The sequence below is a fragment of the Zalophus californianus genome, chromosome 3, assembly GCF_009762305.2.
Source record: "Zalophus californianus isolate mZalCal1 chromosome 3, mZalCal1.pri.v2, whole genome shotgun sequence".
Taxonomy (NCBI): domain Eukaryota; kingdom Metazoa; phylum Chordata; class Mammalia; order Carnivora; family Otariidae; genus Zalophus; species Zalophus californianus.
Window position 1 is genome coordinate 192,387,970 of NC_045597.1, and position 140,265 is coordinate 192,528,234.

At 49.3% G+C, this 140,265-nt stretch overlaps 2 protein-coding genes, 2 long non-coding RNA genes and 1 pseudogene across 14 annotated transcripts; 2 read left to right on the forward strand and 3 right to left on the reverse strand.

Annotated features, from left to right (window-relative positions):
• Nucleotides 1-16,342: 16,342 nt before the first annotated feature.
• LOC113919478 lies at nucleotides 16,343-20,202 on the reverse strand. Of its 2 annotated transcripts, none has more exons than XR_004819945.1 (3): nucleotides 20,174-20,202; nucleotides 17,468-17,552; nucleotides 16,343-16,834 (listed from the first exon to the last, which is right to left on the reverse strand). It is a non-coding gene; the product is annotated as an uncharacterized LOC113919478 (long non-coding RNA). The 2 variants fall into 2 exon arrangements; XR_003519018.2 differs by lacking the exon at nucleotides 20,174-20,202 and adding an exon at nucleotides 18,900-19,020.
• Nucleotides 19,086-84,668, forward strand: TRAF3IP1 (TRAF3 interacting protein 1). 7 transcript variants are annotated; one of them, XR_004819944.1, is made up of 19 exons: nucleotides 19,087-19,336; nucleotides 22,610-22,678; nucleotides 23,086-23,247; nucleotides 25,091-25,234; nucleotides 25,337-25,744; nucleotides 28,815-28,886; nucleotides 29,836-29,911; nucleotides 32,263-32,364; nucleotides 33,731-33,826; nucleotides 38,353-38,454; nucleotides 40,775-40,795; nucleotides 41,758-41,842; nucleotides 42,299-42,382; nucleotides 45,574-45,697; nucleotides 45,902-45,938; nucleotides 48,566-48,642; nucleotides 78,195-78,418; nucleotides 80,257-80,699; nucleotides 82,463-84,002. XR_004819944.1 is itself a non-coding variant. In XM_035726569.1 (18 exons), exons 1-18 carry the CDS (start codon nucleotides 19,214-19,216, stop codon nucleotides 83,993-83,995), a joined length of 2,139 nt encoding a protein of 712 aa, XP_035582462.1. In that variant the 5' UTR covers nucleotides 19,086-19,213; the 3' UTR covers nucleotides 83,996-84,668. The 7 variants fall into 7 exon arrangements, 6 of the variants coding, with proteins under 6 accessions (XP_035582462.1, XP_035582464.1, XP_035582461.1 ...); XM_035726569.1 differs by lacking the exon at nucleotides 80,257-80,699 and having other exon boundaries at nucleotides 19,086-19,336; nucleotides 83,863-84,668; XM_035726571.1 differs by lacking the exons at nucleotides 80,257-80,699; nucleotides 82,463-84,002 and adding an exon at nucleotides 78,924-79,347 and having other exon boundaries at nucleotides 19,086-19,336.
• On the reverse strand, nucleotides 66,152-66,238 carry LOC113921082 (annotated as a pseudogene).
• Nucleotides 84,669-87,412: 2,744 nt separating the features above from the next.
• On the reverse strand, nucleotides 87,413-97,768 carry LOC113920555. 2 transcript variants are annotated; one of them, XR_003519308.2, is made up of 3 exons: nucleotides 97,552-97,768; nucleotides 95,609-95,773; nucleotides 87,413-88,623 (listed from the first exon to the last, which is right to left on the reverse strand). It is a non-coding gene; the product is annotated as an uncharacterized LOC113920555 (long non-coding RNA). The 2 variants fall into 2 exon arrangements; XR_003519309.2 differs by having other exon boundaries at nucleotides 87,413-89,243.
• Nucleotides 97,769-98,073: 305 nt separating this feature from the next.
• Nucleotides 98,074-118,341, forward strand: ASB1 (ankyrin repeat and SOCS box containing 1). 3 transcript variants are annotated; one of them, XM_027590772.2, is made up of 5 exons: nucleotides 98,074-98,251; nucleotides 101,741-101,882; nucleotides 103,920-104,222; nucleotides 111,413-111,798; nucleotides 113,033-118,341. In XM_027590772.2, the coding sequence occupies exons 1-5, from the start codon at nucleotides 98,203-98,205 to the stop codon at nucleotides 113,158-113,160; spliced, it is 1,008 nt and encodes a 335-aa protein (XP_027446573.1). In that variant the 5' UTR covers nucleotides 98,074-98,202; the 3' UTR covers nucleotides 113,161-118,341. The 3 variants fall into 3 exon arrangements, with proteins under 3 accessions (XP_027446573.1, XP_027446572.1, XP_027446574.1); XM_027590771.2 differs by lacking the exon at nucleotides 98,074-98,251 and adding an exon at nucleotides 98,284-98,631 and having other exon boundaries at nucleotides 101,736-101,882; XM_027590773.2 differs by lacking the exon at nucleotides 98,074-98,251 and adding an exon at nucleotides 98,511-98,631.
• Nucleotides 118,342-140,265: the final 21,924 nt, after the last annotated feature.

The window sequence follows — 140,265 nt, forward strand, 5'->3', positions numbered from 1 at the left end:
TGTACACACCCAAAGGCCTTTTGTTTCTTCATGTACATTGACGTCAATGGTGAGCTCCATTGTTCTGGAAACAAGAGTAAACAGACAGCTCATCCACATCACACAGAGATTCTTCTGCTCAACTTTTCCTTGCTCCTGCTCCATATTCAGTCTGTAGCCTAATGTCACATTTCCTCCCTAAATTTAGCCTTTTCTATTTCTACCCATAAATCTGGTAGAAAGATGTTGAAACCCATTATATAAAAAATTACAAAAAATGGGGCGCCTGGGTGGCTCAGTCGGTTAAGTGTCTGCCTTTAGCTCAGGTCATGATCCCAGAGTCCTGGGATCGAGCCCCACATCAGACTCCCTGCTCTGCGGGAAGTCTGCTTCTCCCTCTCTCCCCTGCTCATGCTCTAGCTCTCGCTCTCTCTCTCTCTCTCTCTCATAAATGAAATCTTTTAGAAAACATAAAATAAAAAATTACAAAACATCATGGACCTCTAGAACCCTTCAGAACCTAACCTATTTTCAGGGTCATACAGATAGGTTTTTTTTTTTTCTTGTTATTGGGAACTTTCATTCACTCCACAAATATTTGTAGAGACCTAAGTGTTGGGGGGTATGCAAAATGTATCTCATTGGCTCCTTCATTTGCAACGTAGAAGAGGTGATCCCCTAGGACCAGGCTAATCTACGGGGACGTTCTCACTGAACTGAGAATCCAGGGGTGTGTGTGTGTGTGTGTGTGTGTGCGTGTGTGCGTGTGTGCGTGTGTGCGTGTGTGCGTGTGCGCGCGCACATGCACACACACATGTTGGAGCACTAAAGTGGTGGTGGGGAATGAATCCTTTCCTGGTCAGCCTACATTGACCTAGTAATGTGTTGGGTTAGCTGTCACCTCTGACACAGAACCCTTGGCCAGGCAAATGGCTGTTAGCACTAAAGGAGACAGCCTGGGGGAGGGGTGGTAAACGAGTTTCCCCAGCTGCCTGGGGGATGCTATTAGTGGAAGGAGTTGGCCTCTGGTGTCAGCCTTCATCCTGCCTCCCAGCCAAAGGCTGCTTTGCCCCTGCCCCCAGTCCAGTTCTACCAACCTGTTTTCCTCCAGTGGGCCCGGCCCAAGTCAGCCCTGCCCCTCCATGCCCAGGCCCTGCCTGGAGGGCCCCTCTGCACCTGGGGTTCACGCCCCTGTAGAGCCACTCGCCGGCCCTCTCCTCCCCTCATGCACTCAGTCAGCCAGCTGTGTCCTGAGTAACTAGTATGTGACAGACACTGTGTTGGCCAGACACACCTGCCGTGGTTAGAGTAGACATTCCTGCCCCGTTCCCCATCTGAGGGAGAACGTGCTCTATGTTTCACCATGAAGTATGATGTTAGCCTTAGGTGTTTCTCTGTTTTATAGATGGCCTTTATCAGAGAGAGAAGGTTTCCTTCTCATGTAGTTCACTGAGAGGTTCGTGGTGGTTGTTTTAAATCCTTCATAGGTACGTTGGGGTTTTAATCTGTGGCAATGATTATGATTTTACAGTAACTCCTCCACGTTAATCTATTTTTGTGGATCTGCAAATAATTTAAATCACTGCCGCTTTGTCTCTACTAGGTAACAACCTGTATAGACTTGCTTACTTCATTATTGTGATTAAACACAAAAGATAGAAACGAATGAAAATATTAGTGCCCAAGATTCTGCTTTTTGTGTGTTGTCGGCTTCTCCTTTATTTCTGTAGGAATCCAGTGATTAAATGTGTACCCAACTGACTTCTCTTATTAGCTTTCTAAAGAAAAGTCATGGTTTTAACTGAAACCAAAACACTGTTGGCTAGCCTGTCACTTGAGAAAGGACTAAAAGTTTAAACTTCCTGGTCATGAGGCCATTAAAAAAAAACCCAAGGACTGAAGTGAGAAGAAAAGTGTCCCCTCTGGGCTGGGAGGTGGGGGCGGCAGCGGGAAGGTTGAGTTGTAGCCAGATCTTTGCCTCCGGACCTTGAGGGCTGACTTAGGGGTCAGCTGGGCTCTGGCAAGCCTGAGCGCCTCCCCCACGCCCTGAAGTTTCTGGGCCACCAACATCCCTCAGTGTCCTGGTGGGGTGCAAGGAAAGACGGCATGCCGATAAGGCCACTGGAGTACAAGGTGACCCCAAGTCCGAGGTGCCTCTGTCTTCGGAGGGTGGAGGTCTCTCTCCTTGGTTGGCAGGCGTCTCTACTGGAGGGTGCAGGCCCGCCGTGGGTCCCCGAGGCTGTCATGTCAGTTTGGTTCTGCCAGTAGTGCTGGGATTGGCTCTCAGGGGTCGCCCGGGAGGCATCCCCCACCCAAGGAGGTCCTGGGGCAGTGTCAGGAATTGGGGGACAAATGAGGCCCCGCCCCAGCAGGGCATCGGGTCCTTCAGGAGGCTGAGGTCTGGGCTGAATGCTCCTGGGTGGGCACGGGCCTCGGGACGCCCCTTGCCTGCGACGAGCTGTGAGTCGGCCCGTGCTTACCGTGTTAGGCACCATGCTGGGCGCTTCACGCATGTGCTCTTATTTAACCCTCACAACTCCATAAGGCCTGTTTCCAGGTCCCCACTGTCCCTTTGCAAATGACACCCTCGATGTCACCATGCACTAAGGAATCGTGTGGAGTTGTCTTAGGTCACCAAGGAGAGACAACCTTTGTCTGTGGAATGATCTCATGGCCACCTGCCCACTCTGCCCTCGCGGAGTCTGGGAACCAGGTGACCAGAGTCCAAACTCCAATGTCCCTCTGGTCCCCCGAACACTCTCCCCACCCAAAATCTCTATGACGTGGCCGGCCAGGTGCTGCCTGAATCTTCCTAACTCCTTTTCAAATAGCTAAAGGACTCACAGGTGTAGACAGCTGGGATGCAGGTCTTTCATGGGTTCCTAACACCCACCGCGTGTTTATGCAGCCATGCTGATTCACACTGCCTGTCCTGGGATGACAGGGCCCTGTGAATTCTGCCTCAGTCTCTGCCTGTAGGTTTTTCCTCCAGTGAAGTCTACCCTGTGCCTCACAGTGTGTTACCTGCCATGTTTGCCCCGACTCACTGGCTTCTCCTGGCTGCCCAATGTGGAAAAGATACCACTTGTCCCCAGACCAGAGCTTTTGGGAAGGAACAAAGGGGTTTGACTGGATCACTCTTAGGGTGGGAGCCATCCCCCTCTAGGGGTGGTTGGTGGGTCACTGGGCTGAGGTGTAAAGGCAGGAGCCCAGGTGCAAAGGACTGAGCCCAGGTGCAAAGGCAGGAGCCCGGCAGCCTTGAGGCACACAGTGGTCCGGCCGCAAAGGAGAGCTTGGGGAGAGGGCTGCCACATGCCCATCTCCTTGCTCCTCAATAAGTCAGGCCCTATGAGGGAGGAGGAGGGGAAAACAGGAGACCCCCACCCCCGTGGCACTATCGAAGCTTCTGTGGCCCCAAGAGACCTTACGGGTGGGAGTATGCAGCTGCTTGGGGGAGAGACGGACTCCTCCTGGCATTGCCACCACCAGCACCCGGGAGCTCTCCGAAAGCCTGTTTGTCCGCATGATGAGAGGCCATATCAGTTCCGCGGAGCAGAGCGAACGGCAGGTGGTGGGGACCAACCCAGGGCCTCTGCCAGCGTCAGTGGTCTGCAGCTTGCATTCCTGCCTGCATCTTGGAAAGAGTGCTCGAGGGAATTTGGCATACCTGTCCTGGGGCAGTTCCCTCAGGCTGCGGGCAGAAACTAGGACACCCCACGGAGGCCATGAGACCCTGAGAGAACTGGTGGGGGTCCAGAGAGACCCCCTGACACCGTGCTCTGGTCTCAGAAAGCAATGAATGATTTCACTCTGGGCTCTGTTCCTCAGGAGGCAGGCTAGGGATGGGACGGTCCTCCTGGATCTCTGCCTCAGATAGGAAAGGGGAGCAGGACAGGGAGGACCTGCCCCTCTCCCAGGCTGTGTGCTGTGGCTTGGGAACAAAGTGCTCGGAGAAGGGAAAGGGTGGCCTGCCAAGCCCTGGACCCCAGGGGGCTGGCTGGCCCAGGGGGTGGGCTTACGGCAGCAGTAGCTTAGGGGCTGTGGAGGGAGGGGTGATGGTGAAGACGAGGCAGAGGAGAGGGACACGTGGAAGACTGAGGGTCCCTAGGAGATCAGAACCTGTCCTTCTCACCTGTGAGGTCCACGCTGCAAAGCTTCTAGCCCCTCTGAAGGACTCAGCAGCTGAAGCGAAAGAGCCAGCCCCCCCCAGTCTGACAGGATCAAACTGGGATTCCGGCTAGGGGCGCTGGTGCTGTAGGCCCCCCCGGTCCTCGCCCGGCCTCTCTGGCCCCCGGATCAGTCCTGGGAACTGAGCAGAGAATGGAATGAGGCCCTGACTCCTCTGCGCCCTTCGGGGGGATCTCGGACGGTGTGCTCCCGTCCACAGTGCCAGAGAGGGGAAGGGTCCCAGACCGCCTGGGGCTCGCTGCCCCTCAGAGACCAGCGAGCTGTCCCTGTCACCCAGAAAAGCCACTGTCATAACTGCGCTTGGGTTCTTCCCACCTCTCCTCCATGGGCACTGCGGGGCAGGCCTTACCCTTAGCCGGTGAGAGGCAGGAGGCCGCCAGCCCACCCTTTCCTCGCCCTTTGCCCTCTGGCGGGCAAAGACCCCAGGCATGGTTTCTTACTCAGCCAGGCCAGAGAAGTCCCACAGGCCGAGCACGGTAACCTGATGAACGTCTGCTTTGTCCCATGTGGCCGTCAGGATGCAGAGGCCACATGAAAAACGCCTCCTCTTGCATTTTCTTCCCTTGTCCCTCACTCTTGCTGCCCTGGGATTGTACCTCCAGATTAAAGCATTCATCCTTAAGCCTATCTTGAGGCTCTGCTTTCTAGGGACTCCACACTAATGCACAAGACACTGAAAATGGTTCTAGAAAGCAGACTCCCAGGGGTTCATTCTGGGCTTGAACGGTCTACCTGTCTACAAGCCATAGGAGCCCCATTCCTAGTGCTAAGTGGGACGGCAGCAGCTAGGGTTCAGCCTTGGCCAGTTTTTTGCATGGCCCTTGAGCCAAGAATGGTTTTTACATTATTTAAAGGTAAAGGGGAAAAAAGAAGGCCAAAGAATATGCTGCAGAGATCATACAAGGCCCACAAAACCTAAACTATTTACCATCTAGCCCTTTATAGGAAAAAATGTGCTGACCGCGGTTAAGAACCCACCGTACAGTGGCTGCATTGCAATGATGTAAGTTTTCACCAGTGGTCACTTACGATGGGGACACAGCAGAGAGCCAGGCACTGAGGGACCGAGAAGATGCGGGACTTCAGGGGGCCGCGACGGTAATGATGCCAGTCACAGAGAAGGGCGGCTCCCTGTGTGCATTCTGGAGACCTCGAAAAACAAATGATAGGCTTATGGCAGCTCAGAGCCAAACTCAGACAAGGTCTGCAAGCCCAAGGCCTCTATGGCAACTCAGCAAATTCCCATCTTCTGCAGCCGCTAGGGAGACCATTGGAACTCAGGCGAGACTCTGATTATAAGGTTCACAGAGCTACAAAGCAGACCCCAGGCCACAGCCTTGACAGGTCCCCTGTACAAGGTCAGCAGTCAGACGGGGACTGATCCTGGACCATGGATGTGGGCAACTGGAGAGATGAGCTGAGGATTTCAAAGCCCCAAGTTCCCAGGAGCCTCCTAGTTGGCAGAAGCAGTGCCTCGTACCTTGCCGGAGAACAGATTGTCCTTGCTAGATACCTCACTGGAGCAGGTGCCTTGCAAAATGATGCTTGTTCTCAAGACTTGCCCTCCGCACTGCCCACCCGCCCCTGCCCCGCCCTGCCTTTGATTCTAGGCCTATAGAGAAGGTCATATGTCAGCAGGGCTAGAGGAGAATTCACTGGCCTAGGGGCACTCGTCTGTGATTTAGAACTCAGTGTTTTGCCAGGACACCAGGAACTGGTTCTAATCATTTCTCGGGATGACTCCAGCAAGTATACTAGTAAAAGTTTAACAGCTGACTCTCTGAAGGGGAAAATTTTTGTAGCATTTTCCAGTTTTTATGGTGTAAATACCCACACTGTGGCCAATCTCATGCTACCAACGTGACTCTGTTATGAAAGAGGCAATGCCTCCAAGGGCCAAATGCGTGAAGAGAAGAGGCGCACCTCGCCATCTCCTGGGCCCAGTCTGACGTGGCCAACACAGCCTTGCTTTAGAAAACAGTTTGGGTTTGCTCAGCTACAAGGAGACGTGGGTCTCCCAAAGTTCAACACCTACAAGACTATTGTTCCAGACTACTTAGGTGATTTGAAAAGGGGCTGTTGTTAGAAAATAATCTCATTAAACTTTTCATTGCCAACAGTTTTTCTGAGTCATGGAGACCTCCAGCTTCCTGTGTGAGGAATCCACTGTAAGTCAGTCCGTGGAGGATTTCTAACAGTGGTTCTCGAGACATTATTTGTGGCAGAGACAGACCGGTCCTCAGACAGGATGCTCCTGCTCTCGTGGCCTTAAAATCTGCCGTCAGCTGAGAGGAGGCTACTCAAGTCTCTGGCCCCTGGGTGAGGGTCCTGCTCATCCAAGTGTTGGTATAAGTCATCAGGGTTCCAGTGAGGGGTTGATGGCTGCCAGGCATCCCTGTTTCATCCTTCCAGAATGATCTGGCCCTCCAGACATTTCCAGTCAGCCCACCTCTCACTCTCTGACCCTGGAGAGCCAGAAGTCTGGGCAGACCTTGGCTTTCCAGGCCCAAACCAGGATCAAAAGCCAGGAAGAGGTCATGGAAAGTCTCAGTTCCCGACAGCTTGTTCTGTGGTGGCCAGGAGGGTAAGCTCGGCCAGCAGCTGCACCCGAGTCTCCCCGCCCTTGATGTGGAATACCGGCCCCAGCAACCCAATTAATGAGAAGAAAATTAATGAGAAGAAAATGGACCTCCCTTGTAGATGAGGTGCATAACCTGACAGTCTCTGTTTTTAGGGGAGCATGTTTGTGGGAATGCGTATGTAACAGAAAAACAAAAAGGAACGTCAGAAACCTCACAGTGACTTTTTTCTGGGCTGTGGAACATGACTGACATGAGTTTTGTTGTTTTTATTTTTCAGTGCCCTTCATATAGTCCATAATGAGGACTTAGTATGTTACATATATTTGAATATGGGAGCTATAAGTTCTGTCTAACCTGGGGGCGCCTGGGTGGCTCAGTCATTAAGCATCTGCCTTCGGCTCAGGTCGTGATCCCAGGGTCCTGGGATCAAGCCCCGCATTGGGCTCCCTGCTTGGCAGGAAGCCTGCTTCTCCCTCTCCCACTCCCCCTGCTTGTGTTCCCTCTCTCGCTATGTCTCTATTTGTCAAATAAATAAATAAAATCTTCAAAAAAAATAAGTTCTGTCTAACCTGCACTTATATATTATGATAAGCATTTTGCAATTAGAAAACAATAGCTTTAAATTCTATAAACTGCTAAGTATAAAATAAAAAATTAACTTTGAATAGGATCTTTAGTATCCGATGAGACTGGCTTGCTCTGTGATCAGGGCTATATTAACAGAGACGGAGAACAAGGACCCGAGCGGTGAAAAAGCAAAAGCACTGGATTTTTCTCACTGCAAAGTTATTATTTTTGTCTGACTTCTCTTCATTTCCCAGGTTTTGTCTTCAACAATCAGGTAAGTAGGAGTTGCATGCTATTTTGAACAACCACTGCTGGGGATTTACCATGCTTATATTTATTGTCCAGATCTTTGCAAAAAATGAACAGCTGAAATAGTCTACAGAGCAAAAGTCAGATGGCAAAACAAGGAACAAACTGCAGAAAACAATCTGATGATGCACAGCGGACACAGCCGTGAGCTCTTGCGGATGGAGATGCACCAGGGGATTGAACATACTGGATATTTGGAGGCTTTTAGGAGTCACGGCAAGACACAGAGGCTACAAAGGTAAAAAGAGAAAATGATGGGCATGGATATACCTGTGAAGCCAAAATAAAGTGGACACAGCAATATTGCAAAAGACGGAGCAGAATTTGTGTATTTTGGGGTATGTATCTTACGTGTCCAACCATGTAAAACGTACATGCCAAGGGAGGACACTGGGAGGGAAGATGTAAAAATGATTTATTTCTGTTGGGGCGGATGCGGTGAAAGTGTTGTCCAAGCTCTGTTTTGCTGGTACAAATAATCCAGGGTACAGGGTCGTTAATTCCTGTGCTCTCTTTCTCACATGGATTTAGACACAAACCAACAGCCTTCGAAGGGTGTTTGCTTGAAGGCCCTGTGTGTGTCGTGAGTGGGATCTCAGGCCGCCGCTGAGGAGGGATTTGGTGTGGGCAGTGTGGCGGAGACCCTGGCTGGGCGGGTGGGCTCCCTCTGCCCCACCCGGACCTGGACCCTTTGCAGCTGCTTCCTCCTCCGATGCCCCACAGGCCCCGGGCTTGAATGTGGCTGAAACAGCGCCGCCAGGCAGCACTGGGTCGGGGACGCTCACCGTCCAGGCGGTCACCTGAGGAGAAAAGCCTCCCCCTCACCCAGTGCCTGAGGCGGGGACACTGTGTACCCTTGCCTCCCACTCTGGGCCCGAGCTTCCGTCCTTGCCCTCCTCTCTGTTCTTGCTCAGGACTCCGGACTTCCAAAACTCAGAACTCATCCTCCAGTGGCCCCTCTGAGGGAACTTTTGATGGCATCCGTGCCAAGATAATGGAGGCTCTTTAATTCTTAGGGACTAAACTTGGGCTCTAGGTTTAGAAGTGTTCTCAAATCTGTTTGAAACTCGCTGAAAATAAGATTATTTCCCCCTTTTCCAAGGATGAGCTTCACCTCATCCTATCCAGGGGTGGTTTTTTTTTTTCTTAACCCTTTGATCCCCACGGCTCCCTCTCCTCAACGTTCAGGTCATCAAGATTTCAGGCCACATTGATCTAACTCCAGAGATGAGCTGCCCTTGAAGGTGCCTTTTGCGGACCTGTCCCTGGTGGCTCTGGGCCTCCAGCTGCATGGCTCTGTGTGAGTGTGCGGTGTGTGCATATGTGTGCTGTGGGTGTGTGTCTGTGTGAGGATGCCTATCACCGGGGACCAACATCTTTCATCAGCATCAAAAGATTGACCCATTTTCAGTAACCACCTTCTTGCAGCCCGTGAAGCCTTTGTTCGGTTTGTACGGGAGACCTGAAATGTGTCTCCAGTCGAGCCTGGTTGTGTTTAAGAGACGTGGTGTGAGCTTAGCAGGTGGGAGGGGAACCTCAGCCCTGGCTCTTCTGTCGAATCCCACCTCCTTTCTTTCTGGAAAATTTCGAAGACTCTTGTTTCCTTTTTCTCAGTTATAGCTGAAGCCTGTCTTCAGACACAAAGTCCACAGTGGACAGTGGGAATACCCTGAAAGCATAACCCCTGGTTCCTAACTGGGATTCAGAGCTGGCTGTCGGGCCCCATGCAGGCTCCGAGTCAGCTCTTGCACGCAGCCAAGCCCGTGTTCCCAAAGAGAGCTTCAGGCAAAGACAAACCTCGCGCACTCAGCATTTGTCGAGAGCCTACTAAGTCCCAGCAAGTTGAATTGTTTGGGTTTGTTTGTAAAATGTCATTGCACTTGCAATAAAAACAATTGCTTTGATCTCAAAATGTTCCATGCTCCTCTTGCAGGTGGACGCCTGAGTCTCCGGGGTGGGCCTGCCTCATTTAGTGGCCACACTCCATGATGTAGCGCCCCTTTCTTCCAGACTCTGGCATTATGCCTCGTATTACCTGTCTTATATTTATCATAATTGTTGGGCACTTATAAAATTTATCTATTCAGATTGAACAAAGTGAATGTTAAGAGACCTAAGGTCAAAATTATTAGCTAAATATTGCCTTTCTGAGGAAGCACATCATGCCGGGGCCTCTGTCTCAGTAAGGACCCAGAAATGGGGAAGTTCTCCCTCTTGCAGGGTCATTGAAAGGGAAATGTTCTAATCAGTTAAGAGCCAGTACCTTCGAGGTCGTCACATATGGCTGCTGAGAGCTGACCCTGGAGCGAGCCCCATCCCAGGCCTGCCGTAGCCTAGTGGCACCATGCTGGATAAATTCTTGAGCCTCAGTGTTCTCTTCTGTAAAATAGGGTGAAGAATGGGACTTATCCTGAGGAATGCTATTAATTAATTAATTTATTATTATTGTGTAAAGGCTTTGTTTGAGAGCGAGAGGGAGAGAGAGAGAGAGAGAGAGAGAGCATGCATGAGCGGGGGAAGGGCAGAAGGAGAAGCAGGCTCCCGGCTGAGCAGGGAGCCCAACGTGGAGCTGGATCCCAGGAGCCTGAGATTATGACCTGAGCCCAAGGCAGATACTTGACCAACTGAGCCATCAAGGTGCCCCTTATTATTATTATTATTTTTTAAAGATTTAATTTATTTATTCCAAGGAGAGAGAGCGAGAGCATGGGTGGAGGTGGTGGGGGGGGTATGGGGGGAGGAGCAGAGGGAGAGGGTCCAAGAGCTGGACACCGGGCTGGGTCTCACAACCCTGAGATCATGACCTGAGCCGAGGCCAAGAGTCAGACGCTGAACCAACGGAGCCACCCAGGCACCCCCTCTGAGGGTTTTTCTTTAAATTTAATTTAATTTTATTTAAATTCAATTAATTACCATATAGTGTATTATTAGTTTCAGAAGTAGAGGTCAGTGATTCCTCAGTTGCATATAACACCCAGGGCTCATTCCAACAGGTTCCCTCCTGAATGCTTGTCACCCAGTTACCCCATCCCCCCACCACCTCCCTTCCAGCAACCTGAGGGTTGTTTTTTAAAAATTAAAATGTATAATTGTGGCAAAATACACGTAACGGAGAAGTTACCGTCACACTTGTTTTTGAGTGTACAGCTCTGTAGTGCTAAGTACATTCACCTTGTTGTGCAAACGATCTCCAGGACCATTTCCATCGCGTAAGACCCAAACCCTGCCCGCTGAATGCTAACTCCCCGTCGCCTCAGCCCCTGCAGACTCTTCTGCCTCTGCGACCTCGACCGCTCTGCAGACGTCATACCCGTGGAATCCTGCAGTATCTGCCTGTGTGGGACCAGCGTGTCTCACTCCGCACGATGTCCTCAAGGCTCATCCATGTTGTAACATGAGGTGTAGCCCTCGCCCCTTCTGCACCGCGTCCCTCAAGGCTGCACCCCTGGCCCACACTCCCTCCTCTCCTTTTCCCTGTGCCCATCAGGTTGGTCTCTGATCCCCCCAAGCTTCCCTGAGTTGAGAATTGGAGCCCCATTGCCCCCACAATTGATTTTGGGTCTGGTCCTCAGCTATTCCTGACCTTTGGCTGCAGGAGACGAGAGTTTCCCTGCAGGCTGCCAGGGAGGCCCTGGCTCTCACCCTCAGCCTCCCCTGGGCCTCTGTGGATTGGTGCGCTGCGCAGCAGCCCTACCACGGCCATCTGAGCCCCGGGTCCACCGGCGGGCCTGCGTGGCGCCCCCTGCTGGATGGCCGTGTGACTGCAACTCCAAGACCCTGGGGACTTGAGGTCAGCTGTGAGAGTGTTGGGGTGGGGGGGGGAGGTGGATTCCAGTTCCCAAACCTCAGATTAGGGGCTGCCTCCTCAGGCGGCTTCTGAAAGCACCTCTCTGAGCTGGAGATCCCCGGGAATGTGGGTTTGTACCCCCACCTCGTCAGCCCTGGAACATGGGCTGCCTCTGTGGAGCAGCAGGTGAGGCAGGCCCCTTGCTGGTGTCCCCAGACAGGAGTTTAGCCGTGAGCCGACAAGGACCCATACCGGTCATGGAGTGGGCCTTGGTCTCGAGGGACATCTGGCGGTCGGCCGCATCCGCTACACTGGTCTAAGACTTCCTCCTTGGGGCTCACGTGGTGGTGTTCATGGTGGGCCCTGAGACCGTGGGACGGGCTCCCTCTTCCCGGAGCCGGCGTCCTCATGGGGGAGGAGACTGTACAGCCAGTCACACCATTCTCATTCCATCGTGGCCAGGAGGAAGCCGGACAGAGGCCTCGAGAGGCACAGGTCCAGGGGCCCCTGGGGAGGGGCCCACTCGTTGGGGGGGGGCGGTCAGCCACAGATCAGCAGGTTGGGGTAGTTCAGGTGGGACTCTCCGCTTTTATGTAATTCCAAAGGAAGCCGTGCTCCTGGACTCCTGAGCACTCCTCCCTGAGGCCTGGCCGGTGTCGGTAGGGACGCTGGCAGGAGGGGCTGGGCGCCCCGAGGTGGCGTGAGCGCTCTGGGCCACGTTGAGCTTCCTCAGGACTTGGGATCCCTCCACCCTCTGCTCTTGCTGACACCTCTGCAGGCGGAAAGCTCCCAGTCCACGCGTGGGCCTTGTCCTCACTTGCTTCTGGAAAGAGCACACAGTGACTGACTTTGGATGCTAGTTAACCAGAGTTTGGTGGAAAGGGCTCGCTTGGGACTCTAACAGCAGAGGATTCTTGCCCTTTGTCTGAGAACCAGCCTCCTGTGCAAATAGGATGAAAGCCATGGTACGCGCTCCAGGAACCTCCATCAAGCCATTGTTCTGCTGTGTTTTCAGGGATTCAGGGGCCTTCCTGTCAGACCCTCAGGCCCTGGGAGACCGGTTTAAGGGAACACTTGGAATGGGGCTCTGCCCTCATGCTCTGGGGGGGATTGCTCTGAGTGCTCGCCATTATGGACAGTTCCAGGAAGAGATGTTCAAGCTTATGTAGTTCACATCCTTCACTTTCTGGGTGAAATAACTGAGGACCGAAGAGGGCGGAGCCCACCCAGTTTGCATGGCTGGCTACAGGTAAAAGCCGCTCCGGGTGCCGGCTAATTCCGGAAGGGCCTTCACCATAGCACCTACACAGGTAAACTTCAGTCTTGTAAATGACCCTGTTAGAAGCAGCTATATACACAAATGGGTATAAATGGGCACCTGGGACACAGTTTACTGACACAGTTAATCAATACCATGATTTTCCCTAGGTTGCGGGGGGGGTCTCCTCTGACAACTTTAACTTTGGTTTTTGATTTAAAATTTCTTATTGGGACACCTGGGTGGCTTAGATGGTTAAGCATCTGCCTTCAGCTGAGGTCGTGATCTCCAGGTCCCGGGATGGAGCCCCGTGTCGGGCTCCCTGCTCAGTGGTGAGTCGGCTTCTGTCTCTCCTCCCACCCCCTGCTCATGGTCTCTCTCTCTCAAAAGAATAAATAAAATCCTTTAAAAAAATAAATAAAAGTTCTTATTTATTGAGAAATAAATCTAAATTACAAGGAGGTATAAAGAAGCAGAAGAAATGTCCCGTTATCCCAATTCCCAGATAGTCTCTGAAACCTTGAAATTGCTGGACATATTCACACACACACACACACACACACACACACACACACACACACAGACATTTAACATTGCTGAGATCCCATTTTTTACATAACATTAGAGTTTGATTTTTTTTATTTGAAATTATGGTATAAACAAACCGTATTATTAAGAGCCCTTTGGAAAGAGCAGTTTTAAGAAGAGCATAGTCTATTCAACATCAGTAAGTAGTTATTGAATGCCCGGATGTGTCTGACGATGTTGAAGGTATAGGGGACTCAGGGGTAAGCAAATCAACCAGGCCCCTCTACTCATAGAAATCCCTTTCTGGGGGTGATCGGGGTGGGGAAAGAGAAAACAAAAGGGCAGATAGGAATAAAAAATGACTTTCACAGAGTGGTAAGTACTTTAAAGGAAATAAGGTATGATGACAGGCTGGGGAATTCAGATGTAGTCTATCATTGATATTTCTGAGAGGTCACATGTGAGCTGAGACCCAAATAATGGCAAGTTTCCAGCCATATGAAGATCTGGGAGATAAGTGTTACTCTTATTCAGTTAAAGGGACCAGCAAGTGCAAAGGTCCTGAGGCAGAAATGATCTTAGCAAACTTAGGAAGAAAGCTGTGTCTTCTTTTAGTCCAGGCTCAGTTGGAGAAGAGGGAACAAGGTCTTGCACGCCCGGCCCCTCAGGCTTCACACCATGGTGCCAGTCACCTTCCAGCTTAGCCAGGGCAGCACACAGCAAAGCACTTGACTGGCCCCGCAAACTGGTGCCTTCTTTCCTGAGCCTGCCAGGGAGTTCAGTCTTGGATCCAGGGCTGGTGAGGCTGTGTCCAGGCTCTGGACCACTTCTCCTTTCGCCCAGTCCTTCCCACAGGCTGACCCACATCCTGGGCTCTTCCCCCACCCCACCCCCTCCCCCGGGGCCTTTGTCTCTGGGAATGTTTGCCTCTCAGGGGAGGAGAGGCAGGGTCTGGAAGCCCCTTGCTTTGTGGAGCTCTCTCTCATGGGGTGAGTCATGGCCTCTGTCATCTTCTTCATTCATTTGGAAATTGCTTATTTCAAGTGCATCTCCTGCCAGCTTTTTATGTCTCAAACATTCTCTCTACTGTGATTTTCTGTAGTTATGTAATCACTTGTCTGTTTTCACGAATGACTCTTTTTATGTTCTCTTTTCCTCTAATCCTTACATGACCCTGAGGTGCTCTGGGATTCAGCTACCCGCCCCCAAAACCACCAGCCCCCTGAACTGGAGACTCCCCACTGGCCCCTGGGCCCCTCCTGCTCCCCACTCTCCTGAGGTGGTTCCACGTCTCTTTCTTGGAGTCTGGAATCCTTAGCTGAGTCTTGTCGGCCCTGCTTTCCCAGGGCCTTGCACCCCTGCCCCGGTCAGTCTCTGTGTGGAGGGCGTGGACTTGCCTAGGGGCAGTGGGAGGCCTCAGGAGGATGCACTATGTGATGGGGAGCATGTTCCTTCCCAGAGGCTGCCACACGCACTCCCTGGCCTGCTTCCCTCAGACAGGTCCTCAGTGGGGTCTGGTGACTCTGCTTCCTTTCCAGAATCAGGCCTCATGGGGCACTGGCTGGGATCCACAGTGGACCTTCAGGGGCCAGAGAGCTCTCTGCGGCCACACCCCCTGTCCTCACTGCTCTGGGTAACTGACCAGTCATAGACAAGCCATTGCTGGTCACAGCTGTCCCATGGCCCCAGGCCCAGAGGAGGATTTTGTCTAGCATGAACTTTGGAGGAAGGGGGCTAGGTAGTGTCTGCTGGGAAGGCAGGGCACCTGAGGTCAGAGACCAGGGTCATTGACTTCCCTGAGTTCAACCCCCTCCACCCTTACTCAGGTCCACCCAGCCAATGTTCAGAGTTCAGAGGTGGGTGCTCCTCATAGGGGCCTCTGGGCTCCCAGCTCAGCCACGGTGAGCAGATCAGGGAAGACATCTGGGTCAGGACACTTTAGCTCTCAGACACCACAGCATCCTCTGTATCTGGCCCCCGAAGGGCTCTACCTGACCGTCCTGTGAGAATGACATCCCACCCCCTCTCTCCCTAACACCCGGAGGGCCGCAAGCTGGTGCAGCTTTGCCTAAAGGCTTAGTCACTTTGGAGCTGTGGGCCAGCCTTCATGAACTAAGGGCCCAGCCCTGAAGAAGGACACAATCTCACTATGGCCCACCCCCCTATTTAGAAGACTTCCAGGGAAGCTGGAGGGGGGCCAGGCAGTGGCAGGGAAGGGAGGCTACCATTGTTCTCCATGTGAATATGAAGTATTAGTTTCAGTGTGGACAAGCATGTTCAGAAATGATGAAACAGTTGGGAAACTATTTTATTGTTCTTCATGGAGTTTGATGAACTGTTTGAGAACATTCGTTCTTGGGAAGCAGGATGTGTGTGTGTGTGTGTGTGTGTGTGTGTGATAAAGATAAATATGTGGACAATCAGGAGAACAATGGAGATCTGGGAGCCCCGGGAGGAGCCTGAGTCACAGTGTCCCCCATCACCCTGGACTGTTCCAAGGGATTGAACTCTCCTGCCCCTGCCTTGGGATGAGTCTGGAATGGAGCATCCAGTGCCGAAAGAGAGGGGGTAGTTGGGGAGATACATACGTAGGTGGTGGAGTTTCTAGAAAGTCAGGAAGACCTGACAAGCAGGGGTCAGAGGATGGAGGTGCTTTGGCCGAGGGAGTAGACCTGGAAGCTGGGGAGCAGGGCTAGTACCTCAGGGCCACCCAGGAGGGAACACGTCTGAGGGTGAAATTTGCTGGGTGCTTTTTCCCCACGGAATAGCTCTATCCAGCGAGTGTTGCCAAATTTCTTCCCTTCTGGGTCATCATCCTCTTAGGTGGCTCCTAACTTCTCAGTAAAGTCTCAGACAGGCAGCCTGCTTACGTGGTGAAGTATGGACAGAAGTCAGGTCAGCGCTGCTGGAGGGCTATGAGCTTTGGTGGCTCGCCTGGCCTCTGTCCGGGTGACCACAGCTCATGTGGTCCTGGATGCAGCTAGCCGCAGGGACAGTGATGTTCCCTGGAGCAGTGGACAGCAGAGGACAGTATGGATGTTGCTTACTAGAAGGTACATAGTTCTCCATGAAGTCCCCAGTACCTAGACAGTGCTGAGCACTGTTAACCTTAAAAATAAAACTGTCAGTTATTTTACCAGCAAAAATGGGTTTACTCTGGAATAGTAGAGAATTCAGGGACAAGCACGCTACAGCAAAACCATAGGCAAGTCCCCAGAACAAAGGGGAGAAATTCTCTTTTATAGAGGAAAGAGAGAGTTGGGAGGGCGGTTACAAACAAAAAGTCCATGGAAGGAAACTGGGAGCTGGAAGTGGCTTCTCATGGGCTGAGCTGTGACTGTCTCTCATTGGCTGCTCTGTTGCCAACTTGTCTTCCTGTGGCTGGGATGGTAAAATAGTATCCATGCGCAAGGTCCTTCTGTTCCTGTTGGATCTGCAATTGATAACCAGTGCTGGGAATGAGAGCTCCTCCTGCTGGCCTCCTGATTCTATATGGTGAACCATGTTCCCTTTTATTAATTTTCATAGCACACAGCAGTGATTCATTGAACGCCCGGATACATCTTTAGGACTATCTTCACCGAATACATATGAATATCCAATTAGTATATGAAAAGAGTTCAAAATCACAAATCACTAGAGAAATGCAAATTAAAACCATAATAAGATATTATACCACGACTAGAATGACTGAAGTTAAAAAGACTGAACTAAAAAAAAAAAAAAAAAAAAAAAGACTGACCTATCACATCTTGGCAGGAATATGAAGCATCTAGAAATCACATACATTGCTGGTGGGAATGAAAGATGATGCCACCAGTTTGAAAACATGGTAGCATCTTGTAAAGTTAAACATATTCTTAACATACAACCCAGAAAAGCCACTCCTGGGTATTTATCCAAGAGAAAGTGCGTAAGGGACAGGTGGGGCTAGGTAGGGAGAGATAGGGGTGGGGTACATGACCAGGCTCACAGAAATGCCAGATACGGAAAAATGCTGAGGCGTAAGAAACCAGAGATAAGGGAACATAACCAGACCACCTCCTTTGTCTCAAATGTCAGAGACAAGATATTTTTATGACAGTTACAGACTGACCATTAAAAGCTACGAAACTTCAAAGGAGAGGTAAACATGGTGCTATCAGTGGTAGAAGCGCCAAGATTTCAGTTCCCTGGTCAGTTTTCAATAAAAGACCGACCATAAAAGCCCTCAGTGGCAACGCACTCGGGACCCCTCTCGCTCTAGAAAGTTTTCCTTTCTGTTCTTACCTTCACTTAATAAGCTTTCACTTCACTTCACCTTTTTGTGTCCGAGAGATTCATTCTTCGGCTCTGTGAGACAAGAACCTTGCAACTGCAACAAAAGGAAAACTATGTTGGCACAGACTTTATGTGAATGCTCTCAGCAGCATTATTCATAGGTAATCGAAACTCAAAAGCAATCCAAGTATCGATAACCTGGTGAATGGATAAACAAATTGTATTGTGAAACACTACTCAGCTACAAAAAGGAATGACATATTAATGTATGTAGCACCATGGATGAATTTCAAAATCATTATAAGAGAAAGAATTAAACACAAAAGACTATGTAGTGTATGATTCCATTTATATGGAACTCTGGAAAAGGTAAAATAATAATGACAGAAAGCGGATCAGTGGTTGCCTGGGGCTGGGGTGAAGGAGGAGATAGATTGCAAATGAGTAGGAGGAAATATTTGAGGGAGCATGAACTGCTCTATATCTTGGTTGTGGTGGCAGTAACATAAATACATCAACCAGTATACTTAAAATAGGTGAGGCTTATCGCATATAAATAATAACCAAATATAAATTTTAAGTTAAAAAACCCCCACAGCTAGATAGATACATCATGGGCAAATTTACAAAAACCAATGATAAGAAAATCTTGAAGGCAACCAGATACATAGAACAAAGGACTAGAGCAGACTTCCCTTCAGAAACTATGTAATCCAGAAGCCAGTGGAGTAAAATCTGTAAAGTACTGAAAGAAAAAAAAAAGTTAACAGGGGCTTGCATACTCTGTGAAACAATCTTTCAAATGTGAAGTTGCAATAAACACTTTCAGACAAAGGAAAGGTGACAGCACTCATCGCCAGCTGACCTTTGCTAAAAGAAAGGAAGTTCTTCAGACAGAGGAACATGATGCCACATGGAAATTCGAGTCTATGCAAAGAATGAAGAACATTGAAAACGGTAAAAATAAATGTAAATAAAAGTTATAAAGATACAATTACAAGAGCGAAATGGATGAAGGGGGTCAAAAGGTGCAAATTTCCAGTTATAAAGTAAGTAAGTCATGGGGAGATGAGGTACAGCATGGTGACAGTAGTTAACAATATTCTGTTACATGTTTGAAAGTTGCTAAGAGTACACCTTAAAAGTTCTCATTACAATAAAAACTTTTTGTAACTACGGTGGTGGATGTTAACTAGACTTATTGTGGTCATCATTTTGCAATATATACAAATATCAAATAATTATGTCGTACACTTGAAGCTAATGTTCCATATGTCAATTATTTGTCAATAAAAAAAGATTTAAAAATGCAGGGGCAATCAGCATCTTTTTATAAAAAAAGAACCAAAAACAGGTCACAAAGCTTCCAAATTGCTGGAAGGATTTCTGCAGTGAGCCAGTGCACGGTGGGTGGAAGACAGGTGGACGGAATCACGGACACCTGGTAGAAGAATAAGGGCGTGGCTTGGTCCCGGTTGCCAGGCGCGGGCAGGACGTTTGGTCTAGATCTCTCGCAGCGCGCGCGGCGGGCAGGGGCGAAGCCAGGCGCTGCGGCGCGTCCGTTGCTAAGGCCGCGCCGCCCTGGCGACGGGCGCCGGCCGTCCCGCGCACGCGCCGTGGCCGACTCCGGTGCACTGTGGGATGGGAGCCCGAGCGGCGCGTAGAGGCCGGGGAGGGCGGCGGCGGCGGGGCCGGCGGCGGCCGGGGAGCGCGGCTTAGGCTCTGCCGGCCGGTGGGGGCGCGGGCGGCGCCGCCATGAACGCCGCGGTGGTGAAGCGGACGCAGGAGGCCCTGGGGAAGGTGATCCGGAGGCCACCGCTGACGGAGAAGCTGCTGAGCAAGCCCCCGTTCCGCTACCTGCACGACATCATCACCGAGGTGGGCGCCGTGCCGGAGGCCGGGTGCGGGCCGAGGGTCAGCGACCCGGGTGGGGCTCGGGACCCAGGTGCGGGCCGGGGGCCGCCGTGCCGGCCAAGGGTCGGGGCCCCGGGAGTCAGGGCACAGGTGCGGGCCGGAGTCGAGGCCCCAGGTATGGGTCAGGGCGGGGGGGTGGGTGGCGGGCCAAGGGTCGGGGTCCTGGTGTGGGTCGGGCCCCGGGTGAGGGTCAGGGCCTAGATGCGGGGTGCGGGCTGGGGTGCGAGCCGGAGGTCGGGGCCCCAGGTGCCCGCCGAGAGTCAGGGCCCAGGTGCGGGGTGCAGGCCGGGCCGGGAACCGGGCTGGCGTTAGAATCGCACCTCCCATAGCCTAGCGCAGGCCCTGACAGAGGAGCGCCCACTGGGCCCAATTTTGCGGTGCCTCTGTATGGAGTTCCTCGCCCTCACCCCTGCTGGCCCGCCTCTTCCGGCCCCTCGGGGAGCATTCTTTCTTTCCAGACTACTCTTGTATCTGTTAGCACACTCTTCCACCCTGCCCGCCAGTCGTTTCTGTGTGTTTTTTTTTTTCCCCCTTCAGTGCCTAGCTCGTGAAAGGTGATCACAAATCGCTGGAGAATTACTGTATTTTTTGGCTCCCCCCACCAACTTTTTCTCCACACTGCTCGGCATGGTGATCACGTTTTGGATGCTTAATAAATTCCCGTGGATAAATTTATTGAAGGTGGTTGTAGTGGGACCCACAGGGGAAAACTATAAAAGAGCAGGTTGGTATTGGCTGATGAAGGGCGCCTCACCTCCGTTGAGATTGGTTGTAACTTTTCCCCTGTGGATGGTGACTTACCGAATGATGGAGACAGTACTTGTTTGTTGCCATATCCTGGGAGAGCTGAGCTGGGTAAGGTACACAGAAGGTGCACAGCACACATTCGTTGTTGAAGGAGGCTGTCTAGGCTCCTGGTAACTCATCTCCATGGTGCATCTAAGAAGGGTATTCAACTCGGGAACATGGGTGTGGTCTTTGGGAGTTAGGACTCAGGTTGAACTTGCAGACTTCCGAGGGCTCTGCATATCGTTCCTCAAACTTCATTTCTTAACTCTTTCCAACAGGTTGGGTGTATTATTCTCCACAAGCTTTGCTTTATCATTTGCTGTCTCAACTTAGTTTATAACGTGTGCCTCTGTGTTGAAAACCCTAATTGTGCTTAGAACTCTTTGGAATCCCACACACATCCCTGCGCTGTCTTGTCTGGCCTCCACCTCCTCCTGCAGCTGGGGCAACGCTTCCACCTGTCTTGGACAGTATTTGGGGAAGGGACGGGGCTGTGAGGAGAGCCCGGTGGGAGCTGGGCTATGTGCTGCCTTACCCATGAAGTAGGCAGGTAGCGTCCCTGAACCCAGAAGGGAAGAAGTGAGTTAGCCAGGAGGTGAGCCTGCCTGACTACAGCAGTTGTCACCATACCCTCACACTTTTATCTTCTGTGTTAGTCCTGTCTCCCCACTGGAATGGAGAGCCCGGGAGGAGGTAGCGGGGATAGGCCTCCTCCTGTGGGTCTTGGTGTGGCACGGGGCTCCTGGAAGGTCAGAGTGCCTCAGAGTGGGGAAGGAGGGGGGACATTCAAGCAGGAATTGACCTGGTGGACCGGTAGCCAGGCTGCGCGGAAGCGGTTACCCGTTCCCAATCAGGAACCAGTGGTTTTTTTCCTAATCTAATGCTGAAATTAATTTCTCTGCCTATGTAAAGGTAAATATGTTAATTGTCACCTACTTGTTAAGGGTATTAGAATGATTGGCATATTGGAAAGCATTTTCCGGTCAGAGGTGAAGAGCCTCCTGAAAATTCTTAACTCTCTTTGAGTATTGTTTTCACAAGTCACCATATTGGTAATTTAGTTACAGCTAAACTAACTCTGTCTCCTTCATAAATCAAAGCATTGATCTTAGAAGGTTAGTGTTTCTTGTCCCTTAAAAGTATTGCTCACAATTTTAACTGCCAGCAAAGTAGGAAGACCCCAGAAGACACAAAATGAAAAGGCTCTAGGAATATTCAGTGCAGGATACTCTTAATATTCCACCTGTCTTCTCAGGAGAAATAATAGCACAACTCTTAGGTAGTTGATGAGGAATGAGAGCCAGTTTCATTAGTAGTGAGGTGTGCTTGGTCTCAGAGAAATAGCCTGATGTTAGCATGGGACTGTCTTTTTTCCAACAAACATGTCTTGCACTAATACATATGCTTTATACCCATCCAGGACATATACATATAGGTGTATTCATGCTTCCTACATACAATGCAGCTGGTGTTTTGTTTTCTTTTCTTTTCTCTTTTTTGAAAAAAACAAAAACAAAAACAAAAAACTCATTGCTACCCAACCCATTATGTTGATTTTACAGCGACTTCTTGCATTTTGAAAAACTCTGGTCTGAGAGAACTTGGAACCTGGCTGTGTGTGGGTGTGGGGAGGAACAGGGAAGATCGCCACCCCTAAAGCTGATTCAGGGTAATGGGGAGCTACAGGTTGACTGAGGGGAGGGACAGGCAGGGAGAGAACAAAAGTGACAGTTGCACAGAGCACCCCCTTGTTGTAGCAAGTGAGTGAGGAGAAAGACCTTTCCATCCAGGTTCAGAAACCCAGGCTGAGAAATTCCTGTTCTTTCCAGAATCCATTCTCTCCACTGGGCTTGAGTGACCCTTGTAAGATGCTGTCCCCCTGCCTCTGAACCTTTCAGGGCCTCCTCGTGGTCCTTAGGCCAAAGTCCGTATTCCTGAGTGTCTTTGAAGGCCATCTGGGTCAGGCCCTGCCTGACTCTGGCCCCGCTGGACTCTGGCCTCAGGCTCCTCCTGCCCTGAACTTTTTTTGCTCCCTGAACTGGACCCTCTGGGCCCAGGACCTTTTGCAGGGATGGTTTAGCCTGGGACATGGGTCCTAAACACCCCCGCCCCCCACCTAGCCTGTGGTCTCGGTGTAGATACCATGTCTTCTGGGACACTTCCTCTGACACCCTCGCCCCTCCTGTGTTTGGATTAGGGACTGATCCCGTGCTCCCTTGGCACCCCGCAAGTCTTTGAGGTGTTTACCTGTTTGTACTTCCAGGCTGGCTTCTGCCTGGTAAAAGGCCTCCCATATAGTAGACACTCAAAAGCTTGTTGAGTAAATGAAGGAATTAAATCCTGGATATGGACGGACTCCAATAGCTCCTGACAGAGTGGGGTTCAGGGGCTGAGGGTGATGAAGAGGCTGCCCTGTGAGGTGCTGACCACGCCCTTGATCTTTTGAAGGTGATTAGGATGACCGGTTTCATGAAGGGTCTCTACACAGACGCTGAGCTGAAGTCCGATAATGTTAAGGTAGGCTTGGGGCGGGGGGGTGTTGCCCCTCACCCTAACAAGTGGGTTTTCTGTAAGCTGTGAACTGGATGTGTGTTGTTTATATGCTGATGCGTGTTGAAATACAAGGTTGATTAATTCGTGAATTGTGGTATACCCTTTCTCATTTCATTTTCTTATTTTTGCCAACTGCGTATCATGCTAATTTTATCCACTGAGAAATGGAACTAGTGTTTTAAAGGTTCCTGCTAGCCTACTACCAGCTAAAATTAAAAGCTTTAATTAATTGTTTTTCTTTTGTTACAAAGAGTTAGTATTTCTAAATCTGACATGATATAAATAGTAACTGTGCCTGTTGAGCATACCGAGGATGGTGGAAACTTTTTTGGAAGTACTTTTTATTTGTATTTTAAATGGAAATCTTTCAGGATAAAGATGCAAAAATTAGCTTCCTTCAGAAGGCCATAGACGTGGTGGTGATGGTTTCAGGAGAGCCACTGTCCGCAAAACCAGCGCGGATCGTGGCAGGGCACGAGCCTGAAAGAACAAACGAGCTGCTCCAGAGAATTGGAAAATGCTGTCTCAGCAAGGTAATGCGGAGGTGCCAGAGTTTAGACCCAGCAGTCCTGAAAGACAAGACGGGATGGTAGGCGACCGCAGGGTAGTGGGCAGTGTCTCAGGAAGGAGTGTTTGGTGGTGTCTGCCAAGTGCTTTGGAGCCTCAGAGTTCCAGAAGGGGTGATTAAAACTATACAGTTAAACAAAGGTACGCCACGCACAAGTTCTTCAAGCGCTAAGTATGAACAAGGGAACTTCACAGACACTGGCTCTTGGGGCAGGGGCAGGGGCAGGGGGCAGCATGCCCGGCAGCCAAGCCCTGCCTGCCTTCTCCTTTTGGGCCTCCTTCCAGGGCAGGGTCTGGGGGCTGGAGGACCTGCTGTGCTGCTTCTTCGGGGCTTATGGGATGCTCCTGTTCTCTTCCTGCCTTTCCAGCCTCCAGTGTCTGCTTCTTTCCTTCCATTCCTTCCTTCCACTCTCCTCCCTCCCCCCTGCACTCTGTTCTTCTGGTCCCTCTTTCCCTCCTGGCTATTGACAGCAGAGCTGTGCCTCCTTCAAAGCAATCCTGAGTCTCTTGTATAGGGACTGATTCGCTGCTTCCTGAGATCCTCACTGTGGGTTGGAAACTTGGCATCTCTGCTTAGATCCAGCCTGGGCTGTCCTCACTAGGGACGCCGGAGGACATCTAGGTTTGGCGGTGCCAGCAGGGCGTCTCCAGGGCCTTTCTTTTTTGTGGGAGCCGCATCGCCCCTGAGGGCAGAGGGCATAGCTAATACAGCCTTTCGTGTGCCTGTTGGGTTGTGGGCTGGGGCTAACCTTCCGTGTTACCAAAATGGGAAAGAGGGTGGGTTTCAGCCCACATGGCAGGGGCGGGGGTGGGAGGTGGTGGCTCCAAGGAGGCCTCGAGAGAGTCTTGCCCTGGTCTGCATCCAGATCTCAGGCTCAGAGGCACGCAGCTGATTTTGCCAGTGCCCTGGCTTCCGTACCCAGTCCCCACCCCTGCATCCTTCCTGTTACTGCTCTTTCAAAACACATTTGACTCCCGTCTTCCCTGCTGAATCCTTTGCCAGCTTCCTGTTGCCTCTGGGCCCAGCCAGCTCTGTGGCATGGCTCACAAGCATCCTCAAGAGCTGTGGCTACGCCCTCCCCTCCAGTTCTTTCTTAGCTCCTGCACCCGTGCCTGCACCCTGAGGCCCCTTGCAGTGGTCAGGCCCCCTCATTTCTTTGTCTGGAAGCAGTGGGGGATCGGTTGCTGGTCCGGGAGCCCTGGCCTCTCCTCTCTCCCATGCTGGCTTAGGCACACTGATGTTTAACTGCTGCATCTGGCCTCTCCCCCGATACACAGGGTGTCCTCAACCTGGCCGTCTAGTGCCTGGGGAGTGATGGTCACTCAGTGCGTCCTCGTGGGATGAGTGTGTGAGCGCGTGGGATTCCTGCCTGGAGGTGTTCAAAGCTTCTGTGCAGAGTCAGGGATGCTGTGGAAGGGTTTTGGCGTGTGATGGAGCTTGAGTTAGATCATTCTGTGAGGCCCCGTCGGTGCCGGGCCTCTGACCCTGTGAGAGGTGTAAGGCATCTGTGGGGTCGCGCACAGCGCTGTGCTGTCCTAGAACGACACACACGTCCACACTCGACAGCTTGGGGGATTGAAGTGCGATTCGCTTCGCTAGGGTCGGCTCTGCTGCTCACGTGTGAAGTGTCGGAGGGATGCTGTACTTGGTGGTGACAGCATTTCCTTCTAATGTTTTATCCTTTGACTTTCACGTCCACGTGTTTAACGTGTTTAGTGAACCGTCTGTGAATGCAGATGCTCACATTTGTCACTTGTGCTGATCTCATTTTCACTGTGTGTTTCATTTCCTCCCATTCGGCCCGCAAGCTCTCCAGCGACGAGGCGGTGAAGAGAGTGTTAGCTGGAGAGAAGGGGGACCTGAAGGGAAGGACCTCACTGACGTCAAAAGCTCAGGAATTGGACAATAAGAATGCACGAGAAGAAGAGCCCAGAGTTCATAAAGATAAAGAGGTGACTTGCAAATTGCACATATTCAAAAATGAAATAATGAGTCTTTTTATAGTTCAGGTGAAGACATTTGTGAGTGATATTGTTGTTTGACCTTCTTTCCAGGATAAAAGGAACTCTGACATAAACGAGAGAAGTACAAGCAGAGATCAAAAACAGAAAGAAGTGAGGGAAGAAAGCGAAGCGAAGGAGAAGGAGAAGACGAAGGAGAACGACCGTGACAGACATAAAGATCCTGAGCGAGACAGGCACCGGGAGGGGGAGAGAGAGCGAGCCAGAAACCGGGCCAAGCAGGACAGAGACCGAGGCGATAGGGACCACGACAGAGACCTGGCCCGCGCGGGGGAGAAGAGGAGCGAGAGTGGAAAGGAGAAAGAGAGGGCGAAAGAGCGGGACAGGGAGCGCGAGCGGGACAAGGCCCGGGGCAGGGACAGGCGGAGGGTGCAGGACGGGGGGCACTCCCGAGGCCCGGACAGGGAGAAGGCCAGAGAGCTCGGCAACCCCGACGGAAAGGTAACGTCCCGCTTCAAAACCTCTGTCTCTCAGAGGACTTTGTGGTGTTCTTGAAGGTGTTTCCCGTCTTTGTCACCGCGTGACTGGGACTCTGCTGCCCTCTGGCACCGCGGTGAAGTGGAGCCGCTCGGGCATGCCCAGCAGAAACCCAAACCGACCCCAGTTTTTGCTGGGGTTCCGAGGTGCACCGCTCTCGCCTCGGGCTGCGTGTGTGCATTGGGCTGTGTTCTGAGGACGGGGGCCCATTCTGTAGCGGCACGAGGGGGTCCTTCCGAGCTGCCCCGGTCGTGTGCATGCTCCTGGCACAGCTGAGTTTACCGAGGCTCAGGGCTCCTCTTTCAGTCTCGTGGGCGTTAGCAGATACATACAAGGCTTCTGTTACTGTAATTTTTGTTTAGTTAAATTTTCAGGTAAATTTATGATTGGCCAGAAAATGTGTTTGGTTTGTGTTTTCTAAATGTGCAAGTTACTCTTGGGGTCACTGTAGATAGTTCAGGTCTCCATCAGGGCTGGCGCTGCTCACCCCTGTTCTTGTGGGGACAGCATATTATGCAGTGTCTCCGGAAGGCTGTGGAAATCTCTTGGTCCCCAGCTGCTAGGAAGGAGGGAGCGGAGGTCTGGAAAGGTTCAAGGTCCGCTCACGTGATGCAGCAGCGTGGGAAGGGGCGAGGGCTGCCCTGGCACTCGTGGCTCGTGCACCTGGCTCTGTGGCATTGTGTCTCAGTGTGTGACAATATCAGGGGGTGAGGGGCCACGGGACTGACCCTTAGAGAGCCTCACGGTCTCCCATGAATGCCCTAGAGTAACGGAACCTGTGAGACAGGTCACGAAAACCGGGCTTCCTTTAGGAGTTTTAGGAATACCAAAGGCGTTCCCCATCTTTTGTCTCTTTGTAGAGGTCTAAGAAAAAGCGTTTCGCACCAACCTGAATTGTCTGAGGCACTAGTGTGCTCTCGTGTATTTTCCTGGTGTGAGGCAGCCACCGAGTGGGATAACCTCAGCCCTCCAGGTTTTCAGACGAAGTTTCCCATGCATTACGTTCACTAAAATTGCTGATGTTGTGAGGACTGTTTTTAATAGAAAGCTAATTCCAAAGAGAAGTTTTTATGGGGGGGGGGTCTGTGGGATTCTGGAGCCTAGCGGCAGTGACAGCTTGGCTTCGAGCGTGTGAGACCAGGGCGCAGGGCCTGTGCCTCTGCTCAGAGCTGGTCCGCGTTCCCCCGAAGTCGGCTTTGCGTAGATCTTTCGTGGTGGTTTTGCTGGGTCAGCTCTTCCATGGGGCGGCATCTGGGGGGCAGCGCTTGCCAGTGGCAAGGACACCCCATGTGGGCCACCTCCCAGGGAGGCTCTGGGGAGGCAGAGATTCCCTTCTAATCCGCCTCTGCTGGTCTTCACCCTGAGATCCCTTGATTCTCCTCCATTCAATTCCCATCTGGAAGAGACGATGCTGGGACCTTCTCAACCCCTCTCAGGCTGTGTATGAAGAGAAGGTGAAGTAGTAGGTGTGTGCAGAGTGTCAGGTGTGGCAGTAAAGGACCAGGTATCTGGGCAGTGTGTGCGGTGCCCCTCACCCTTAAGGGGGTGGCGGGTTAGGCTGTGCACAGCCTGGCGCCTCCAGCAGAAGTTAGGGAAACGCATCAGTGTTGAACTCGACAGTCATCCCTTGCTTTTCAGTCTTCATGGGGCACAGGGTCTGAGGTCTAGCCTCGTCTAGTCCTTACATTAGGACATGTCGGTCAGAGACTTGACTGTAGCTATGAGCTAGGGCTCCCAAGTTTCCTGTACTTCCTTTCAGGAGTATTTCCCACCCCTTTTTTTAACACCTCAAAATTTATTTATTTATTTGTTTATAAAATTTTTCTATTAACAAGTAATGTATTATTTGTTTTAGGGGTACAGGTCTGTGATTCATCAGTCTTACACAATACACAGCGCTCCCCACAATACATACCCTCCCCAGTGTCTGTCACCCAGCCACCCCGTCTCTCCTGCCCCCCTCCACTCCAGCAACCCTCAGTTTGCTTCCTGAGATTAAGAGTCTATGGTTTGTTGTTTTCTCTGGTTTCGTCTTGTTTCATTTTTCCCTCCCTTCCCCTATGATCCTCTGCCTTGTTTCTCAAATTCCATGTATCAGTTAGATCATATGATAATTGTCTTTCTCTGATTGACTTATTTCGCTCAGCATAATATTCTCTAGTTCCATCCACGTCATTGCAAATGGCAAGATTTCATTCTTTTTGATGGCTGAGTAATATTCCAGTGTGTGTGTGTGTGTGTGTGTGTGTGTGTGTGTGTGTGTGTGTGTGTGTGTGTGTGTGTGTGTGTCTTCTTTATCCATTCCTCTGTTGATGGACATCTAGGCTCTTTCCATGGTTTGGCTATTGTGGACATTGCTGCTATAAACATTGGGGTGCAGGTGCCCCTTCGGATCCCTACATTTGTATCTTTGGGGTAAATACCCAGTAGTGCAATTGCTGGGTTGTAGGGTAGCTCTATTTTCAACTTTTTGAGGAACCTCCATACTGTTTTCCAGAGTGGCTGCACCAGCTTCCATTCCCACCAATAGTGTAGGAGGGTTCCCCTTTCTCTGCACCCTCGGGAGTATTTCCTGATGGAGAGTCTGAAGCTTTTGCTTGACAAGAACCCTCCATTGGAAAGTGCCCCCCACCCTCCTGGCCCAGAATGAGCAGGGGCCATGTTTCCATGGTGGCTGGTAGTTTCTCCTGTTCACTCCTTCCCACACTTTCAGATTCCCCATGTTTAACTGGGCGTTTCCAAGAGGTTTGGCCTCAGGTGGGCATCCCATGTGCCCCACTATTCCATAGCTTCCTGGGAGGCGCTGCCCCGAGCCCCTGTGCCCCCGGTCTGCCCCACCAGGAATGATCCAGACAGCCCTTTGGGATGAGGGCTGCATACCAGCTGCAGATACTCAGGCCTGGAGTGGGATGGGTGCTCTTAAGGGAAGGGTGGTCTCGCTGCTGCTCAGCTAGAAACATCTGGCACCTTGATGTGTTTTTGGATGTAATAGATTTGAATCATTCTAGAATGTGACAATTTTTTTTCTTAACAGTCCTCAAGCTCAGGGGAGGTGTCTAAAAAGCTGCCAGATGGATCTTTGAAAGATTCCAAAGCTGAAACAGAGGTAAACTTTAAAAAATAATTTCAAGGGACATAAACTGTGGCTGTGTTGACGTGGCGACTGCCATGCTGTGGTCTCTTCTAGTCTGTGGAGACCCGGGGGTGGGGACGTGGCGCAGGGTCACGCGTGAGCCCCGGCTTCTGTGCTGGGCTCCGGGCTTTCCTCATACACTTGTTTGACAGGTATGACATATGGGGTACAAAGGGATGGGGGAATCATTTGGGAGAGGGTCTGGTGGAGCTTCAGATGAGTCTGGGAGAGGATCCAGTCACCAGGCAGACTGGGACAGCTGAGGTGCTGGAGGCATCCCTCTGAGCTCTGCTTGGCCTGTGTGGGGCCCCGTGGTGCATGTCCTGTGGCTGGGGCGCAGCCGAGGCTGGGCCACATCATCTCCCTGTCTCCAGGCCGTGGAGGTTAGACTTAGCCCAACTTTCCTAAAGCACTTTGCATTTTAGAGAACGTGTCCAGGCAGCTGCAGGGAAGGACGGACCAGGTGTGGTGTGGAGGATGAGAGGCCAGTTAGGAGGGCATTATGGCAGGCTGAGCAAAACCTTGTGGCTGGTGTGTGCTCTGTTTAAATGTGTGTATGTTTGCACTCGGAATTGTCACAGATGCATGCGAGGAATTAGCATATAGCAAGGGAGATGGAGTTCCTCAAAAACACATCTGATAAGACCGTGCTTCTCGGTGTGGTTGGTGGATTGCTGGGCTTTGGAGAGCTTTGCAGAAAGACGGATTTCCGAATTTAGAGTGAAGGAAGTCTGAGTGTCCTCTCTTCACCCTCAGGCCTGGGGTGCTGAGCCGTGCTCAGCTGGAATCCATTCCTCTTTAGCAGAGGGTGGTGTTCTGTTTCCTCTTTGTTCTTCCTTGAGCAGAGCTTGACTAGTAAATCTACTCAAGGCACTGCTGTGTCATGCATCAACTAATTCTTTTCCATTCTCTTTTCTTTAAGACTGAGATTTCCACTAGAGCATCCAGGTCAGTGACAACAAAACCATCAAAACGGCGATCCAAAAATTCAGTGGAAGGTACTGCAAATTTATCATATAAGGAGCTGAAAATATGGGTATTAATCACAGTATCTGGTAGAAAAAATATCTTGTGGCTAGAAGGCAGGTCTGCCATTGGGGGGATAAACAAAGACTATGTGAAAAGGGTGAAGATATGTCTCTCTCTCTCTCTCTCTCTCTCTCTCTCTCTCTCTCTCTCTCTCTCTCTCTCTCTCACACACACACACACACACACACACACGCACACATCTGTGCGTACGTGTGTGAGCCCGTGACACCAGCGGCTGGTAGTAGCACCTCTTTGCTGGAGATCTGTTGCTATCTAAAAGATGTGATCGAATTTTAATTTTCCAGAAATGGTTATCAGTCACCCATGTTTCATTGACTCTTGTCATTTGAAGTGGTAGGCTGAAAGTAATCCTGACTCGGTGGCCAGCAAGAGCATCCTGCTCATGGGTGATGTTCATGCATTTAAAAAACAGCAGGACCGATCCTTGGGAGTCGTGCTACTGAGAGCTGAGGTTGAGGCGAACAGGCCTGGCCGGGGGTTTGCCCGAGTAGCACCGGTTCAGCCCGACTGACAAGCCGGACTGGGGGGTCTGTCCAGGGCGGGCAGGTACTGCTGGGGGCCGGTAGTGTTGCAGGTTTTCAGGTGAAGTGTGAGCTTACTTTGAGCGGTGGTAGTGTCTGAAACATTGTCCTTTTCCTAAATGGTAAGAGTTAGAGCAGTATGGCAGGAGTGCCGCAGTTGGGATTTCTCATTTGGACGTTACACTGAGACAGAAAGCCCCACTTCAGAATAGTACGTGAGGCTTTCATGAGCTTGTCCCTCTGCGGGCATCTCTGGGGACAGGATGTTGGCAGTGTCGGCTGCAGGGTGTGCCGACCGTGTCCCCTACACCTTTTCCACGGTGTCCAAGGCTTGCTGCTGAGTCTGGGAGGGGAAAAACGAACAGTGCTATCTCTTTTGAATTGCTAGTGAAATTGTGCATTTTTATGTGTGTAATTTGTATTGGCTCCTCGGGCTTGTCTGTTCTTTGTGGGATCCCTCACTGCTGTGAGCCGTTTCAGTGTTGTTCTTAATCGGCACAAGCTCACTGTATGTTAAGGACATCCGCCAGTTTTTAAATAAGTGTTTGTCCCCCCCCCCCTGCCCCAGTTCATTTCTGTTCATTATGTTAGTTCCTGATTTGCCTGAGTGTTTAATTTTTATGCACTGGAAATGGCCAGTCTTTTTTTTTTTTTTTGTAGTTTGTCCAGAGATTTGAGAGATGAAGATTTGTGTTTTGTCATGCGTTTATATATTTAATCTTTTTAGTTATTTCTTATTTTAATACATGGTGTAAGGTGATGCTCTCCATTTCAGAGTAACTCACCAAGTGTTCCAGAATCATTAATTTTAAGCCTTTTTATGTGCTTACTCTTCCAGATTATTTATAAAAGCATTGAGTCAAAGAATCTCCCCCCCACAAACAGAACTAATAAATTTATCAGGATTGAGTTGGACTCATGTTAAACTTACGCTTTTGTTATTTGGGGAAGATTGGATACTTCTGATTCCAAGTCAGTATGGGAGTCTCCCTATGCATGTGCTGGGCTGTGTCTGTTAGTCACGGGTCACGACAGTTTGTTTTTAGTTTGTTTAGAGATGGCATCTTCTTTCCCTTCCCTGTTTCTTAGTGATGATTGTTGGAGCATAGACGCATCATGGACTGTGGTCACTGCACCGCAAACCTCACCTTGTGTTCAATCTTAGCCCGCAGTTCTTCTGTCGAGTTGTGATTTTTTTGTAAACGGACAGTTGTTATTGTCTTTTTTCCTAATAACTCGGGATGTGTGCGTCCGAGTTTGCTGGCGAGCTTGTGCCATAGGGCTCCTTTCCTGTGGCCTCTTAGAGAGAGAATTACAGAGGTTTGCAGGCTTTCTGAGACTAGCTTTCCCCAGCTGTCGATAAGCTCGTGGACTCTTTCCTTCCCTGCCGGCGAGCTGGGCGTGGACCTCACCGCACATCCTCACCCAGCGGGGCTGGTGCTCCACTCCGATCTTCTGCCTTACTGAAATGGGCCACATTTGGGCGAATGTCCAGCATTCAGAAGGTGTAGGAGGCACAGGACCTCCATGTTCTGCCCGAGGGGAGAAGCCTTGCATTTATTAGAGTGCGGGGTGTCATGTTTGTTAAACATATTTAGAATCTTAAAGCTATTCTAGAATCTCCATAGAATCCAAAAAAGTTTCTTCATAAGAATATGATACTTTTGGCTTATTATTAAGTAGCACATTGTAGCAGAATAATGTACTATGAGTGAGTATACTATGCAGCATTACAAATTAAGCTTAATACAAACTTTCGTTATGCAATTTCATATCAGGAAGAAGGGACTCTAGAACCACTGAAAATAGTCTTTCCCCTGAAAAAGAACATAACTCTTCCTACCGTAAAGCTAAGAAGGAACATGCCGTGAAACAGCTCGGTAAGGCGACGCAGGCCCCAGTCGAGGCCGCGAATGTCGGGGAGTCGGAACCTTTGCTTCCCTTTGACCACCGAGCTGGTGGAGCCCTGTGGGTGGAGCCCTGCTGGACATGGGGCCTGGACCCAGAGCGGAGCAGGGGCAGAAGGGCACGTAAGCCCTGCCTGCTGAGCTCTGGGGCCACCCCAGCCACCTGCCCATTTCCTACAAGTCAGTCACGGGCTGGGATTGTCCCCTTGAGTCTTCCTTTATTTGTTCTGCAGATATTTATGGCGTACCTGCCCTTCTGGGGCACATAATGTGGAGGGACAAGTCAGATAATCAAGAGACCACAGGGTGTACACTTCCATGTTAGCGATGAGTCTTCTGATGGAAAAAGTAGCCAAGAGGGGTGGGGATGTAGGGGCGGGTGCACGGGCAGAGGGGCTCTGAGGAGGGACGTCTGGACAGGGAGTTGACTAGGGTGAAGGAGGACATGCACGTGTCCAGGAATGGGCAGGGGCCCTGAGCTGGCGACAGGCTTGCCTGTTTGAGTGGCAGGAGGCGCAGCAGTGAGGCTGGGCGGGGGGCGAAGGGATAGGAGAGGCCGCACGAACAGGCAGAGGCCCGAGGTCTGGGGCCACGGAGGCCGAGAGTTTTGTAGTGAGTGTGAGCCGAAGTCCTTGGAGGACAGTAAGCAGGACAGAGGCGTGATTTGACGGTGTTAGCAGCGTCCCCTGTTCAGAGTGCGGGGAGGCAAGTGTAGAGGCTGGACAGCAGTTCACGTCCCGTTGAGACTGACGGCCGGGACCCGAGTGTCACAGGTGAGGATGTGTTTGTTGGAAGGGATGACAGAGTCGCTGGGTGACTGGGTGGCCCTTGTTAGGAGAGGGCACAGCGAGAAGATCCGTGGAGGGGTCTGGGCAGCCACGTGGTGCTGTTGCTGGAGTGCGAAGGCTTTGGGAGAAGCCAGTTGCTGGGATGGGGGACAACGCCACGCATTCAGTTTCCCACAGGTGGGGTTGAGGTGCCCGCGGTGCAGCCCAATGTGTGTGTCAGGACAAGAGCGGAGCGGGAGGCCTGCCATTCAGGGAGGGAGCTGGGGCAACTGCAGGTGAAATCAAAGAAGTTGGGGTTTTTTACATGGTGGTCTTTCCTGCCGTCACGTGAAGATCCAGGTGAAACTGGTGTAGGGGAGTGTGGAGATAAAGATGGTGGACCCCAGAGCTGGCCAGGACCCACAGGGTCCTGCTCGGAGAGCCCTGGGAGGGAGGAGCGGCGGTGGGGGGGCCTCCTGTGAGCCTGGTGTAAACCCGTTTGTCCCGACCAGAGCACCCGCATACAAAAACTTCTACAGTGTTTTAATCTGTCGTTAACCATTTTACGTCAGGAAGAAAGGAAGATACTATTTCAGCTAAAATGTTAGATCCCGTAATGTCTGGATTAAATCATGAAGCAGATCAGGAAACTGCAACTTCAGAAATCGGTAAGAAAAAGGTATTCTTTAGTTTACATTCCTCACCACCTTGATAAGAAATATTTACCTCTCAGCATAGTTATATATTTTATTCTAACCAAGAGATAGTGAAGATCAGAAATGACTTATATGCCACTTGCTCTAATTTGCTAAATTATATGTTAAAGAATATTAACTCAGTTTTAGTTAACTTTTACATGCCTTTCTATGTGTAACTTACTTTCGCATCTAGATCAAGATGCTTTCTTTATCTTGCTGTTGGATTTTTGCAAAATGATGTGGGTGGTCAGAGAAATGGTCGTTCAGCTCTCCCATCCTGCTCTGCTGTGTTGTATTAAGAAAATGACCCATAATAAAGATTTTAAGGATTTTAACATCTTTGTATGTGAGCGAGTGCTTTCCCTTTAAGAAGTTGAGCTCGAGAGCAGCTGTGTTTGCCGGCTGCATCCTTGGCTCAGCAGGGGCACAGCCTAAAAGGCAGGCCTCTTAAAAGGTGGTCTTGACTGATCTTAGTCCAAGCAGGTCAGCCTTCCGTGGTTTATCTAGTTCCTCAGCGGTGTGGGGTGACCGACTGGGAGGTGCTGAACGGGAGCGGGATGGGTTCTCACTGAGGAACACTTCACCGCGGGCTTGCACGGTGCAGTTCGCCCACATCTTGTGAGAGTGTATGTGTTTCCTCCCTGCGGAAGCCTCTCCCAGCTGTGGGCCGGTCCAGCCCGGTCCGAGCAGGGAAGCACCAGGCAGTCCCTGTGCGGCAGGAGAGGGCCTGGGTTGTGCTGCCCGTGTGGGCAGATCTGCCTGCAGCCCAGGCCAGTGGGAAGATCCCGTTCCTCACGTTTGCCCGCCTCTTGGCCTTGAGCTAGCTTCATGGGTACGTTCTCTGAGCCACAGTGACCTCGTGGTAGGTGGGTCTAAAAACACCCGCCTTGAGACTCAGTGAGATCTGTCCATAAAGTGGCTGGTGTGTCCCATGTGTGCCTACTGGATCTGCTTTGTAGATCCCTCTTTAGTGACCGCGAGCCCTACGTCAGGTGAGGCATGTCATCCTGAGATGGTAACATGGATTTAAAATAAAGTGCAGTGGTTATTCAGACATGCATCCTCACTTTGTAGACACTAGGTACAGCTCAGTGTCCCGGGAGCCGGAACCCTGCAACACCCGTGGTTCTCAGTGGAGAGCTTGGCAGGCATTCGAGCAGAGCCTGGTGCCACCTAGTGGCCAGAGAGGGGTCCTGCACCCTGTCCCCAGGTGGTCCTGGGACCGTAGGCGCCTCCTCCCCTCCCCCTAACATTGCATGGGTCCTGGGCCCCTGTCGTCACTGTCATGCCAGTCACAGATGTCACCTTGTGCTGCCAGCCATTTGACTTCTGGGATTCAGGGTTTGTCAGCGGTTGTCACAGTTGCTGATTTTCGTTGAGTGTGATTTCCAGACCCAGTGCCTGAGTCGGTCAGGGAGCCTTTCCTCGCGCTTGCCCTTCACCTTGAGCTGGTGCTTGTAAGCTGCGCCGTGCCCCCGATGTGCCTGCAGACCTGGGCCCTGGCCAGCCTGCACCTGATGGCGGCCGTGTGCTTTGTCTTTCAGGGACGCTGAAGAGCTCAGCAGGGGAATTACCCACTTCTTTCTCAAACACGAACCATTTCTTCCCTGCCCCCTCGGAATGCCCGCTGTGTGATGAGCCTCATTCTCTTCACAGTTGTTTGACGGTCCGGGTTCTCCTGGAACCCTGTGCCTCCATGTGTCTTCACCTTGCTTGGGTTCCGCCACTCATGTCTGTTTTATCGTGTAAAGTTTTTTATTATGAAAAATGCAGAGAAGTAGGAAGAGTGATGAGCACCCTTCAACCTCTCACACAGATTCAGTGGTTCTAATGTCTCGTCATACGTGCTTTATTTAGAGCCATGTATTTTTATGAATGATTTCAAAGTGTATTAAAACACCGTAACACTTCAGGGGCGCCTGGGTGGCTCAGTCATTAAGCGTCTGCCTTTGGCTCAGGTCATGGTCCCAGGGTCCTGGGATCAAGTCCCACATCAGGCTCCCTGCTCAGCGGGAGGCCTGCTTCTCCCTCCCCCACTCCCCCTGCTTGTGTTCCCTCTCTCGCTGTGTCTCTGTCAAATAAATGAATAAAGTCTTTAAAAAAAAAAAAAAACAAAAAACACCATAACACTTTAAATACTTCAGCCTGCAGCTCAAAGAACAAAGAAGACATGCTCAGGCACAGCCACGTCACTGTTGTCTCCAGCAGGGTTGCCGTTCCCCAATAGTATTGAAATCTTAGTGACTCAAAAGTGTTATTTTTCAAAACCAGGATTCCATTAAGATGAACACACTGTAAATTTTTTATTCTTTTTTTGTCTTTTTAAATGACTCGAATCTCAACAGCCCGCCCCCCCACCGTGCGCCCTCTGTGCGCCCACCTTGCGCTTTTAGTCTCACACACTGGCTTTGGAAGAGATGAGGTTGCTTGTCTTGTAGAATGTTCCACCCTCTGGACACGTCCATTTCCTTGTGATGTCGCTTCACTTATGACATTCCTCTCTCCCCCGCTTTTCCCCCTGTTTCTGTTTGATCTAAAGTCCTCATTAGATTTGGGTTGGAACATCTGGCTTCGCTCTGACCCCTACATAGGCAAAGCTGTGCCTTTATCTTGTGTCCTATCTGGATACACTAGTGTTTTGCATCCCATAACAGGTTGCTGAGACTGATCGCTGGGCCAGGTGGAGCCCCTCATTTTAAGGCCTGGTTATTCGTTAGCATTTACACTTGGATGTAGTTAGCACCTCTGTGCTACTAAAATTTGCACAGCACACGGGCATAGTGGGAAGCTGCTTGCGGCTGTGTTGTGGGCTGTACCTGGTGAGTTTCAGGGATGGTAACTGACAGAGGGGCACTTGGCCAGGCACAGCGCTCCCTGCTTTATAAAGCACAGGATCTCATTACAATAGCACCATAAGCTGGGGGCAAAATGGCTCCGAAGAGGCGAGGAGCCTGCTCAAGGTGCGGCACTTGGGGGCACTGGAACTTAGGAAATCAGGACGCCACGGCCCGTATCCTTACCTGCCAGGTTCATTCATTACCGATAATTCAGACAACAGATTTTTTTGCCAGTTCATAATAATTTTTATTTTTTATGGGTGTATTATTTATTTTCTTTAAAGCTGTTATTTGGCAGACTGGTTAGTCTGCCCTCTATGATTAAGAATTGATTGTATATTATTAGAATTAGTATTATTATTATAGTATGTATTATTATTAGTATTATTAGTTATAGCTTGTTTTTCTGTTGTGTTTGTGTGTATCAGAGTTTTAGTAAACTTTAAGAATATTAGGAAAAAGTTAAAACAACCATCATAGGCCTCTCCAAAAAAAAAAAAAAGAATGTCACTAGACGTTTGAAGACAGGAAATGGTGCAGAGTGTCAACAGTCCCCTCCAGCTTTGGACAGAAGGTGTTGGATTTGAAAGTTACTTATTGCGCTGGTAGGTTTTGAACAGTGTAGGAAATTTTTGACGTTTTCAAATAAAATGTAACAATCTAAAATTCTTGCATGTTTTCTTTTAAAATAGATAACCTACAGTTGCCAAGCTTATTTTATTTTTACATTTGTTTTAGAATTTAGTATTTCATATTGATTCTTTGGCTACCTTAGATGTCATAAATAATTACTTGAATCAGGCTGTTTAAATTATCATTTTTATAGATTAAAAAAATTTCCTTAGAAAATTATGTCATCTACTGTATGAAGTTCATTACATAAATTCAGTTCTTTGATGGCTAATGATAGGTTGATTCTGATATAAACTGTTTATTTGAATGCTTTTAAGAAATTATAAGATTGTATTTCAGGAAAGGGGACATTTTTCTAACTTTATTTTTGTCTCCTGGTTTCATTTTAGAGTGGGCGTCCTTTAGTGATGGGTTAGTTTTCTACCCTGAGTCCTACCACATTAAAAATCTTTTCCTCCAGCACCTCCTTGCTCCCCCCTTATTTTTAATGTAAAAAATGTTTTATTTCTCAGGTCTTAGATATTTTTTCTATTTTTATAGACATTGGCTCATTAGTCAGTAGTTCCACGAGTTCGGGAGCTTTCAACATGTCTAGGATTATGGACTATGCCAGAGATACTTTTCTTTTCCTCCTGCTTTGCTGAAATTGTCACCTATCTGCAGCTTCTCAGCTGGGCCTGGCTCCAGTGGGGAGGTGGGTGGAGACAGGTAGCGTCAGGAAGGTTCTGCAAATGGGGGTGCAGCGGCCAGTTTGCTTTGGCTGTGGGCACCCCCAACCTCCTCCTGGGCTGAGTGAGCATGGGGTCTTCTCATATTCTGGGCACCCCTTCCCTCTCCTGATCCCACAGCCGCAGCTGGGAGGAACGTTCTTGGTGTGAGTTCTCAAAAGCTGCCTTTGGTCAGTCTTCTGTAAGCTCGCAGTGTGGGAGAGTGTGGATGAGTGTGTGTGCTCTCTGTTAATGAAGCCATAGAGGACCAGCCTGCCGTGTACATCATAATGACTCATTTTAAACTGTTTTCTGCCAGGAACAAAAGAAGCTAATACTAACTCAGCTAGTGTTTCAGATGAGAATTCTGCTAGTCTGTGGCGTGAGAACGTTGAGCCAGAACCAGCAGTGAAGCAGAAAGGTAAGGACACCCTCTCTTCACTCCTTTCCTGGTGAGGGAGCCTGAGCCGCTCCACACGTGTACTGGGGGCACCTCTCTCCCCGGAGGGTGGCAGCCAGAGCTGCAGGGCCCCGTCGGCTCTTTGACGCACACGGGGTCCAGTCCCTGGTTTTTCACACCAACAGGACCGGATGTGGTGAAGGACCCCTTTTTGCCCTTTTACATCAGCTAGGGTAGGGCACGCTGTCCCTGTATGGCGGCCTCTCCCGGGTCCCCAGCGCTCTTTCGGAGGTAACGTGTGGAGCCCAGGTGGCGTCGGAAGGCCCAGAAACCAGCTTCAGAGTCAGTGCTGGGGAGTCCCGCGGGCCGAGCCGTACACCACTCAGATTTCACCCAGATTTCATGTTCAAAGGGGACTTCGAGGCAGCTTGAAACACCATCCCGACCCGGTGTTTCTATCTGTCATGTTTTCTGGGTGTCTGAAGTTGTGCCTCGGTGAGATTCTGCTCTTGGCCTAATATTCTCAGCACTTACACTGTGTTGAAGGACACATTTGGCATTTGGCGGGGCCTGGAGCTCCTCGCAGGCTTGGCAGGGTGCTGGTGCCCCAGAGCCAGCGCTTGTGGGGAGGGCTGGTGCTTGTCAGTGTGTGTGCACTGAAATGTTTGCTGACGGCCTGCTGTGTGCAGTGAGTGCCCCAGTGAGCAGAGCCAGCCTGGAGGACGCCCTTTGCGGTGGTCTGGGCGGCCAGGGACTTAGCCCCGGGGTGAGGTTGGAGAGAGCCTTCAGGCGGGGAGCGGAGGAGCTGGGCGGGGGGGCAGCCCCTGCGGGAGGCCCGTGCTGCTGTTGGCGTGAGCGGCTCGGTCACGTGTGGGTCACGTCAGTTTGGGAGGCTTAGTGAGTGGTCCATGAGAGAGTGGCCTGGGCTGGAGTGGGCGGTGGGGGGACGGGCAGGTCCCAGGGTGCTTCAGGCAAGGGCTCTACCAGAGATGGCATGTGAGTGGCCAGGGGTCTGGTTGCCAGGGCGAGGCAAAGAGGCTGAGCTGGTGAAGGGTCCAGAGAAGACCTGAGTGTCTGTGAGGCAGGAGCCCCCGCCAAAGGGTGGGAGACTCCATCTGTGAAGGGGGGGCCTGCTGTGTGCACTGTCCATCTGGATGTCGGCCTTGAGATCCAGCAGCTGCACATGAACCCGCAGTCTGTCCCCAACACTGATGGTGTGAGACTGGAGGAGAGCCCAGGGGTCTGGAATCCAGGGCCCCAGGCTGCACAGCGGCTGCCACCCGCTGGGCTCTGCCAAGTGCACTCCAGGTGGCATGGCATGAAGGAGAGGCTCTGCTGCCCAGGGTCGGGTCCAAGCCCTCACTGCTGTCACCCCATCCTTCTAGTGGCGCTATCTAGAAACATGATTTCCAGGCCCTCCTAACCCGCAGTTTGTCGGGCCCTTTGGGAGCTGGGCCTGTCCTCTGCTCTGTGCAGTGTGACCTCTGGGAGGTTCCTGTGTTCTGTACACATAGGTCCTGTGGGGCCCCCCACTTCCCTTTGCCCAGAAGGGCCAGAGTTCTGAAGTCTGCGCCAGCAGACAGACTGAGGTGTCTGAGGAGCGCTGTGTGTCCTCAGGGTAACCTGGGCCCAGTCCTCGTGCATGTGAAAGGTCCCTGTGTGGAGGTGGGGCTGTGGTTTATGGGGGGCTGCACGGCACCTCCCGGGGGTCCTTGGCTCCGACTTGGACCCATGCTGTTTTGGCACTTCTGCAGATGTGGTCCTGCATTTCAGGTGCGTCAGGCAGAGAGTATCTTCTGTGACCTTGAGTCTCCCCTCCCTACAGTGCTCCCGCTCATTTCCTGGTGGCCACATAGGTCCCATTTGTCCCTAAAACGCAGCACTGGAAGGAGGAGGTAGGCCCATGGGGAGCTGGAGAAATGTCCTCGTTCAGGAGCTGATGGAAGAGCCGTTGCTGACAAGCTAGGGAGGGAGGGCCCTGGTTGCTGTCACCCCGTCACGAAAAGGGCGTCACACCTCCTCGTCTCTCATGCTCCCTGGCTTATCAGTTGTTGCCTCATCTCGAATCTCTCTCATTTATGTCTGTGACCTGCCTTCTTCATACTCCTGTTCCCTCTTTCCGTTAATAGCATTTTAGAATTCATAGTGTGCTTTGTTCTTTGTCTTTCGATCTTTGAAAATAAAGTGATAGCAGTGGGATCCTAGGAAAGGCCCTGTGTTCCCTGACAGGTCTGCCGTTGCTTAGTTTGTGTTGTTCCCTAGTCCTGCTACTTGATACACAGAGCTTTACTGACACAGAAGTCGGTTTTCTGATGTCCTTTTTTTTTCTTTTTTTTTGCAGGCGGCTCCCCTAGTGATGCAGGTGAGGAACGGCCTGAACTAAGTATATTTGGTATAAATTGTGCGTGTGCGTGTGCGTGTAGACACTAACATGTACTGTCAGATTTGTTTTACACAGTGAGTTAGTGAAGGTAATTGAAGGAAATATAACTCTACCACTTTAAGATTTAATTTATATATCTTATGTTCCAGAAGAATGTATTACGATTCTTTCCAGAATAAAAAGTATATTTCTAAATTCGAAGTCTGATTTTTCTAAATTACAAAGTCTGATTTCTAAAACACAAAGCCCTTTTACTTAAAAGGCAGGAGTAAATTTAATTGCCTTAACAGTTAGGGGTTGTTACTTACTGATTAAATCTTTTTATTAAAATGAAGAAAGGTTTATTCAGATTATAAAAACAATTTGATATATACCCAAAGTATAAAGTTTTTTAAATGCAGAAAAATATCAAGAAGGAAATGAAAAACACTGTTTCTAACCTAACTGAATGTCCTTCTAGAACACCCGTTGTGTATGTGTGTGTGTGTTATTAGATACGTTACGGTCCTTAGTTACATGTTAGGACGGTGACACTGTTTTATGCAAAGGGTCTGGCGAGTAACTGCCAGAGTCTGCTGGTGTGACCCACCATCGTCACTAACACAAGTGGTGGTTGGTGAACAGCTTGACACACAGGATCACACGCGTCCATCCCTCTTGGGTTGTATTTCCTTTATGTTAAATTGCTTGACTGGATCAACCTACCTTTTGAATTCTATTTCTTGAGAAATTGAACCAGTTTGTATTTCCAGGGTTTGAGTGCACCCATCTCCCCAGATCTTCACCAAATCTAGATACAAAATGTGTTTTATCTTCATGAAAATGATGGATGAATAAAGTTCATATATATTTGCGATTATTTAATTGCTGTCTTTTCAAATACTTATTACCTGTTTGTGTTTCTTCCTTTGTGAATTGCTCACTGGATTATCATGGTTCAGAAGGAGAAGGGGGACCTTCTGGCCCAGAGAAGCCCGAGGCGTCTGAGAGTTCTGAGCTGCCGAGTGAGCTTCCAGCCAACATCAGGTCGGTGGGCTCCTGTCCAATGCCCAGGGCGCTGCCTGCTTCTCTCTGCACCTTCTGCAGTTTGTTTAGTGCTTAAGCTCAATTATGAGGAAATACGTGTACAAAGAAAGCAGAAACCATTTATTTAATTTTCCTATATTGGGTATAAGTTACTACACGTAGGACATTTTAAAGATTTAGGGAAATTCATAATTATGGTAAATTAAGTTTTGATTACTGAGAGTTCATGATTCCTTTTGGAGCCTTAAAATTAATGGAAACATAAGATTAAGAGGCAGATACATTTAAACCTCTGAGATTAATGGAATGTTCTTAGCATTCTGCAGACTGTGTCTCGGCTAGCATGTTGACGGTGGGAAATTAGCAGTAACACTGACCTGGGTTTTCTGTTGTGCACTTTTAGTAAATGTGCAAGTGTGTCATATCCCGTTTTTGGTTTCCCACGTTTGGGTTTAGAAGAATACCTCGGCCTGGGAGTGCGAGACCAGCACCTCCCCGGGTGAAGCACCAAGACAGTGTGGAGACCCTGACACCAGACAGGTGAGGCCTGCTCTGGGGGCTGTGCTGGGGGTGGGGGGGTGAGGCCTGCTCTGGGGGCTGTGCTGGGGGGGTGGGGGGGTGAGGCCTGCTCTGGGGGCTGTGCTGGGGGGGTGGGGGGGTGAGGCCTCCTCTGGGGGCTGTGCTGGGGGGGTGGAGGGGTGAGGCCTCCTCTGGGGGCTGTGCTGGGGGGGTGGGAGGGTGAGGCCTCCTCTGGGGGCTGTGCTGGGGGGGTGGGGGGGTGAGGCCTGCTCTGGGGGCTGTGCTGGGGGGGTGGGGGGGTGAGGCCTGCTCTGGGGGCTGTGCTGGGGGTGGGGGGGTGAGGCCTCCTCTGGGGGCTGTGCTGGGGGGGTAGGGGGGTGAGGCCTCCTCTGGGGGCTGTGCTGGGGGGGTGGGGGGGTGAGGCCTGCTCTGGGGGCTGTGCTGGGGGTGGGGGGGTGAGGCCTGCTCTGGGGCTGTCCTGGGGGTGGGGGGGTGAGGCCTGCTCTGGGGGCTGTGCTGGGGGTGGGGGGGTGAGGCCTGCTCTGGGGGCTGTGCTGGGGGGGTGGGGGGGTGAGGCCTCCTCTGGGGGCTGTGCTGGGGGCGGGGGGGTGAGGCCTGCTCTGGGGGCTGTGCTGGGGGGTTGGGGGGGTGCAGGGGTGGGGCTGCCGCAGCGGAGGAGGGGAGGAAAGCTCGGTGAGGCCCTGACCTCAGGCCCCACACCGGCCGCACGCTTCAGTTAGCTGAAGAGAAGACCGGCTTTACAGCCCGTGGGGAGATTATTCTTGGAGAGAAGGTGGGGGAGGATTTTCTGAGCATAAGAGCAACGAGGGAAAATTAGGAAAACAGCATTTCAAGGTTTAATTGTACAAAAATGTAAAACAAAAGGTCAGAAAGTCGTAAACAATATAAAAGCAAGCCACAGACAGGCTTCTCCTAAGTGTTACAGATCTCCCTGTGGATATAGCGTGATCTTTAGAGGAAAGTACAGAAAATCAAAACCAAAAAATAGGACCATAGAGCGGGCTGGACCAGAGTGGTTGGCGGTAGGGCAGAGACAGGAGCTGGAGACAGCTGTGGCCGCGTTGCCAGGGACGTGAAGGAATGACACAGTCGGTGGCGGGAGGGATGGTGTCGGGAACGTGACTCGTGCCTGTTTTTGAGATGAGGAGACTGCTGCGTGTCTGTGGTGACGGGGCCGATCCAGTGGAGACGGGGGACTGGGGCCGTAGCGGCCGCAGGGGGGAGGGTCGTTGGAACAGTGTCCCCGCGTGGTGAGGGGCGCAGAGGGACTGCTGTTGGAGAAGACGGTGGAGACTGGGCGTGTGGGTGAGTTCCGGAAGCTGAGTGCCCTCTGGTGCCCCACTCGTGAGCCCAGAGCGAGTGTGGCCGGGGAGGCCCGGAGCGGTGCTCCCAGAGAGCGGGCATCCGCCTGGGCTGGAGCAGAGGGTCCCTCTTCTGGGTCCGTGTCCCCCCCCCCCCGCCCCCAGCCTCCTGTGGGGCTGTGTCTGGAGACCCCTTAGAGCGTCAGGACCGGAGGGCCTAGAGGGAAGTTTCTGGGCATCTAGCTGTGGGGAGTGGGGCAGGGACGCTGCCAGACATCCCCAGTGGACAGGCAGCCCCACCGAGAGGACCGCAGGCCCGGAGGTCTGTGCTGTGGCGTGTGGAAGCAGGGTGCTGGGCTGCCTCCGGGGGCACGTGGTGTGAAGTGACGGGAGTCAGTGTTGCTGTGGACTTTGTTCTCCAGCTGTGGGCAGCTGCTGGGTGCAGGCACTGGGCGGGCACAGAGATGGAAATGAGGGCGGTGGTGGTCCAAGAGTGGGGTGCTCGGATTTGAGATTGGGGCTTGCTGCCAGTGGCAGTGTCCAGGGGTGACCCTGGGTGTGTGGCTGCGATGGAAGTAGGGTGGTGGCAGGAGCGCTTGGGGATCCCAGAGCCAGGCACTGGGAAGGCCCGCTTCCCAGTTAGGACGGGGGCAGTGTGGGCAGCCAGGAGTGCAGGGGGCTGCCTGGTGGCTGGCAGGGGGTGGCAGTAACAATGGGGTTGAGGGCCAGAGAGGCCGGTGGTGTGGCTTCAGAGTTGGCAGACGTTAGAATAATCTGGAAGACACAGTAAGCACAAGGAGAATGCTGGCCCTCCCTCTGGGCCTGGCCACGGGAGGGTGGCTGCTTGAGGCAGGGGAGAATGGAGAGGGCTTGCTGATGAGGGATGGTGGTGGGAGGGGCTCGAGGGGTACAGGGCTTGGGAGAGATATGGGGTGCGGTGAGGCTGGCCCTGGCGGAGGCAGGACATTGCTCGTGAGGGTTGAGGGGCCCGGCAGAGGAGCTGGGGGTGTTTGGGAGAAATGTGCACTGTTTTGAGAGCTCATACCCAAGTGCACAGTTTTCCTCCTGACCTTGTGTGTTGTCCTGAAGCAGGGGAGAGGGTGTGCATGTGTGTGTGTGTGTGTGTGTGTGTGTGCACATGTGGCCTGTGTGCTAGAGCGATCGTAGGGCAGGAGAGTTGAGGGCACTTGGTAAAGCATGGTTATGCTAAGCTGGTAGGAAAGAAGTGAGGGCAGGTGGGGCTGAGGGGGAGCTGGTGGGTGTTCGGGTCTGGAGCCTTGTGACCCAGGCCCAGTGTGATGGGCGTAAAGCCCCGGTAAGCAGAGGGCAGTTGACAGTGGTCTACAGGGGGGTGACAGTAGGTGGGGCACGGTTCCAGTGGGTGTCCACAGGAGGTCCCTTTGGATGGAGGTAGTCACCTGGGAGGACAGGGCCAGGCAGTTGGGTGTTGGACTGGTGCAGAGTGAGGGTAGGACTCGGTGGCGAGGAGGTGCTGGGCAGGGATTGGCCGCCGGGAGGAGGCCGCTGTGTTGGAGCAGGGGTCTGGGGCCACATTGCCACCCCTGCCCTGATTTTAGCCGTGTGGAAGAATAGGGCCCTCCAGGTGAGGGGCTGCAGGTGGAGGGCTGGTGTCCAGAGAGTGCAGCCGGAGGAGGAGGCTCCGAGGGCCCTTGTGAGGTCGGGGTGTAGGGTGGGGGCTCGGTGTGGTGGAGAGAGGCCGCCAGGGACGGGGGCCAGGCCTGGGTCTTCACTCAGCTTCCGCCTCTGTATTTTGTGACGTTCTAGAGGTAGGTGGTGGTTAAACTCCCATGGAGCCTGGGACGCAGGGGATCGATGCAGACGTGCAACCAGCAGCCCTTCTCCTGTAACCTAATTTCTTTTTCTTCGTAGGACAGGGAGTGGCAAACTCGTTGCCAGTGTGATTGTAGATGCACAGAACTCTGACAATGAGGCAGATGACCAGTTTGTGGTGGAGGCTGCCCCCCAGCTTCCTGAGATGTCAGAACTGGAAATGGTGAGCTAACAGGAGCTTCGGTTTCTGTCATTGCCCTTGGACGGCCCTGGAACTCCTACTCCAGCATTTAGGCGCACATAGACAAAACGTTCCTCTGATTTTTCAGTCAGATTTCTGCCTTCTTTAATTTTGTCATTGCTTTGAGGAGATCCATGGAAGCAGCATTTCGAGAATCAGCTTTTTCCTCCTTGCTTTCCTGCCCAGGTCCCCGTAGTAGACGTGGAGGCCGAGGAGAAACACGGTGAGTACCGGGCGTGGCGGGCGCGACTGTGGGAGGGGGCACCCCGTGTTGCTCAGGGGTCTGAAGAGCATCGGCAGGACACCGGCGCCCGCGTGGGCTCCTCCTCGCTTGGTGGGTTTAGTCTGGGAGACCGTGGACACTGGGCCCCGGGACCCTGGGGCTTGCTGTCAGCAGCTTCTGACGTGCTGTGCGCTTAGATTAGAGGTTCGACCTCTGGGGTCGTTCCCGAATCGACAACATTTGTAATAGTACTTGTCCTCTTGCCAAGTATCTTCTTTGATTTCAAACATCTGCAGAAGCAGAGAGAGTAGTCCAACGACCCCGCGTCACCCGGTGTCAATGGTGATCGGCTCACGTTTTCTCTAAGCCTCTGCCTGCTGCAGACCCCTGCTCCCTTAGACTCTTCTCAAGTCCTAGAGAAGATCGTTTCTTCGCTTAACGTGTCTGGTATAGCTCCAGAAGATAAGGGCTCTCTTTCAAAAAAACATAACCACAGTTCTGTTCTTGTATATTAAAAAACAAAACAATTTCTTGATATCATCAGTTTTTCCAGTTACTTTGTATATTTTTTTCTAGTTTGATTCAGAATCCAAATAAGGTCCCTGCTTTGGAGTCAGTTGATCTCTTAGGTCTCTCTTAACCTGTGCGGCCATCCCTCCCCTTTCCCTTCTAATGTATTTGCAGAAGAAGCTGGTTGGTTGTCCTTTAGAGTTTCCCGTAGTGGAGTGTTGCTTATTACATGCCCATGGTATGGTTTTTTACATATTCTTCTATTCTTGTAACTTGGTTCCAGAGACTTGATCAGATGCAGGTTTTGGGCAGGAATGCTAGTAGGTGGTGTTGGCTCTTCCTGACGTCTGCTTGTGGCGTTAGCCTGGATCATTAAGGGTTGCAGGATGGCGACATTCTCATCCCGCCCTCCCTTCCTCGAGGTTTGGCTGGATGACGCCGTGGTGCAGAGCTTCCCCCCGCCCCCAGCCTCTGATTGTGCTGTGGCGCAGCCCCTAGAAGGAGGGTTTTCCTCAGAGTGAGTCTGTGTCCTGGTACCATCAACGCTGACTAAAGAGGGCGTGTGGGGTGCTGGTTGCTGATACCTGTACGATATCTGTATGAAATCATGAGTTTTCCTCTAACGCATTTGATGGGTCTCATTTCACGTCAGGTCAGTTCTTCTCAGCGATGTTCAGATTGTCTGGTATGTAATCAGTGGGAGCCTGTTGGAACAGTACTCTGGGGCCTTTTGACACATCCTGGGAGACTGCAGCTTCCTTGTTTTCTGAGAGGACCAGATGTTTCAGGCTCATTTTGTGTATTTCCTGCTCCAAGGCTGGAACCCTCCATTTCTCCAAGGGGCCTTGCTGCGTGTTGCTTCTGGGTTGGTCGTTGTTTCTAGGGGTTTTCTTACCTTTTTTCTTTCTTTCTTTTCTTTTCTTTCTTTTTTTTTTTTTTTTTAATGAGGACACTTATCCAAGCTCATGCTGGTATTTCCAGTGCAGCTTTACTATTCTAGAGTCTTTCCTAAATTTTTTATTTTATACACGCATGTCTATCTCATGCCAAAAATCCTGGCTCCTAGCGTCAGCCGTCTGTTTGCTTCACCCTGTGGCTGGCACACACCCACAGCACCTCTAGAACACCACCGGCTATCTGTGACAACAGATTCCCGGAGACGCTGTAGGGTTTTTCTCGGGGTCTGTCTCTTCTCAGGGATGGATAACCAATTACTCTCTTGTAAAGTTACAGAACCATCCTTTGTTAGGCTATGCTTGCCAGTTTGATGTTGTTAAGTTTATTAGTTTCATTTTGGTTTCAGTTTTTAGGCATTGAAAAATCTAATTTCATTTTGTTCTATTTATGTAAAGTAGACACATTTTCGAGGTCAAATGTACCAAACAAGATATATTCTGAGATTAGGCGCCTCTGCCCTGTCCCCTCCCTCCCCCTGTAGGTAACAGTAAGAAATATGGCTTATACTTTGATTTAAAAACGTACAAGTTAACACGTGTGTGTGGTGTGCGTGGTGCGTGTGTGTGTACTTCCATGTCTCTCTCGTGCTTTTGCGGCGGCAGCGTGCGCTGACGCCCGTCCCGTAGCGGTGGACGGGTCTTCACTGCTGCTCACAGCCGCGCCCTCCTCCGTCCAGGTACTGTGGGGCCTACGCGGCCAGTTTTGTGTGGATGCGCATTTGGATGAGGCAGTAGTCTAAAGAAAATGCTTTGTGTGATACCCCACAGGCAATTCTTTTTTTCTTTTTTTTTTTAAAGGAAGTTGAAGACTCTTACCCTAGTATAAAAGGAGTATTTGTGCTTAGAAACAGCTCAGAATTGTCACACCTGTTTGTGATAGATGGTTATCTTTTAGAATGTTAATCTACATTTCCTCATAATTGTTTTCTATTTCCAAGGGTTTTTTTTTTTTTTTTTACCTTTGAGAAGCTGATTTCTTTGAAACACTCTAAAGTTTTATAGTTAATTTCCACCACCAGCTATCTCAGTCTATTGTAGACCCTTTTATCAAATAGATTATTTGAAGCTGTGTTCGGTGTAGAAAGAGGAAGAATACTCCTCTACCCATTTAGAATAGAATAGCTCCTTAGAGAATAACGTAAAACCACTGATTCTCAACAGGAGGACTTGTGAAAAAAATTCTGGAGACCAAGAAAGATTATGAGAAGTTGCAGCAGGCACCCAGACCTGGGGAGAAGGTAAGCAGTGATTTCTGCACATGTGCGGATCAGCAAAGTCTGCTGATGGACGTCAAAGTTCCCTCCCACCTCCTCGTTTGGGAGGATAGAAAACTCGGGGCTCCTCCAGTGTGTCCTGGGTGAGGGCTCAGGAATCAAGGCCAGAGGCCTGTTCTGCTCTGACCCCATGGCTGTTGCTGTCCTGCCTTGCTCAGTCCCTTCCGCTTGCTTGCAGAGTTGGGAGGCTGGGCGCCCAGCCCTGGCTGATTGCAAAATTAGAGACTGGGGAGTTTCAAGTCTGGCTTTTAGATCTGGGTGCTTTTGGAACTTGGCCTCCCAGCCATCTTCCTTGCAGCTGTGGGATGTGGTTTTGTTGGGACGCACAGCTTCCTGCCAGCCACTGCCCCTGGGCATGTGACCCCGGGGTGAATACCTGCAGGCCACGTACCATGCCTCAAATGTCATGGCTAGGTTTGCTATAGCCACTTCCAAAAATGAGAATGTATCTTCACTTACTGATTTTTGTAACAGAAAGACATTTCTTGGATAGTTTTGTCGGCAGCTGACACTCACATACACAGGTAATTCTGCCTAAAATGTCCTAGTTTTTCATGAAGACGTGGCCTGAAACAGCCAGTGAGGGGACTGGGCAGTTGCGAGCGACATCGCAGGGGCGCGGGAACGGTCCCAGGAGAAGAGTGCTGTGCAGGCCTTCGCCTGATGGCGCCCCCGCTGCCTCGTGCAGAAGGAGGACCGCCTTTCTGCAGGCTGTTGTCTCACTGTGGTGTTTTAACATGCCCTAGTCCTTTTCGTAGGCCACAGGGTTGTCCTGTGTCCCTGGTATTTTGGGACCCACTCAGAAACCTTGAGTGTGTCCCTCCAGGCTGTTGATGTGGGCAACCTTTGAGGCTTCAGTTGGTGTAAATTTCATAGCCCTGCTTTCCATGCAGAGCGCGCGAGGGCTGTGCTTTGGGCTGTGTACTGAAGAGTACATTTCAGAGTGGTACTCTGACTTTAGAAGATAAAAGGAAACAGTGTCCTTGTTTGGGGAACATGTGCTGCCTTAAAAAAGCACAGTTAGTGTTTCAGAGTTGGGGCACTGTCTTTTACGGATGCTCAGAAACATTGGAGTTGAATTCCACTGACTGGTCTTCTAAAAACATCTTAGAGTTTTTAAAGTAAAAGAAATGAAAATGTAAGGAAAAGGTGACGTCCGTTCTGCCTCGGCCCCAACCCCGCCGGCCCTCGGGCAGTCAGTCATCTACTTTAAATGCAGCTGCCTCTGTTCTGCGGGTTTTCGTCTTGGCCTGTTGCGGATACGTTAGGTGAGATGCTTTCTTTGGGCAGCATCCTGTTCTGAGACCCTCCCTATGGGGAGACCTGGCATCTGGGTCATTCATCTTAACTGATGACTGGTTTTCCAGTATCTGTTCATTAATTCCTGTGCCGGTGGGCATAGCTTCAGTGGCCTTACACTGTCACAAAGTCTCACGGGCTCCTTCACATGTCGGCCGGCGCACAGGGGCCAGACAGGACATATTTTAGGCTAAGGAGCCATACAATCTGTCGCAACTTCTCAGCTCTGCTGATAGAGCCTGAGAGCAGTCATAGCATAGACAACAGTGAACATGTGTGTGTGGCTCCATTCCGATGAAGCTTTATTCACAACAACAGGACCCAGCCTGGGGCTGGAGTTTTCGATACTGCTTTAGAGTCCGTGCCCAGACTCAGAATTGTGCCAGAGCGTGCGTGCGGAGCTTCGATTTCACCAGCTATGGCCAAATTACTTCCCTAGTGGCTGGGCTGAGTCTGTTTCCACGTGTCTGGGCCATCCACGGTCAGCACGGTGGACGTGTTCGTTGTCCCCCACGGTGGCCTGTGCCCTGCGGGACCCCTTCCGGCCACAGCTCCGCATGCCCCCTCTCCTCCCAGGGCCCGGCAGCTGCTGCTCTGCTTTTGGTCCCTCTGGTCTGTGTTTCCCAGGAATGTATGTGCTCCTGCTTGCTCAGGCTGCTCTCAGTCGTCATGATTCTTTTGATGATATGTTATTTTTGTAACAGTTCATTCCTTTTTCTTGCCGGGTCGTGCACTGTACGGATGTACCACAGGGTGTGTGTCCATTTGTCAGGTAAGGAGCGTTTGGGCTGTGTCTAGTTCAGGTCCTTTACAAGTAAGGCTGTGGAGAATGTTCACGTGGGCGTCCCGTGCGGACAGAGATTTTCATTCCTTTGGGTCAGTACCGAGGAGTGAGACCGCTGGCTCACGCAGTCAACGTATGTTGGTCCTTCTAAGAAACGGCCCAGTGTTTTCCAAAGTGGTTGCATCATTTACGTTCCTACCACAGCATCCGCGAGTCCCAGTTCCCCCACGTCCTTGGCAACACTTGGAATGCTCAGTCTTTCTAATTTTTGCTGTTTTAATTTGCATTTCCTCGTGGCTGATGATGATTCTGTCCTGACGGCTGGTTTCTCCTCTTGCTCTTTTCTTAGTGTTGACAACCTGCTATAGCTTTTCTGTTCCTTTGAACTAGTCATTTCTGTTAGTTTTACCAAGTCAATTTCTTGAGTGGATATATTCCGTTTTTCTTTTTCTTTTTGAGTTTCTTTTGGTAAGAATCAGTTAAGATTGGGTTGACCTGTGAGTGAAGGAGAGATCTAAGGCATTAGTGGCTTAAATGAGGTGGTAAGTGCTTTGGCTCCTGCGTCAGAGTCTGGAGGTGGCTGTGGCCCAGATGCCTTCTGCCTTGTCACCCCACAGGTGTGACTCTTGTGCCTCAGGGCCCCTCATGGCCCAAGGAGGCTGTCCAGGTGCAGCCAGCAGGAAGGGAGGGGAGGGGTAGACAAGAGCACGCCCCTTTCCTTGGAGACGACTTCTTGGAAGTTGTGCCTCCCGCTGCCACTTCCATGGTACTGGCCAGATCTTTGTCACGAAGGGACCATGAAGTGAAATAGTTATTCCAGGCCTCGGTTCGCTTAGCTAACAATCAGGGCTTCCACACAGACTAGAATTTGCCAAGTTTTCTCCCTGCCTGGCACGCTCCGAAAATGATAATATTTGCAAGGCACATGGGTGAGTGGAGGAGGCTGGCCGCCTGGCTGGGGGCCAAGGGTTTCTGGAAGTGGCACATCCCCCACGTGTGGGCTGTACACGGGGCAGGAAGCTTTGCTGTGGGAGGGAGAGCCTGGCCGAGACCTCCCCAGCCTTTCTCCAGGGAACTGTGTCCTTCACATTTTACAAAGTCATGGCACCAAGATGTTTCAACGGTGCTTTTACGATTTTAAAAAAATATATCTACAGGGGCGCCTGGGTGGCTCAGTCATTAAGCGTCTGCCTTCGGCTCAGGTCATGATCCCGGGGTTGTGGGATCCAGCCCCGCATCGGGCTCCCTGCTCAGCAGGAAGCTGGCTTCTCCCTCTCCCACTCCCCCTGCTTGTGTTCCCTTTCTCGCTGTCTCTCTCTCTGTCAAATAAATAAAAAATCTTAAAAAAAAAATATATATATATATATATCTCTATAGTTAACAGTTTCCCTTTTCTTCCAAAAATTTTGTCTTTTTTTTTTCCTTTGATGAGACTTTAAAGAAATTACTGAAATAGGCATCATCTAGCAAAGACTCAACTTCTGGTTTTGTAGATACTCACTTTTGTTTTCATTTCATTGATTTCTATTTATTTTTCATTTTAATTTCTTTGGTTATTTACGTTTTTATTCTCTTGTGTAAAATACTTAGCTCGCTCATTTTTTGTCTTTGTCATTTTAAACGAATATGTTTAAGGCTATACTTTTTTTTTTAATTTTAAAATTTATTTTAGAGGGCACACATGGGTGCATGTGAGCGGCGGGGGGGATGGGCGGGGGGAGAGAGAGAATTTCTAGCCGATTCTGTGTTGAGCACAGAGCCCAACATGGGCATAATCTCAGGACCCTGAGATCATGACCTGAGCTGAAATCAAGAGTCGGATGCTCAACCGACTGAGCCACCCTGGTGCCCCAAGGCTATACATTTCTCTTTAAGCATGCTTTATTTAAATTTATTAAATACTAATATTAAAAGTTCCTTGAATTTTAATTTGAAATACTTTATTTCTTTTTGTCATGTGGGCTATTTAGGAGCCTGTTCTTTAGTTTGAAACATAAGGGTTTTTAGAAAGTCTTTTTATGGACAATTTATAATTAAATTTCATGTTTAAGGAATATGGTCTGTATGGTATCGATTATTTGGAATTAAACCTTTCTTTGTGGCCTAGTCTGAGGTCAGTTTTTACAGGTGTTTCAGAGTCCTTGCACAGTGTGTCTCCCATCTGTGCTTTGGGTCCAGACTTCAGTGCCTCTGGTGGATTTTGCAAAGAGATGATGGTTAAGACTGTGTGCTCAAAATGCACAGGCCACGTCTGCCTGTTGTCATAATTGCTGTCTTCTCTCTGTCTCACTAAAAATTCAGATGGTAGATGTTTTCTCTGCTTTTCATGTAAATTGTATGCCTCTAGTCTCAGGCTTCCCCTTGTTTTGGGGGGAGCATTGTTTTTTCAGCGCTGAGGAGGCAGGAGCTTGCGGTTGAGCCGTCCCTCAGGCCAGCCTTTGGCATTGCATTGGGAGGAAAGCTATTTCTTATCATACTGATGGATGTGAATAATACATTATAGAATAAATATGTGCATCAGACTGAGCATTTTCTTCATCATCCTGGCCGACTTGCTGTCTTTTCAAGAGGAAATATAAACTTTGTTAGTAGTAAGATACTAGCTCATGCCAGCATTTTTTTCCCTTCAGATTTATGAAGCAGGTTTTGAAAAACAACCAGAAAAGCAGTTTTATTAGTGTTTCTTCTGCCTTAAAAGCACTTGCTTTTTGAACTTTATAAACGAAGATGCTTTAGATGTTAGGCAGCTGTTTCAGAGATAGTCCCTCACTTCTCATTCCTGATCTGCTGTCCCTGTTTGCATTCTCTTCTGTCAGGCTTCTCCATGTTGGGTCAGTGCTAATCGAGTGTCAATTTTAGATGCTTTTTCTTTTCATTGAAATTCTTATTTTGAAATAGAGTATTTCTCTTAGTGGGTTTCTTTTTTTAGTTCATTTAAAGTTTTTGTGATTTTGCTCTCTCCCTTCTTGGTCACGTAAACCGCATCCTCTGGAGGTCGTACATCTCTTCAGGTGAGACCTTGGCGTGCGTTTAATTTGACGTGAATGTGTGTATTTTACTGCCCTTCTCAGTGAAGGTTGTAACCCGGGCCTAATGTAGCAGCCAAGTGGCTGTAGAGATTAGGGGCAGCCATCTGAAAGAATTAGGTATTTGGGAATGTGCATCTTGAAAGGACTCTTGATGGATAGAATGACCTTATCCTGAACATGTTCGCTTTCAGTTACAGTAAGTCATATGTAGTGAACAATTGTCAGCTCAATTCTTATGTGAAAGTCAGGGTTTCGATTTTATTTTCTTACTTTGGTGATCTGAATAGATCTTTAAGTTATTCCTTATTTTGGTCACTAGGTGGTGAAATTTCATCACAAATACTTGAACCCTGTTAGAAAAAGGCTCCTCGGAGTCACTCTTTAACTGAAAGTCTGCTCCTGATAAAAGTATTTTTAGTTTGGATGTTTGTGGTCCTAGTATTATTGGATGGATATTCTTTTGCTAGAAATACTGTTTCCATTTAAATTGCCGTGAAAGAAAGAAAAGGGACATATGCTACGACATTCTCCACTGATGAGACTTCAGTAGCAAAACCAGGCTGCTGCTGACACTGACTTTACTCATAAAGAGTGAGTTAGTTATTTTAGGAAATAAGGTTATACTTTTATGTTCCCAAGTAGTGCAGCATTCCAAAATGCTGGCGGAGGATTTTAGGTTTTGGATATAAAATTGTTGCCCGCAAATAATCAACAATACCACTTAAGAATATGCACAGAAATCAGTGGCATGCCTATACACCAACAACAAGACAGAAGAAAGAGAAATTAAGGAGTCGATCCCATTTACAATTGCACCCAAAGCCATAAGATACAAAGGAATAAATCTAACCAAAGAGGCAAAGGATCTGTACTCAGAGAACTATAAAATACTCATGAAAGAAATTGAGGAAGACACAAAGAAATGGAAAAACATTCCATGATCATGGATTGGAAGAACAAATATTGTGAAGATGTCAGTGCTACCTAGAGGAGTCTACACATTTAATGCAGTCCCCATCAAAATACCATTCACTTTTCTCAAAGAAATGGAACAAATAATCCTGAAATTTGTATGGAACCAGAAAAGACCCCGAAGAGCCAGAGGAATGTTGAAAAAGAAAAGCAAAGCTGGCGGCATCACAATTCCGGACTTCCAGCTCTATTACAAAGCTGTCATCATCAAGACAGTATGGTACTGGCACAAAAACAGACACATAGATCAGTGGAACAGAATAGAGAGCCCAGAAATGGACCCTCAACTCAATGGTCAACTCATCTTTGACAAAGCAGGAAAGAATGTCCAATGGAAAAAAGACAGTCTCTTCAACAAATGGTGTTGGGAAAATTGGACAGCCACATGCAGAAGAATGAAACTGGACCATTTCCTTACACCACACACAAAAATAGGCTCCAAATGGTTGAAAGTTGGACTTTCAACTTTCAAAATGGATTCCTGTCCATTTTGGAGTCCATCAAAATCCTTGAGGAGAACACAGGCAGCAGCCTCTTCAACCTCAGCCGCAGCAACTTCTTCCTAGAAACATCACCAAAGGCAAGGGAAGCAAGGGCAAAAATGAACTATTGGGACTTCATCAAGATAGAAAGCTTTTGCACAGCAAAGGAAACAGTCCACAAAACCAAAAGACAACTGACAGAATGGGAGAAGATATTTGCAAATGTCATAATTAGCTAAAGGGCTAGTATCCAAAATCTGTAAAGAACTTACCAAACTCAACACCCAGAGAACAAGTAATCCAATCAAGAAATGGGCAGAAGGCATGAACAGACATTTCTGCAAAGAAGACAAACAAATGGCCAACAGACACATGAAAAAGTGCTCAACGTCACTTGGCATCAGGGAAATCCAAATCAAAACCTCAATGAGATACCACCTCACACCAGTCAGAATGGCTAAAATTAACAAGTCAGGAAACGACAGATGTTGGCGGGGATGCGGAGAAAGGGGAACCTTCCTACGCTGTTGGTGGGAATGCAAGCTGGTGCAACCACTCTGGAAAACAGTATGGAGGCTCCTCAAAAAGTTGAAAATAGAGCTACCCTACGACCCAGCAATTGCACTACTGGGTATTTACCCCAAAGATACAAATGTAGTGATCCGAAGGGGTACCTCCTCCCCAGTGTTTATAGCAGCAATGACCACAATAGCCAAACTATGGAAAGAGCCTAGATGTCCATCCACAGATGAATGGATAAAGAAGATGTGGTATTGTGTGTGTGTATATATATAATGGAATGTTATGCAGCCATCAAAAAATGAAATCTTGCCATTTGCAATGACGTGGTTGGAAATAGAGGGTATTATGCTGAGCGAAAAAAGTCAATCATAGAAAGACAAGTATCGTATGATCTCACTGATATGAGGAATTTGAGAAACAAGGCAGAGGATCATAGGGGAAGGGAGGGAAAAATGAAACAAGACAAAACCAGAGAGGGAGCCAAACCATAAGAGACTCTTAATCTCAGGAAGCAAACTGAGGGTTGTTGGAGGGGAGGGGGGCGGGAGGGATGGGGTGGCTGGGTGATGGACATTGGGGAGGGTATGTATTGTGGGGAGCGCTGTGTATTGTGTAAGACTGATGAATCACAGACCTGTACCCTTGAAAAAATGCATATTAAGAAAAGAATATTTACAGATATATGCCACAGATATAGACTGTGAAAATGGCTTGGAAACCATCAAAACATCACATGAATATGAACTTTGTGGAGATAATTATGTGTAAGTAGGCCTTCTTTGTATATACAAGGGTCATGATATGGATAAAATATCAGAATACTTTCTCTGAAGGAAAATGTATACATGACTTAAGAAAATTGGATTACAAAGATGTGATTAGCTCTGGTCTGACAAACATTTCCAAACTGAATGGTCATCACCTTCTGGTTAATATGTTTACTCAGTGAGTGATAATATGATGAATAAAGATTTTATTCTTAGCATTGGACTCCACACTGAGCGTGGAGCCGCTCTGAGCCTCCCCCACTGCTTGTGCGCGTTCTCGCTCTCAAAAAAAAAAAAAAAAAAACCAAGATTTTATTTTCACCCAAAATGTCAGCTTAACATTCATATCATTTTATATTGATCACTTCTAGATTAGTTGGTTTGGCCTGGCAAGTCATTTTGGCCTTCTTTCCAACAGTATCCCATTTGCTTTGCACGGACACCAGCCTGGGTCCGTAGCTGTAAATGCAGGTTCGTCGGTGCAGGTGCGGGTGTGGGTGTGAGCACAGTCCGGGTGGCACATTGATGAGGTAGGAGGGTCGATGCGCTGGTGGCCTCAGCATCAGCAGATAAGGATTAGGATTCACATCCGAGTCAGTCGGGGCGGAAACAAACACAGGTTGTGCGGAGCACAGTAAGGGAACAGAGGGGACTCTGCCAGGAGTTCTGGAAGGCTGCAGCTGCCCGGCAAGTGTGGCCCCCGCCCCCAGCAGGGAAAGACTGAGGATGCCCCCGCCCTGCCGAACCTTTCTCACCGGTTTGCAGAAGCATGAAGACTCACGAAAGTAGCTGGAGAGACTTGAGGAGGGCATGTAAGGGAAAAGGACCCTGGAAAGGAGAGGCGTCCCCGTGCTCTGGCTTCCTTCTCCGCCGCTGGGAGTGGCGCTGCTGGGCCGGGCCTCCAGGGTCCCTGCTCGCCAGGTGGTTCGCAGGTGATGGCGGTGAGGGGAGCCACAGTGGCTTTCCTCTCTCGGCCGTGATCCCACGCGTGATCTCGCGCTCCAGGTCTGCGTCCCACCGCTCCTCCGGCTTCCGGGCACACGGACTCCTTGGGGATGGCAGGTGCATGTTGGGACCCAGACCCTGTCCCATGTGGAGCAGGCACACAAGGATTCTCTCGGCGTTAGGTGGAGCAGTTGCTTCCAGAATTATATTAGTCCTGAAATTCCATGTTTCTTTGGCTTCTCTTGAAACAAAGAAATTTATTTCCTGGTAACTTTTTTTCTTATTTCTTAGTTATTTTTTGCCCTTTCTAAAACATACCCGTTTGTGCTCATTGTTTGAAGTGAGAAATGCATTTATTTTATTTTCCTAGTTCCTGTCTCTGGGTTGTTCCTGTCTGTTGACTTCTGACTTAAGAGCAGCGCCAGTGAAGGGTGCTGCTGCCGAGTCCGCCTTTCTTGGCTGTAGCTGAACCTGGGGAAACAGGCTCAGAAGGGGCTGACGTGGCAAACCAGGGACGCAGCTTTGTCCTTTTTCTCCAGGAGATGGGTTTCAAGGGGCTTTTTACAGTAAAGAAAAACTGAAACACTTGAAGTTAAAATATTTTGATTTCCTACTTGTAGCAGTGATACACGTATGATTTTTCATACTGGTTTCCTGATGGAATTCTCCAAACCTTTCTTTCTGGCTGAAGACCCCTCCCCACCAGCTGGGACCCCTTTACTAATTAACAGAGCCCCCTTGAAAAGCCGTGTCACCGAGGCCAGGACTGACAGCCACTTAGCGAGGAGCTTGCATTATGTCAGGGTTTTGCTAGAGGTAAGCTTTAAATTTCACAGAATATTCTTAAATCCCTTACAGGAAAAAAACAGACATTAAAATAAAATAGAAATGTGCTTATTTTAGACATCACGTTATTTAGACATTGTAAATAACACACACTGTGTGTGGACACGTGGTCTGAATTATGCTCTTACGTGTATACTCCATGTTACAAACATGATGCATTCTGAAAGTTTGGTTAGATTTTCAAACTCAGGAGTAATACAGAAATACAAAAATATTTGTATTTTTGTACCAAGTTTCCAGGTAGCCTATGAAAGCTTTTTTGTACTACAGAGAGTTCGTTTGCAGTGAAAAATGATAGAAAATCATGCTGTAAAACTAACAACTAAACTGAGCAAAGTTTATAATTTTACACAATGTTAAAAGCAACTTTTGAAGACAAGCAGGTTGAGAAGCAACTCAGACGTGTAATGTTGTGAAGGGCACTTTTGAGAACTCTCAGATACTTTGGAGATGACTGGTGACGACATTCAAGGTGCAGAGGGAGCGCGTCCCGCTGTCCGCCTCGCGGGGTCTGTGCTGCTGGGCTCCTGGGGGCCGCAGTGCAGGTTCGGCCGTCAGTCCCGTGGGCGGGGGGCGGCTCAGGCTCGCGGAAGGACGGCCTGTCACAGGGCGCGTGTTCTGACCTGTCCCGCAACTGGGGGTGCGCGCTTGGATCTCTCGAGGGAGGAGGATTTCTGCCAGGCTTCTCCAGTGTCTCACGCCTCCTTTTCTCTTTGTAATTACTAGCATTTTCTGGGGAGGTACTGGGAAGTGGAAGTTTCCTGCTCTCCACTCGCTGTCCACTTCATCACTTATTTCAATCGTCCTGGGCTCAGTTTCCAGTTTTATTCAGGGGGTTACCTTCTCTGCCTCATATGTTGGTGCTCAGACTGCCCCAGATTTGTCCACTGGGAGCTCCTTCAAATTGGCGTCCGTGTCCTTAGTCTGCCCTGTTGTTCGAGTTCTTCCTTTCTTTCTGGCTCACCAAGATGTTCCAGGCTCATCCTGACTTTCCCCATCCCAGCCCCGGAACCAGCCATTTCTCCTGGTTCCTTTTAGTGGAGAATGGTGTTTCAAAAGCGAGATCTGCTGCTGGGCGTGCTCAAGCCTCTGTAGTGGTCGGCTCTCAGGACCTTTTGGTGGTCAGAGCTACAGGAAAATGCGTGTGCATGCGTGTGTGTGCACGTGTGCACACGCGAGCACGTGTGTGCATGCTCGCACGCACCACGGGGATCATGCTAGTTTTCTCCCTTGCTGTCTGGATAATTTCCTTCTCCAGTCATGAGGAGCAAGGCTGTCCTTGTCCTTGTACATTGACTTAGTGAACGAATCCCCTGTCGCTGCTGTTCCCCCTGGCCCACGTGCATGCCCTGTTCACCCACCTGAGGCTCTGACAACCCCTGCCCCGTGCGTGGGCTCCCGGTCCCTCCTGGGCTAGCTGTTTCCCCGCATGGGACTCCTTCCGCCCCCTGTGCAGGCTGCTCCTCCCCTCCCCCACATGGATCCCCGTCCCCACCCTGCTGCAGGTGCTTCCTTGCTTGGCCCATGTAAAGGCTTTAGGACTGAATAGTTCAGGAGGAAAAAACCAGCCACTGACTTTCCCCTGCAATGGAATCTTGTAAGGTGGAGACCCGGGTCTCCTGTGGCTAGCACGGCACTAGACGTACGTTATCTTCAGCTTGTTGACTAGATGAATTTCAGCTCATGGAACAGAAGTTAGAAGAGACAGAGAGAGATGGAAAGGAACAAATGATCAAATATGAGGCAGTGCTTGGCAGAACGAAATAAACAGAACTGCATTTGGAAGGTTAGTGGATGTTCTCACAATGCTTCTGGAGAAGTTGACGTGGGGGGGCGGGCGGTGCCGTAGCCTCAGTGAGCCCCTCGCTGACCAGCAGGTGCCGCTTGCAGCCCCTCACACTGTGACTCGTGACCGCAGGCCCGGGGAGCAGGCATAGCCCTCTGGCCACGTGGCTTTCTGCCCCAATGTGGAGACTGTAGTTCAGACAGTAAGACAGATTTCAGAGTAAAGTGTGATAAGAATGATAAGCTTTCTGGGCGCCTGGGTGGCTCGGTTGGGCAACTGCGATCAGCTTGGGTCGTGATCCTGGGGTCCTGGGATCAAGTCCCACCTCGGGCTCCCGGTTCAGCGGGGAGCCTGCTTCTCCCTCTCCCCTCTCATGCTGTTTTTCTCTCTCTCTCTCAAATAAATAATTAAATAAAATCTTTAAAAAAAAAAGAATGATAAGCTTTCTGACCTAGATTAATGGGATGTTAAGCGAAGTCTGGTTTTTTAGAGGCACTTTGGTACTTTGACAAGAGAGCAAGAGCTTAACGCGCTGTGGGGCTGCGCTTAAAGTTAAGGGCTTCATGTTCCAGGAAAGAACATATTGTAAGAAACAGTGGGTTCTTTTCAAAAGAGCCAAAATTGGATTTCCTTTTAGATTTGCTCTGCAGCCCTAAGTGCCCGAAGAAGAGGTAACAATAGCCACAGCCTTTGTGGAGAAACAGGTTGACTCAGGATTCCTGTTATTTTGTCAGGTTGGCATTACGTCTCCGGGTGATGCAAGGGCTCAAAAAGATACTGCTCTTGGATTCTTAGGAGAAAAAATGGCCTACGATGTAGTCTACTTAGATAACTGGGAAAAGTAAGCTTGAGAAGAAGCCTCAAGGCCACAGCTCTGGAGATAAGAGTGCAGACGCTGCTGGTCCCCTGGGCGTGTGAGCACATGGAAGGCGGCCGGGCTGGCCTGAACACAGGCTGCGGATAAAATATGCAGTAGATTTGGAAGACTTAGGAAAAAAAGAAACATATGAAGTGTCTCATTAGTAATTTTTATGTTGAGTGCATGTTGAAACAGTATTTTAGATAACAATATTGAGTTAGATCAAATGTATCGAAATTAATTTCACCTCTTAGTTTTTAACAAAGCTAGTAGAAACTAGTAGGAGATAAAACCAGTTAAGCAAATAGAATTGAGCGTAACCATCACTAGGGAACTGAGCGCAAAAGCCCTAAACCAGTTTCTGAAAAATCGGTTTTATGGAAAAAATAACATAATAAGACTTGGTGGCGCGGCAGAAGGTCAAGGGAGGTAAAATCACGTTAAAATCATTGTCCAAAACTTTTCCCCTTCGCTTTCTTTAAAGTGTCTTTTGATGGCTGAGTTCTTAATTTTAATGTAACTAAAATTTCTCAGTTTTAACTCTTAGGATTAGTGTTTTTTTTGTGTCTTAGCTAAGAAATCTGTCTCTCTTCTAAGGCCAGAAAGATATTTATTCTTTTTAAATGTTTAAAAATGTTTAAAGCTTTGTTTGGACATTTCTGTCCTTAATCCACCTGGAGTTGATTTTCTGCTGTCCTGTGAGATCGAGGTGCAGTTTTTCTCCGATAGGAATAACCAGTTTTTCCTTCTTTCCACATTGCTCTGCTGTGTGTGAAAGTGATGTGTGCCCGCAGCGCTTTCTGGATTCTGTGTGCCAGAGGTTAGCAGACTTTTTCTAGAAAGGGTCAGAAAGCACGTATTTTCAGCTGTGAGAGCCGTGCATGCTTGGTCACCGGTATTCAGCTTCAAAGAAGCTAGACAACACCCAGATGAACGAGTGTGGCTGGGCTCCAGTAAGGTTGTTTTTTCTTTTTTTGTGGATACCAAAATGCAGATTTTATAGAACTTTCATGTATCATAAAATATTACGCTTTAAATATTGTTTTCAACTATTTATTTAGTAAAAGCCATTCTGAGCTCGTGGGCTGTACAAACACCTAGGTGGTGGGCCAGCCTGTGGTCTGTGGTCTGTCTCACTGGCCCTGCCCGATTCTGCACTGCTCTGATTAGCTTTATAAACAGGCCTTGTATCAGGTGATTGGGCTATTTTTGGTCCTTTCCTTCCGTAGAAATACTGTAGGCAGCTGATTGAGCACCATGGAAAGCCCTCTCGGGAACTAAGTAGGAGTGTCGATGAGCAGTGATCGCTCCATGTGTTTGGTCTTTAATGCCTCTCAGTAAACGTTTGTGATTTGTTTCTGTAGTGATTGTGCCTGTTGTTTGTTAGATTTGTATGTGGGCACTCTAGAGATTATTCTGGTATTGGATATCCCCTGTTTTAAATTTCTTTTCTAATGGTTGGTGGGTAGGAATGCTGTTGACTATAACCACTTCTTTGATAAACTGTTGTTTTAAAAATATGTCTTGATTCTTTTGTGTTTTCTGTGCCGTAGTAGCCTCTGGATACTAACACAGAGAATATAGTGGGATACGGGTACTGTTGTCACCCCTGTTTGGGGGATCAGGACGTGAAGGAGCTTGTCTGGGGCCCCGGGACTGGTGAGCACCAGAGCTGGGATGCGAACGTAGGCGCCTGGCCCCAGTCTGTGCTCTTCCCCCCTGAGCTGCATCCTCATTCCTGTTGCCCCGAGTCCCCATGGCCTTGTTCCTGCTGTCCAGGTCTTGTGCTTTCCATGCTGTTGTCTAATCGCTCCCACGGGGCCTCCAGGATCCCTTTCCCAGAGGCGTAGTAACAGTGATAGTGGGCCACCTTCTTCCTTTCTGATTTTTAATGACAGTTCTTCTAGACTTTACCCTTTTTTTTTTAATATTTTATTTTTTGACAGAGAGAGACACAGTGAGAGAGGGAACACAGCAGGGGGAGTGGGAGAGGGAGAAGCAGGCTTCCCGCCGAGCAGGGAGCCCGACGTGGGGCTCGATCCCAGGACCCTGGGAGCATGACCTGAGCCGAAGGCAGACACTTACGACTGAGCCACCCAGGCGCCCCTAGGCTTTACCCTTTTCTTTCTTTCTTTTCTTTTTTTTTTTTTAAGATTTTATTTATTTGAGAGAGAGAGAATGAGAGATAGAGAGCACGAGAGGGAAGAGGGTCAGAGGGAGAAGCAGACTCCCTGCTGAGCAAGGAGCCCGATGCGGGACTCGATCCCGGGACTCCAGGATCATGACCTGAGCCAAAGGCAGTCGCTTAACCAACTGAGCCACCCAGGCGCCCGACTTTACCCTTTTCTGATAATACTTATTGTAGCACTTAATAAACAGATTAAGAAAGTTTGATTTTTTTTTTCCCACTATGGGGCTTTATCATGAATGGGTGTTGAATTTTATGAAATGCTTTTTCTCCATTGGGATGACATTGATAGCTTTTAAGTGATCGTTTCTGAGATGAAACCAGCATTGTTATACTATATTATCTTTTTCATCCACTGGTAGATTCTGTTTGCTAATTAGAATTTTTCCATTTATATTCATGGATGAAAGGACTCGTGATTTTCTTTTCCTCATATGATCCTTGTCTTGTATTAGTCCCAAGGTTAAGAGGGAACTGGGGAGAGTTCTTTCTCTCTTTTCTGGAAGAGATGGTAGATGATGGGATGGTATGTTTCTTGATAGTTTGTGGGACTTGTGTGTAGAACCATCATCTGAGCATGATGTTTCCTCAATGGAAAACTTTTAGGGCACTGCTGTTATTTTTATACTGTGGGAGCATTCAGGCTTTCTCTTTCTTCTTGAGTCAGTTTTGGTGGTCAATATCTTTTAAATTTTAAAGTTTCCTGGCAAAAGGTCTTGATAGAATTCTTTAAACATGTGCTTTATTTGTAATTTAGTTTTGTTCTATTTTTATTAATAATACTACTAATTTATCCTTTTTCTTCTTTTTTTGAAGCATTGTTTTCAGAAGTTTGTTAGCCTTTTTAAACCGTCAGCTTTTGGCTTCATTGGTCTTCTCTTTTGTATCTTTGTTCTTTTCTCTGATTTCTCCTGTTTTCTTCATTTCCTTCCTCTACTCTTTTTGTGTTTATTGTTGTCCTTTTAATTTCTTAAGTTGGACTCTCACATTACTGGTGTTTATTTAGCCTTTTTTTAACCTTAATATAAACTTGTTTTGTGATTATAAGTTATCGTGTTTTTTAAATCAGGATTTATTCATCACCCGTCACACACTGGGCACTGTTCTGGGATTCTGATCAGAAATGGATGTGCAACGTTATCAAACCTTATCTTCTTGGCAGCTGTTGAGATTACTGTATATTAATAGAATTCCTAATGTTGAGCAATTCTTATGTTCCTAAAATAACCTTTGCTTGCTCATGGTCTATTATTTATCCAATGCAAAACCATATTCAATTTACTAATATTTTACTTATTTATTTATAAGTTTTATTTATTTTTTAGCAATATGTACGCCCATTGTGGGGCTCGAACTTGCAACCCTGAGATCAAGAGTTACATGCTCTTCTGACTGAGCCTGCCAGGCACCCCATCTTACTAATCTTTGAAAATAGAAGTCCATAGTCAACTGATACTGTCCTGGAGTTTTCATGCATATCTGTGCTGTTGTTGTTAGGTGTTAGAATCAAGATTATGTTAGTTTTATATAGTTAATTCTTTTACTTCCTGTGCCCTAGAACAGTTGAAGTTAGAGGAGTGATCTGGTTCATGGAAGTTGTGGAGACTTGGGGCTGGATGCCCTTCCCTCCCTCTTGGAAGAAGTTGGTCCTCTCTGGGGGCTTGTCTTCCCAGGACTGCTAGTCAGAAGCAGGAGCTCACTTCCTATTCGATGGTGGCTTGAGATCCTGGTAGCTCGGAGCACGCATGGTTCCATGGTCAACTTTTGCTGATTCGTCCCAGGTTCCTTTGCTCTTGCCTGCAGGGCACATGGGTCTGAGGCCTGGAGCCCTGGGAGGGTCCTTCTCCAGCATGCTCTCCTGTGATTCCTTGTGCTGTCCCCATCCCATCCTCGCTTCATTTTCTTCCTGGCCTCAACCACTCACTGAAATTGTCTGTGTGTTTTTGGATTGACTTCTCAACAGCTGGAGGAACAAGGCATGGTGAGCACAAGCTTAGCGAAAGCTCATCCCCATATCTGCATCAGCAGGTCACAGCACCGTCTGCAGCACGTCGTTGCCATCTTGGCCTCACTACTTGCAAGTGTGTTTGGGATCTGACTGTCCTATATTTGAATTTTCCTCTGCTCTTCCAGTCTTTGGACTCAGGCCTTCTATTCATCATTAATTCTGTGGAATGTATTTTCTGTGGAAGACCTCTGATATCCTGACTTCTATTACGGGTTTGAGCATCTTTCCTTCAGTTCACTTGCCAACCAGAAAGTGGGTTTCATGTTGCCCAGAAACTGCCTTGTTAGGATTAATGGTAAATTTGGGTGTGATTATTTTGTCTGGTATTTTTATGTTATTTTGTTTATTTATCTGTTTTAAAGAATTTTATTTATTTGACAGAGAGAGAGAGCACAAGCAGGTGGAATAGCAGGCAGAGGGAGAGGAAGAAGCAGGCTCCCTGCTGAGCAAGAAGCCAGATGTGGGGCTTGATCCCAGACCCCAGGATCATGATCTGAGCCAAAGGCAGTCACTTAACCAACTGAGCCACCCAGGTGCCCCTTGTCTGGTATTTTTAGAGCTATGAAATATGGTCAGAATTTAGGAGGCTAAATGTGTAAAAATAAAATGAACCAGAATTAGAAGAAAGATTGTAGCAATAGGTTCAGTAAAAAATGATGAATATTTTAGCAAGACATTTAAAATAGCAAGTCCAATTAGTTAAGGGATGGAAATAAAAAGCAAAATAATTTAATAATCCTAGTGGTTGTTTCCAGAGATGATAGTAAAAAGGGAAAAATACTTTTAAAGTGTATTTTTTAAAGATTTTATTTATTTAGGGGTGCCTGGGTGGCTCAGTCGGTTAAGTGTCTGCCTTCGGCTCAGGTCATGATCCTGGGGTCCTGGGATCGAGTCCCACATTGGGCTCCCTGCTCATCGGGGAGCCTGCTTCTCCCTCTGCTGCTCACCTTGCTTGTGCTCTCTCTCTCTCTCTCTCTCTCTCTCTCTCTCTCTCTCTCTCTCTCCCTGTCAAATAGCAATAATCGCGCCTCGGATAAACCTCATTGGCTATGATACTGCCACTGCACAAAACTCTCTCCCTGTCAAATAAATAAATGTTTTTTTAAAAATTTTTTATTTATTTGAGAGAACATGAGTGGCGGGGTGGGGGGGGGAGCTCGGGGAGGGCAGGGGGAGAAGCAGACTCCCTGCTGAGTACAGAGCCTGCTGTGGGGCTTGATCCCAGGACCCTGAGTTTGTGACCTGAGCTGAAGTCAGACGCTTCACTGACTGAGCCACCCAGGTGCCCTTAAAGTATATTTTAAAACTTAGATTCTTTTGTTGTCACTGCCTGTAGCATGGAAAATGGTTATGAAATGTAAAGCAAGTGAATTTTAGAATCTTTTGTCCTTTGAAAGGTGCTTGAAGGTGCATCTGCTTAGAGCTGCTGGTGCATTAGAACCATTCAGAGAGTTTTTATTAAATACTGGTGCCTGGCTCCTTCTCAGACCCAGTAGATCCATCTTTGGGCAGGGTCCTGGCCTTGGTATTTATAAAAAGCTCCCCAGGTGATTCTGATGCACAGCCAGGAATCAGAAGTTGCCACAGAACTTCTGGTCCGGATGGTTGCTGACTCTGGAGGAGCAGGGTGGGGAGCTGCCTACCCTGTGCTTCGGTTTCTGTGCACAAGGGCTGGTCCTATTAACCCCTTGGGAAGACCTGGAGTCTTAATGCATGGGGCAGAAGGAGCCTGTGCCCACCTGGGTCCCTGGGTGGTAGGAGTGTCCCCTTGGACCCGACTCATTCGAGCTGGAAGCTGTGGAGTTGAGGCAGATCTTGAGGCGTCTTCCCGACCAGTAGGAAATGTGCACTGCTGCCCTGCCCAGTGGCCTGGATGTGGGCCAATTACGCTTCTTCCTCTTGCTCCCAGGAATGGACGGGGGCCCTGGATGGATCCCTCGCTGACCCATCTGCCCAGGTTGCTGTGTCAGCAGCAGGGATGAGGCCAGTCGCTCCCTGAGCGCACCCCCTGACCTCATGGTGCCCTGCTCCCCAGGTAGCAGCACAGTGGGAGGGATGCCTGCAAGTGCCTGGTGATCTTTGAGCCCCTGAAACCTGCGTGACAAGTACACAGTTGTAAAGAGACCAGGGGAACGCCCGATGGGATGTAAGTGCAGTAAAGGCATGTCAGTGACTTGGGCTTGGGCTGCGTGCGGATGTGTGGTTGATGCTTCTGTGGGAATTGCTGTAGTGGGCCCGTGATTTCAACCCTGGCCCCTGTTTGGTTCCGTTTTCCCAGTCTGTTGGTCTTCCGAGGGCACCCCGGAGTCAGCTGTCCTGTTCGCAAAATGCCACTGGTTTTCTCGCCACCACGCCAGCACTCAGGAGGGTGCGTGCTATCTTGGGGTTCTGTTTGCCTGGAGTTTCAAGGTCAGGACAGCAGGAGTCAGGTGCGCTCTTCCTCCCCTAGGCGGGGTTTGCGTGATGTGTGCAGCTGCGCCGATGCTGGGTGCTGACCATTTCCAGTGCTCATGTTCTCTTGACAGGTTGACCTTCATCGGCAAATAATGACATGACCTTCCTTGCCTCTTATCACAGTTTTTGGCTAAAAGTCCATTTTGCCTGGTATGATGTGTGTAGCCACCACTGCTCTCTTTTGGTTTCCGTGTGCATTGAATATCTTCTTCCATCCCGTTGAGCCAGTTTGTGTCTGTAAAGCGAAAATGAGTCTTGTCAGAAGCATACGGCTGGGTCTCGCTTTTTTATCCTTCCAGCAGCTCTGTCTTTTGGTTGGAGGTCCGAATCCACTTGTATTTAGAGTAATTACTGATAGGTAAGGACTTGCTCATTCCATCTTACTGTTTTCTCCTCTTGCCCTGCCCTTTGTGATAATGATTTTCCCCAGCGGTCTGCTCTGATTCCCTTCTCTCTGTCTTTTGGGGATCGACTGTGGGTTTTTGCTTTGTTGTTACCATGAGGCTCACATAAAACGTCTTGTAGGTAAAGGTCTGTTTCACACTGGTAACAAGTTAACTTCAGAAGCTCTGCCCTTTTACTCCCTTAAATGTTTTTGATGTCAAGAGTTTACCTCTTTATGTTGTGTGCATTAACAAACTTGTGGCGGTTATTTTAAGTCCTCTGTCCTTTCACCTTTGTACAGAGTTGAGTGGCTGACGGCCCTCCCTCCTCACAGGGGGGGTGGGGGGACCCTGACTTGGATGGTGCTCCCCTCCGCCACTGTGTTCCCTGACCGCACCTGCACCCCTGCTCCATCCGTGCCTTTCACTGCAGACTGCGGACTCCCCTTGGGGTTTCCTGGGAGGCAAGTCCCTGCTGGCCGACTCCTCCTCAGCGCCATTCACCCGGGAGTGGCTGTACCTCGCCTTCTTTCTGAAGGCCAGCTTTGCTGGGTCGGGTTCTCCTGGGCACTTGGTTTCCCTCAGCTTAAGCTTGTGTGCCTTCCCTCAAACCTGCAGCACCCCAAGGTGGGTGCTGACAGCCCTCCTTTTGCTTTTCCAGGGGCCAAGCTAAAGCTCTTGTTTGTGGTCTCTCCCTGGCCTGCAGATTCAGGGTGGCTTTGTGCATGTGCTCACTGGCTATCTGTCAAAGCTCGCTCTTGCCACCATCAGGAGCACACACAGGGAGCCAGCCCCAGGTGGGAGTGCGTGTGGGTGAGGCGTGCTGAGCGCTGGGGGTACTGTGGGCCAGTGGGGGTAGGGATCCATGGGCAAGATGTCCCTAGCAGCTGGTGGGTGGACTTCTTGATGGGGTCTTCAGTGCAGTAGGACCTGAGTCCCTTTGATGTCCTCCAAGAGTCCTGTCTGCCTCTCTCCCAGCTGCTCCCTGCCCCTGAGTCCTACGGCTCAAGACACCATAGTCTGAAGAGGGTGAGAAAGATGTAGGTCTCTTTGGCAGCATCCTGCACAGCTGGGGAGGCCAGGGGCTCCCCCACATGCTATCAACCCCGCAGGAGAAATCACGAGCTGAGGTCTCTCCTGGCCCTGCACTGTGCCCCCTTGGAGAGGTGATGGGGGTACAGTCAGACTGTTCTCTTGCCCTCATCATTGTGTCCAAGATCGTCGCTCCAGTGGTGTGCTGGAACTTCTCTGGATGCCTGGGCCTGCGCACAGGCTCTCTCAGCCGTGGTGGTTGTCTCAGACGGTTCTCCAGGACCTCCTGGAGTCTGGCCCGCCCTGTCTGCGGGTTCCATCCTGTCAGCTGCCCCACGGAGGGACCTCCGCCTCCTCACGCTCTGAGCGGAGCCAGGAGGTCGTCTCCACACAGCGAGCGAGGGGTGGGCTGGCCCCTATCCTTCTCAGACCCTCAGATGTGGCCTGGAAACAGCAGCCCCCAATGGTTTGCTCCGTTTTATTGTTTCCTAGCTGGGTTCCTGTTTTCCTCTTCTGGCTGGAATCTACTTGGTATATTTTAAAAGAATTATAGAACCTTAAAAATCTGTAGCTAGAATGGGTTTTAGAGATTTTAAAGAAAGAGAAGAACCAAAAGTTCATGGTTAGGAACTAGAGCATGTATTTTATTATATAATTAATAGTAAACTGGAATATATCCTAGGAGCAAAGATCTACCTCTGTTAGATAAGTATGGTTCTGTTTCTGTCAATAGTCTGTGCTTCCTGCTCATCTTGCCGCCGCATCCAGGCAGGAGGCAGCCTTCTCAGCTACAAACAAACTGAGCTCAGTGGTTGCGGCCCCCTCTAAACGTTTAGGGCTTACTTCTCTTCTCTTTAACCAAGAAACTGTTCTTGAACCAAATAAAGTCACTGGTAGGTGTGTTTTCTCTTAAGAATAAATGGCGAATGTAGAATTCAGCTTCCCTTATGACTAGAAACGTGCAGTGACGAGGATGGAGGGAGCACATGTCTGCATGGGGCCGTCTGCATCCTAGGCAGCAGCGGGGGGCTGCGCAGGGGTGAGGCTGTCAAACAGTCCTGTCCGGGGGAGGGGGGGCGGCTGCAGCAGCCCAGAGACAAGTGAGGTGCGAAGTTCTCCCCCTCCTGAGGTGGGGTCAGGGTCACCGTCGTTCCCAGACGACAGCAGTCCCCCAGGTGGACTGACCCCCAGGGGGTCGACTGTTCAAAACAAATGTATGTGAAGCCCAGTGTCAACACAGATATACAAAGTCAGTATTTTTCCTACATGTCAGCAAGAGCCCATTGAAAATAATGCACATCACGTTCCCCTTCAGAACTGGAAACAAAAACATAACTTACAGAGCCGTGCATTTAACAAGAAATTTATAGCAACTATTTTGAGAAGCCACAGAATTTTACCAAGAAATATAAAAGGCCTGGAAAAAGTTGAGAGAGTGTTTCTGGATGGGAAACTCAATATGATAGAGATGTTATTTCCCTCAACTTAGTTTATAAATTTAATGGAATTCCAGTAAATATTCAGTGGATGTTTTGGAGCTTGGCAAGGAATATTCTAAAGTTCCTCTGAGAGAATAAATATATGAGAATAGCCTTACATAAAAATGTTTGAAAGGACCCGTTTTAGGCCAGTACGATCGTATTCCTGACTTACTTCCGTGACTTTAAGTAAAGGAAGGGTCGTTGTGGCTGAGAATTTGAGTTCTGCGTTTCCCTGTTGCCTGCTGGCTTTGTTAGTGTCCATCCGACTCACTCTCTGTGTGATCAAAGGTGGTTTTTAAACTACTTCCGATTCTCGGGTGAGTCCGGAAGGCCGATGTGAAGAGATGTCTTTTCTGTGCCGCACTGCCCTTTGGCTACAGCTTCAGCGACCCGCCGCCTCCCTCGAACTCCCAGCCCCCCTGTCCGGAGACACTCCTCTCCGTGCTAGGAGCTAACATGTGGTGATCTTTCGCCCTGCGCCACGTGCTCGGAGGTGCCTGGCATGTGTTTTCCTCCCGTGGAAGCCTGCCAGTCGGTTCTTAGTTGTGTAGACGGTCGTCATAGCAGCTACGGCTTCTGCAGGACTCCTTATGACAAAGGAGTTATAAATATCACTCTACTGCACGGTAATTAATTAGGTAAGTCCCATCCCCATGTCCTAGGTTAGGAAACGGAGGCACGGAGTTATTTTGCCTGATGTAGCCCGTCAGTGGCAGAGGTGGGACATCTCCCCAGGTCTGGGTGTCTGGGTGGCCCTGCCCGGGCAAGTGGCCCTCGCACTGCGTCCTTTCGTAGGCATGCGCTCCAGCCACATCCTGCTCGCACCTCTGCCCTGGTCTGTAGGCGCTGCAGGGAGCCCGTCTCTCACCGGGAAGGTTTCATGTCACAGTTAACTACCTGCAGCTGTCGGATTGTGGCGATGCCGGAGGAGTTGCTGTTCTTGTATTTTATGCACAGAAATAAAATAAGGGTTCGTGAAAACTATTTGATGTCGTTTGGTACAGCCATTTTGGAAAACCGTTTGACACTGTGTCCCAGAGTTGGAGACTTACACAGCCTTTGGCCCACAGTGCCACTTCTCATTGCGTATCCCGGAGAATCCTGCGCCCGCATGTACTGGGACAGAGAGGTTATTCACGGTTGTGCCGCCTGTTTCTAGCTACTGTTACCTACGACTTAGCTCTTCAGAGTACTCACGTTTTGTAAATAGTTGTTGTAATACCCCAGACCAAAAATAACCCGAACGTCCAGGAGTAGAGTGGGTAAATAAATCATGGTGTATTCCCATAACCCAGTACCTCCTGTTCAGCAGTGCAGATGAGTGGTGTACGTGTGCTTGAGCAGAAGGGGCAGACGCACATGGACGTGCGCTGTGTGGTTCTGTCCGTGCCAAACCAGTGGGTCAGGCACGCAGGCTCGGCACTCGTGCACACAGAGGGCAGCGTGGTGGTGGCCTTGGGCTTTTGGGACCCTGGCTGAGTTTGCTTTCTTGACCCAGGCAAAGGCTGCCGGAGTCACTTTATCATTTTGTTACACCACACGTTTATGTTTTATGTGCCTTTCTGTGTGTGTGCAAAAAGGTTAATGTACTTGATGACACAAAGTTTTATTTTACTGTGCGTTTAAGGGATCTGGTTTGACCCACATGAGAGATGCATGTTTGGTTTACAGAATTGGGTGATCGGATATTTCTGGATGAGCAAGACACTCAGAATAGTTACTCTGTCAGTCTCTGTGTTTCTCTTGTAACTTGGATGTGGGCATTCCTTGGTTTATGAAGAAAATGAACTTTTGGCAGGCTGTATATAAATCAGTTCCTGAGGTCATGGGAGAGAATGTTATTTAAAGCTAATACTTTGATTTATTATTCCCTCCCCCCACCCTGCATTAATCAGGCCTTTGTTTATCGGGTTTGCTCAATGTAGGGTAGAGTGCTGCTCAGGAGTGTTGGTGACCCCTCGGATCCAGCGACCAGGGGGAGGGCAGCGTGCAGATGCCACGGCCCTTCGCTTGTACCCTGAAGTCTGCTTCAGAGCGACTTCCGGCAGGGTCGGAGGGTCAGGCTTCTAAGGCATTATCTTAAAAATAGTACTTTCTTATGAAGCACTGCGATTGAACTTTAAGGAAACAAACTTTTTAGTTCATAGTTTTTATTTAAATGACTTAGAATAAATCACTGTAAACTTAAAAATCACCATAAACACAAATGCTCACATTTCTGGGGACAAGTATGTGTGTGGTAAATGCAAATCATATTAAGTCCCAGAAGTAAGTAACTGTTCACCTGAAAAGTCTTGGAACATCACTTTTTCTAAAGCACATGTGTGAAGCGGCCAGCCTAACGCTGAAATACTTTGTCAGAGGCCTTCCTGCCAGAAAGCAGCTGAGTAAATAGTCTGCAGCCTGCTTGAGACGCAAGGCCCCGCAGGTAGGAGGCAGGAGGCCCCGGGAGGGTGGCTGTGTGTCCCCGTGAGCCGCACTCTGCCGCCACCCCTGCGTGTCCCCTGTGGGAAGGTATTCCAGGAAGGAGTTTTGAGATCGAATTTCACGGGAGTGGGTTATCTATGTTTATAAAGTGGAGATGGGGTTGAGGAAGGGGTGTTTTTGGTGGCAGAACCCGTCTGTTGGAAGCTGGACATAACAACTTCTAGTTGGTGCCGACACCATACAGACGCATTTTTCGGAACGCACCAGAGTCGTCTGAACACGCCTGGCCTGGAGTGTCTTGTTGCGGATGAGTTCGCAGGTAGTAAAGGAGCTGTGTCCCTGCCCCGCAGGAAGAGTGCGCCTGCTCCCTCCTGCACGGCTCGCGGTTTGGCTCTTCATGTCAGAGAAATTTATGATAACGGTTAACGTTTATTGAGGGTTTACTATGTGCGAGGCACCGAGCTGCTTATTTTATATTATCCTACTTAATCTCACCTGCAGGATAAATATTATGATTTCCGTTTGATTGTGATGAAACCGAGGTACAGAGAGGTCAGGTCAGGCTCCCAGGGCCATAAAGTTAGGAGGTGGTGAAGCCGGGTTGGCACCAGCTTCGCGCCTGCTGAGCACATGTTCCAGACCCCTCGCCCCATTTCCCCAAAGTCCTCCTGCATTCTTGGTTGTTGTAGGTCCTACTTTGTGGAATGATATAGTTTCATTATTTTTTGCTCTTCTGTTTCCAGAAATTAAGCATATTTCATTATGACTCATTCCTGGGTGGTGAGTATAGTAGTAGATTCTCATATTTTACTATACATATTAAAAGTCTATAAAACAAGGGTTTATAATGCTTATGTTTGCCTGGAAATTTGCTGATATAGCTGTATGAGCTATATATAACTCAGCCTATTGCCAGAGAGGTGTGCTTTTAAAGCAAACAATCACTGACTTATCCACTCCACCCTGCCATGTTCATTTAAAATTTTTTTTCTTTTTAGATTTTATTTATTTGAGAGAGAGAGAGAGACAGAGATAGTGAGAGAGAGCACAAGTGGGGAGGAGAGGGAGAAGCAGGCTTCCCGCAGAGCAAGGAGCCCAACGCGGGGCTCGATCCCAGGACCCCAAGATCATGACCCGAGGCGAAGGCAGACGCTTACCTGACTGAGCCACGCAGGTGCCCTGCCATGTTCATTTAAGTGAAAGTTTTTTTTTTGTTTTGTTTTGTTTTAAAACACCAGAATTTTGGTGTTTTGTGGCAGTGTGCTTTCAGCGGTAATGGAAGTCTCTCCTGACTGTCATAACCCCAGCCCAAATGCATTTTGTTTTGAATTCTTAATCCCTTTAGTTATAAATTTAAGGTTAGTGTTCCCGATTCTGCTTGGTGCTGTGATACAGAACTACGAGGGAGTTTGGCCTAGGATAAGAGAGAGCTGGGCCACATAGCTCCTCTGTGTCTTGGTCTACCTTGTAACTCACCAGTTCTCTTGGACTTTTACATGTTTCTGCCTCCCATTCTAAGTTCGGGACCCTGAACAGTTCTGTATCAGACTCAACACAATGCCAAATGCATAGGAACTACTTAATAAGCATTGTGAATGGATTTTAGTAGAATTGCATTTATTTATTTTTTAAAGGTTTATTTATTAGAGAGCACAAGCGTGGGGATGGGAGGGGCAGAGGGAGAGAGAGAACCTCAAGCCGACTCCGCACTGAGCACGGAGCCGGATGCAGGACTTGATCCCACGACTCTGAGATCATGACCTGAGCCAAAATCCACAGTTGGATGCTTAATCACATGAGCCAACTAGGTGGCCCCTGAATGGGTTTTAGAATTTTAAATTGTTCGACTAAGTTAATGAGAGATTCACTAATCTATGTAAAGACAACACTTTTTTTTTTCTTGAGAAGTAGTTTTTTATTGTCTGGAATTCATTTTAGTCATTTAGCATTTTATTTTAAAGGCATTTGTATGGCCACTAACTCTTCTTCAGCTAAACTTATTTTGAGATAACTGTAGATTCACATGTGGTTGCGAGAAATAATGGAGATTTCCCATGTACTCCATTTTCCCCACTGGTAACATCTTGTAAAGCCACACCTTGATACAGTCAAGGTCCACAACAGTTCTATCACTACAAGGGTCCTTCTTCTTGCCCTTTACAACCACACCTCCTCCCTCCCTCCCACCTCACCCCTCCTTAACCCGTGGCAACCACTAACTGTTCTCTGTTTTTATAATATTGTCATTTCAAGAATGTTCTGCAAATGGCATCGTAGAGCATGTCTTTAGAGATTGGCTGATTTCATTCAGCATAACTGTCTGGAGATGCATCCAGGCGGTTGCGTGACTCAGCAGTTCATTCCTTTTTATTGCCGAGCAGATTCCAGGGTATAAGTATAGCACACAGTTCATTTAACTGTTTACCTGCTGAAGGGCATCTGGGTTGTTTTCAGTTTGGGGCTGCTCTGAATACAGCTTCTGTAAACATTCATGCACAGGCTCCGTGTGAATGTGACTTTTCATTCCTCTGGGATAAGTGTCCAGGAGTAGAGTTGCTAGGTCAGTTGCTAGTTGCATGTTAGTTTTTAAAGAAACTGCCAAACTATTTTCCACAGGCGCTGTATTGTCTTACACTCCTACCAGCTGTGTGAAAGTAATCAAGTTTCTCTGCATCCTCACCAGCATGTGGTGTTGGCACTATTTTTTTTTTTTTAAGCCATTCTGGTAGTGATCTCGTGGCTTTAATTTGAATTGCCCTGATAAGTAAGGATTTTGAACATCTTTTCATGTGTTCATTGGCCATTGTTGTATCCTCTTTGATGGATTATCTGTGTCTTTTGCTCATGTCTAATTGGAGTGTTTGCTTTTTGCTGTTGAGTTTTGAGAGTTTATATATTTTAGATACTAGTCCTTTGTCAGATACGTGGTTTGAAAATATGTACTCTCAGTCTCTAATTTATCTTTCAACCTCTCAACAGGGTCATTTGCACAACAAACGCTTTTAGTTGTGATAGAGTCTATAAGTTTTTTCTTTAACAAATCATGCTTTTTGGTAACAGTGTGAGAACTCTTTGCTTGGCCTTAAATTCCAAAGATTTTCTCCCAGGTTTTTTCCTAAAAGTTTTATAGTTTTACATTTTATATTTAGGTCAGTGATCCATTTTGAATTAATTTTTGCATAAGATAGGAGACTTAGGTCAAGATTCCTTTTTTCTTCTGTGGATATCCAGTTGTTCCAGTGCCACACATTGAAAGATTCTATTTCCTTCATTGAATTGCTTTTACACCTTTGTCAAAAATCAGTTGGACAGGGGCGCCTGGGTGGCTTAGTCGGTTAAGCAGCTGACTTCGGCTCAGGTCATGATCTTGGGGTCCTGAGATCGAGCCCCATGTCGGGCTCCCTGCTCAGGGGGGTTGTCTCATTGTCCCTCTCCTTCTCCCTCTGCCCCACACTCTGCTCATGCTCTCTGTCTCTCTTTCAGATAATAAAAATCTTTAACAAAAATCAGTTGGGTATATTTGTGAGGGTCTTTTTCTGGATTCTTCATTCTGTTCCATTGGTGTATGTATGTCTGTCCTGCCAATACCACACAGTCTTGATTACTGTAACTATATAATAAGTCCTGAAATTGGATAGACTGATTCCTCCCTCTTTATTCTTTTCTAAAAAAATGTTTTAGCTATTCTAGTTCCTTTGCCTTCCCATATAAATTTTAGGATAATCTTGTCTATATTTCCAAAAAATTTGGTTGGGATTTTATAGGAATTTTGTTAAACTTGTACATCAACTTGGGGAGCATTGCCATCTTTACAATATTTGAATCTTGCTGTTGAGGAACATGGTATGTCTCTCCATTTATTTAGGTCTGCTTTGATTTCTTTCATCCACATTATGTAATTTTCAGTACACAAGTTCTATACATATTTTGTTATATTTACACCTAGGTATTTCTCTCTTTTGTTTACATATACAATTGTAAATGACACTTTAATTTCAGTGTCCATGTGTTGACAGTGTGTAGAAATATAATTGATTTTTATATGTTTATCTTGTATCCTGCAACCTTGATGAACTCTTACTAGTTTATGAATTTTACCTTTCATTTCTACTCCTGCTTATTTAACAGTTTCTGTGTGCCAGGCATCACATTAAGGCTTTCCATATGCTTGCCAAAGCCTAGTAGCTAGTGGAGCTAGAATCTTGACAGGTAGATTTATTTCCTCACTTCATTTGTTCGTTTGATAAATGTCTAAGGAGAACCTATGTGGGCCACGGTGGATCCAGACACAGGGTTCCTGCCCTCCTGGAGCCTACAGTCTGAACCTGATGTTAGAAGTAACACAAATGGTTGTAAACTTAATAAAACAAGTTAATTATAATTAACAGCATTCGACTCATACTGTAAGTGGCTAAAGCAGTGACACCTTAACCAGCCTCATGGAGTGGGAGCATCCAGGGAGGGCCTCCTAAATGATGTCCATTTCCTAGGAAAGGTTTTCCAAGAAGCCAGACTACTCATTGCTTCTTTCAACTTACATCAATTTTTGAAATTCAGAGAGGTCTGTGATAAAAGCTCACGTGAAGAGAATTCCTGGCCGAAACTGAATGAAGTTCTCAGTTGCCCCTTTCTCCTTACTGCACCCCTCCGGCTCCCTTGCCAGTGGTTCCCACCGAGGGCACCAGGCCTCCTCGCCCCCCAGACCAGCCCGCTCCGTCCAGCTCCCCGTACTCAGCGGGCCCTCTGCCCGGCTGGGTGTTGTCCACCATGTTCCCCTTTGCGAACCTCCCGTCCCTTCACTCCCACATCACTCTGGAGGGTTTCTTTCCCCCTTTCGCAGGTGAGATGGGTTGCAGAGTCCTTTGAGATGGAAAGGAGGTCCATTCAAGGAGTGAGATGCAGGGTCAGGGCCCCTTTCTGCCAGTCTGTCTGGGAAAATCATCAGTGTCCCTCAGCTTTGGTAACAGTAACTACATTAAGTTTCTGGTCAGTTGGGAAATAGATCTTACTATATAGAAATGTGCCTCTCTGACAGCCTTCCAGGTGAAGACCCCTCTACCTCTGAGAAGGGAAGGGATGGACTGTCACTGGGCACCGCGTACGTTCCCGCACAGTGCTTGGCACCTCGGGGCTGCTGCTGGCCCGAGCCAGTTCTGTCCCCACTCCCATGTCTTTGCACCCTCAGGAAGTCCCGGTCCTGCCTTAGGACTGAGGATACTTCCTTCTCTTCCCGTTTTCCCCACCGACTGTAGGAGAAATCGCTTGTCTTTGAGTCAGCGTGGAAGAAGGAGAAGGACATAGTTTCCAAGGAGATCGAGAAGTTACGTGTGTCCATCCAGACCCTGTGCAAGAGCGCGCTCCCCCTGGGGAAGATCATGGACTACATCCAGGAGGACGTGGACGCCATGCAGAACGAGCTGCAGCTGTGGCACAGCGAGAACAAGCAGCACGCGGAGGCCCTGCAGAAGGAGCAGAGGTGGGCGGGGCCGGGGTGGGGTCTCTGCAGCAGGTGCAGAGGGGGCGGGGCCAGGGCGGGGGCTTTGCAGAGGGGGCGGGGCCAGGGCGGGGGGGTGCTCTGCGGAAGGAGGAGAGGTGGGGGGGCGGGGCCGGGGGGGTGCTCTGCAGAAGGAGCAGAGGTGGGCGTGGGCGCAGGGAGCCCAGGGGGGCCACCTCCCCAAAGGAAGTGTTTTCCTTCCTCAGTGGTCGGCACAGAGCATGTCTTTGCATTAGTTAGGAAAGATTTGGAGTTAACGTGTTCACGCAGGTAGGTACAGAGAGTAAACGATACAGGGAACTTTGTTTTATGTGTCTTATCAAAATCCCCAAAGTTTGGTAACTGTACTTGAAAGTATTTTAATTTTTTACTCTGAAAAGAAATGCTGATGAGCCCATTTTGATATTGCTACTGTAAAGGAAATATAATAACCACTAAAAAGAGATTTACTTTAGGGAAATGATTGATGTTCTTTGTTTATAATCAGGGAATCTGGAATGCATGAAACTATCAGTTGTTAAGGGTTTGTCAGAAAACGACCTGAGCGGACATGGTGCTCGGTCTGTAAGCCCAACGGGAAAACGCTGTGTGATAATGAAGCCGCTATCTCATTAGCCTGCTTACTCCCAAAACGTCCCTTAAAAGTGTAAGTGTCCAGCAGAAGAGGAGTTAGGAAATCGCCGAGAACTTTCTGGGGCCGAGCCCAGCACGGTGATTTGTTGGCACTTCCTACAGTTGATTTAAGGTACTGAAAAGTAGCACCCAGATGTTTCTTCCTTACAGAACCTGAGTTTGCTTTGTGGCAGGGTGGTTGGAAACTGTCACTCTTCTTTGTTTTTGTTTTGTTTTGTTTTTTATATAGAGTATTTTTAAAAAATTTTATTTATTAGAGTGCCCACGAGCAGGGCGAGCGGCAGGCAGAGGTAGAGGGAGAAGCAGACCCCCCGCTGAGCAGGGAGCCCAATGTGGGGCTCCAACCCAGGACCTTGGGATCATGACCTGAGCCGAAGGCAGCTGCTTTTACCGACTGAGCCACCCAGGCGCCCCATCACTCTTCTTTTATTTATTTTGTATTTATATGCTTAAAAAAACTAAAGAAAAGGCCAGTTTGACCTCTGCTTTCCCAAATACGTTCTAGATTTTTCCTGGCAGGTAACCCAGCACTGAAAGGCCTCACGCCTCGAACTCGTGAATTGGAGGAGCCTGGGTGGAGCACCCTGGCAGCTGGAGGAGCCTCCCTGAGGAAGGTGGGGGGGGGGCGTGTCGGGCTGCCGGGCCATGGCCTTAGTTGGTGGCCGCGCTGCTCGCCTCCCTGCTGTCCGAGGGCTCTGCAACATGCGATGTGGGGCTTTAGGAATAGTAGGCTCCAATGTGTAATTGCATGTTTGGCTTCACTTTTGGCTGTGGGGCGGTAAAATAACGTTTTTCCCAGGTGTAAGGTCCTCGTCCCTTTATATCATCATCCAAGTATGTTTATATTTTTACCCTTTTTCTTTGGATGCTGTGAATAACTTACTTTTGTCTTCTTTATTTGTTTCAATCAAGAAGCAAATCTAGAGGCGCCTGGGTGGCTCAGTCAGTTGAGCGTCTGCCTTTGGCTCGGGTCATGGTCCCAGGATCCTGGGATCGAGCCCCGCATGGGGCTCCCTGCTCGGCGGGAAGCCTGCTTCTCCCTCTCCCACTCCCCCTGCTTGTGTTCCCTCTCTCGCTGGGTCTCTCTCTGTCAAGTAAATAAATAAAATCTTTAAAAAGAAAAGAAGCAGCAGCAGCAAATCGAAGCCGAGACTGGTACTCACAGCCCCTGTGTTGTGTCCCGCCAGCATCACGGACTGTGCGGTGGAGCCCCTGAAGGCCGAGCTGGCTGAGGTGGAGCAGCTGATCAAGGACCAGCAGGGTAGGATCTGTGCCGTCAAGGCCAACATCCTGAAGAACGAGGAGAAGATTCAGAAAATGGTGTACAGTATCAGCCTGAGTTCGAGAAGGTGAAAGCTCGCACGTTTCCAAAGCCGGAAGTCCTCCTCAGTCTGAAAATAAAAAAGAAGATAGAACGTCACCATTCTCTAAGTTCAGTTTCCTAAGAAAATGAAGTTTTCCGTGTCCTCCGTCCGAAGTGCAGAGCTCTGGAAGCGCAGGCACATCTGTGTGTAGAGGGGCCGTGTTCTCTCCCCTTCCTCCAGCGGGAGTATTGCCGGCTGTGCAGCTGTGTTCTCTGCGTCTCTGCGTGGCCGGTCCTGCTCGGGTCTGTGCCAGAATTCGCTAGCAGGTGCGTGCGGGTGGCACGCAAGGAATGCGACATCCTCGGTTTCAGGTTTTAGGTCTGGTGACGGGACCCTGAGGGGAGCAGAGTGAAGGATGGCTGCCTTCTGATGGGCACTTACAAACAGAATGGGGCCTGAACATGAGTCTGCTCTATTTTGAGTTCATTTCCCCTCTGAAAGGGTTCATTTCAGTCTGTATCTTTATAAGGTACGCCTGAGGTTTTTTTTTAAAGCTCTTTGCAACTGCGTATACCTCTTTGTCATTTTCTCATTGGTCCCTACGGCCTCTTGCTTGTGTTTGCAGCCTTAAAGTTCATAAATTGAAGGAGATTTCAGTATGTCCTTCATGGACATTCGGCCCCAGGGCTTTCCCCATGTGGGTAGCAGTGAGCTGCTCCAGGCCCGCACTCGCCTTCCCCCAGTGGCCTTGGTGTCTTTCCTAATCCTTCCCGTAGATGTGCATTCCCGAGAGGCGGGTAGCTTGGGGCAAACAGCTGAAGGAAGACTTTGGGGGACGCACCAATTTGCAACATTTTTTTGATGTTACTATTTTTTTGGAAATTGTTTTTTACAGCAAGGTTTTTTTTAGAACATGGTTTATGTTAAGTTTTTCACTCACATATGATATTGTAAATACTTAATGAAAGTCTTAAGTTTGTATAGAAAGGAATCCAGTGTTTGGAGACATACAGGTCATAAGGTCTGGGTCCTGATGCTGGTATTTCTAGATATTTATGGTGTGAACCACGCAGTGCCATTTAAATGTTAGAATTGCCTGAGAAAGTTCTGCTTCTTTAAGGCTTAGCACAAATGCACAGGTTAGGTTTCCTTACTGTAATTTCCAAAAGAAATCCTTTTCTAAGGTGGTTATATGATTTTTCCAAGCTGAATAAGTTCAGGATCAGATTATGAAGCTCTGCCATTTTGGACACATTGGCCACTTTGTCATTTCTACCACTCAGCATAAAATTTTTGATCAGATTGTACTAAACGCATTATTGGAGGCGGGAGGGGTGGCCATTAACTAGCCCTCCATGTACTCGTCTCTTTTCTTCTGAGTTGAACAACTTAGCCACAACCCAATGGATTGTTTTTGCTTCAAGATGTGTTTGCTTTTTATGAATTTGTACATACGAATAGGATTTTTGTGTTGCAAAAAAAAATTGCGTACATTTTATGTGAGTAAAATTTTGTACGAAGTAGTTTATCAAATTGTATCATAAAATTTATTTTATACATAAATCATTAAAAACAATCATATTTTTTTCTATAAGTGGTCATGCAGTTCAGTTCACAGCTGGAGAAAACATAAGCATTTAGATTTTTGTATTTTTAAATGTGTATATTCTGTTTTCCTTGTGAAGAAAGTTCAGGGAAATTTATCTTTTCATTCATATCGTGACATTTATCCATCTTCTGTATAAAGTGAAGTTTTATAAGACAGATAAGCATTTGTCAGAAACTTCGAGATCATTCATGAAGTTTTAGGCAGTCTCTCTATTACGGTATCTTTATCAGAGACATGATGGGTCCTGATGTTTTGTATTACTTTGAGAAAATACACAAGGGGGTTATTAAGCCTTTACCTCTACTTTGGCTTGGACATTTCCAGGAAGTACTGAAGTCTCCCTGCAGGAATTTTAATTTAAAAGTTGAGCTGACATTAATTTCTATTCAAAGAAAATGTGTAAACCTTTGGGGGAAAAAAAAATTCAGGACTAAAATGTGAGCTTTCTGCTTTGATATTCATGCTTATTTTTCTTTTCAGTAAGCAACTTAAACAATGTTCATGACCAATCTGTGATGAGAAATGATATCACTAAGTGACACGGAGTGCGGTTAGGATGTTGGGTGGTCCGGAGTCCCATCCTGCGTCCCGACAGGTGCCCCCAAAGCATGCTTGTGCTTCTTGGCTGAGCTGTGCCGAGCTGACTCCATCTGTCTGCTGTTGGTGCGCGGGGTCAGGGTGCGTGAGCGGGAGCAAGGGCAGCAGGGCCTGGACCAGCCTGTGAGCGAACACATGGATGTTCGTGGTCACAGGGATGACCGGTTGCTGGAGCTGCCACGAGAATTGGTTTCAAAGGAGGCCATGCACAACAAGACCATGCCCACCGCGAGGGAGGATATTCCACACAGACTCTGTGCCCAGCTCCAGAATCTTCCACGCACACCCAGCGATGCCTCCCGAGGAGCCAGCCACAGCCTCGTGGGCAGGCTTCCGTGCGGTCCGCCATAGCAGAGGGCGGGAGTGAGAGGGGCGGTCGTGTGAGCCGCTGAGGCGGGGAAGGGGGCAGCGCCCCTGTCAGGACCAGAGGGGAGCTGTGTCCTGCTCCTGGGCTCTGAGTTGAACTGTCCCATGATGCACTTTATTAATAAACGTTTTCTATTTTCCCAGAAGGTGTTCTGATAGGTATAGTTTTACCAGCCTTGTAGTAGGGCAGAAGTGAGGCCCACACACGAGTCCCTGTTTTGCTTGTTTCGGGTGTTTTCATAAAGGAAGATTGGGAAGGACTTTTTTTTCCCTGGCTAGTAAAAAGAAATTTAAATGGTTCTTAAACTGTAACTTTTTAAAGTCCATATTTAGAGCTGAGTTCCAGCTTGATGATCAGCTTCTTAAACCAAGCCAAGTGGGTCTTCCTGGTAAGAAAATGGGGTTCAAACAGTGAAGTCCATAAACCACAAGGAGGCCATGCACCGTTAGGCAGGGGGTTTGGGGCTTTGTAAGCGGGCGTGGTCCCGACCTCCGCTGCTCCTCCAGGGCCCGAGCCGCCAGCGCCGCCCGCCAGCCCGTCGGGAGGCCACGGGACAGGAGGGCCTGCCACCGGACCTTCCCAGCGCCTGTGCTGGCCCCTGCGGTGCTCTCACATCTCCCGTGCAGGTCTCAGGACAAGCTTGTGATGCTGCCGTCACCACGACCTCGCACTTAAATCCCAGAGCACTTAAGGTTCCCCATCAAAACCTCCATGAAAGCCAGTATTTTACTGGACGACACCAGCTGGTGTGTGGGGGCTCGCTTCCTGGTCGACGCTAGTGTGCACACGTGCGGTGCTTACTGTCCCCGCCCAGGCTCCGGGGGCGCCGGCACTCCCCCAGGGGGTGGTCACCGTCCTGAGCTGCTCAGACTTTCCTCGAGGCGAAATTTTAACAGCATCCCTCTGCCACCCCCAGCCGTGTCCTGGTTTGGACAGCAGACGACGTGACCCTGTTCCTGTTGGAAACCTGCCGTTGGGGTCAGCCAGGGCGCTCGCGTGCCTGGTGCCCGCCGAGCGCCAGTGTGGGCAGCAGCTGGGTCCACCGGTGAAGTTAGTAAGCTGGATCGGGGGATGTGCTGTCGAGACCGTGGACATCTGACGAGGCTTCTGCTTCCCTGTGGACAGACGTGGGGATGCGTTTGCATTCACCACTGGTGGAAGGACCTTGGCGTAAAGGCTCCTGTCGCTGAACTGATGTTGCCCCGAAGGGGGTTCCTGGTGGGCCTGTTCTCGGACATCTTTACCGATGATTTGGAGGAAGCGGGGGGAAGTGGGTCTGTGTCATTCACAACTGCGCGAACGAATGGGCAGGCCCCGGACACTGAAGAATCAGGACATGGGAACATGAAACCGGGCCAGCCCTGACTGGGTGAAAGAGAACAGGAAGAACCGTGAGGGCGGTTCCAGGCGGGTGCCCAAGCAGCGCTGCACTTGGGATGTGATGGGGGGCTGCGGAAACCCCCCGGGGTTCTCTGATGAAGCTGGCGCTTCGATCTTGGAAGGCATTGGAGGATGTGAGGCCTGGCTGGCCCTGGACCACCGCCTGCTGGTCTGGGTTCCCCCAGAGCCCAGCAGGGCACCCTGGTGACAGTGTTATATGTAAAAATCTTTTTTTTCTTTTTTCTTTTTCTTTAAAGAAACCATTTCTGGGGCGCCTGAGTGGCTCAGTCAATTAAGCATCTGCCTTTAGCTCAGGTCATGATCTCGGGTTCCCAGGATCGAGCCCCACATGGGGCTCCCTGCTCAGTGGGGAGTCTGCTTCTCCCACTCCATCTGCTGCTCCCCCTGTTTGTGCTCACTCTCTCTGTCAAATAAATAAGTAAAATCTTAAAAAAAATATGTATAAATTAATGAAACAGCATTAACTTCTGACTAGATACGTAAATCTGGGAATTTAGTGTCTGATAAATATGGTATTTCAAAGCAGAAGCATTTCAGATTGTTGTCCAAATAAATGGTATTGGAGCATATGGTCATCCACATGGCAAAAATAAAATATTCTTGCCTCATACCACATACAAAAATAAGTTTCCAAAAAATTAAAGAACTTTAAAAATAGAATACTAGAATGATCGAAGAACACTTTGTATTTATATTTGTAGATATGTTTTTATTATTTATTGATATATTATCATACTAATACATTTATTATAGTTTTGTGAGCGGTAACAATATATAGGAACAAAGCACCTAGGAGAGAGCATAGTAAGTGCTAAATATGTTTTGGGGTGAAGAAGAAATTCCTAAAAAAGACATAATTTCCAGAGGCCATAGATGAAAAAAAAATTAACCCTTGGCTCATAAAAATTAAACGTTTCGGGCCAAGCAAACGTTAAAAATACCGATGGCCCATTGGGAGAAATATTTGCAACATCTCTAGCAGCGGTAATATTCATAGTAGAGACTTTTAATAATAAAAATACTTATGGCCCAGTTGGATGCTGGAAGAAAGATACAGTCAGTTCACAGAAGATGCCAGTGATCAAGAAGCGCATGAGACCCGTGTTTCACCTTATGGGGGAGAAATAACGTGGCCCGGAGTCTGGAATCCAGATAGGAGAGAGTTACCTGGGTCGGAACCCCAGCGGGTCAGGCGCCCTGCCCTCCACCTGTGGAGGGCTCGTCTACTAGCTTGTGACTTTGGGCAAGTGTCCGAAACTTCTTGCCTCCCTTTCCCCTGTATTTGATTGGGTCAACTCGCATGGCACTTACATTATGGTTTATTGTCAGAGGACAGATGCATTACTGATTGTAAAGTACAAAGATCAGTAATTGGCACCCAGTACGCTCTACACAAATATTGGCTGTTATTCATGATCTGTGTTAATACCACGCTGGCACAATTTTCAACGGGCAAAAGTTAAAAAGATTATATTAATACATGGTGTGATTGAGGATGTGGTGGTATAAATTGTTCAGTACTTCTAAAGGGTGTCTTGGAATTACTTCTCAAAATTAAAGACGGGAATGTTTTCCTGTCCCAGGAGAAAGCTGAAGCAGAGACATGACCGTTGTCTTCAAACAAGGTCTGGTCGGGGGAGGAGGAACCTGTGCTCTGGGGATGTAGGACTGACCCATGGGTGAGAAGTGTGGAGTGGCAGACTTCGGGTCTGAATAAGGAAGGAGTCTCCCCGCCTACAGAACGGTTCCAAGACGATGTGGCTTGTCCAGGCAGATAGTGAGCTCCCCATCACAGGAGGTGTGCAAGCAGAACCAGCTGACCACTTCTCAGGGATGCTGTTGAGGACTCCACTGGGTGCCCCCATGGCTACTACCAGACCTCGCCTACTCCCAATAAGGAATAAGCCACCCTGCCGTCCCAGGTCTCCACCCCGGCCCCTTACTGCCCTAGCTGCTGACCCAGCATGCTAGCCATCTCAGGTACATGGGCTTGAGCTTCAGGAGCCCCCTGTAAGCCCGGCCCCGCTGTGGTCGCTCCCCCACCTCCTCCGAGGCCCCTCTCACTTCTCACAATTTGCCTGGAGAGGCCTGTCTGGTCCCTGAAGTGCCCTCCTCCAGCCAGGGAGCTTACTGTCCTCCCCTGAACAGACACTGCCTCTCCAGGGCCTTTGTCACGGCCCTGGGAAGCCGGGGGAACGTTGCAGGCAATTTCTGGACCGGATGTGCCTCTCCTGGAGCAGATACTGACTGGGACAAGTTCATTTGCCAGTTTTCCTGCCTCACTCGCAAACAGCCTGTTTGAGACTCTTCCAGGATTTTCCAAAATTGTCATTTAAACTCTGGGGCAATGCTGCCCTTTGTGATTGCGTGCCTGGCACTGGCTGGGGCCCTGTAGGTTTTCAGCGCTTTGAACCTCAGTCAGGGCTAGAAATTCCCTGTCCCGGATGCCCCTCTGCTGTTTTTTGGGGGCTGCAGGGGAAAAGATCCCTCCTGGTGGGAAACTGCTTACAAAGATCCTTCGCTCGCACTTTGTCCTGTGAGCCTCTCCAGGGCTGGGAGTCAGGCCTTCTACCCACTTTACGGTTGAGAAACCGAGGCTGTAGGAGCAAGTTAGTGGCCTCTGCCAGCTCTAAGTCCCAGGCACCTTTGAGGTAAATGGGCTGGGGCCGAGCTGCAGAGCGTGTGGCTGGCCTCAGGGCCCTGGGGAGCGGTCTGGAGGGGGCTGCTGGCTGTTGGCCTGGTTGGTTCTGTCATCTGAGCGAGCACAAAGCTAAGAAAGGGCGAGGCAGTGATTTAAATCCCTGTTTGTTTTGTTTGATGCCACAGCAAGGGGCCCGCCAACCCGAGCTGGGCGTCTCTGACAGATCACTGCGTGCTGCGGGGCACCCCTACCCTGCTCCAAACCCCACACCCGGGCTAGACCCTGGTACCCGGCGCAGCCACCGAGGGGCACAGCAGCTACAGCTGTGGGCCAGTCCGTGGTGTCCCCCGGTACTGTAGGGACCCATGGACGTGTTTTGACTTCTTTTATAATCAGAAAAAACAGTGAACTTTTAGGTCAGAGTAGATAGTTTAATATATGCTATTAATATATTCATCTTTACATCAACACAGTTGTATAATTTTTTAATGATTTTTGTGGAGGAAGGGCCCACAAAGGCACAAGAGGGTGGGGCTCCCGTGTGGCTGGACGCACCTCAGAGCTGGTCTCACTCTGCTCCCGGCCCAGGGATGCGCCCAGGGAGCCGAGCAGAGCCGCCTTCTCAGGTGGGTTTCCCTTTCCAGGGATTATGGCTCTGAAGCAAAGTGTCTCTGGGGTGGTTTCAGTACAAACACTGGGATGCATTTAAAAATAGAACGTTCAATGAAAATCTCCTAAACCACAGATTTTAAGCGCGCTGCTCGTTCGGATAGTTGTGAAATCAGAGCCTCGGCCGTGGACTTGGCTGTGGCAGCCTGAGGCACTGTGTGCGCCCCTCCCTGGTGCCCCCAGCTACCGTGGCCCCTGTGGCCTCCGTGCCGCCCGGGGCTTCCGCACCAAGCCTGGCTCCTCTTCTGCAAAACCATTTCTGTGTGTCCCCATCTTTACACCTGCCCGGACAACCGTGTGTGGCTAAAACTGGGTCCCTTGGCAGTGGAATGACGAAGGTCACACAGCTTGTAAAGAGCAAGGTGGTCCCTGGGGTGAGGTGGACTGTGTGTGTTGGGGTTCCCCTCACTAGCCTCTCAGCCATGGGGCGCCTCCCGTGCTTGCCAGGCCGCCCCGCCGACACCCAGACACTGACACCCCGAGGGCCTGAGCTCCGGTCTCCGGCGCAGGGCGGGCTGGAGCTGTTCTACCTGCGAGTGTTACCCTTCGGGAAGTTTGCGGGACCTTATAGTAAAAACAGAGGCAGTCAATCCTGGAAATTCATCACTTAATGACCTTTCACATTTTACGCTTATCAGAGCCCCTGAGGCTCTTTATCCCTGGACCGCTTGTCTCTCCCCACCTGCTGGTCCAGTCCTGTCACTTTCGGCCCCGGCGGGAGTCTGGACACCGCGGAGCCTGGCACGTGGAACAGTGACACGGATGACGGTGCACGTTGGCTTGGAGTGCGCTCTGCAGTCATCGCCACGTGACCAGCACAAACACAGGGAGGGAATTTTCAGGACTTTCAGGACTCAGGACCACCGTCCGTCCAGTCCAGCAAGGAGCTCGCTCATGTCACGGCTGGGCAAGCGACGCCCCTGCACAGGTCTTTCTGGCGTCGCTCTCATCTTGCTTATTAAATACCTGAAAATATTAGCCCACATTCACGTCAGAACCACACTTGTGAATCGCAGCCAGAGGCTGGCTGTGCATACAGGATTTCAGCAAAAATCCACAAGAGCCTTCTCTGAGGATGATTGTATGGGATTGATGGTAAAGAGTACTGTGCATGATTTCTGAGTTGTGTACTACACATCTTTATGTAGATCATATTTTTAAAATACATAGGTATTACACCACTGTTAATCTTTATAATTCACCTCCCCTGGACCAGGAGAGGAGACGGTCTCCAGTGTTGGTCCTCTCCGTTCTGACCGGGATTTGAGGGCAGGAGGGTCTCTTCCTCCCAGTTCTGAGTCCCTCCCACTTCAGGGCAGCCCCCGGAAATCTCCCTTTGTGAGTGGAGGTTCTCCTCCCTTCCCAGACCATCTCCTTCCATACTGGTTCTTCAAGTGGCATTTCCCCGGCAGCCCAGCAAAACCGCCTCTTGAGGTCACAGCTCCCTCAGGCTCTGTTTTCTGGAACAGGTGCATCCGGGGGCTTTGGATGTGGCCTCCTCCCCCTCGACTGAGCGGGCTCTAGGCTCCAGACCTAGGGGTCTGGCTCATCGCATGGGGGCTCCAGAATCGGAAGGAGCCGGAGGACTGCGGGAGACAGGAGGAGGTGTGTGGGGGGGGGCATTGTGGACCGAGCAGAACATGCCTCGTCAATCCAGGGGAGATCCAGGCTGCGCCCACCCAGGGTCCCGCCACCGATACCTTTGTTGACCCTGTGTGGCGGGCGTCGGGCCAGCAGGAGCACCGAGCGGATCAAAAGGTGGCAGGGTGGGGGTTTCCAGTCCTTCCCCCCACCCACCACAGGGACTGCAGCTTCTGTCCCAAAGACCTTTGTGGTTCCAGCTTTCTGCTTTGCCTAATACTCGTTCGGTTGGAAAGCAGCACCAAGAAGGAAATAAACATGGCTCATCATCCCACCTCCCGAAGCTAACCACCACCCACGTGCCACCAGCTGCTGTGTATCTGTCGCCTCATCGTTAAAAAACGTGTTTTGCAATCTCATCTATTTTTATGCATATACAACACATCCACAAGAGCACGCATTTACACTATGGGGATTATATAGTTTCTGTTGCTATGTCACATTGTCGTCTTATTGTCCGTAAACAATTGGTTACATTGCTCCCTTGTTACCAAGTGTTCTCGCCACAGTTTGAATGGCTGCATACTGTTTCATTGAATGGAGACTTTATCCTGGTTCCCTTGCAAATATTGGCTCAGCCCATCGTGATTTATTCTTTGGCCCATTGACAAATACAGCCCCCGCCCCCCGCCCCCCTCCCGGTCCCCCTGTTCTTGACTCCTGCTTTGGCCGCATCGCGGTAAGGGGCGGGGTCCTGCTTGCTCCCCACCGTCTGAGCCCCGTGCACACCGCTTTGATAGCCTCACACATAGTCCAGTTCATAAAAGCTCCAGATAGTTTTTCCCCCCGCAATTTTTCACTTCAAAGGGTTTAACAGACAACATTTGACATGTCATCCTCTTTTAGGTAAAATACACATAAAATGCACATTTTCATCATTTTTAAAAGTGTCTAGTGCAGTGGCATTAACCGCGCATGCTGCGCAACCATCACCACCGTCCGTCCCTAGAGCTTTCTCCTGTCCCCATGAAACACAGCCTCCCCAGCGCGCCCACAGCACCTGGCGCCCGCCCTTCTGCTCTCCGTCTCCGGGAGGGTGGCTGCGCTAGGGCCCACGTGTGAGTGCAGAGACCTCCGGTCCTCGTCCTTCTGTGGCTGGCTTGTTTCGGGGGGCAGTGTCTTCCAGCTTCCTCCGTGTCGCCCCGTGGGTCAGGATCTCACTTTTCTTTTCAAGGCTGACAAATATTTCTTTGTGCGGACGGACCACATTTTGTTTCACTCTTCACACCTAGGCTGCTCTCGCCTTTTTGCGACAGTAAATAACGCTGCTGTGAACACGGGTGTGCAGAGATCTGCTTGTGTCCTTGCTTTTCCGTTCTTCTGGAGACGCACGCGGATTTGGAGTTGCCGTATCGTACGGTGACTCTGTTTTCCGTAGTGGCCACACCACTTTGTGGTCTCACCAGCAGTGCACGGGGGTCCCCACGTCCTCGCCCACACTGCTTAGTGGTGTGTTCTGCACACCTCTGAAAGCCGTCTTGGGCACGGTGTCGGATGTAATATGCCCGTTCCGTCAAGCCTGTCGGTGGCCTTATCCAAAGTCATCCTGTTGTAGATGCTTTTCCTACTTGATTCTTCACTTCCTCAGAGAGGTATTTTAAAGTCTCCCACCCACTGTGATAATTAATTGATTTCTCCTTGATATATGCTTTCATCCTTTGCCTTTAAATCTCTCTGAATTTTCATGTTTTAATTGTGTCTCTCGTAAACACCGTCGGGCAGTCCGTTTTCACCTGGAGAATTGATTCCATTTGGACGTACTATACCATCTTATAATGTGGGCTCTATTTTTCCCACTTTTTGTTTTTTCTCAGCTTCACTGTTTTTTTTTTTTTTGCCTTGTTTCAAAAAAAGGAAAGTTTTTATCCTATTTTTCTTACCCCATTTTCCTAGGTTTGTCTAGTCTGAAAGCATAACTTTCAAGCTATGGTTGTTTTTTTTTTTTTTAAAGATTTTATTTGAGAGAGAGAGAGAGAGACAGCACAAGCGGGGGGAGGGGCAGAGGGAGAGGGAGAAGCAGACTCACCGCGGAGCAGGGAGCCCGATGTGGGGCTCGATCCCAGGACCCTGGGACCATGACCTGAGCCGAAGGCAGACGCTTAACCAATTGAGCCACCCAGGCGCCCAAACTATGGTTGTTATTTCAATGGTTACTTAGCTACTTTGAACTCCTTACAGTTCATGAAGTCTATGATTAATCCATATCTGTAGCTTTCTTCCGACAATACAAGCATAACCCTGATATGCTGTGGTGTCTGGTCTTTCAATTTTACCTTTTTTTTTTTAGCTCACGATTTTACTGTTGCTTAGGCAGCCACGTTTTGTCCAAATTAATTCACATATTTACCGATATCTGCTCGTCATTCTGTCGTGCATTTCAGACCTTCCATCTGGGGTCCTAAAATCGATCTCTTAGAATTGTTTCTAAGGAATGCATGCAGCAGCCGGCAGAGTTGGGCGAACACAACCGCGCAGGCTCCCGAGGGTTGCTGGAGTCCGTGGAAGCCATCCTGCCCTCGGCCAGCCTGCCTGCCTTCAGTGGCAGGGGCCATGTGCCCAGCTCACCCCGGGGCCCCAGGCCATGACATTCCCATACCCGGGGCTGTGGGCAGCCTTCACCATCCCCCTGCCTCTGTAAAACATGGTGCTAAAGCTGGGCCTTAAACTCAACAGACTTCCTACAGGAAACACACACACAAGATCACACGGCTGCTAACGTTGCTTTTATGGACATTTCCCCGAGAACTAGTTCTCTCTGGAAAAATAAATTCACAGGATGTAATTAAAACCACTGTATGTGTATGTTGGCTTAGGCACTTCTTAAGTGCTTCACCAAATGGGCCACCAAATAAAGAAATGAAGGCCGGCTTTGTTCACGTCCGGGAACAGTGATCTTTATTAATTGTAAGCCAGGGCATGCTTCTGTTGCTTTATGGATTCAGAAGCAGCCAGCACGCGCCCTTGGTCACGACCCCAGGGTGGCCACTGCTGTGGAGAAAGGTCCGCGGATGGCACTAGGCCACCTGGATCAGGACAACTGAAGGTTGAGGGACTTGTGCTTTCTGGCCGTGACCTTTGAGAAAATACAACCAATTCATCTTGTCTTCAAGCAGCGGAAAAATTAATTTCTGAGAAAAAGTTACCAAAGCAATGTGCTTGTGAGCAACATGGCGGAGAGGAGCTGTGTTGGCTTCTCTTGCCCTCTTCCTGGTCCCCTTTGTCCAGTTCTTTCGGGGGGAACTGGCAGGCTCTGGGGGGGGCGCCCTGTGCTGGGTACAGGGCCACAGCAGGGCACTCACAGCTCTCCCTGGCGTGGCTATGGTGTGCGGGCCGAGAGGTGGTTCCTCCCGCAGCCGTTGAGCTGGGCCCCCGAAGGTCTGTGATGATGCCACACAGAGCAAAGTGTCCCAGCGGAGGCCGCATACAGAGGAAAGCAAATCTAAAGATGGATGAGACCGAGGGACAGACTTGGAAGTCCAGGATCCAGCTGTGCCTGAACACCATCCCGTTCTGGACATCTCCGTTCTGCAGATGTCTTAGCGGGTGTGATGGTTCAATTTTATGTCAGCCTGGCCAGGTCATGGTGCCCAGTTATTTGGTCAAACACCAGTCTAGATGTTGCAGGGAAGGTATTTCGCACATGCGATTAGCATCGACAATCAGCTGACTTTAAATTAAGATTACCCTTAACAATCTGGGTGGGCCTCATCTAATCAGTCGAAGGCCTCAACGGCAAAGAGTGCTTTCTCGGAGAAAAAGCAGTTCTGCCTCAAGAACGGCAGCATCCAAACTCGCCTGCCAGCCTGGAAAGAGATTAAGCAAGTGCTCCCGGGGGAGAGGAGAGGGCAGTGGCAGGGGACAGGGAAGGGTGGAGACACGTGGAATGTGGTTTCAGGCATGAGCCTGAACCGAACCTTGGGGGGCCCTGAGTGTGAATCCTGCCTGAAGCGAGGGATGTGACTTCCAGGTACTTCTTTCTCTCTTGCCTCCTTGCGTGGTGGTTCGAGAGCCTGCGGGCACCAGCAGCGCCTGCTACCGCAGGCTGATAGATGCTTTTTGTCTCTACTGGTTTGAGTTGAGACTCTCCTTAGCAATGGCAAGTCCTGACCAATCACCCACCTACTGGGTGAGTGACAGAAACCTCCTTCTCCAGACCATGGCAGAGGCTCTTAATTATCCAAGTGGCCAGTCTCTGCCGGTTGATACAGGCTTGGAGCCGGCGGCAGCGGGGGGGGGTGCCCTGGGCCAGAGGAGACTGACGCTGGACGACTGGCTGGCCGGGGCTCTGTCTCCAGAATGTGAACTGAAAGCCCCATGGTGGAGGTGGATGCCTGAGCTCATGGTCCCGCGGGGTCAGGCTGGAGTTTCTGACTCCATGAGACCAACGGCCAGTCACAGAGACAGGGGCTGATGCTCAGAGAGGGCCAAGGAAGTCCATCTGCCAGATGAGGGAGACTGGTGAGCTGCGAGAGGGAGAGCAGACGGACAGGGTGCCAAAGAGGGAGTGTGAGACATCGGGACAGAGCCAGACCAAGGTTCAGGGAAACAGTGAGAAGCAGAGATGACAGGGAGGGGTCAGCAGAAAGGCAGAGAGAGACTGAATTATCCAAAGTAGCCGCAGCAACGCATGTCCTTCGCCCACTGAGATCCTGGGAATGACATCGATGGTCCTGACGGAGAGGTGGGCAAGCTACGTGTGCCCCTTGAGCCCACAGAACCGGGTGACTTCTCTGACCACCAGAACGCAGTGGCTCCCACCTGGCTCTCTCCCTCTCTCGGATACTCCCCTGGGAAGCCAGCCCCCGCGTTGGGAGGAACCCGAGCCCCCAGGGAGCCACGCATGGAGTCCTGACTGACAGCACCAGCCTGTGGGCCAGCCTTTTGAACTCAGATGTCCTGAGGCACAGACAAGCCGTTCCTGCTGGGCCCATCCTAATTCCCTGGGAGAGGCCATGTGATCACAGTCCTTGGAAGCCACCAAGTTCTTGATCACCTGGTAATTGATGAGGAGAAAGAGGGAGAGAGGGAGACACAAAGAGAAAGAGACAGTGCCTCAGAGGTAGGCAGAAGTAGAGACAGAGACACGCACAGAGCTGAGCAGCGTCAGAGACGCCGCGAGAGCCAGAGAAGCTTCCGGGTCCAGGGCGGCCCGTTTTTCTAGGCCACCTGCTGTCCCCGAACCAAACTGAAGGCTACTCTTTTTTTTAATTTTTAAAAAAATTAATTTTTAAGAGAGAGAGTGAGAGAGCACACGAGCAGGAGGCAGAGGGAGAAGCAGACTCCCCGCTGAGCAGGGAGCCTGATGCAGGACTTGATCCCAGGACCCTGGGACCATGACCTGAGCCGAAGGCAGACAGATGTTTCATCGACTGAGCCACCCAGGCGCCCCTGAAGACTCCTTTTGACTGAGACCAGCTTCCGCGGGTCTGGCCCCCTCACAGGAACGAATACAACCTTCACGTGCCCAGCGCTGCTGGGAGGAGGGTGTCTCCCATCCTCTGGGCCCCAGCTGGGCTCGTGGGGGTGGCAGGGGGCTCACCCTGGGTCTCCTTGGAGTCCTGCATCTTTTTCCTCCTTCCTGCACACAGCAGACAGCGTGCCCCCTCCCAAACCTGATCCCATCGCTGCGCCCCGACGACGTCCCCGTGACACGGGGACAGGCTCCGTCAGTAAGCTGGCCCACAGGGCCTCCCCTCCGTGGCCTGGGGAGTGGCCTTTGCGTGACCGTCCAACTGTCTGTCCCCTGGGCCCCGATGCTTCCTGTCTCTTTGTGGTGAACTTCACACCCTTCTCTGACTCCTGCTGAAACCCCCCGTCCCCCAGCCCTGCTCCGTCCCTCACAGCCCTGGCGCAGCTGGTGGTCTGTGATTCTGGCTTCATGACCGGGTGTATGTGTTTCCTGCGGCTGCCCCCATAAGTTACCATGCTCTTGGTGGCTTAAACACAGAAATGTATTCTCGCACAGTTTAGAGGGCAGAGGTCTAAAATCAGTCGAGGTGTCTGCCCAACCGTGCTCCCCCTGGAGGTTGTAGGGGCACGTCCTTCCGGTCTCTTCCTGCTCCCGATGGCCCCTGACTTCCTTAGCTGGGGCCACATCCTCCAGTCTCTGCCTCGTTCACATGTGGCTTCTCCCTGTGTGTCTCAGTTTCCAATCATCCTCTGCCTTTCTCTTATCAACACACCCGTCATTGGATTTAGGGCCTTGCCTGAGTCCAGGGTGCCTGAGACCATTACCCTAATTATATCTGCAAACCCCCTGTTCCCAACAAGATCACACTCACAGGTTTCAGGGGTTAGGAGGTGGACTTACCCTCCTGGGGAGCCACTGTGCACCTGGCTGCCTTGGACCATGGGTTCCGTGGACAGGGTCCAAGTTGGCTCACGCCTGCACTCGGAACCAGGCACAGTGCCTGGACGAGGAACCTTGTCAGTTCTGGTCGATGAATGGCTTTATCCATTTGTTCAATAACAAGTCCTGTGAGAGAATAAAAATATCCATTGGACCAGAGGCAGCTTTCGAGGAACGCACGCGTCTGCAAGCAGAGAGAGAGCAGCTCGGCGCAGGGCTCTAAGTCCAGGTGGGAAGAGAGAAACGTGGCAGGTGTGAGGGCGGAGGCAGGCAGAGAGCCCAGGTGCCCGCTGCTTGGGTGGGGGCCGGGACGCATCTGGGGAGCCAAGGCACATGTCCCCCTGGGCGGCTGACGTGGGGATGGGAGGGCCTGAAATGTGCAGACACCCAGTTCTGGTTGTGTCTTGGGAGCTGCAGGAGGGAGGACTTTGGAGCGTGTGTACAAAGGGCCCCACGTGTCCAGCTAAGGAACACGTGGGATTTCCGAGGATCGCTTATGGGCTTAGGAATCGTCAGCCCGGGTGACAGAGGCTGAATCTCAGGGAGTGGCTCAGCAGGAGAAGTTAACCTGGTGGGGAGGGAGGGAGGGGGGTAGTGGGAGGCAGGCTGGTGGGGGAGCAACCTGAGGGCTGGGGTAGGGTCCCAACTCACTCTGGTTTTAAAACTGGGAGTCCTGTGTTAGGGAACCCGCTCGGTCTGGGGCAAAGCGGGAAGGTTGGTCTCCTAGGAGGGGGCTGAGTCATGAGGCCCAGGCCTCGCCTCGGACCAACTGTATCAGGACTTCTGATGGGGGGGTGGGGCCAGGCTTCCTTTTTTTTTTTTTTCCCCAATTGTGGTATGATATACATAATAAACTTACTACTTTATTACTATTTTTAATTTTAACCTTTTAAAAGTGTACAATTCAGTAGTGTTAAGTACATTCACACCATTGTACGTTGGTCAATCTCCAGAACTTTATCAACTTCCCAGACTGAAACCTGTGCCCTTTAAACAAGTCCCCATTCTCCTCTTCCCCAGCCCCGGGCACCCATGCTATTTTCTGTCTCTATGAATTTGACTCCTTCAGGTGCCTCATATAAGTTGGATCATATAGTACTTGTCCTTTTGTGACTGGCTTATTTCACTTAGCATGATGTCCTCAAGGTTCATCCATGTTGTAGCAGGTGTCAGAACAGCCTTCCTTTTTTTTTTTTTTTAAGATTTTATTTATTTGAGAGCGAGAGCATGAGCGCACAAGCAGGCAGAGGGGCAGAGGGAGAGGGACAAGCAGACTCCCCACTGAGCAGGGAGCCCCATCTAGGGGCTCCATCCCAGGACCCTGAGATCACAACCCCAGTTGAAGTCAGACGCTTAAGGGACTGGGCCACCCAGATGCCCCTTCCTTTTTAAGGCTGAGTACCATTCCCCTGGATGACCAGACCACACTCTGTTTATCTGTTGCACCGCTGAGGGGCACTTTGGTTGTTTCCGTGCTTGGGTGTTTTGGAAGCTCCCAGAGGTTCCCCGCTTGCAGCTGTGATGGAGGACCTGCGAGCTGGGCACGCCCCTGGCTCCCTGCCCTGTGGCACCAAGGGCGTCACCCCCAAGCCTCTGCCAGGGGTGCTCTCTGCTGTTATCAAGTCCAAACAGCATTGCAGGAAGCCCTCTTCCCCCCACCAAACACCCTCGCGGGGCCGGCCAGGTCCGTAGCTAAGGGAATCCGAGCTCAAGAATGCAAACTCAATACACACACAGTTTGGACAACATTTAAGAAGCCAAAGTGCAGGCAAATGTATGCCTTTGTTCCCTAATTTATTCAATAAATGCTTTGTGCGAGGCAGTGGGCTATAATTTAATAGACGAGATCCCCGCCCTCATGGAAGGAGCTCCGGGGGCGCACTCATCTCTTAGCACGGAGATACCTGCCCACGGCAGCGGTGCCCAGCTCGCCGAACCTGCTGCGGGGACCAGGGCTGGACGTCCGGCACCTTCGCATCCACGCTCTCCCGGGGCTGCTCCAGGATGAGCGTGGGGACCACCAGAGCTGCTCACTGTGCCCGGCGCAGTCCTCCTTCACCCGGGACTCCCCGGACGCGCCGCCGGCCGGGCTGGAGTCCGGTTCCGATCGGCCTCCCGAGCTTCCCGCGGCCCCGCCCACACCCGCGAGGCACAATGCCACGCCTCCTTTGCGGGGGCGGGCCCGGGCCCGGCCAACCAGAGCTCCCGGCTAAGAGTTAGGCTCCGCCCCCCCCGTGAGCTTGTTTTCCCAGACTCCTCCACTCTGGTGGAGAAACCCTCGCCCTGCCGGCGCGCGCCTCCGAGACGGCGCGCCTCCGGACAGCTCGCGCCCCGCCTCGTTGGGCCTCACGTCCGGACCGGAGGCCGGAGGTGGACGCGCTGGCACCCCGCGCGGGGCCCCGTAAGCCCTCGAGGGAGGTGCAAGCCCGCCGGAAGTCGCGCCCCCGACGCGGCCCACCTGCCCGCGGCGCCGGAAGTGGACGCTGCTGCCCTGCTTCCGGTCGGCGGGGCGCGCTGGGGCCGGGGCTGCGGACCGGGGCGAGTCCGGAGCGCCCATGGCGGAGGGCGGCGGTCCGCACGGGCGGGCCGGGCCGGGGCCCGCAGGTAACGTGCGCGCAGCCGTCGGGCCGCGGGGCGGCGGGGCAGCGGAGGGCATGGTCCAGCGCCCTGGCCGAGGGACTCCGGCGGCTGCTCCCGGGCCGGGGCCGTGCCTCCTCGTCCCCGGCGGGCCAGGCCCGTGGAGCCGCGCCCTGCCGCCAGGGTCGGGTCAGCGCGGCGCGCCGTACGGGGCGGCCCCCGGCTGCTGCGTGTGCCTGCTCCTCGGCTTCGCGTGGACATCCTCGCGCTGGGGTTCCTCTCCTGTGGAACTTGCTTTCTAACTGCCGGTCCATGAGCCGGTGGGGATTTGCTAGGACTCTTCCTGTAAGAACAGGACATGGATCATCTTCCAGCTCTGAGCGCACGGGTCAGGAAAGCCCCCAGAGGTCAGTCCCTCGGGACGGCAGGTGTCTTTTCTCCGCCCTGTCACCTACGGCTTGCCTGGGGTGCTACCGCCCATGCACAGGCAAGGGACAGCGATAACGGCATCCCCAGCGAGCTGTCCGTGACACAGCATGTCCAGGGGCCTGTGGCCCACCCGCAGAAGAGGCGGCTAGAGAGCCTCACGCTCACCACCCAGAATAGCCATCAGATGCAGGGTTTGCACCCGGGGACCTTCCTACTAAGCGGCTGTGAAGTTGCTGTGTTCAGAAGAGGTTCCCTCTTACCTTGTGGTGGGATTTCCCCTGTGTTAGTTGCTCAATTTGCCCTGTGTACCTAATGTGGAGACTGATCAGAGAAACGCAAACCTTAGGTTGTGTTTGGATCTGGAGCTGGGTGTAGAGGAGGCTGCGTTGAGCTGGGCCAGGGAGTGGGTTGAAAAGAGGCCGGCAGAGGGAGGCCCAGAGAAGAACTTAGCAAAAATGTGTGGCTCCCACTTACCCGTCGGCCTTTGCTCTACACTTTCTGAATCTTGCTGGCTCCTGCTTTGGGAGCTTTTTCACTGTGTGGGGTGAAACTGCAGGGTTGCCGCTGTGGAGGAGAACAGCTGAAGGAAGATCGGGCAGCGGCCCTAAGGGTTCCTTGAGGCCTGCCTGCTGATGGGCTGCAGGTGTGGTTGTGGGATCCGCTTGAGTGACCGCTGTGCGTGTGAAGGCGGGCTGCCCTGCCCACCTGCCGGTGAACTGTTGAGTCCTGAGGGGCGAGGAAGCTTACTCATCACCCCCCTTGTACTTTGGTCAAGTCTTGTCTGCAGTAGGTAGTCAAGAGATTTGATTTGAATGTAAAAGCAACTTTATCATTGGAAAGAGTCCACCTGTGGAGGGGCGTGCTTTCCATCTGTGCCTGTTCACATGCTGGGAGTCCGCGTTCATGCTCTTTCCTTATGCCCCTGTCTGTTAGGATGTCTGCAGAACTCTTGATTATCTGGAGATTATTTCTGGGCTCCAGTGTGAGGGGAAAAACTCGATAATTTGCAAACAGGTATCTGATTTTACAAATGTGTTGACTACTTATTTTTCATAACTCTGAAGGCTGGGAAGTCCAAGACCAAGGCCCAGCACATTCTTTGTCTGACAGGGCCCTGCTTCCTGGTTCCTAGGTGGCAGTATTCTTGCTTTGTCCTCACGTGTGGAGGGTGTGTGGGAGCTCTCTGGGGTCTCTTTTATAAGGACATAATCCCATTCGTGAAGGCTCTTCTCTCATGATCTGTGCATTCACCTACCAAAGTCACTACCTCTTAATACCATCACCTTGGAGGGTTAAGATTCCACCATATTTTGTGGGGGAGACACAGACATTCAGTCTGTAGCAGCTGCTCTTTCTATTCCTCACTGATTTCGATACCCATTTATACTAAGATCTTTTCTGGGCAATTGATTCTGTTTGATTTATTTTTTATTCTGATAAGAGATAGTAAGTTCTGGGGCGCCTGGGTGGCTCAGTTGGTTAAGTGACTGCCTTTGGCTCAGGTCATGATCCTGGGGTCCTGGGATCGAGCCCCACAGCTGGCTTCTTGCTCAGTGGGGAGCCTGCTTCTCCCTCTCCCTCTGCCTGCTATTCCCCCTGCTTGTGCGCTCTCTCTCTCAAATAAATAAATACAATCTTTAAAAAAAAAAAAAAAGGTAAGCTCTCTTAACTGGTAGGGTCGTTTTTTTTCTCATACGTACTAAAAAACAGGTGATTTTTTTTTTAAAGATTTTATTTATTTATTTGACAGAGAGAGACACAGCAGGAGAGGGAACACAAGCAGGGGGAGTGGGAGAGAAGGGACCCCGATGCAGGGCTCAGTCCCAGGATCATGACCTGAGCCGAAGGCAGATGCTTAACGACTGAGCCACCCAGGTGCCCCAAAACAGGTGATTTTTCATTTATATTTCCAGATAAACTTTTTTTTCAAGTAAGTTCCACGCCCAGCGTGGAGCCCAGTGGGGGGCTTGAGTTCAGGACCCTGACATCAAGACCTGAGCTGGGAGATCAAGAGTCAGACGCTTAACTGAGCCACCCAGGTGCCCCGCCAGATAGACTTTTATAATATTTTTGTCACATCTCATATAAAAACTCCGAAGAGATTTATTAAACCACTTGTTATCCCTTAAAACTTTTTTAGCATTGACTCATCCTGTCCAAGCACGTGGTATGGTTTACTCTGGTCATCTTGATTGTTTTCCGGTTTTATAGTCTTCATTATGTGAAGCTGGCTTTCTATTTATATGCATGTATTTTAACATTTTCCTTCTTACTGAGGTGTAACTTACATTCAGTAAAGTGCACCCATCTTAGGTTGCCGTCTTATGAGTTAAGCATGGCGACTCCTGTGAGGTCATGGCCCAGGTCGGCTTGCTACAGTCATCCGTTGCAAATAGCATTTGTTTGGCTGTTGAATTTTGCCAAATCCAAGTGTTGTTTTGTAATATGGGAGATGATCATATGGTTTTCCCCAATATTAAGACACTGCTACATTCTTGGGATAAATAGAGTAATATTATGGTGGATTTTTGATACGTATTTTAAGTTGCACCTTGCTAATAATTTTATTTAGGATCTTCCGTATTCTTCAGTAAGGTTGACGCATCGCCTCCTGTCCCACTAATGTTTTAAAAATTATTATCCTTGTCAGATTTTGTGTCAGGCTTGTGCTTGTTTCACTAAGGAAAACTTTGCTCTTTTTCTTTTTTTTTTAAAGATTTATTTATTTATTTTGAGAGAGTGAGAATGAGAGAGAGAGAGAGAGCACATGAGAGGAAGGAGGGTCAGAGGGAGATGCAGACTTCCCGCTGAGCAGGGAGCCCGATGCAGGACTCGATCCCGGGACTCCAGGATCATGACCTGAGCCGAAGGCAGTCGCCCAACCAACTGAGCCACCCAGGTGCCCAGGGAAACTTTCTGTATTTTTCTAAGCCCTGGGCGTTTCTGGAGCGTGGGAATGATTTATTCTTGCGAGTTTGAGGTACCCAGGTAGACTGAAGACAAAGGGATTGTTGCAGATGGCGCCCCCTATTGGTTGGTGTTGGCAAGGTTTTCCCTAGCTGACAGGAGCCCCTCTCTTCAGTGCAGGTCCTAATCTGAAGGAGTGGCTGAGGGAGCAGTTTTGTGACCATCCGCTGGAGCACTGTGAGGACACGAGGCTCCATGATGCAGCCTACGTGGGGGACCTCCAGACCCTCAGGAGCCTGCTGCAAGAGGAGAGCTACCGGAGGTGAGCATCACTGTCCTGGGGCTGGCCCAGTGCAGTCCGAAGCTGAGGTGCGTGATCTGTGAGGGCACTATGTCTCCCTGGTGAGCAGGTGAAGACCCTGACGCTTTCCAGTGTTAGAGGACAGGGGAGGAAAGGAGACCGAGGGAGCATGGCCAGACTTGTAGGAGATAGCCAGGTAGTGAGGGTAGGAGACCTGAATTCAAGTCCAGATCGGTCATTGACCTTTATGTTTTCTGGAAACTTCTGGCCCTCTCTGGTGTCAGCCTTCTTGATGTTAGTCCTGGTGGCAGCACTGTTACTGTCTTCAAGAGTGGTCCTGCCCCCTTCCAAGTCTCTTGTGGCTCTTTACCCTAAGCTGTATATGTGAGTTCACCTAACTTTGTTATTTTCATGTGGTTACACCCCTGTGGGTGCAGATTTCCTGATGTACCCTCCTCTGGCATCTCTGATCCCCAGCTGTCTGCCTCCCGGGCCTGGGGCTCAGCCTCAGACCAGCCGTCTCATCACCCGGGGATATGCTGTGTGTTCACCTTCTTATTCCCTTTGTTTGTAGTGCCCAGCCTGCTGCCCGCCAGACCCTGCCCATTCCTGCCCATTCCTCCACACCGGCTCAGGCTCTTCCTTCGAAGCAGCAGGTGTTGATACTACTCTTTTCCCACCAGGAACCCCTGGGAGAGCACGGAGTCTTCCTTCCCTCTGGGTGTTCTCTGATTGCTCTGTGGGTCGAAGATTGGAGTCCCAGCTAGATTAGCAACTGACCTGCCACCAGAAACTCCTTCCTGCTTTGTGTTTCTTTCCCCTTCAGGGTTAAGATGGCAGTGAATTGATAGAAGAAATGTCTTCGTGTCAGTATTGAAATGAATGCCACTTATGAATAGCCCCCAAGAGAAGGATTTCTAACAATTTAAGAATAGGGTTCTTTTTTTTTTTTTTTAACTTCTGATATCTTAGCATTATTTCATCAGAATAGATACCAGTATTTAAAAAAAAAAAAAAGCTCTAAATAATCCAGAAAGGATTGTCGTACAAAGATGTCAAATGGATTCTGCATGAATATTTAATGCAAATGACTCAGGCCCGAAGGAAACCTTAAATTTGCAGAAGCAACAGTAGAATAAAAACAACAGAATAAAATAGAGTTCAACTAGGTGTTTTCATATTGCTTTTCCAAGTACTTTTTTTTCTTTCTTCTTCTATTTGACTTGAGTAAATCTGTTTCCCGATGATCTGTTTCTGTTGCTCTGTACTTTGACCATGAGTCCTTGGAGTGTTCCTTGGTCTTCTTGGCTAGTGGGAGCCAGTGCTCAGCTGAAGGAGGAAGCCCTGGCGCACTGTGTATCTCTGTGTCACTCTTCAGTGGGCTGGATGGCCCAGCTTTGTTCACAGCTGCCCTGGGAGCCTGAAGTGAACTGTGTCTTGGTTGATGACATGGTGGGTCAGTGGGCTGCATGGCCACGGCATTCCTTGACAGGGAGTCACAGTCTGATCGTCACTTTTGATGAGAGCTGAGTGGAGCCCGTTGCCCTCTGCTGGTGCTGGCCGGGAGTGGAGCGCTGCGTGGCCTTGGCCATTTCTGCAGGCTGTCATTTGTGCTGTGTCACAGGGAGAAGGATCACAGGGGTCACCTGCTCCCAGTGGGGATGCCAGGGCCCAACCTCAGGCCTCCACAGCGAGTGGCTGGTGAGAAGGGGCCTCAGGACCGTGGCGGGGTGCCAGCGCGTGCGCTGCTATCCATCCTGCGTTGCCTCCCTGGGCACACCCTTCCACCCTGTGGGAGATCTGAGATCTTAGCTCTGCGCCTCAGTGTCCTCCACTGTGGAATGGGCTCGTCAGATCTGCTCTGCCCCACGCCCAGATCCAGCATTTCATAGAACAGAGCACACGCGGAGGCATTCTTGAAGCCCGGGAGTGTCCCCGTTTGAAGAGTTTGCCCTCCTGTTCTCTGTTTCCGGCATGGACCAGTATGGGAGGAAGCAGGGCGGCTTGTGGGTTTCCCAGCTGCCCCTCACAGCCTGGCTCCCCTGTGTTTTTTCTTAGCCGCATCAACGAGAAGTCTGTCTGGTGCTGCGGCTGGCTCCCCTGCACACCGCTGAGAATCGCGGCCACCGCGGGCCACGGGAACTGTGTGGACTTCCTTATCCGGAAAGGGGCCGAGGTGGATCTCGTGGACGTAAAAGGACAGACTGCTCTGTACGTGGCTGTGGTGAACGGACACCTGGAGAGCGCCCAGATCCTCCTGGAAGCCGGCGCCGACCCCAACGGAAGCCGACACCACCGAAGCACCCCCGTCTACCATGCCTCGCGTGTGGGCAGGGCTGACATTCTGAAGGCCCTCATCAGGTCAGTGCTGCGGAGGCCTGGCCGCCCTCGCCCCGTGGCCGCTACTTCCTGTGGCCACGTCCTCTTTCCCTGTTGTCTGTATTTACTTCTCTCTGTGTAAAGTTAGGCGTGTTGGAAGAATTGCCTGTTAGTCTTTTTAAAGAGCTACTTCTTAGCTCTGTCAGTTTTCTTATTTTTCTGCTTACTAATTTCTATTTTTTTTCCCATTTTCCTTAATCTTTCTCTTTTTTCAGTTGAACGACTGATTATTCATTTTTGTTCTCAAAGTGTCAGCTTTCAAGGTTATTATTACCTTTGCCTTTAGCTTTGGTCTTATCTGCTAAGTTTTTACCCCATATTTAAATTAAGTATTGCTAGAGTTGATTTCCTCTTTGTTCTTATGGAGGAGAAAGGTTTAATATACATTTTTCATGAACTAGTTTTATTGTATTGTGCTCAGATAACCTGGAGCGTATAATTTGCATTTTGGGGCTTCTTTTGAGTTTTTAATTTTTTTCTAATGTCACACGATGTTGTTGTGGGTTATGCTCATTATTGAACCAAAGGGGAGCTATAGGTCTCATTGAAGGCTCGTTTACACGGCATTCTGTCACATTTAGTTTTTAATCTTCTTGGGCTTAAGTAGTTCTTTGGGTGCTCACCTTTCTTACTTGACTGTATAGGATTCTTTGTTTTTTAAACACAGTTAACATTGTTGCCAGAGCTGATGTTAGGTCTATGTCTCTCTTTTGGTTTCTTAGCTGTTCCTTATTGTGTATGTTTGTTCCATGATCTAGATTTGCTTTGCTTTCCCTTTCTATTATGTTAGATGGTTTATGGACTTATTTTAATTGTACGAAGGGTTACATTTTTAAAAAATTTGAACCAGATTACATTTTCATTTTCTGTGTCTCCAGTGACTTCTTTCTACCAAAGGGTCTTTTTTTCCGTGCCTCGCTCTGGAGGTGTTTCCTGCGGTTGGACAGAGTATACTTTCGGTAGCCAGTTTTCAGTGTGGAAAGGATTGGGGAAGGGTCCTGTTGTTACAGGCTGCAGTGGGGATGGTTCTCAGGAGCAGGAGACCTGGCGTTCCCTTGCCCAGCGTAAGGTGTAGTTTTTGAATTAGGTCCTGAGAATATATTTATTACATTAAAAGTTTTTTTTTTAAATTTTTTATTTTTTTATGACTATGGAATTGGCTTTTGGAAAGACAGACGAGAGTATTATGGTATTTCCCTTCTCTTTAAAAATCTTTAGCCTGATCCTCTAAGTCACCTCAGTCTTATATCTTTGCATCTTAGAGAATGTAAGTCATTAATTAGGAAATACTTTTGAATAGGATCAGTCAATGAAATTTCATCTTGGTTCCAGAAATCCCTTTAGGCATTTCAGTCAGTTCATGATGCACAACTGCTTTAAATTAACTTCAGGCTCGGCTTTCAGAAGTACATATACAGATGCCCTGTTTGAGAAGGCGTTAGTGTTAAAGATATCTCACTCCCTCAGTGGCGTGCGGGACACGACTATTACAATGAGCTACCAAGAACACACACTAAAAAGTTTCCCATTTTCTGAATTACCAGGTAACCGACTTACTGACCTTTGGAAAGGGCAGTGATATGGTTGAGTTATGGAACAAATAATACGATCTAAATAGAGCGTCAGCTCCTGCCTTCCTAGGTCATTGTTCCTTACGCACAGGGCTCTCTGCGGTCATGCTGTAATTTGCTGTTTCTCTGCAAGTAAATTCCATTTTGTTACTTGTAAATTCCCTTGATATATGTTGCTGATTTTTTTTTTTTTTTAAAGGTAAGGAGTGGTGTTTCTGTATGTGCAAAATTTATATTGATTCACTGAGTTGTCCCAGTGGTTCCTTGCCAGAGATATTAAAAGCAGGAGGGGAATTTTGGAAAATATTCAGGATTAAAATTAACTGGATCCTATCCAGCATATTTTTATGAGTGGATGAAGGGCTGTCTTTCCCATAGCTCAGCTAATACCAGATTGTCATATTGCCCAAAATTACAAACATTTTGTAAGACCTATCCCTAACAAAAGGAGGAAAAAAAAAAATCACTGCTTAAAATCTAGTTCTCTTTTTCTTTATTGGTTGAGTGTGTGAAGTGAAATGGCAGTTTCTGCTTGGTTTGGTGTGTGTTGTAGAATGTTTCTCCTGTCACTGCTGGAGTGTCTGGGAGGCCGGGCGATGTTTGCATTTGACGATGCTGTGCGGCTTCAGTGGGGAAAGGACTGTCCTGGGAGCACATCGGTCGGTGTGCCCCTCCCTTGTCCTCCTTAGGCCTGTCCTGTAAGCAGAAGTGTGGGTTTCAGGGAGAAGTTCCTTCGGACGCTCAGAATGTGCTGAAGAGACAGGCGATGGACTATGACTGCTGGCCAGCCGTTTATGTCATGGCCTGGAAAATGGTGCCGTTTCCTGTGCCCTAGGCCCCTGCCTGTCCGCCCGTCTTCTCTGCATCTACACGCTGTCATTTCCTAATTCCACGAACCCCGTGCCCACAGAACGTGTGTGGCATTGTAGGGCTGTCTGGGGTGATGGAAGCTCAGGGAGGCGGGTGCTGGCAGTCAGGTGTTGACTCCGAGCAGAGTCGGTAACGTGCGCCAGGCAGGGGGTCTCACGGGAGTGAGACTGCGCTCTTTTCCACATCTGTCCGGCTGCACAGGATTGCACTTGGGCCCGCTACTGCTGATGTTCACTTTGATCTTTTGATTAAGGTGGTGTCTGTCAGGTTTCTCCAGTGTAAAGCTATTCTTTTTCCTCTCTGTAATTATTTAATTCGTATTTTGTGGAGAGGTACCGTGCAACACATATATATCATATTTCTCATCAAATTTTTAATTTATTCATTTATTTGTGTTAGACTTACAGTTTCGTGTATTATCCAAGGAGTTATACTCCCTTATTATTACTACTTACTTTGATGCTCAGATTGCCTCAGATTTAGCTGCAGGGAGCCCTGTCATACTGGAGGCCAGCTCTGGCCTTAGGACATGTCCCCCGCATCCTTTGAACAGTTCCGTACTTTCTCTTATAACAATATAGTCTAGGCTCATCTAGCACTGTGTCTGTCTTAGCCCTGGAATTAGTCATTTCTCCAAAGAGTCCTGGTTTCTCTTAGTGGAGAGTGGTGGTTAGAAGCCAAGATCTGGACACTGATAGTGTTTATTGCTTATGGGCTGTTGTTGTTTTGAGGCCCTCCGATGGGACAGAGCTAAGGTTACATATACACATTTCTGTCTATATTTCTCTATCTACATACCTTGACAGTTGAGTTCACCCTGATACTTTTAATCCAATCTGGTACCACAGGGGTCATCCTATTTTTCTTCCTTTCCGAATTTATTATTTGCTTTTCCAGCAGAGACCTGGTTCCCCTTCTCCTTAACATACTTATTTTGCCAATCCCCCACCTGTAACCAGTCTAGTGTTGCTATGCCCTCTCACACATGACTCCTCAGCTGATGTGGGCTCTGACGCCCCATGCCAGGCGGCATTTTTAGCAAGTACCCTCTTAACTTTGCCAGCATTCTGATACCCTGAGCCAGGCCGCCCTCTGTGCTTGCGTCCGTGGCCTCTGCGTAGATTAAAGGGACCTAGATTAATAGTTTGCACTTGGGAGAACTCCAAATTCCTAATAGTAAGTCTGTATTTGGACTTCCCTGAGGGCAGGGACAAGGGCACCTCCCTTGTGGGGACCCTGAAGCCTCTGCCTTTTTAGAGGCATTTAGAGGTTGGCTCTGTTGAACAATGTGGCTTCCAGTTCAGGCTGCTCCTGCACGTGAGAGATGCATTTCCTCACGTCTGGGCTGTCACCGGGCCTCTTGGACAGCCGTAGGGATTGTCTCGGGGGCTGCAGTGAGCGTGCCCCTCTGTGTGCAGCTCCCTGCTGGCAAGCTCTGCTTCCTGTCTCAGGTCCTTCTGGGGGAATCTGGTGCTCTGGTGTTTAGTGCCCCCAGAAAGAGGAGCCGCCCTGCAGGGAGGACGTCGTGGCACCAATCTGGATACACAGTTGGGCTAAAGTGGGTTTTTTTTTGCTTTTAATTTTTGGGGATTGCCTTTAATTTGTTTTATGACATATGTATGTGGTTCCAAAGTCAAATCTATAAAACAAAGTGTATTAAAAGAAGTCTAGCTTCTGTGTTGGTCTCCTTCAACTCCCCTATAGATGACCATTTTAGAACTTTTATGTTTTATCCCTCCATTGTTAAAAAATAAGCCTAATGTGTACATGTCTAGGTATGTGTCATATACATGTATGTATCGTAACCACTTTCCCTCTGATAAGCAGTAGCATAGTACACACTTTGACTGGCCTGCCTTTCTCACTTGTTAAATGTGTTCTGAGGTCATTCCAGAGCAGGATTGAGCGATACTCCTCACGCCTTGCCATAGCGGTTCATTGCTGCTCTATATGGATGGACCATGGTTTGTTCAACCAGTCTCCTGTTGAGGGGCCTCTGGGTTGTTTCTTGCCTTCAGCTGTTACGGATAATGTTTTAATGAGTTGTCGCGTGCATGCATCTTTTCAGAATTTTGCAAATGTAACTTGGAAAGAGATTCCAAGAGTGTGATTGGTGGGTCAGAGGGTAAATGCATATGTTATTTTGCCACTTCTTGACAAATTTCCTGCTAGTGGGATTGTTCCATTTTGCATTGCCCCCAGAACTGAATGAGACTTCTTGTTTCTTTAAAGCTTGGTCAATAAAATTTTGATTTTCTCCAGTGTGATAGGTGAGAAGTAGTATCTCAGGGTAGTTTTTTTTTTTAATTAAAAAAATATAATGTTACATTAGTTTCAGTTGTAAAGGTAGTTTTAATTTGCATTTGTGTTATGAGTGAGGCTGAGTATCCTTTCAAATGGCTGGGAGATGCTTGCCACTGTCAGCGTCTCTAGCTCATTTTCCTGTAGAACAGTTGATCTTTTCCTTTTCTAAGAAAAAGGATTTATTTATTTGAGAGAGAGAGACAGAGCATGAGCGAGCAGAGGGGAGGGGCGGAGGAGAGTCACAAGCAGATCCCGTGCACAACGTGCACGGCATGGACCCCAGCACGGGGCTCGATCCCAGGATCATGACCCTGAGATCACCACCTGAGCTGAAACCGAGACTCGGACGCTTAACTGCCTGTGCCACCCAGATGCCCCGATCTTTTCCTTTTATTAGCTCTTTCTGCATTAAGGATATTAATCCTTGGTAATAATATTCCCCCAACTTTTCCACTTACTGTTTTACTTTGTTTATGCTCCTTTTTGCCATGCAAAAGTTTTTCTTTGTTTAATTTTCTTTTTTAGGATTTTTTTAAAGATTATTTATTTACTCATTTGTCAGAGAGAGAGAGCGCGCTCGCACAAGCAGGGGGAGCGGCAGGCAGAGGGAGAAGCAGGCTCCCCCTTGAGCAGGGAGCCCGATGCAGGGCTCGATCCCAGGACTCTGGGATCATGACCTGAGCCGAAGGCAGACGCTAACCGACTGAGCCACCCAGGCATCCCTCTTTGTTTTTAATTTTCATGTTAAAAAGCTTTCCTGTTACATCTTTTCTTGTTTGATATTCCAAATAGACGTTATAATCAACTTCTGTAACTCCAGAGATGTTAGTTTTGTTTAATTTGTATTTATAATCAAGTTATTCTTTTTTTTTTTTGAAGATTTTATTTATTTGTTCATAAGAGACAGAGAGAGAGAGAGAGAGAGAGGCAGGGGCAGGGGCAGGGGCAGGCTCCCCGCTGAGCAGGGAGCCTGATGCAAGACTTGATCCCAGGATCCTGGGATCATGACCTGAGCCGAAAGCAGACGCTTAACCATCTGAGCCACCTAGGCGCCCTATAATCAAGTTATTCTAAGAATGGGATTTTCATTTATATAACACACTTCAGGAAAATGATCTCTTAATAGCGTTGAGCCCTCCTCTCCAAGGTGGGGGTGGGGCTTTCCATTTCCAAAGTCTGTATGACTTCAGGAGTATTTTGTAAACTTCCCTCAGGCAAATTTTGGACATGTACTATTAAGTTTATGCTTAGATATCTCATTTTAAAATTTTTTTTGCTTTCATAAATGAGGTCTTTTCCATTTTGTTTTTGAACTTATTTTTGTATGTATGAAGGCTGTTGATTTTATAACTTTATTAAAGTAATAAATTCTCTCATTGCTTATTGTATTTTCATTAATTACTCAGGGCTTTCCAGACATAGTCATATTCTCTGAAAATAGGGAAAGTTTTTTCCTCTTCCTTTATGATCTTAATTAGCTAATTGCTTTCTCTTGTCTGATTGCACTAAAATACCCTTATAAATGCCTGAATCAGGGGCACCTGGGTGGCTCGGTTGTTTGATCGTCCGACTCTTGATTTCGGCTCAGGTCATGATCTTAGGGTGTTGAGATCAAGTCGTGCACCCTCTCTCTCTCAAATAAATAAATACATCTTTAAAATGTCTGAGTAATAGTGGGCTGGAGAATGGATGTAGGCAGCTTGCTCCGGCTTCCATAGGAGAGCCGCCCCTCTCCCCATTAGGTGAGACGCCAACATCTGGGTTTTATCTTGTGAAGGAAATGTCCATCGCTTCTTATTTTACTGAGTATTTATAAACCTGCATTAGTGTTGAGTTTTGTCCCATGCCTTCTTTTTTTCATCTATAGAGGTAATCGTGATTTTCCCCTTAGTTCTGTGAATATATGGACTGTGTTCTTAGGATTTCTAATATTGGAACCAGCCTTGCATTCTTGGAATAACCTGCATGAGGTCATGGTGTATTGCTTTCTTAATATACTTTGGATTTGCTTTGCTAACATTAAAATATTGAAGGTGGTTAAGTTGATATTCATAAGCGAAATTAGTTGGTAGTTTTTTTTTTTTTTTAATGGTGTGGCTTTTGTCAGGTTTGGGGATTATTTTGCTAATTTCATAAGATGAATTTGGAATTTCCCCCCCCCTTTTTTGAAGTAGTTTGACTAGCCATAAGATTGTTGGCTCTTCAAAGGCTTTGAAGAATTCCCCGATGAATTTGTTGTGTGAGTGGGTTCCAAGTTCTTAAGGACTGTCTTGCCTTCCTGGAAGTCATGAGACCGCTGTGATCTGTGGCACCTCCTCAGCGGCTCCCCAGTGCTCATGGAGGTCAGGCCTGACTCCGGTGCTGTGGGGATCTGTTGACTTCAGTCAGTCTCCTGCAAGGTCTCACTGTCCCGGTGTCTCCCTGTAGGTACGGGGCTGACGTCGACGTCAACCACCACCTGACTCCTGACATCCGGCCCCCTTTCTCCCGGCGCCTCACGTCCCTGGTGGTCTGCCCCTTGTATATCAGCGCAGCCTACCACAACCTCCAGTGCTTCAAGCTGCTGCTCCAGGCGGGGGCGAACCCCGACTTCAACTGCAATGGTCCTGTCAACACGCAGGGCTTCTACAGGGGCTCCCCCGGCTGTGTCATGGATGCCGTCCTGCGTCACGGCTGTGAGGCGGCCTTCGTCAGCCTGCTCGTAGAGTTTGGAGCCAACCTGAACCTGGTGAAGTGGGAATCCTTGGGCCCAGAGTCAAGAGGCAGAAGGAAGGTGGACCCTGAGGCGTTGCAGGTCTTCAAAGAGGCCAGAAGTAAGTGGCCTGAGTCCCCTTCTACCTTGCAGTCTGTGTGGGTCACTTGAAGGAACTGAGCTGTAGTGATGAAAACAAACTCGTCCAACAAAGCACTCAGGCAGAACCTGCAGTTGGGGCTAGGAGGTCTCTAGAATACTCCCAGATTGGTCTTTCCAAATTCCTCGACACCAAGAGTTGATACAAAGAAATATATAAAAGTACATGTTCAAAGTTCCTGGAATTGTCGTCGACTGCTTTACCTCTTTGCTGCTTTGTGACCCCAAGTCCTTCACGTGCGCGTGGTTTTTAAATGTTTGACAGTAAATTGCCAGCCCTTCCTCCTCTAGGGGTCCTCAGTCCCTTTCTTCAGTTCCACTCAAATACCGTTACTTTTATTGTGTGAAACGTCTGGCTTTTGTTAGAATCGACTCCATAGCTTGCTTATTTATGAAGGAAGATTTTGCTAACGAATCAATAAATCGACAGTCAGGTTGTTTGCTGTTGATCTGGAGCCTGGTCTTCGTGTCTGAGGCTCACTCTGGGCCTCAGAAGCGGACCTTGTGCGCCTCCTGCCGGCTGCTCTGGGCCCTCTGTGACCTGCCCGTGCCCGGCCTCCTCCTCGCCTGGGTGTCAAGGACATCTGAGTTGAAAACCTTTTCCCTAACCCCTTGCCTCTCACAGAACTTGAGTTCATTGTGTTTTTGTTGTTGGAGTTTCCTAAGCCAGTCATTAAAACGTGCTCCCGGTGAGCCTTCCCCCAAAGAGCTGGTTAATGGTCAGCTGAAGTCGTTCTGAGAGAGGCTGCCTGCGGCGTGCCTGCTTCACAAGGCAGGGACGTGGTTAGGCTTTTGACCCACAACAAAACTGTGAGCCTGCACTCCTCACAGACTGCTCGGCCTGTCTGTCCTGGGTCCCCCGGGAGCTCCTGGGATTGACCAAGAGCAGAGGCTGACGGAGGGTTAGGGTCCATCGTTCACACCTGTCCAGGCCTTCAGTGGTCAGCTCTTGTTTCTGTCTAGGAAATTAAACCCGGTCAAGGAGGTGCCGTCCCGGTGAGCAGGTGCCCCAGGTGAAGATTGCACTCCTTGCGCAGGCGGGAGGAGTGGATGACAGACCTTCCTCCCTGGGGGCCACTCTCTCTACTGTAAAATTGGGAAGTTGGCAGTGAGCACTTAGGGCAGTTCTGTCAGTCTCAGCCAGCCTCTGGCTAACCTCCCTCCCTCTGTCTCCCTTTCTTCCCTCGGTGTTCCAGGTGTCCCCAGGACCTTGCTGAGTCTGTGCCGTGTGGCCGTGAGAAGAGCTCTTGGCAAATACCGACTCCATCTGATTCCCTCGCTGCCTCTGCCAGACCCCATAAAAAAGTTTCTGATTTATGAGTAGAATGCAAGTGCAGCAGTTGATTGCAGTGAGGAGGAAGGTGATCTGCAGTGAAAGTCGACACCAATTCTTGCTCCCATGAACCACATCCTGTCTGTGCTGCTGACGGAATCCCATTTGGCTGTTGGTAAAGCAGAAACGGCCTTGTTCTCATGGATTGTAATTCCATCTCAGGTGCTCGGGGCATTGGACAGTCGTGGAGTCATTGTCTGCTGAAAAGTTCATACAAAACTTCATTTTGTTCTTCCTCAATATCTCTGTTTTGGATTTTCATAGTAGCAAATTCACAAAGTGGGCCTTGCGGTGTGTGTAAGTACGGGCTGAGGTTGGAGGTCTGCTAATAGCTCCAGCAGGGGAGACTCCTAGCACTTTCCAGAACTGTGCTTCTGTTTGTATTTTTACTTCTCGATTTCACTGTTTAATTAAAGCCTTCTAATACCTAAATGAAAAGAGAGTTTTGGTAAAAAAAAAAAAAAAAAAAAGTACAGAAATGCAGTTCACGAATTTGCTGGTTTGTTTTCCCTGCTCCTGGGGGTGACATGTGGCATCTGTCTGCACTCACCCCTTCCTTGCCGCTTCCGCGTACTCTTCTTGTGGTAGTGTCCTCTGTTAATTGTCTTCTTTCCAGGATGGTTTTTTGGCTGGGTGGATCGGCTGTGTTAGCTCAGTCAGTAGCTGCGTTTGTTCACAGTCTAAAGGGAGGACCTTCTGCAGTGCTGCACCTGTTCTCATACCTAACTGTGCCTCGCGTCACGCCAGCAGGTCCCACGAACTCTCTGCCCTTTCTCTTTGAGGAGCTTCCAGACACGGATTGATTTTAGGAGGGCCGCACTGAAGAACTAGCCAGTAAAATGACTGCCTGCATTTGCACCAAGGACCACTCCAACAGCATTCACTGCCAGTTCTAACCGAAGGGGACACCTGTGGCGCTGCTTTCTAGTCCTTGCACACTCCAGGGCGGGGGGATTCACTTGTCCTCTGGATGGTTCCAGGCTTTCTGTTGCTTGGGTCCAGTGGACAAAACATTTGGCATTTGGTTGATTGCTCTTTGCCTTTTTGGACCTCATGTCTTGGTAGTTGCTCCTAGAAGCTGAGGACGGGGGCGGCAGCGAGGTCAGAAGTCTTCGCCTGGCCCGCGGGGGTTGCTGGTAGGTGAGACGAGCTGAGTTCTCCTCCCTGAGTCTGTGGCCGTGGGCTGGGCTCACTCACACCCGGGCCGTGCAGCTCAGTACTTGGCTGTGTCCGCAGAGGGGGGCCGTTGGCTGCCTCTCCAGAGCCCTCCAGGTGATGCTGTTTCCTAGGAAACCACCTCTGGGAGCTTGAAGCCTCCGATGACCGTTGTGTGGAATCGTGGTGATTCTGACCTTCAGCAGTGTTTAGGAATGGGCAGATTCCAAATCTGTGTTTAGGTTTTCTGTCATAAGAGCTGTCTAATTTGTAATAATTGAATTAATGATACAGGTTTACTTATTTACTAACAGCATTGTAGGTTTTAGTCGAGGAGACAGGCAGCATCCGTCATTGTCTTATGCGGCTCGAGGATAGAATTCTCAACCCCACCTCGTGTATCCTGGACGGCTCGGCCAGAATGCCAGGCTGTGACCTGTAGGTGCATGTGTGAGGTCCCAGGGGAGAAGGGGCCTGGATGGTTCAGAGGGAAGACACAATCACGGGAGGCCCCACGTGGCGACAGTGACCCTGTCACAAGCTGTGGCCATAGTGTAAGTGTGGGATGGCTGGCGGAGCCTGAAGTTGGGCTTGTGTGCTGCTGCTGAAGGTCTGGGCCCCTGGCTGGCTGGGCTTATGCAGAGCTGGGGGCCGCTCGGAGTGAGGCTGTGAGCTGTGGGGTGTGGGTAGCTGATGAGGGTCCTTAGAGCCTGAGCCAAGTGCCACAAGGGCTTCAGCTGAGAAGGGCTTCGGGGTGTTCTTTGTGGCATTCAGGGTGGGACCGAGACCACAGTTAGGCGGTGGCAGGAGCTGTGGGGAAGTAGGGCTCCCCGGATATAGGGAAGTTGGACTGGGCCACTGGCAGGGGCGTCATGTCCCTGGAGGTGGGAAAGCAGCGGCTGGTCACCTTCTCGGTAGGGCTGAAAGAGGAGCTCTGGAGTGGGTGGTGGTTCACCTTACTTTTCAGCTCTTCCGACTCTGGGTCCCCCTGCCTCGGCCCTTTTAGTTCAGGGTCTCTCCAGGTGGGCCCTGTTACAGACACGTGGCACGCTCCGAGTCTGCCCCACTGGGTGCTTTCTGCAGAGGTGTGTTAGGACAGGGCCTCCCCAGCCCTGCCCAGGGTAGGAGGGTAGCTCTGTTCCTGGACCTTCTGGAAAGCCGCGCTGGGAACGCTGCCCGTGCAGAAGTCTCGCACATTTGGCACGACCTACGGGCTGCACGAGCCAAGGCCCCAGTGCAGGGTGGTGTCGGGGTCTGCTGCCCGGCGAGGCCAGTGCCGGGCTTCATTCTGGGGGGTTGAACGGTTTTCCCAGGGTCTCTCTAAAATTAATGGACGGAGTTGACTCTCATAGTTGGGTCTCCCCCAGACCTGGCCAGGGAGGTAGTGTGAATCAGGAGAGAGGAGCCACAGGGAGCACGAATGTGCACAGGACTGGGGCCTCTGCTCTTCCTTTGCGGAGCACAGCTTTGATTGTTCAGCCAGACTCTGCTGATGCTTTCGAAATCCTGAGAACTGTGAGGTTCAGCCTCTGGTTTGGAACTTCGTAGCTGCCAAACATGAATCTGAAAACAGTGTAGATGGTTGCTTAAGGTCATTCCTACTTGTTTGAGTGACACTTACCTTTACTGAAGCTCCCTTTCCTTCTGTTGGCCAGGATAGGGTACTGAAGAGGAAAGAGTAGCTCGGTCACAACACTTTATGGATCATGTTTCTGAGGCATGGGGCACCCAAGACCCCTGTAAAAGGAAACGTGGTGGTACTCGAGGAGGCTGCTGCCCAGCGGGCCCTGGAGCTGTCCCTAGAGACGGGCACAGCAGACCAACGGGAGTGAGCTGGAGTGTCCCGACTGTTCCCACTCGTGGGGCACTTCCTGGCCATTGAAGAGCGTCCTGCTGTGGGCTTTGGCTGCTGTGGACAGATGGGCAGGGATTGGGGTCGGGGGTCAGGGGCAGTGTTGATAACCTCTGAGAATTCCGCTCTGGCGTCCTGCCTGCCAGAGCGGAGTCTCTTTCCCAAAGCCATCCGTGTCACGTGTGGCTGTGCCTTTTCATATTATTTACGCTATTTATATATTTATTTATTTATGTCCTGCCTTGTTCCAGAAAAGGGTTTAGGGCAGCGATGCTTGGTTTTTGATGTTCTGTTCTGACATTTGGGAAGTTTCTGTCGGCATGTACTTGTTAGGTGAGTTTAAAAAGAGGACAACCAGCAGTTTCCTGTTGTTGACTGTGTTTCGGTTCTCAGGCTTAAGTGCCATCCTTCTTTCCTTCTTCTGAATTGATTTTTTAAATCAAAGGTTCATGTGGAGGTAGAAGGGGAGGAGGAATGTGCAGCAAGCAGAGGTCTGAGTGAAGGAAACGGCCTGAGAGAGAAGTGCTTTGCCTGCGCTTTCCCACGCGGGCCCCAGGAGCTGGGAGGCCGCGCTCCGGCCGTGCCTGCCCCCAGGACGTGTGGGGGACACTGCACTGAGCAGTCCCTGTGGCTGTGAACTGCTGGGTGACCTTGTCCCTCCTCTTGGTGGGATGTGCATTGGAGGTGGTGACGGTGCTGGAAGAGCCTGTGACCTTGGGGACCCCACGGGGCAGAGGGCTCTGTGCACGTCCGTAGGACAAGGACACATTAAATAACTTACGAAATCAAGTTTATTCAACCTAAAGATTGATCTTTTATTCTGAGATAATGTCCTTCCTAATTTGGATGATAAAATGGATTTTTATGTAATGAAGGTGATAATAGAGGGCAGTATTTTTATTTTTTAAAATGCTCGTGGTTGGAAGATAAAATGTTGGCTGCTCTTTGTCAGGTCCCAGATTTTAACTTTGCCAGTCTCTGAAGTTGCAGAGTCTGGGAAACCCAGCCTAGCTACGGTGTATGTTTACGTAATGAGGAGAAATTCCTCTTGGATTCTTAAAACAGCCTGTACGTTGTTGCATTTCTGCTGCTCGTAGTCTTAAGAGCAAGCTCCGAGGTCACTGTGTGTGGTGTCAGCAAGTGCCTGCTTATGGTGTGGCGTGACAGCTTCCCTGTGGTGACGGGCCTCTGGCCATTCCTGAATCCATGAGAAACACTCCCCAGAAGTGTTGTGTGGCTTCTCAGTGAGGGCTGCCTTCACCTCAGGCCTTGGGGGCCCATGGCCCCCCGAGTGCTGGTGGCTCTGTGGCATGTTGGTGATGGCGCTCATAGTGGGTCTTCTGGAACTGAGACTTCAGCTTCCACTTCTGTCCCTTTGGCTGCCCGCCAGGCCCTCAGTGAGCAGTCCTGAGTGGTCCGGATTCCGCACCAACTTGGAAGTGCCTCATTTGGCCATGTGACCTCTTTCTCCCTGGCTTACTTATTACTCCCTCCAACCCCCCAGAACCTGACCCCTTGGTGTGGAATAAAATAGCCGATGTGAACTCATGAATGGTTAGTGGGACTGTGTCCCAGGAGAATTCCATGGGAGGGACGTGCAGATTTTGGAGCGTAGTGAGGTACAGAGTATATGTATGTATACTACACATTCTAGGCAGACAATCAGATGGAGAGGCGAGGCGGGGAGAAGGGGTGACTTCTGTGGCCTTAACAGGAAATTGTGCAGTGTCTGGACTGCATGGCATCCCTTTTTTTTTTTTTTTAAGTTGGTTTGGTTTCATATCTCTACCAAGTAATGTATGAATGTGCATCAGTGCAGTTTGAGTGTGGTGTTGGTGAACGTGTGAAGTCCCGCTTGCTGCCGTGGTTTAGCCAGCAGTGTCCCTGCTCTGCCCCGCAGTGTTTGCCCAGCTCCCGGGGCTTGTGTGGTCGGCACAAGAGTGTGACCCGCAGTGGGCCTGTGTGCCTGGAGACACGCTGACGGGAACGTTCACGTAGACCCTGTTTGTCCCTCCTGCTTTGGGAATGAAGGCGTGTTTGCCCTCAGCAGCTGGGGCCGCGACTGTTCTTGCACTTGTGCCTGGTTAAGAGTTTCCAAAAGTATGATAGATGTCTTTGATATGCTATTGTAACTTTAATAAATGCTTTATTACCCTTTAATTCAACCCCCCCCTCCCCAATGCCTTAATTTTTTGGACTGTTTATCTCAATGGGTAGAAATTGGTCTTGTGAAATCTTTGAATACACATTTCAGCCAAGTGACTGGCTCTCTGGAAAGTTTCTAATGATATGGAGAGAGGAACTTTTTTGAACTGCTCCAAGGGATCTTAGTTCTAGAGGGGCACCCAGAATGTGGCACAGATTTAAATTTCTGGCCGAGCCTGTTTTACTTAGTGGGGTTTCCAGTTTGAAGAGAATGTGCCTCTAAAGTGTTTGAAACCCATGGCTTTCAAGCAAGGTGAATTGTCCCTACAGTGCTGTGCCGGGGGGAAGTGGTGGGGAACTGTGGGCAGAACCATTGTTTCTGGGTCTCTCTGACAGCGGGAAGGTAAGGTATAAAGCCTTGGGATGAACCCAGGAGTGAAGGAACTAAATAAAGACATTTATTCCTGTCTCAGCGACACTAGCATGTTCTCTGTGTCTGCTGTTTCAGATAATCTTCTTCATTCCTCACACCCTGACCACCCCCCGACCCCTGGCTGCACACACACCTCTCCTGCTCTGCTGGAAAGGTGGCCTCGCTTTCTTTCTGTCTCAAAACCTGCTCAGTTTGTGTGGTTGAGATTGGGTGGCTTTCCACCCAGTTGGGTGGCGTATCCAGTATTCATCTGTGATAACAGAGGCCACAGTGTTAGCTGGACACTTAAATTCCCAGAATAGTCTTCATTTCCCAGCCTTCTGTGCAGTAGGTGTGGCTGTTTGCCATAACTCCTTTCTGAAATCCCATTAAATGACAGTGGAATTTTACTTTTTAAAAAATGTACAAATCCACTAAGATGACTGAATAGCAACAAAATTTAGGAATGAAGCTCTCAAGAAAACAGATAAATGGTAACTGATCTCGAAACATCTGAGAAAACCCCCTTGTAAAAAGGAAGTATCTGAGAATCTGATTTCACTGCAAAGCTCCCAAAGGCTCTGGCATCGGCAGCTCAGGTACCCTCGAAGTGGCTGTGGGTGAGTGGGAGGACTGGCTGAGAGCCAGGTTGAGACGTAGTCCTGACCCTGCTACACACAGTTGGGCAGCCTATGTCTGCCCCAGCCCAGTACAAGACCTGCCACGCTCAGCCTTCCGTAAGCCGACTCTTCAGCTGGGACTCAGGCTCATGTCCTGCAGGCAGGAATAGAGCAGAAGAGGCTTCTTGGGGAATCTCATCAGCCTAAGGTGTAGAACCAGAAGAAAACGGAGTCGCTTATATAAGTCAGGGATGAAATGGAGATCATTTCGTCTCCATTGGTGTGTAAAGGAAGCAATCTTACAGGAATTGAAGGCCCTTCTCAGAAGTCAGCAGAGGATGCTGGCTGGCCCCCAAATACTGGGTCTGTTATGCCCAACTCTGGACTTTTTGTTCCCTGACTCAGCTACCCTCATCCAAATAAGAAAGAACACCATTAGGCAACCAGTCAGCTGAAAAACCAAAGTAGCTTTTGTATTTGTCCCATTAAAGCCCCGTGGTCTGTGAGCAACTCAGAACTCATTGCTTTTGTAGCCCTGAGTTACCTGGTTTGCAGGCTGAAAGCCTTGCGATAGACTCATCTTTCTGTTTTGTTTAATTCAGTATGCAGTTTGGTTTTTGACAAAGGAAAGACCTAACAGACCAACACTGAATGTGGCCAGCCAAATGGTCACATGTCTTACAGTAGATTCCAACAAATCAAGAGAATTCTGAGAACAAAGGGCAGAGTTTCCAGATTACAAGAGCCCATGTAGTGCTAACACAACGGAAGACGACCTGCCAGCACACATCGCTGAAATTTCAATACTGGAGAAAAGATCCTGCGACTTGTGGAGAGAACAAACAGGACATGTACAAAGTATCAGGTATCAGAAGAGCCCCGAGTCCTCGGATGCCACACTGGGCCATAGAGGAGGGTGGTCCTTCACTTTCATAATTCCGACGGGAATATTTTCGGCTAGGTTAAAAGCCAAGCTAAAGACTTGAAGTGTCTTTAAAACATTTATGTCCCACATACCCGTAGGAAACCGTAAGAGGATGTGCCCCACCAAAATGAGGGAGTACACCAAGCAAGGGGACAACATGGTACACAGGAAACGGGGGACCCGACACCAGGAGGCGACCTGGACGCGCGCGCAGTGAAAGCCTCCAGGAAGGCGGCTGTGCACCAGAGAAGGTACCCAGCCTGGAGGAGAAGTGGGGAGGCCCCAGAGAGGTCTGTGTTCTCAGACTCCTGCCTCTGAACATACTTGGGATTCAGTTACTGACAAGTTCCTAGGAAACCAAGGGCCATAGCTCGAGGAGAAAACGATGGGCAAGAAACAGCACAGTAATACTGGCCGACTCCGCGGTGGATGGTGCTGACGCGGTCCTAGCAGCATCAGCACTGAGTTTGAACCACAGCCGTGAGACTTCTCAGGATGGAGGGTGGGAAGTGTGTGAGGAAGAGCGGCCTCCTCATTTTCCGGAGGGAGAGGTCAAGAGGTCAAGCCAAAATGGAAGGAAGGCTGGGGTGTGAGGTCAAAAAAGAACAGCAAAATGAACCCAAAGAGTAGAAGAGGGGGGAGTAAGAAGCAGCAGAAATTCTTTAAAAAACAAAAGCAAGAGGGCAGCAACAAAGCCAAAAGTTGCTGCTTCCTAAGTTAAAATACATACACCTCCAGAGAGACTGGTCAAGACAAAGAGGTATACCGGTCACAGTGAAAACGGGCAGTGTTACAGACCACGTTCCCAGTGATAAGGGTACCATCAACAGGTTTGGGATAGGAAATGTGAAAATCAAATTTCTAGAAAAAAACAACTCTAAGGAGGGGCTCCGACGGTAACCACACCCACTGCTCTGCGGGAGGTGGCCCTGGAGCGCCACCTTGTAAATCTTGGCGCGTCTCCTTTAAGAAGGAGCGAAGCCCCGCCTCGTGTGGAAATGTCATTTCCCGGCGCCCATTTTGATGACGTCACGCGGTGCCGGGCCAATGAGAACCCAGGAGGGGGTGTTCCCCTGCGCGCGGACTGGGTGGGGGCGGGACTTCTGGAGCCGAACTCTCGGCGGTGGTGCGGTCTCTCGCGGTCCTGGCCGAGGACTCCCGGCCGGGGTCCCGGGGGTGTGGCCACGAGCCTTTACCCGGAGGCCGCGTGCTGATGCGGCGGGGGTGGCTCCATCGGGCGGGGTGTTTTGTAAGAGTATCCCGGGTCGGGACCCCCGGGCAGGTCCGTGCGCCGCGTGGCTCGGGCGGAGTCCCCGGCTGAGTCCCCGGCGCCGAGGCGGGTAGAACCTGCCTGTGCCGAGGCGTGCGGGAGAGGCTGCGGCCCGAGTGGCTGCGGCCGGAGCAGCAGCTGGGAGAAACCCTGCAGAAGAGCCGCGGAGGCCATACGTCGGGGAGGCCCTCCATGCGCCTTCCTGCAGCACCCGGCCGCTCGGTGGGGGGAAGCCCCGCAGCCCCCCAGGGGACGCCTTTCCCTCGGGAAGGCACAGCAAACGGGGCTGCAGCCCGCAGCCACGCCGGAGGATGGCCTGAGGGCAGTGAGTGTGGGAAGTTCTGTAGCCACAGCTCTGGCCTCATTCAGCAACGCGGTTCAAGGCCTGGAGAACGGCCTTGAGAGCGCAGCCAGGGCGGGAAGGATGCATTCGGGGCAGGATCCATACTCGCGGGGCACCAGAAGGTTCACGGGAGAAGGGGCTCATAGAGGCCACATCTCAGAGCGCATTCAGCAGCAGAATGTTCACACCTGGGAAAATTCCTTTTAAAGGCACAGAATGAAGCACTGCTCTGATTGAGCATGGAAAATTCAGAGCCTAGAAAGATGTTAGCACAGCAAATGTGGGAAAACCTGCTCAAACTTCAGATTTGTGCTGCATAAGAGCCTTTTTAAGTATGACTAGTGTGGGGAAGCGTTAAGCTGCAGATCCAACCTCAATCACCCTTAGCAAATTCACACTCGATGAAGACTATGAAGGCAGAGATGCTCGAAGTGTCTTACACCAAGAGTCTTCCTCGTTCAGCACCGGCAAATTCACCATAGAGAAAGGCCTTCTGAGCACAGCCAGTGTGAGAAAACCTTCAACCAAGGGCCTTACCTCATTCAGCATCACACTGGAGAAAGGCTTTAAGTGTGCAGGGGATGTGTTCTCTCGTTCACTGTAACAGGGTGTGCGTGGAGAGAAGTTCTGAGAATAGTGTCTGAGGATGCCGTCAGCCAGAAGTTGAACACCCACCTTGGGGATACTGATGAGTGCCAGGTGTGTGGGAGGCTCTTAGGGGCTCTGCTGCACTTTCTAACCTGCCCGGGACCCTTGCCAAAGTTACCTCTGTCAGTGCCTATGGTGGAGGCCATCTCACGAGCTCTGCCGGCTGGGAGGGACTCACCAGCAGCCTGAGCCCACTGGTGGACCTCATTCTCTTCTTACTAGTTACGGCATGGGTGTGACTCAGCTTTGGCTAAGAGAACTCGGCTGGGGCCTTTTTGTGGCTTCCAGGGATGGTTTACCTTTTTTTCAGAGATAATTGTTGGCCTCATGACTCCTGTTGGATTTGTCCAGCTTCCAAGTCAAACTTCCAAAGGAACTGCCTTCCTCCCATTATTATGCTGGGTATGGAAATAAAAGCCTTATTGTTCAAACCACCTTTTATCTGGCGGTTTCTGTTTACTATGTGGGGCGGGTTGAGAGCAGAATTGGGGTCTGCAGCATTGAGGGGATGGGTGGTAGGAGGAGAGTTGTTGACAGGAAAGAACTCTCAGTCCACTTTTGGCTTGATCTGCTGCCCAAGACCTTCAGGAAGTAATTGAAGGGCTTCGAGACTGGGTCCCCTCCACCTGCCCCCCGCCAGTGCATCTCCAAGCCGTATGAGTTGGGTCTGTTGTATCCAGGGGCTGTGCCACATTCCCCAGCACTGCTGGGGGGAAGCTTTCTTCCCAGGACCTACCTAGGAGCCATGTCTCCTGAAGTCCAGAACCTAGTAGGCAGGTACCATTGATTTGTAAGCCCTACAGGGGCTATCTATGTAGGAGCCATAATTAGTGCAGAAACTAATAGTAGGGAGTGGGGGAGACTGGCAAAATTAGAGGGGATATGCCCCTTGTAAGTGGGCATTCATAAATGTTCTAGTAATTGTAGCTTTGCAAGATGATTCTCAGCATCTTTAGACCTGTAGCTTTCCTATAGCTAGCCCACGTCGGAGTTTCTCTCGTCATTATTACCACCATGAAAAGACCAGCTCAGCAGCTCCTGGGGCTCCAAGGCCCTTGCTTTGGTCAGAATCACCATCAGCCAAAGGTGATGGCTTGATTAATTCTTAATGCCAGTGCAGGCCAGAGATTACTAGCATCCCATTTCCCGCTGGTAATGAGCGCAACACTGCTTAGGATTAGTAGGAGTACAAAGCACTTCCCAAATCCCCATCTGTGCAAGTCTATCCCTTGTGATTACTCCTGGTACCAGGGTCGTATCAGCCGGAGTCAAGTCCAGCAGAGAGTAACCATACCACAATCGGAACAAAGCAGGTTTGGTACAAAGAATATTAACTATTTCCAAGGATTTAATTACACCGGAGCAAATCTGGAAGGGAGGAATCCCTCCCTCAGGGTGTGGGGATTGAGACCTTGTTGGAGATAGTGTCGTTTTCAGCTCAACAGATGGCAGAGGAATTTGTTGGGTCGATCTGGACTGGAGATGGTCCAGGTTTGTTGGGGTAAGACTGGTGGGCAAGAACTAGAAGCTAGCAGAAGGCAGACCCCCCCTCCCACTGTGGGATGTCTACACGATTCACCTGGAAGCTGCCCATGGGGAAGGGAGGTGCCATCAGACTTGCTGAGAAGCCCTTTGGGGACTGGTGAGCTTGCTGGTGAGCTGCTGACAAGCCCTCCACAGGGGTGTCCTTGAACTCTCCAGAAGCTGGCTAGGGTGCCTGCAGGACCTACGGGAAGCTGCTTGCGGGGGTGCCACTGAACTCTCTACCAGGAAGCCGCCTCGGGTGCCCTGGCACTCACTGGGAGGCGAGCTTCCCTGGGTGTGCAGCATCCAACCAAGGGCCTTGGGAACCCGGGAGGAAGGAAAGCCGAGCAGAACCAGGAAGAGAAACTTCCTCCTCCAGTGTCCCTCCTGCTCCCCCTACCGACAGAGCCTGGCACCGCATCAGCGGGCTCGGGTGTGGAAGGTGGAAGTCCTGCTCAGAGGCAGTACATTTGCAACAGGCACAACTAACCTCATCTTAGGAAGTTAGCGTAACTCTGACGGCAAAACCCCACAAATAATGGCAGGAGAAAAAATACTGGCCTATCTCAGGCATAGATGCGAAACCCTAAAGAAAACCCAGAAAACTTGGTTGAGCGATATATAAAATATGGTGCATTAAGACCACCTTGGGTTTATGTCAGCAGCAGCTGCCTCCACCCTGGAGGCCGCGCTCCTCTTTCATAGTGTGCGGATGTTACTGGGAAGCACACGGCCCGGACCAACGCCTGCTCTTCCCCGGGGCATGCCATCCCCAGCCTGAGGCTCCTCCAGGTCTGTGCCCCCCTGTGTTTGCTCCCTGGATGTGGGTGACGACAGGCTCCGTGGGGACAGCGGAGTCCAAGGAGGGAGAGCTGGAGTGTGAAGAAGCGCTTCTTGCCGGTCAGAAACCTCCATCTTGGGCTGTTACACAGGCGGTAAACTTGCAATTTTTTGAGCTGGTACACACTTTGGGGTGTGTGTGTGTGTGTGTGTGTGTGTGTGTGTGTGTGTGTGTGTTTTGGCCTTCCTTAATAATGTTTATGTTATATAGTAAATTATATGTTTCACCATATTTACAGATTAAGGGATAAAAATTATATGATCATATTAGTGGATGCAGAAAACATGTTTAATAAGAAAAAACGCTGACAACTGGGAATGGAAGGAGGTATCTTTGCTCTGACAGGTTACTTGTTAAAAAAACCTATGGCAAACACTGTAACAATGTGAAAAATTTAAAGCTTTGCTTTTGAGTTGGGAGCACCTAGGCAATTAACAACAAAAATAAACAGATGTCGTAAGAATCAGAACCCTGAAAATAAAACTTGTTATCTGACAATATAAATATAAAAAATCCTGAAGTATATACAGATATATTATGAGAATTAGTAAAAAAGTTTATAAAGTTGTTGAGTGCATAATCAACTATAAAATCAGTCTGGGATGCCTGGATGGCTCCGTCAGTTAAGTGCCAGACTCTTGATTTTGGCTCAGGTCGTGATCTCAGGGTTGGGGAGATCGAGCCCCATGTTGGGCTCCATGCTCAGTGTGGAGCCTGCTTAAGATTCTCTCTCTCCCTCCTCCTCTGCCCTCCCCCTCACTAAGAAATCAGTCTCATCCTGTGCATTAAAACCAGGAAATTAGAAATTTAAGATTTAAAAAGGTCCGGTTTACAGTGGCATAAAAGGCAAGTACCCAGGATTGTGCGCAGCAGAAGGCATACAAGATATCTTTGAGGGACATCACGATCCAAAGAGACTATATAAAAATGTCAAATTTCTCCACATTGAGACTTAATGCAATTCCAATTAAAATGTTTCCTGGTTTCGGGGTGCCTGGGTGGCTCAGGCGTTAAGTGTCTGCCTTCGGCTCAGGTCATGATCCCAGGGTCCTGGGATCGAGTCCCGCATCGGGCTCCCTGCTCAGCGGGAAGCCTGCCTCTCCCTCTCCCACTCTCCCTGCTTGTGTTTCCCTCTCTTGCTGTGTCTTTCTCTGTCAAATAAATAAAATCTTTTTTAAAAAATATGTTTCCTGGTTTCTTTTTTGAATTTGAAAGGCAATTCTAATAATTATGCAGTAATGTAAAGGGATGAAGCTAGCCAACCAGTGCTGGAGGAAAAGACCCTGGGAGTCTTGCTCCCCCTGACTTGAGGACTTGCCCTAAGGAGGCAGTACAGACAGGAAGCGCTGTTACGTACAGGGACAGATGAACAGACCAGTAAGACCAGTAGGCCAGCAGCGTAAGGAGCCGAGAAACAGATCGACGGGTCTGTTTGTGCTTGATGCATGATGGTACCATGGGCTTCAGTGAAAGGGTCAGTGTGTGGCCGTGGTAGTGAGGACGGACGGTGGATCTGCCCCTGCTGGTTTCAGAGAAGGCCTTGGGTGGCCAGCGGAGTCCCGCTCAGCCTGATGTTGAGCACGGATGCGGAGGCGGAGGCTCAGGGAGGTGAGGCAGTGTGGTCGGCCACAGTCACTCCACCCACATGGTGGGGGCGCTCCCAAAGCCAGATCCTACGATAGGCCTCTGCTAGAACTTCACCTTTCAGGCTCAAGCCAAGGCTCTTCTTTGGGCAGACAGGTTAGAGTGGGAGCTGGTATTTCCCAGGGAAACCAGTGTCCTTTGATTTGAAGGAGCTTCCTGTTTCATTTGCTGTATGTCCTGGGCCTGGCTTATAATAGGTACTTCATAAAGCTGTTGAGTGAATGAAAGAAAGAAAAGAAAAGAAAAGAAAAAAAGAAAGGGAAGAAGGAAAGAAGAAAGAAAGAAAAAGAAAAAAAGAAAGAAAGAAAGAAAAAGAAAGAGAAAGAAAAGGAAGGAAGGAAGGAAGAAAGAAAGAAAGAAAGAAAGAGAGAGAGAGAGAGAGAGAAAGAAAGAAAGAAAGAAAGAAAGAAAGAAAGAAAAAGAAAAAGAAAGAAAGAAAATGTGTTTTGACAAGAATGAATTCGTTTTATGGACTGAAATAGCCTCCAGCGAATACCTTGCCTGCTGTGTTGTTGCCTCAAGGGCGACAGTGGGCCGGTGGCTCCCCCCAGGCTCCTTCTCCCCCAGGTCTGTGTCCAGGGTGTCCGGCTTCATGTTCGGGAGCCCCGGGAAGGGCTTTGGACAATGTGCACTGATGGTTTTGGAATCCCACCGGGGCTCTCCATACTGTTACAGATGGAGCGTGAGCCGAGCCGTGGTGAGCTGCGGGCTCCAGAGTGGCCCTGGAGCGCCGTGGGCCCAGCGCCTGGGTCTGCGTGAGTTTCATGGCTTGTAACACCTTACCAGAATTTCAGCTGTGTGAGATACAACTACATGAACGTGCACTGGGCGACTTGGGGCCAGACCTCGAAAAGCTTCATGGATGAGCATTGCCATGCCCAGCTCAGTGCCCCCTCCCCGATTCATGGTTGTAGTGATGGAAGGAAGACCCAGCCTTACTCCTGGTACGTGGCAGGGTCTCCGAGAACATGTGGAGGGACAGAATCTGCCCAGCAGGACTTGGGGCTGGGTGGATGTGGGCTACCCACTTCTCCTCCTTGTCTTCCTGGTGTCCACCTCTGGGTGCTCCCGCACCAGTGGGGACAGCCTCCTAGCTCCTGTCCGGCCTCCTGTCTGCTCTGCTGGGTGCCACCCTCTGCCCATAGCTGGGAGGAGCTTTCTTGCATGCCATTCCGCCTCCCTCCTGCCCTCTAGACCCCATCACCCGCTGCTCCTCAGGGGCCCCACCAGCCCTCCCTCCATTTCTGGGGGCCCACCCTTCCCTCTCCCCTCCATGCCACGCTCCTTCCCACAAGCTGTGCTGGGAATCCTCACACCCTGAAAGGGTTGTGGTCCTCACACCGTGGGGGGTTGGAATAGGTGCTCAGTGAATGCTTGTAGATCGAGCTGGAGGGGGGTCTGCCTTAGAGACACTCCACTAGTGTTTGCCTGACAGTACCTTAAAGACTTTCATTTCTTCTCTAAGGTCCCTAAGACCAGATAGTCCTTACCCTGATGAATTCAAACTTTAAAGAACCCAGAACTTCCTGATGTATGGAAATGGGACATTTCTGAACAAGGACGTTATTTATTGTCCCAAGACTGGTGGTACTGAGATGACAGGTCCCTTGGTTCTTGCTGGGAGAGGACAAGGTTCTAGAAGAGCTTCTACTCGGGAGAGCACCCATTCTGTAGATTCCGATGATTGAAGTCCTGTAGGGTTGCCAGACTGAATACAGGAAGCCCAGATAAATTAGAATTTCTGGTAATTTTTAGTATCACTATGTCCCATATCATATTTACATTTCACCAGACAGCCTGTATTTTTATTTGCTAAACTGGGCAATTCTATTTGGAATAAACTTGGGAATAAAATTAAAGATTTTATGAATGTGTAATTCTGTCAGTGGGAAATCTGACTTATAAATAAGGATGGTGAATATTTTGAAGAGCAAACAAAGTAATCAGACATTGTTTTTTATTTGTGAAATCTGAATGAAACTCTTCCAAATTAGCTTTGAAAAACATCTAGGAAGTATCAGTGACTTCTCAGGTGCCCACCAACCGTGCATCTGATGATGCTGTTATAAAGTTCTGAAAAACATGAATGTTTGGCAAAATATTTTTGTAAAGCCCAATTTATTGTATTTACCCATATTTTTACATTTTCTATTGTTCTGTTTTCCTTCCTGATGTTCCAAGATCCTTCATTTCTCATTTCCTTTCTATTTCAACAGCTTCCTTTAGCTGTTCTTTATGCCGGGTTTGCTGGTGACAGACTCTCTGAGTCTTCCTTCATGTGAGGATGTCTGGGTCTCCCCCTTAAGTTTTTTTTTTTTTAAGATTTTATTTATTTATTTGACAGAGAGAGAGAGAGAGATAGCGAGAGCAGGAACACAAGCAGGGGGAGTGGGAGTGGGAGAAGCAGGCTTCCTGCCGAGCAGGGAGCCCGATGCAGGACTCGATCCCAGGACCCTGAGCCAAAGGCAGACACTTATCGACTGAGTCACCCAGGCACCCCCCACCTTAGGTTTTGAAGATATTTCACAGATGGTTCTTTTCTTTCAGCACTTGCCAGATATCATGCCACTTCCTTCTGGCCTCCGTGGTTTTTGATGACAGACCATGTCATTCAAGTTGTTTTTCTTATATAGGTAAGATGTATCTGGGGGCGTCTGGCTGGCTCAGTTGGTAGGGCATGCGACTCTTGATCCCGGGGTTGTGAGTTTGAGCCCCATGTTGGGTGTGGAGATTACTTAAATAAATAAACTTAAAAAAAAAGATGTTTCTCTCTTGGTGCTTTCAAGGTGTTTTCTTTGTCCTTAGCTTTTAGGGGTCTCACGATGTGTCTTGGTGCAGATTTTGTTGGGTTTATCCTTTTTGGTGTTTGCTTAGCTTCTTGAATCTGTAGGGGTGTGTGTGTGTGTGTGTGTGTGTGTGTGTGTGTGTGTGTGTGTGTCTCCCTCCCTCTTCCCAGGACTTGGATGACATGAGTGTTGCATCTTTCATTATCATCCCACGAGTCCCCGAGACTTAATTTTGTTGCTAGTCTGTTTTTTCACTGATGTTCAGATTGGAGATTTCTACTGTCCTCTCTTCCAGTTCACCAGTTCTCCCCTCTGCCTTTTCTGTTCCGCTGTGGTGCCATCTAGTGAGTTTTTAAAAAGCTTTGGTTATGGTATTTTTCAGTTATAAAATGTCCTTTAGTTTCTTTGTATCTTCTGTTTCTTTGCCGAGGCTTCCAATTTTTCATTTATTTCTGGTGTGTTCATAATTCCTTATTGAAACATAATTATGATGGCTGCTTCAAAATCCTTGTCAGATAATTCCAGCATATGTGTCATCTTGGTGTTGGGATCTGTTGACTGTCTTTTCTCATTCAAGTTGAGATTTTTCTGTTTCTTGGTATGATTAGTGATTTTTGGTTGTGTCCTGAACATTTTGGGTATTTGGGATTTTATTTAAATCTGTTTTAGCACGCAACCTCTGATGCCTTGTCACTGAGAGAAGGGGGTGTGGCCTTGTTATGGTCTGGTGGGGTGGAAATCCAGGTTCCCTTCTGGGCCTCTGTTGATGCCCTGGGGGATGGAGAGGATGAATTCCTAGAAGCCGTAGGGGGTGGGGTGGCAGGGTGGCCACCTCGTTACTACTGGGCAGTGTTGGAAAGTCCTGACTCTCCACCAGGCCTCCTCTGACACCACCATGGTGTGTGTGTGTGTGTGCGTGCGCATGCTGATTTCCCTGGGACTAAGTTTATATCTTAACATATCACCATCTCAGGGGAAGCCCTAAACCCAGTGCTGTCTTGTCACCGATACTTTAAAGGGACCTTAGATTTCAAGCATTAGCTTAATCTTTATAGAAAATAGGATGAAAACCAAAAGCAATAGGTTTTCAGAGACAGGATAGACAAGCAGAAGGCTACTGGGGGCTGGTGATAGTGTTTGAAGGAGACAAATGCACCTGCCCTAACGTGAATCTTCCTGTGGACAGAGAACCTACTTGGAGGGCTTGAAGGGCTCTGGGTCTGATGGCAGCTGGGTCTCTAGCCTTGGGCAGGATATCTATGCTCTGGGTCCTATTTTCCTTATTAACAAATCGGGAGAAACTGACAGTCTCTGGTGAGTAACTAAGCATCTTTGGCATTTCCCCTTCTTGTCTGTGATGGCAAAATCAAATTAAGGAAGCCTCAGAGGAGTGGGGAAATTGGACTGATCTGGTGATTAAACATGGGGAGTGTGTGTGGGAGTTTGGATCCAGTGTAATGAACAGTGGAACAGAATGACACCTCGGTGGTCAGCACATCATAACGTCATCATCCATGTCTAGTTTGACTCTAGAAACAATAAACATTTTCTCCCCAAAACCCTTAAAATCTAAATCAACTTTACAAGTCATCCAGCTCTGACACTGGCCTGTTGTGGGTCATTTTGGGGACGGGGACCCTGGGGAGGGCTCGCACCTCATTCTTTGGGCTGGGCCCCAACCTTGTCCTGGACAGGCCTAGAGAGGAGGCAGTGTTCCCAAGGCATTTCCAGAGACTCAGAGCTGGTGCCAGGTGTTCCAAGCCCCTCAGGGTCCCTGCACTGTGTTCTAACATCAGACAAGTCCAGGATAGAAAGTGCTGGTCACTAATAGAACAACAAGGTGCAAATTGGTATTTGGACAGAGGAAGATTTTCAGCTACTCTGGGGAGAGGAGTCTTTGAGTCCTTTCACCTAAATAAAAAAGTTGAAAAAAGTAAAAAAAAAAACAAAGAAAGCTGGGAAGCATGAATGGGCTGCTTAACGAAAGAGACAGTATGAGAGAGGCCCTGGTCACTTCTCTGCGCTGGGTGTGGGATTTCTGGACGCGTGCAGGGATGGGCCCAGCTGCTGCCGCGTTCCCAGTGTGGCTGTGCTGTCAGCCTGGCTGAACTGCTCCATTTGGGGCATGCATGATCACAATCCTGCATGCAGTTCAGCAGGTGCTTTGTGCCCAGTGCAGAGCTAGGGAAGGGATGGCTTCCAGAGCCCCAGGGACATTGGGCCCCCAGGGCTTCCAGTGGAGGAACTCCAAGCAGGCACAATCAAACTTTTACTTCTAGCAAGAAGGACAGTTTCTAAGCAATCAACATTGTGAGTTGATCAGAGTTTCTCCAGGGTTTGTATCTGCCCTGGCAGGGGAGGAGGCTGGGGAGGGGCTGAGCAGATTGGCCACCTCCCCCGTGTACAAAAGTGTTGGAGAATGACAACTTCAGCTGCACCACCCACTCCATTTAATACAGACCTCAGCTGGGGTTCCCGCAAGTTAAAGGTGGCCCTCATCCTGAGTTTTATTGTTCAGTTGTTGGTCCTTTATTGTGTAATTTGGCCTGATGTAGGGCTGAGAAAATGCATTGTCTTATTTCACCCTTGACATTTTTATTGCAGGGAATTTTCAATTCTGTGGGAAAGACTGTTCAGGCAGCTTCCTTGGGAATTATTTAAAGAGAGGCAGGTTAGCTACTGAATGCTGGGAGGGAGGAAAAGAGCGAGGGAGAACAGAGAAAGAGGACATGCAGGAGGGAAGGAGTTTACAAGTAAGGAATCCCTAATCACAACATTTTACTTCTCTGCTTGTTCTTACTTATCATCATATTCTAAGTGAGAAGTACTTTCCCGATAGTTTTTCCCCCTCTCTGTTAGTCAGATGTGTCCTGAGCCTCCTGTTCCTTCAGTGTCCCCAGCTCTGTGACCTTGGCCATTTCTCTTCACTCCTCTGGGCCCATGTCTCTTCATGTGTAAGGGGAGACTGAGAATGTCCTCTACTGCTTAGGCTTATTTCAAGGGTTAAATGAACCCAAGCACGGCATGCCAAGGAAAGGAGTATTGTTTAATGGGACATGTATTAAAGTGGGGGGGGGGGAGGGCGGCTGGGGGAAAGCCCCCAGCCGAAATCTGGGAGTTTCCTGGGAGAAGGGCCAGGTTTGAGGGTGGAGGGGGAAGGGGATCTTGTGCAGTGGCCAAGTAGAAGGGTGCCCGGTAACCCCAGGGACTGAGAAGAGGCAGGCCAGTGAGGCTGGAGGGAGAGAGGAGCAAGGGAGCTGGGGAGGCCAGCAGGTGGAGACTGTGGAGTGTCCACTGGGCAGGTGAGCACTCTGATCCTCATGCCAAGAGCCTCAGAAAGCCATCTAATGGTTTAAGTAGGGAAAGTCACAATGGGACTTGAATTTTGAAAAGAGTGTATTGGCCACAAGAAGCAGTCTTGATGTCAGGGGTGGGGGGGGAGCATTGATTTGATCATTTCCTGAGGCCAGTGTGGATTCTGCAGCTTGGATTGTGGTGGTAGTTGGCGACGCAGGAGAGGGGAATGGAGAAAAGTGGGCTGATGTTAGAATTGCTTAGGGAGTTGGATCTTCTGGTCTTGGTGAGCGATCAGATGATGAGTGGTAAGGAGGAGGAAGGTATCAGGAACTATGCCTCGGTTTCTACCTCATGCAAATGGACAGAGTCTTGTCATTCACTCATGTGGAAGCTACTAGACCAGATTTGGTCATGGAAGTGTTCAATTTGAGGTATCTTTGAGACATCCTAGTGAAAAATGTGGAACAGGTCTAGTTGGATATACAATCTTAGAGTTCAGGGTTGGGATCTGGCCACATTTTTTCACCTTTTTCTGCATATACACTGACTGCCATGTGGCTTTTCAGTTCCTCTGTTGAGAGTGAGAGTAAACTTCCCCGACCCTTGACTGGAGGCTCAATTCTCTTCCATGACTGCCCCCCCAACTCTTCTCAAGCCCTCATTTCCTTGCAGCTACACCCACCAGATCCTTTTCTCCCTACGCATGGTTCAAACCCCTCCAAGTGTGCTTTGCTCACAGCGAGGCTCGGCCAATCCCAAGTTCTGTAAGGACAGCTCCTTGGTGTCATTCCTCTCCATCTGCAGACCCACGAGACTAGACATAAGTTATCTGTTCCCTACACCTGGCGCACAGCGGTGGGACTGGCATGGCCGAGCCACTGTAGGTACGCCTCTTTAAAGAGGGGGAGGTGGGAGGCGCAGAGGAGTCACCGGCCCATAGCAGTTCTGCCACCCAGCTGGGCACATGCTGGAGGTTCCTTGATTAGGTCTTGAGGCCCAGAAGTGATTCTTCGGAGTGCTTGGTTCTGTCCTTTGGCCTCCTGGCTCCACCCTCGGACTCATCCTTCCTTTTTCTGTGGAAGATGGTGCATGTCTGCAGTGGAGTCATTTTCCCAGTCTTACTCCTGTCAGTGGAATTTTGGGATCAAATCAGCTCCTTTAATTTAGTTCTACTTCTGTCCCATTCAGTCTAAGTTGGCAGTGTCTTTGCTGGTGTAACTCTGTCTACAGTGTTGTGGCTCACGTGTGAATCTCCCTGGGGTTTACTTCATTAGACAGCCACGTTCACACGTCTCTTCTAGATAAGTCTTTAAGCTTTGTTTCTTCCTTCTTTGGGTTTAATTTATTGTTATTTTAAAATTTGTTGAAATGGAGACTTTGATGATTGATTTTTAGCCTTTTTTCTTTTTCTTTTATGTGCATTTAAATTTACAAAATTTCCCTCTGAGCGCTTTGACTTTAATCTCTTAAGTTTTGATATGTTCTGCTTTCATTTTCATTCATTTCAAAATATTTCTATTTTACATTATTGTTTTTTTAACTCATAGGTTATTTAAAAGCATTTTTAATTTTTTTCACAATTATAGGTTAATTCCACTATAATCAGAAAATAGAGAATACAATGTGTTTAACTATTTAAAATTGGTGAGATTTCAATACGTTGCTCAAGTCTTCAAAAATTTACTGATATTTTTGTCTGCTTATTTTATCCACTTTGGATAGATATTTGTCAAAGTATTTTATTTTGATCGTGGATTCATCTATTTTTTCCCCTCTATGTAATTATTTGCAATATATACATACGTACATATATTTGTATATATTTAAAGATTTATTTCTTTACTTTGAGAGAGAGTGTGAATGGGGGAGGGGCTGAGGGTGAGAGAGAGAAGAAGACTCCCAGCTGAGCACGGAGCCCGACTTGGGGCTCGATATCATGACGAGCCGAAACCAAGAATCAGACGCCTAGACGACTGAGCCACCCAGGCACCCCAATGTGCTTTATATATTTTAAGCCTGTATTATTAGATGCATATAAATTTGGAATTGTCAATACTTCCTGACCCTTTTTTTTTTTTTTAAGGATCACTTCCTTTTTTTTTTTTTTAAAGTTTTATTTATTTATTTGAGAGAGAGAATGAGAGACAGAGAGTACAAGAGGGAAGAGGGTCAGAGGGAGAAGCCGACTCCCTGCTGAGCAGGGAGCCCGATGTGGGACTCGATCCCGGGACTCCAGGATCATGACCTGAGCCGAAGGCAGTCGCTTAACCAACTGAGCCACCCAGGCACCCCCTGACCCTTTTATTATTATGAAAGATCCCTCTTTACTTATGCTTCTTGCTTTTGAGTTTAATTTGATATTAGTAAACTTCACTGGCTTTCCTTTGGTTAATGTTTGCATAGTATATCTTTTTGAACACTCCTTTTACTTTCACATTCTCCATATTCTTATATTTAAGATGTGTCTCTTGTAAGCTTCAACCTTCATCGAGTTGAACTTTATATTTTTATCCAGTCTGATAGGTCTTTTAATTGGTATATTTAACAAAATTACATTTATTATAATTGCTGGTATATCTGGGCTCAGATCTACCGACCACCTTGTAATTTTTTCTTTGTTCACATGTTAAATGTTCCTTGTCCCTAATTTCCCTTAAAATGATTTTCTGTATTTTCCTTTCTGTATTTAATTTTCTACTGAGTTATCTTCCAGTCTTTTAATTCTCTCTTCAGCTATGTATAATCTGCTTTTAAAGTCATATATTGAGTTCTGTTTTTTTTGAAATATTACTTCCCTCTTTTTGCAACGAGTTATAATTTAGGGGTGCCTGGCTGGCTCAGTTGGTTAGGCAGCTGCCTTTGGCTCAGGTCATGATCCCAGGGTCCTGGGATTGAGCCCCACATTGGGCTCTTGGCTCAGCAGGGAGCCTGCCTCTCCCTCTTCCTTTGCCTGCCACTCCCCTGCTTGTGCTCTCTCTCTCTGTCAAATAAACAAATAAAATCTTCAATGAGGTATAATTTTTATATGATAAAGTGCACAAATCCTGTGTTTAGCCTGAGGAATTGTTACACACACATGCACACACACACACATCTCTGTCTGTGTCTCAACCTCTATCTTTATATCATCATTTACCTATATTCATATCCGAATAATCACTTGTATCAGGAGGTTTTATGTTCCTAGCACCCAGAGTCTCCCTCATATCCCTTGCATATGATATTTCCCTCAGAGATAACCATTTTTTTTTTACCTCTATCACCATGGATTAGTTTTGTCTATTTTTGAATTGCCTATAAATGGATTCCTTAGTATGTATTCTTATACCTGAGTTGTTTACTCACCATTATGTCTGAATTCATCCATGTTGTTTTGTGTAGCAGTAGTTTTTTACTGTTATGTAGAAATCCATTATACAAATATACTACATTTTATTTGTTTATTCTACTCTTAATGGACATTTGAATTGTTTTACACTATTATTCTCTTGTAACTTTTTCTCTCGATCCTGTGTCCAATGTGTCTGGTAATTTTTGATCGAATGTTGGGCATTGTATCATAAATTGTTGCAGTGCTGAATGATGTTACCTTCTGTTAGAGAGGGTTTACTTTTGCTTATGACAGGCAGTTAGATTAGGGGCAGACTGATTTAATTTAATCAGGTAGTGAACTGATTTGAGGTGGTTTTTAGTCTTTGTAAGGCCAAATCAATTTCTGGATCATCTTTATTTACAGGTATGCTCCTTGATGTACCCTGAACTCTAATTATTCCACAGCATAGTGACAGCGCCTGAAGCTCTACTTGGCTTTTCAGACTCTTGACTTTTGTTTTCTCCAGGGCCTGTCAGACCATGGGCTGCTGTTTGCATATAAGCAATCACTCTGAGGAGATAAATGGTGAAGAGTATTGGGCTCACTTCTGTGCATTCTCCTTGTCTCTTAAGGTCTTCACGTTTTGGCTGAATTGGTACTTAGAATTATAGTTTTGTTTTTTTTTTTTTTTCCTCTTAGACCTGTGAGATTGATGAGAATCTGCTTCTCTCACTTATAGCCACTTTCTGCTTGGCTTCTAATCCTCTCAAATCCATGCTGCTTAGGAATTCCCAATACCTGGAGGGTGGGAGCCGCATTCAGTGTCAGACTCACATCAGTCAGTTTGCTTCTCCCTGGGATCTCTGTGTTTTGTCCAGATTTTCTTGTTCTTTTTGGCAGGGAGTTTGGGCTGATACAAGCTATTCTGTCATGCTAGAGCAGACTGATGGAATAATTCCAGACTACTTGTATCAGCAGCAGTTTGCGTTTTATCAGATGATTTTTAAGTTTGATTTTCATAATTGTACCATGAAGTAGTTAGCAGAGTTATTGTCGCTACTTTACAGATGGGGGACACTGAGGCTCAGAGGGCTAAGTGGTTGTAGGAGTTTCTATAGTTAATATGTGGTGGGCCATCTTTAACCCTTACTCAGCACTTGAGGCCCACTTGCACTGTACCTGACACCATTTAATAGAACCCAAACTGTGCTCAGGGAACAGGAAACAGCAGTAATCGAAGAAGGGGAACCTGGTGGGTGGTGGTTCAGTCACCGAGTTAAAAGGAAGGTACTCAGTGAAACATGAGTGAAGTTCTCTATAAACAAATGCCATGTGGATGCAATTAGTTTCACTCTAAGTGACTGGAAAGTCCCAGCAGCAAATAAACCTGCTCCATGTGCAGTGAATGTGGCCATCACCACCTCCTTTGAGCAGAGGTGCTGAGAAGCAGAGCTGGAGACACCAGCCCCTGGTGAACAGAGGTTTGGGGATTGTGGGGTACCCTCTGCTGGTTGGCTGCTTCAGGATTGCCTCTGCAAATGCAAAGGGCATCATTGCGGGGTGAATCATGGGTTTTTCTTGGCTGGTGTTGGTGGTTGGCACAATAATATCATGAGCAGAGTACCATTTGCCCATCTTTCCTGAGAGAAGTACCAACCCACAGGTGTGGAAGTGGAGGCTCTGCAAGGGTGTGGTGCCCCTGAGACACAGAGCCTGGTCTGAGGCACACTGAGCATCCTCTACAGAAAGGCAGCAAAGGGGAAGGACCCCCTTTATTGTCTTTGTACATCCATGAGGGAAAGTAAGCCCCCTCAGGTGGCTTCCTGGCAGTTCTCTGAACTTTGCATATTCCAGTGTGGCATGAAGAACAGTCTGGAGGATCTGGAGGCTGATATGGACCTGTCCCCCAGGGATCATTTGAGGAAAGGAAAGAAGCTGGGTGGACACCTCATATCTGGTATGACGGCCTGATAGAACCCATGCTCTTCTGCCCATCTCTCACATTTGCTGCATTAGTGGATTTGTTTAATCTGGGATAATCATTGCAGGACAGGTGGTGTTAGGTCCCCTAGTCACCATGCCTTGCCTGGAGTCCCCTTGGCTCTGGGCTTCTGTGAGTCTGTGTGTGGTCTCCTGGGAACCCCTCCTTCAGCCCCCTCAGCACATGGTACCAAGGTCACCAGGAATCCTGTGAGGGAGACTGGGGTGCCACTTTCCTCTCAGACACTCACTCTTCACATTCCTCACGTGAGCACTCCGGTCCCTTTCAGGGAGCCAGGAAGCTCCAAGTGTTTCTGGTGGGTGCAGATCCAAGGGTCACACTTCTATGGCCTCACTGGCTTTTCCTGGAGCCCCTCCCAAGCCAAACACACTTCCTGCCTCATGCCTCAGCCTCCTAGGTGAGGTTGTGCCATGTTCCACATTCTTTCAGCACCTCTCAGGTATCCTTTCTCCTCAGTGCTTTATGTCCTTCCAAAGAAAAGTGTTGGCACTAATATCTATTTCCTCAAATTATGTCTTGTTATGGACAGAATCGTGTTCTTCAAAATTCATATGTTGAAGCCCTAAACCCCAATGTAATTGTATTTGGGGATAGTGCTTCTAAGGAGGTCATTGAGGCCAAAAGAGGTCATAAGGGTGGCGCCTTGATCTAATAGCATTGTTGTTCTTATAAGAAGAAGAAGAGGCACCAGAGATCTTCCATCCCTCTGAGTGCACAGAAGAAAGGCCATGTGAGCACACAGCAAGAAGGTGGCTGTCTACAAGCCAGGAAGAGACCTCACCAGCAACTAACCCTAATGGCCCTTGATCTTGGACTTCTGGTCGCTAGGGCTGTGAGGAAATAAATTTCTGTTGTTGAAGCCCCCCACTCTGTGGCCCTTTGTTATAGCAGCCTGAGCTGACTAATACAACTACCACTTACTAAGGACTGCAGCCTGAAAAATATCATTTCTCCCACCTCCCTGCCCCACTGGGGAAACTTTCCTGGTTTCTTGGAAACATTTTTTATCTAATGAGGCATATCAAGTGCATGAAACCTTTCAAGGTAAGCAGAATGAAGCAGACCTTCAGCTGTCCACACATACCCACACCCACCTCACATACATATCTCACATCTCTCACACATACCACCTCACATATGTACTCACATACGTACTCACATCTCACACACACCTCACTTACATACCTCACATCTCACACGCACTCATCACATTCATACTCACATCTCACACATACACATACCACCTCACATACATATCTCACATCTCTCACACATACCACCTCACATATGTACTCACATACGTACTCACATCTCACACACACCTCACTTACATACCTCACATCTCACATGCACTCATCACATTCATACTCACATCTCACACATACACATACCACCTCACATACATATCTCACATCTCTCACACACACCACCTCACATGCATACTTCACATCTCATACATACTCATTACATACATACCTCACATCTCACGCACACACCACCTCACATACATACCTCATATCTCACACATACACACACCACCTCACATACATACCTCACATCTCACACATACACATACCACCTCACATACATATCTCACATCTCATACATACTCATTACATACATACCTCACATCTCACGCACACACCACCTCACATACATACCTCATATCTCACACATACACACACCACCTCACATACATACCTCACATCTCACACATACCTCACATACATACTTCACATCTCACACACACTCATCACATTCATACCTCACATCTCACACACACATATCACCCCACACACTTCTACATCACACACACACACACACCACACTCACGCATCTACCCCCACACATATATTCCCACAACTGTGGTGTGGTGTATGTGTTTGGGATATGGCTATGATTAGTGACTGAGGACTTGCTTCCATGTTTGGAATTGCAGGTATGGGGACTGGACTGCTCCCTTACTGGGCAGCACTGACAGCCACCTGGTCTCACACAACTCACCTTTCCAAGGGCAGGAAGTGCTCACCACTGTAGGCCTTGGAAAATTGAGGGAGATGGGATGCTTAAGAATAGTGCTTTCGGGGCTGGGACTGACCTTCACTCAGGCATTGCTACAGTGGGGTGAATCGTGTTCTGTCCTAACCCCTATTACCCATGGATGTTGGCCTCAATTGGACGTAGGGTCTTTGCAGATATAAACAAGTTAAGATGAGATCATACTGGAAGAAGAGTGGCCCTAAATCCAATGACCAGTATCCTTAAAAGAGGAAGGAGAGGGAGGTTTTGACATGGAGACTTGGAGGAGACCCAGAGAGA

Bases quoted from the DNA above. Each gene is read 5' to 3' on its own strand.
- TRAF3IP1 (XM_035726568.1), top strand. From the start codon at position 19,214: ATGAACGCCGCGGTGGTGAAGCGGACGCAGGAGGCCCTGGGGAAGGTG. The intron at 32,365-33,730 runs GTAAGGCGACGC...ATTTTACGTCAG, and splicing joins ACATGCCGTGAAACAGCTCG to GAAGAAAGGAAGATACTATT. The intron at 45,698-45,901 runs GTGAGCTAACAG...TTTCCTGCCCAG, and splicing joins AGATGTCAGAACTGGAAATG to GTCCCCGTAGTAGACGTGGA.
- ASB1 (XM_027590771.2), top strand. From the start codon at position 98,537: ATGAGCCGGTGGGGATTTGCTAGGACTCTTCCTGTAAGAACAGGACAT. The intron at 101,883-103,919 runs GTGAGCATCACT...GTTTTTTCTTAG, and splicing joins CAAGAGGAGAGCTACCGGAG to CCGCATCAACGAGAAGTCTG. The intron at 104,223-111,412 runs GTCAGTGCTGCG...GTCTCCCTGTAG, and splicing joins ATTCTGAAGGCCCTCATCAG to GTACGGGGCTGACGTCGACG.